Consider the following 135,217-nt stretch of genomic DNA (forward strand, 5'->3'; position numbering starts at 1 on the left):
TGCTTTTTGGCCATTCATGTATCTTCTTTAAAGAAATATCTACCCAAGTATTTTGCCCATTTTTAAGATTGGATTGTTAATCCTCTTATTGTTGAGTTGAAAGATTCCTTTTTATATTCTGGATTTTAACTCTTATTGGATATGTAGCTTCCATATATTTTCTCCCATAGTGTAGGCTGTAGTTTTACCTTCAGGATAAAGTTCTTTGATGGACAAAAGTTTTTAATTTTGATGAAGTCCCATTTATCTATTTTTTTCTTTTGTTGCTTGTGCTTGGGTGCAAAGTCTAAGGAATGATTGCCTAACAAAAGATCCTGGAGAGGCTCCCCTATGTTTTCTTCTAAGAGTTTTATAATTCTACGCTTATATTTAGGTATTTGATCCATTTTGAGTTGACTTGGTATATGATATGAGGGAGGACTCCCCATTCATTCTTTTGCAGATGAATTTCCAGTTTTCCTAGCACCTTTTTTTGAAGATACTAATCTTTCCCCACTGAGTAGTCTTCACTCCCTTCTCAAAAATCAGTTGCCATAAATGTGAGAGTTGGTTTCTGAACTTTCAATTCAATTCCATTGTTCTATGTCTGTCCTTGTGCCAATACCATGTTGTTTTTATTACTGTGGCTTTGTAATAAGTTTTAAGTGTTAGTCCTCCAGCTTGTTCTCCTTTTTCAAGATAGCTTTGGCTATTCAAGACCACTCACATGTCCATATCAATTTAATGATTGGTATTTCCATTTCTGCAATGAAAGCTATTGGAATTCTGATTGGGATTGTGATAAATCTGTAAATTGCTTTGGATAGAATTGACATTTTGACAATATTTAGTCTTCCAATTCATGAACATGGAAAGTTCTTTCATTTTTTAGGTCTTCTTTGATTTCTTTTAGCAATATTTTGTGGTTTTCTTTGTGTAAGTCCTTTACATCCCTGGTTAAAATTACTCCTAAGTATTTTATTCTTTTAGTCACTATTGCAATTAGATTTTTTTTCTTGATTTTTTCTTCCAATTATTTGTTGCTTGTGCATAGAAACATTACTAATTTTTACATGTTGATCTTGCACCCTACCAGGTTGCTGAATTCATTAATTAGTTCCAGTAGCTTTGTTATGGATATTTCAGGATTATCTGTATATAGGATCATGTCATCTGCAAATAGGAAAAGTTTTACTTCTTCCTTTCCAAGTTGGATGCCTTTTATTTCTTTTTCTTGCCTGATTGCTCTGGCTGGAACTTCCAGGACACTGTTGAATAACAGCAGTTATAGTGGGCATCCTTATCTTGTTCCTGATCTTACAGGTGAAGATTTCCATCTTTCACAATTAAGCATGATGTTAGCTGTGGATTTTCTTACATGCTCTTTATTATATTCAGGAAATTTCCTTCTATTCCTAGTTTTCTAAGTGTGTATATCAAGAAGAAGTGCTGGCTTTTGTCAAATGCTTTTTCTGCATCAATTGACTTAATCATGTGGGTTTTCCCCTTAATTCTCTTAATGTGGAATATTACATTATATGATTTTCTTATGTTGAACTATGCTTGCATACCTGGAATAAATCCCACTTGATCATGGTGTATAATTTTTTTTGATGTGCAGTTGGATTCTGTGCATTAGCATTTTGTTAAGAATTTTTGCAACTCTTCTGGTTTGCTAATTAATGCTGCCCTTATGCAAAATACCAGACATGCTGGACTCCTGAAGACAATTATATAATAATGTAGATTACAAGGGGTGACAGTGTGATTGTGAAGACCTTGTGATCACACCCCCTTTATCTAGTGTATGGATGAGTAGAAAAATGGGGATAAAAACTAAATGACAAATGGGGTGGGATGGGGGATGATTTGGGTGTTCTTTTTTCACTTTTATTTTTTATTCTTGTTCTGGTTCTTCCTGATGTAAGGAAAATGTTCAGAGATAGATTGTGGTGATGAATGCATAACTATGTTATCATACTGTGGAAGTGGATTGTATACCATGGATGATTGTATGGTGTGTGAATGTATTTCAACAAAACTGAATTTAATAAAAAAAAAATACCAGACATGGATTGGCTTCTATAAAGAGGATTTATTAGGTTACAAATTTACAACTCTAATGCCATAAAAGTGTCCAAACTAAGGCATCAACAAGAGAAAGAAAGGCCAATGGTATCTGGAACACTTCTGTTAGCTGGGAAGGCATGTGGCTGGTGTCTCCAGGTCCTTTGCCCCTAGGTTGCACTGCTTTCAACTTCTGATTTCCGTGGCTTTCTCCTTAAGCATCTGTGGTTTCTCGCTTGGCTTCTCCAGGGCAAACTCTGGGCTTCATCACTTAGCTTAGCAACTCAAAATGTCTGACGTCAACAACTGTCTACAAAATGTCTCTAGGCATTTTCTAAGTATCTCTCTTAGGGACTCCATAAACTAATCAAGACCTACTCTGAATGGGCAGGATCACACCTCCATAGAAATAACCTAATCAAAAGGTCCCATCCAACAATAGGTCTGCCCCCAAAAGATTGGATTGAAAGAACAGTCCTTTCTGGGGTACATAATGGATTCAAACCAGAACAGCAACTATATTCATAAGAGTTATTGGTTTCTGTATTTCTTTTCTTTTGATATCTTTATCTGGCTTTGATATGAGGATTATGTTCATCTCAAAGAATGAATTAGGGATGTTCCCTCCTCTTCAATTTTTTGATAGAGTTTGAACAGGACTGGAGTTAATTCTTCTTGAAATGTTTTGCAAAATCCCCTGTGAAGCCATCTGGTCCTGGGCTTTGCTGTGTGGGAGGGTTTTGATTACTGATCAATCTCTTTATTAGTTGTAGTTTCATTGAGATCTTCTATTTCTTCTTGAGTTAGGGTAGGTAGTTTGTGTGTCTCTAGGAATTTGTCCATTTCATCTAGGTTATCTAATTTGTTTGCATACAGCTATTCATAGAGGATGCTCTTATAGTCCTTTTTATTTCAGTGGGGTCAGTATTAATGTCCCTTTTTCATTTCTGATTTTAAGCATTTGAGTCATCTTTTTTCCTTTGTCAGCCTAGTTAAATTGTGTCTAATTCATTGATCTTTTCAAGGAACCAAATGCTGGTTTTGTTTATTCTCTCTATTGTTTTTTTCTCTATTTTACTTACTTCTGCTCTAATCTTTGTTATTTCATTTCTTATTTGTGCTTTGGATTTAGTTTGCTCTTCTTTTCCTAGTTCTTCTGGGAAAACCAAGGAATCCAAGAGTTGCTGACCAGCCGGAATGCTAGTCACCCCAAAAGAAGCAAGTTTTAGCCTCTGAAACAATAAGCCTATACACTTCTGTTGTTAAGCCAACCAATTGTGTGGTATTTGTCTTAGTAGCCTGTATATTAAGATAGTTCCCTTTCAAATAACACTATGCATGAAGTACAGGTATCTTATGACAGAGTATACCCAATTCCTCCCTTTTGCACTTTGTGATATTGCTGTGCTTCATTTCACTTATCCATATACTGTAACCATTCAATACATTGTTACTATTATTTCTTTAAACAGTTATCTTTTAGCTTAATTAATCAGAAAAATAAAAAAAACATTATTTTACTTTCATTTATTCCTTCTCTGACATTCTTCCTTTCTTTATGTAGATCCAAGTTCCTGACCTGTGTCATTTCCCTTCAGCCTGAAGAATTTCTTTCAACATTCCTTGAAGGACAGGTCTGCTGATTATGAATTCCATCACTTTTTTTTACCTCTAAGAAAGTCTTTATTTCTCCTTTAATATTGAAGGATAATTTTAATGAATATACAATTCTAGGTTGGTGGGCAGTTTTCTTTCAACACTTTAAATATTTTACTCCACTCTCTTCTTGCTTTCATAGTTTCTGATGTGCAATCTGCTGTAGTTCTTATCCTTGTCCTTCTATAATTATGGTGACCTGTTTTCCTCCTAATTCTTTCGAAATTTTCTCTGTCTTTGGTGTTCTGCAGTTTGAATATTATATGCCTAAGTGCAGTTTTTGATTTGGTATTTATCTGGCCAAAATTAATAAAATGAAGGTATGCTATGGTATCTCATTCCATGTGCTTTTTCCATGATTAAACTTGGCACATTAAGCTCTTTCCCCCACTGACAGCCTTGACAATGGAATGTCTCTGCCAAATAATACTCATCACTCAACTGGACACTTCTCATCCTTCACATGTCTGTGTAGTGCCACCTCTTCAGAGGATTTTTGGATCACTCTTTCTCAGAGTTGACGACCCCCCATACTCCATTGCCCCTCCTTTTTATTGACTTCCTGTATCTTAATCTAATGATATTTTACATGTTTACTTGTGTATTGCTTATGCTCTCCACTAGAATGTAAGGAATAGATCTGTCCTGTTCACCACTGTACTCTTTCTGGCCAAGGTATAACACATTACTCATCAATACCTTAATCAATACCCGCTGAATATAAGAATACAGCTTGGGGGAATGTAATATGGTGGCTAGAAGAGTCAGGGCAAAAAAACACCTCCATTAAAAATACTAGATAAAAGCAAGAAAGTGACCCAGAACACCAGTTCCAGTGATGCACCACTGGACAAGTTCTGCTAAATCCACAGGGACTGTGCACTTGGTGAAACCAGGAGTCTGCATTCTGAAATGAGTGAGTGAGCCTGCTGAATGTCTGGCAGCCATGCTGCAGTGTTGGGAAACCATGGGTTGGCATTTGGAGTCAGACTAGTTCTTTTTTAAAAAACCCAAAAGCAACTGCAGATATGGCAGCAAGAACCACACAGAGAAGCGTGGCAGGAATGGGCTGTGCAAATGCCTTTCGCACACCAACTGCTACTTGTCTTGCAGCAAGGCAGGCAGAGGAGAGCCAAAAGGGGAAAATAACCACGCCACTTGCAGCCATCTTCCTGGTGGGCTGGGAATGCTTCTGCCTGGCACTGGAGCCACAGCCCAGATCTGGGCCAAAAAACCCAGCGCGATGGGAAGTGTTTCCAGCATCATGTGCATATGCCACAATATTGGGCATGGACAATAGCCTTTCATGCATCCACAGCTAATTGTCCCAGAGCTGGGAAGGCAGAGCTGTATGAAAAGGGGGAAATTAATGTGCCCCATAGAGCCACCCTTACAGCAAGCTGGGAATGCACCTATATGGCCCAGCAGCCCAGAACTTCCCTTGAGGGACAGCACACATTTGTGATGTACCACAACCTTCCCTCAGCAGAGGCCCTAGAAGAGCATGGCTTGGAAGAGGGATGCACTAGGAAATCCCAGGGGCCATACATCAATACCAAGGACTTGTGGGTCAGTGGCAGAGACAATCTGTGGTGAGACTGAAATGAAGGTTTAGACTCTTGCAACAGCCTTAAAGCTCCAGGAACACCTGGGAGGTTTGATTATTAAAGCTGCCCTCCCTCCCTAACCCCTCAGACACATGCCCCACAATTCAGGGCAGATAGCACCAACAACACACCCAAACTTGGTACATCAATTGGACCCCACAAGAACCAGACCCCCACACACCACAAAGACAAATTTGGGGAGAACTGACTTGAGGGGAATAGATGACTCACAGACACCATTTGCTGGTTAGTCAGAGAAAGTGTACTCCATCAAGCTGTAGAGCTGACAAATCAGAGATTACGCTTTGAATAATTAGGCTTTGATTAATTCTACAAATCAAGGCATCATGAGGGTGATGCTTTCTTCCCAAAGCCCAGGTGCCACCTTGGGTCCTCTGCCACATGGTAAGGCACACAGAGGCATCTCTCCTGGGTTTTGTTGCTTTCAGCTTCTTGATTCTGTGGCTTTCTCTCTCTGTTTCAATTTCATTCTCTTACAAAGGATTCCAGTAAAAGGATTAAGAATCATTCTGGATGGTGACATCATCAAAATGGCAATGTAAGACAGTCCCTGAAAAAGTCTCCCCAGAGATTTAGTGAATAAAAGGACAAATCCCAATTGCTTAGCACTCTGGAGAATGGTAGAGACTAGAGAAGAATTCCACAAGTGCTGAATCTAAGAAAAAGAAAAATCTCAGGTGGGAGAATTCTGACCTGATACAGTGGGTTCCCATTCCCCTCCCTGTCACTTGGTCCTGTACTGCTTTGGAGGCACACAGAGTCAGCAAGGCCCAGGGCTGAGACTGTACAGTGACTCACAGCAGCAAGTTAGAACTCCATGCATATCCAGGAACAGGGACCTAAATCCGCAGAGACCCAGGGTAGAAAACAAGCAGCTGAGGAGTGCCGCATACAGAAGGGACCCTGGGGCAAGGAAACAAACAAACAAACAGAAAACAGTGTATGTGAGAGAGAAACCATGATAGAAAGGCTGGTAAGAACTGTTGTGCCCTCACACAATTCAGTTTCAGTTGGCTGAAAGAATAAAAGCAAAATGATGTTATGATCAAGTGGATTTTATCCCAGGTAGGCAAGTGTTCCAGCTAAGAAAATCAATTAATGTAATAAATCATTTCAACAAAACAAAGGGAAAAAACATATAATCATCTCAATTGACACAGAAAAAACATTTGACAAAATTCAGCATCCTTACTTGAAAACACTTAGAAAACTAGGGATAGAAGGAAATTTCCTCAATGTGATAAAGGGCATATATGATAATCCCACAGCTAATATTATACTCAATGGTGAAAGACTGAAAGCTTTTCCTCTAAGATCTGGAACAAGACAAGGATGCCCACTGTCACCACTGTTATTCAAAATTGTACTGTAAGTTTCTGCCAGAGTAATTAGGCAAGAAAAAGAAATAAATGGCATCCAAAATGGAAAGGAAGAAGTAAAACTTTCACTCTTTGCAGACAACATGATCCTATAAATAGAAAGTCCCAAAAAATCTACAATGAAGCTAATAGAGCTAATAAATGAAATCATCAAAGTGGCAGGGTCCAAGATCAATATGCAAAAATCAATAGTATTTCCATACACTAGTAATGAAAAGCTGAAGATGAAATCAACAACAACAAAAATTCCATTTACAATAGCAACTAAAAGAATCAAATATCTAGGAATAAATGTAAACAAGGATGTGAAGGACTTATACACAGAAAATTACAAATCATTGCTAAAAGAAAGCAAAGAAGACTTAACTAGAAGGATATTCTGTGTTCATGGATTGCAACAGTTAAGTTAAGTTAGTTAAGTTAGTTCAAAAAAAAAAAGTTAGTTAAGATGTTGTGCCAGTTTGAATGTATTATGTCCCCCAAATGCCATTATCTTTGAAGTAATCTTGTGTGGGCAGACCTATAAGTGTTAATTAGATTGTAATTCTTTGAGTGTTTCCATGGAATGTGCCCCACCCACCTGTGGGTGATAACTCTGATGAGATCATTTCCATGGAGGTGTGGCCCCACCCATTCAGGGTGGGCCTTGATCAGTGGAGCCATATAAATGGGCTGACAAACAGAAAGAACTCAGTGCAGCTGAGAGGGACACTTTGAAGAAAGCACAGGAGCTGCAGATGAGACACAGTTTGAAGATGGCCATTGAAAGCAGACTCTTGCTCCGGAGAAGCTGAGAGAGGAAAAATATCCCAAGTGCAACTAAGAGTGACATTTTTGAGAAACTGCAGCCTAGAGAGGAATGTCCTGGGAGAAAGCCATTATGAAACCAGAACTTTGAAGCAGACGCCAGCCACGTGCCTTCCCAGCTCACAGTTTTCCGGACACCATTGCCCAACCTCCAGTGAAGGTACCCGATTGCGGATGTGTTACCTTGTACACTTTATGGCCTTAAGACTGTAACTGTGTAGAGGGCGGGGCAAGATGGCAGAATGGTGAGCTGTATGTTTTAGTTACTTCTCCAGGAAAGTAGGTAGAAAGCCAGGAACTGCGTGGACTGGACACCACAGAGCAATCTGACTTTGGGCATACTTCATACAACACTCATGAAAACGTGGAACTGCTGAGATCAGTGAAATCTGTAAGTTTTTGCGGCCAGGGGACCCACGCCCCTCCCTGCCAGGCTCAGTCCCGGGGGAGGAGGGGCTGTCAGCTCCGGGAAGGAGAAGGGAGAACTGCAGTGGCGGCCCTTATCGGAAACTCATTCTACTGATCCAAATTCGAACCATAGATAGACTGAGACCAGACACCAGAGAATCTGAGAGCAGCCAGCCCAGCAGAGAGGAGACAGGCATAGAAAAAAAACAACACGAAAAACTCCAAAATAAAAGCGGAGGATTTTTGGAGTTCTGGTGAACATAGAAAGGGGAAGGGCCCTGAGGCACATATGCAAATCCCGAAGAAAAGCTGATCTCTCTGCCCTGTGGACCTTTCCTTAATGGCCCTGGTTGCTTTGTCTCTTAGCATTTCAATAACCCATTAGATCTCTGAGGAGGGCCCGTTTTTTTTTTTTTTTTTAATCCTTCTTTCTTTTTCTAAAACAATTACTCTAAGAAGCCCAATACAGAAAGCTTCAAAGACTTGCTATTTGGGCAGGTCAAGTCAAGAGCAGAACTAGGAGAGCTCTGAGACAAAACGCAATAATCCAGTGGCTGAGAAAATTCACTAAACACCACAACTTCCCAAGAAAAGGGGGGTGTCCGCTCACAGCCATCATCCTGGTGGACAGGAAACACTCCTGCCCATCGCCAGCCCCATAGCCCAGAACTGCCCCAGACAACCCAGTGTGACGGAAGTGCTTCAAATAACAGGCACACACCACAAAACTGGGCGTGGACATTAGCCTTCCCTGCAACCTCAGCTGATTGTCCCAGAGTTGGGAAGGTAGAGCAGTGTGAATTAACAAAGCCCCATTCAGCCATCATTTCAGCAGACTGGGAGCCTCCCTACACAGCACAGCAGCCCAGAACTGCCCTGGGGGGACGGCACTCACCTGTGACATAGCACAGTCATCCCTCAACAGAGGACCAGGGGGTGCACGGCCTGGAAGAGGGGCCCACTTGCAAGTCTCAGGAGCCATACGCCAATACCAAGGACTTGTGGGTCAGTGGCAGAGACGAACTGTGGCGGGACTGAACTGAAGGATTAGACTATTGCAGCAGCTTTAAAACTCTAGGATCACCAGGGAGATTTGATTGTTAGAGCCACCCCCCCCCTCCCTGACTGCCCAGAAACATGCCCCATATACAGGGCAGGCAACACCAACTACACACGCAAGCTTAGTACACCAATTGGACCCCACAAGACACAGTCCACCACTCACCAAAAAGGCTAAGCAGGGGAGAACTGCCTTGTGGAGAACAGGTGGCTCGTGGACGCCACCTGCTGGTTAGTTAGAGAAAGTGTACTCCACGAACCTGTAGATGTCATAAATTAGAGATAAGGACTTCAATTGGTCTACAAATCCTAAAAGAATCCTATCAAGTTCAGCAAATGCCACGAGGCCAAAAACAACAGAAAATTATAAAGCATATGAAAAAACCAGACGATATGGATAACCCAAGCCCAAGCACCCAAATCAAAAGACCAGAAGACACACAGCACCTAGAGCAGCTACTCAAAGAACTAAAGATGAACAATGAGAACAGTACGGGAGATAAAGGAAATCAAGAAGACCCTAGAAGAGCATAAAGAAGACATTGCAAGACTAAATAAAAAAATGGATGATCTTATGGAAATTAAAGAAACTGTTGACCAAATTAAAAAGATTCTGGACACTCATAGTACAAGACTAGAGGAAGTTGAACAACGAATCAGTGACCTGGAAGATGACAGAATGGAAAATGAAAGCATAAAAGAAAGAATGGGGAAAAAAATTGAAAAATTCAAAATGGACCTCAGGGATATGATAGATAATATGAAACGTCCAAATATAAGACTCATTGGCGTCCCAGAAGGAGAAGAAAAGGGTAAAGGTCTAGGAAGAGTATTCAAAGAAATTGTTGGGGAAAACTTCCCAAATCTTCTAAACAACATAAATACACAAATCATAAATGCTCAGCGAACTCCAAATAGAATAAATCCAAATAAAACCACTCCGAGACATATACTGATCACACTGTCAAACACAGAAGAGAAGGAGCAAGTTCTGAAAGCAGCAAGAGAAAAGCAATTCACCACATACAAAGGAAACAGCATAAGACTAAGTAGTGACTACTCAGCAGCCACCATGGAGGCAAGAAGGCAGTGGCACGATATATTTAAAATTCTGACTGAGAAAAATTTCCAGCCAAGAATACTTTATCCAGCAAAGCTCTCCTTCAAATTTGAGGGAGAGCTTAAATTTTTCACAGACAAACAAATGCTGAGAGAATTTGCTAACAAGAGACCTGCCCTACTGGAGATACTAAAGGGAGCCCTACAGACAGAGAAACAAAGAAAGGACAGAGAGACTTGGAGAAAAGTTCAGTACTAAAGAGGTTCGGTATGGGTACAATAAAGGATATTAATAGAGAGAGGGGAAAAATATGGCAAACATAAACCAAAGGATAAGATAGCCGATTCAAGAAATGCCTTCACGGTTATAACGTTGAATGTTAATGGATTAAACTCCCCAATTAAAAGATATAGATTCGCAGAATGGATCAAAAAAAATGAACCATCAATATGTTGCATACAAGAGACTCATCTTAGACACAGGGACACAAAGAAAATGAAAGTGAAAGGATGGAAAAAAATATTTCATGCAAGCTACAGCCAAAAGAAAGCAGGTGTAGCAATATTAATCTTAGATAAAATAGACTTCAAATGCAGGGATGTTTTGAGAGACAAAGAAGGGCACTACGTACTAATAAAAGGGGCAATTCAGCAAGAAGAAATAACAATCGTAAATGTCAATGCACCCAACCAAGGTGCCACAAAATACATGAGAGAAACACTGGCAAAACTAAAGGAAGCAACTGATGTTTCCACAATAATTGTGGGAGACTTCAACACATCACTCCCTCCTATAGATAGATCAACCAGACAGAAGACCAATAAGGAAATTGAAAACCTACACAATCTGATAAATGAATTAGATTTAACAGACATATACAGGACATTACATCCCAAATCACCAGGATACACATACTGTTCTAGTGCTCATGGAACTTTCTCCAGAATAGATCATATGCTGGGACATAAAACAAGCCTCAGTAAATTTAAAAAGATTGAAATTATTCAAAGCACATTCTCTGACCACAATGGAATACAATTAGAAGTCAATAACCATCAGAGACTTAGAAAATTCACAAATACCTGGAGTTTAAACAACACACTCCTAAACAATCAGAGGGTTAAAGAAAAAATAGCAAGAGAAATTGCTAAATATATAGAGACGAACGAAAATGAGAACACAACATACCAAAACCTATGGGATGCAGCAAAAGCAGTGGTGAGGGGGAAATTTATAGCACTAAACGCATATATTAAAAAGGAAGAAAGAGCAAAAATCAAAGAACTAATGGATCAACTGAAGAAGCTAGAAAATGAACAGCAAACCAATCCTAAACCAAGTACAAGAAAAGAAATAACAAGGATTAAAGCAGAAATAAATGACATAGAGAACAAAAAAACAATAGAGAGGATAAATATCACCACAAGTTGGTTCTTTGAGAAGATCAACAAGATTGACAAGCCCCTAGCTAGACTGACAAAATCAAAAAGAGAGAAGACCCATATAAACAAAATAATGAATGAAAAAGGTGACATAACTGCAGATCCTGAAGAAATTAAAAAAATTATAAGAGGATACTATGATTCCAAAACGAGCCGAGAGATCACTCTGGTGGGCACTCTTACGCACACTTTAGACAACCTTTTTTAGGTTCTAAAGAATTGGGGTAGCTGGTGGTGGATACCTGAAACTATTAAACTACAACCCAGAACCCATGAATCTCGAAGACAGTTGTATAAAAATGTAGCTTATGAGGGGTGACAGTGGGATTGGGAATGCCATAAGGACCAAACTCCACTTTGTCTAGTTTATGGATGGATGTGTAGAAAAGTAGGGGAAGCAAACAAACAGACAAAGGTACCCAGTGTTCTTTTTTACTTCAATTGCTCTTTTTCACTCTAATGATTATTCTTGTTATTTTTGTGGGTGTGCTAATGAAGGTGTCAGGGATTGATTTAGATGATGAATGTACAACTATGTAATGGTACTGTAAACAATCGAAAGTACAATTTGTTTTGTATGACTGCGTGGTATGTGAATGTATCTCAATAAAATGATGATTAAAAAAAAAAAAAAAAGAGGATACTATGAACAACTGTATGGCAACAAACTGGATAATGTAGAGGAAATGGACAATTTCCTGGAAACATATGAACAACCTAGACTGACCAGAGAAGAAATAGAAGACCTCAACCAACCCATCACAAGCAAAGAGATCAAGTCAGTCATCAAAAAGCTTCCCACAAATAAATGCCCAGGGGCAGATGGCTTCACAGGGGAATTCTACCAAACTTTCCAGAAAGAACTGACACCAATCTTACTCAAACTCTTTCAAAACATTGAAAAAAATGGAACACTACCTAACTCATTTTATGAAGCTAACATCAATCTAATACCAAAACCAGGCAAAGATGTTACAAAAAAGGAAAACTACCGGCCAATCTCCCTAATGAATATAGATGCAAAAATCCTCAACAAAATACTTGCAAATCGAATCCAAAGACACATTAAAAAAATCATACACCATGACCAAGTGGGGTTTATTCCAGGCATGCAAGGATGGTTCAACATAAGAAAATCAATCAATGTATTACAACACATTAACAAGTCAAAAGGGAAAAATCAATTGATCATCTCAATAGATGCTGAAAAAGCATTTGACAAAATCCAACATCCCTTTTTGATAAAAACACTTCAAAAGGTAGGAATTGAAGGAAACTTCCTCAACATGATAAAGAGCATATATGAAAAACCCACAGCCAGCATAGTACTCAATGGTGAGAGACTGAAAGCCTTCCCTCTAAGATCAGGAACAAGACAAGGATGCCCGCTGTCACCACTGTTATTCAACATTGTGCTGGAAGTGCTAGCCAGGGCAATCCGGCAAGACAAAGAAATAAAAGGCATCCAAATTGGAAAAGAAGAAGTAAAACTGTCATTGTTTGCAGATGATATGATCTTATATCTAGAGAACCCTGAGAAATCGACAATACAGCTACTAGAGCTAATAAACAAATTTAGCAAAGTAGCGGGATACAAGGTTAATGCACATAAGTCAGTAATGTTTCTATATGCTAGAAATGAACAAACTGAAGAGACACTCAAGAAAAAGATACCATTTTCATTAGTAACTAAAAAAATCAAGTACCTAGGAATAAACTTAACCAAAGATGTAAAAGACCTATACAAAGAAAACTACATAACTCTACTAAAAGAAACAGAAGGGGACCTTAAAAGATGGAAAAATATTCCATGTTCATGGATAGGAAGACTAAATGTCATTAAGATGTCAATTCTACCCAAACTCATCTACAGATTCAGTGCAATCCCAATCAAAATTCCAACAACCTACTTTGCAGACTTGGAAAAGCTAGTTATCAAATTTATTTGGAAAGGGAAGATGCCTTGAATTGCTAAAGACACTCTAACAAAGAAAAACGAAGTGGGAGGACTTACACTCCCTGACTTTGAAGCTTATTATAAAGCCACAGTTGCCAAAACAGCATGGTACTGGCACAAAGATAGACATATAGATCAATGGAATCAAATTGAGAATTCAGAGATAGACCCTCAGATCTATGGCCGACTGATCTTTGATAAGGCCCCCAAAGTTACTGAACTGAGTCATAATGGTCTTTTCAACAAATGGGGCTGGGAGAGTTGGATATCCATATCCAAAAGAATGAAAGAGGACCCCTACCTCACACCCTACACAAAAATTAACTCAAAATGGACCAAAGATCTCAATAGAAAAGAAAGTACCATAAAACTCCTAGAAGATAATGTAGGAAAACATCTTCAAGACCTTGTATTAGGCGGCCACTTCCTAGACTTTACACCCAAAGCACAAGCAACAAAAGAGAAAATAGATAAATGGGAACTCCTCAAGCTTAGAAGTTTCTGCACCTCAAAGGAATTTCTCAAAAAGGTAAAGAGGCAGCCAACTCAATGGGAAAAAATTTTTGGAAACCATGTATCTGACAAAAGAATGATATCTTGCATATATAAAGAAATCCTACAACTCAATGACAATAGTACAGTCGGCCCAATTATAAAATGGGCAAAAGATATGAAAAGACAGTTCTCTGAAGAGGAAATACAAATGGCCAAGAAACACATGAAAAAATGTTCAGCTTCACTAGCTATTAGAGAGATGCAAATTAAGACCACAATGAGATACCATCTAACACCGGTTAGAATGGCTGCCATTAAACAAACAGGAAACTACAAATGCTGGAGGGGATGTGGAGAAATTGGAACTCTTATTCACTGTTGGTGGGACTGTATAATGGTTCAGCCACTCTGGAAGTCAGTCTGGCAGTTCCTTAGAAAACTAGATATAGAGTTACCATTCGATCCAGCGATTGCACTTCTCGGTATATACCCGGAAGATCGGAAAGCAGTGACACGAACAGATATCTGCACGCCAATGTTCATAGCAGCATTATTCACAATTGCCAAGAGATGGAAACAACCCAAATGTCCTTCAACAGATGAATGGATAAATAAAATGTGGTATATACACACGATGGAATACTACGCGGCAGTAAGAAGGAACGATCTCGTGAAACATATGACAACATGGATGAACCTTGAAGACATAATGCTGAGCGAAATAAGCCAGGCACAAAAAGAGAAATATTATATGCTACCACTAATGTGAACTTTGAAAAATGTAAAACAAATGGCTTATAATGTAGAATGTAGGGGAACTAGCAGTAGAGAGCAATTAAGGAAGGGGGAACAATAATCCAAGAACAGATAAGCTATTTAACGTTCTGGGGATGCCCAGGAATGACTATGGTCTGTTAATTTCTGATGGATATAGTAGGAGCAAGTTCACAGAAATGTTGCTATATTAGGTAACTTTCTTGGGGTAAAGTAGGAACATGTTGGAAGTTAAGCAGTTATCTTAGGTTAGTTGTCTTTTTCTTACTCCCTTGTTATGGTCTCTTTGAAATATTCTTTTATTGTATGTTTGTTTTCTTTTTAACTTTTTTTTCATACAGTTGATTTAAAAAAGAAGGGAAAGTTAAAAAAAAAAAAAAAACAAGGAAAAAAGAAAAGATGCACTGCCCCCTTGAGGAGCCTGTGGAGAATGCAGGGGTATTCGCCTACCCCACCTCCATGGTTGCTAACATGACCACAGACATAGGGGACTGGTGGTTTGATGGGTTGAGCCCTCTACCACAGGTTTTACCCTTGGGAAGATGGTTGCTGCAAAGGAGAGGCTAGGCCTCCCTATGGTTGTGCCTAAGAGCCTCCTCCCGAATGCCTCTTTGTTGCTCAGATGTGTCCCTGACTCTCTAGCTAAGCCAACTTGAGAGGTGAAATCACTGCCCTCCCCTCTACGTGGGATCAGACACCCAGGGGAGTGAATCTCCCTGGCAACGTGGAATATGACTCCCGGGGAGGAATATAGACCTGGCATCGTGGGACGGAGAACATCTTCTTGACCAAAAGGGGGATGTGAAAGGAAATGAAATAAGCTTCAGTGGCAGAGAGAATCCAAAAGGAGCCGAGAGGTCACTCTGGTGGGCACTCTTACGCACACTTTAGACAACCCTTTTTAGGTTCTAAAGAATTGGGGTACCTGGTGGTGGATACCTGAAACTATCAAACTACAACCCAGAACCCATGAACCTTGAAGACAGTTGTATAAAAATGTAGCTTATGAGGGGTGACAAGGGGATTGGGAAAGCCATAAGGACCACACTCCACCTTGTCTAGTTTATGGATGGATGAGTAGAAAAATAGAGGAAGAAAACAAACAGACAAAGGTACCCAGTGTTCTTTTTTACTTCAATTGCTCTTTTTCACTCTAATTATTAATCTTGTTATTCTTGTGTGTGTGCTAATGAAGGTGTCAGGGATTGATTTGGGTGATGAATGTACAACTATGTAATGGTACTGTGAACAATCGAAAGTACGACTTGTTTTGTATGACTGCGTGGTATATGAATATATCTCAATAAAATGAAGATTAAAAAAAAAAAAAAAAAAAAAAAGACATAATGCTGAGCAAAATAAGCCAGGCACAAAAAGAGAGATATTGTATGTTACCACTAATGTGAATTCTGTGAAAAATGTACAATGTTTTATACTGTAGAATGTAGGGGACCTAGAGATACCAATTAGGGTAGGGGGAATGATAATCTAATAAGAACAGATAAACTATGGAGGGTAATCTCAATGTTATGGGAATGTTCAGGAATGATTATGGTTTGTAAACTTCCTTGGATATAGTAAGATCATGTTGGAAGCAATAGAGTTATTTTAGGTTTTTTTTTTCTCTTATTCCTTTGTTTTCTTAGGGGTTGTTAATTTTCTTGGGTATGGTAGGAACATGTTGGAAGCAATGTAGCTATTTTAGATTATTTGTTTTTCTTACTCCTCTGTTTGGACATGGTTTATTAATTTTCTTAGGGTATGGTAGGAACATATTGGAAGCAAAGTAGTTATTTTAGGTTATTTGTTTTCCTTAATCCATTGCTTTGTTTGAAATGTTGTGGGGTTTTTTTGGTTGTTGTTTGCCTGTTTGTTTTTAATTTTTTGATAAACAAAGTTAAAAAATTGAAAAAAAATCAGTAGAAAAATGGGAGTAAAAACTAAATGACAAATAGGGTGGGATGGGGGGATGGTTTGGGTATTCTCTTTTCACTTTTATTTTTTATTCTTATTCTGATTCTTTCTGATGTAAGGAAAATGTTCAGAAATAGATTGTGGTGATGAACGCATAACTATATGATCATACTGTGAACAGTTGATTGTATACCATGGATGACTGTATGGTTTGTGAATATATTTCAATAAAACTGAATAAAAAAAAAAAAAAGACTGTAACTGTGTAACCAAATAAACCCCCTTTTATAAAAGCCAATCCATCTCTGGTGTTTTGCATTCTGGCAGCATTAGCAAACTAGAACAGATGTCAGTTCTACTCAAAATGATTCACAAATTCAAACACAATAACCAGTCAAAATTCCAACAGCTTAATTTGCAGAAATGAAAATCCAATTATCAAACTTATTTGAAAGGATAAGGGGCCCTGAATAGCCAAAAATATCTTAAAAAAGAAAAATGAAGTTGGAAAACACTCTTCCTGACTTTAAAGCATATTACAAGACTACAGTAGTCAAAACAGCATGGTACTGGCACGAGGATAGGTATATTGACCAATGGAATCAAACTGAGAATTCAGAAATAGACCCTCATCCTTATGGCCAATTGATCTTTGGCAAGGCTGCCAAGTCCACTCAATTGGGAAAGAACAGTCTCTTCAAAAAATGGTCCTGGGAAAAAACTGGATACCCATATGCAAAAGAATGAAAGATGACCCCTATATCACACCATTGACAAAAACTAACTTAAAATGGATGAAAGACCTAAATATAAGAGCCAGAACTATAAAACTCCTGGAAAAAAATGTAGGGAAGATCTTCAGGATCTCATGTTAGCAATGGTTTCTTAGTTGTTATACCCAAAGCGCAAGCAATGAAAGAAAAGCTAGATAAATGGGATCTTATCAAAATGAAAACCTTTTTTGCATCAAAGGACTTTGTCACAAAAGACAACGCACTCAGTGGGAGAATATATTTGGAAACCACATATCTGATAAAGGTTAAATATCCAAGATACATAAAGAAATCCTACAACTCAATAATAAAAAGACAAGCAACCCAATTAAAAAATGTGCAAAACTCCCCCCTACATGGGATCAGAGACCCAGGGGAGTGAATCTCCCTGGCAACGTGGAATATGACTCCCGGGGAGGAATGTAGACCTGGCATCGTGGGACGGAGAACATCTTCTTGACCAAAAGGGGGATGTGAAAGGAATTGAAATAAGCTTCAGTGGCAGAGAGAATCCAAAAGGAGCCGAGAGGCCACTCTGGTGGGCACTCTTACGCACACTTTAGACAACCCTTTTTAGGTTCTAAAGAATTGGGGTAGCTGGTGGTGGATACCTGAAACTATCAAACTACAACCCAGAACCCATGAATCTCAAAGACAGTTGTATAAAAATGTAGCTTATGAGGGGTGACAAGGAGATTGGGAAAGCCATAAGGACCACACTCCACTTTGTCTAGTTTATGGATGGATGAGTAGAAAAATAGGGGAAGGAAACAAACAGACAAAGGTACCCAGTGTTCTTTTTTACTTCAATTGCTCTTTTTCACTCTAATTATTATTCTTGTTATTCTTGTGTGTGTGCTAATGAAGGTATCAGGGATTGATTTGGGTGATGAATGTACAACTATGTAATGGTACTGTGAACAATCGAAAGCACGATTTGTTTTGTATGACTGCGTGGTATATGAATATATCTCAATAAAATGAAGATTAAAAAAAAAAAAAAAAAAGACATAATGCTGAGCAAAATAAGCCAGGCACAAAAAGAGAGATATTGTATGTTACCACTAATGTGAATTCTGTGAAAAATGTACAATGTTTTATACTGTAGAATGTAGGGGACCTAGAGATACCAATTAGTGGAGGGGGAATGATAATCTAATAAGAACAGATAAACTATGGAGGGTAATCTCAATGTTATGGGAATGCTCAGGAATGATTATGGTTTGTAAACTTTCTTGGATATAGGAAGATCATGTTGGAAGCAATAGAATTATTTTAGGTTTTTTTTTCTCTTATTCCTTTGTTTTCTTAGGGGTTGTTAATTTTCTTGGGGTATGGTAGGAACATGTTGGAAGCAATGTAGTTATTTTAGATTATTTGTTTTTCTTACTCCTCTGTTTGGACATGGTTTATTAATTTTCTTGGGGTATGGTAGGAACATATTGGAAGCAAAGTAGTTATTTTAGGTTATTTGTTTTCCTTAATCCATTGCTTTGTTTGAAATGTTGTGGGGTTTTTTTGGTTGTTGTTTGCCTGTTTGTTTTTAATTTTTTGATAAACAAAGTTAAAAAATTGAAAAAATCAGTAGAAAAATGGGAGTAAAAACTAAATGACAAATAGGGTGGGATGGGGGGATGGTTTGGGTATTCTCTTTTCACTTTTATTTTTTATTCTTATTCTGATTCTTTCTGATGTAAGGAAAATGTTCAGAAATAGATTGTGGTGATGAACGCATAACTATATGATCATACTGTGAACAGTTGATTGTATACCATGGATGACTGTACGGTTTGTGAATATATTTCAATAAAACTGAATTTAAAAAAAAAATGGGCAAAAGACTTGAATAGATAATTTTCCAAAGAGAAAATACAAATGGCTAAAAAGCACATGAAAAGATGCTCAACACCACTAGCTTTTATGGAAATGCAAACCAAAACCACAATAAGATATCATTTCGCATGTACTAGAATGGCTATTCTTAAAGAAGCAGAAAACAATAAATGTTAATAATAAGATGGTATGTGGGGGAAAATACACAGTGTAATGCAATGGACTAGGGTTAATAGCACTATTTTGTATTCTTTCATCAATTGTAACAAAGTTACCACAGTAATGCAAAGTGTCAACAATTAGGGTGGTATATGGGAACATTGTATTTTTTACATGTCTTTTTTATAAACCTAAAACTTCTCTAATTAAAAAATAATAACACTTAAAAAAAAACATTATGGTAAGTGAAAGAAACCAGACACAAAGTACTACACATTGCATGATTCCATTTATTTAAAATGTAAAATAAGTAAACCTATAGAGACAGAAATAGATTAGTGGTTATATAGGGCTGGGGAAGGATAGAAGAATTCAGAGGAGACTGCTAAGGGGTATGGGGTCTTTCTTTTGGGAGTAATGGAAATGTTCTAAAATTGGTTGTGGTGATGAATACCAAGTCTGAATATACCAAAGCCATTATTGTACATTTTGGATGGACTGTATGGTATGTGAATATATCTCAATAAAACTGCATTTAAAAAAAAGACTCATTCTGAATGGGATAGGTCACCCCTTAACTAAACTAGACTCCTCAAAATGTCTTACTTACAATGGGCTGACACCTAAAGGAATGAATTAAATTTAAGATCATGTGTTTCTGGGGTACAGAAAGCTTCAAACCACCATAAAATGTTTGGTAAAATTCCCCTGTGAAGCTATCTGGTCCTGGGCCTTTCTTTATTGTGAGGTTTTTGATAACTGATTCAATCTCTTTACTAGTAATTGGTTTGTCAAGATCATCTATGTCTTCCTGAGTCAACGAAGGTAGTTTGTGTGATTCTAGGAATTTGTCTATTTCTTCTAGGTGATCTAACTTGCTGGCATACAATAGTTCATAGGTCTTCTGATATTATATTTTATGTTTTATACTTCTGTTTTATTGATAATAATGTCTGCCTTTTCATTTCTGATTTTATTTATTTGTGTCCTCTTTCATTTTTTCTTTGTCAGTCTAGCCAAAGATTTGTCAATTTTATTAATCTTTTAAAAGAACCAACTATGACTTTGTTGATTCTATTGTTTCATTATTCTGTTTCATTTTTCCCCACCCTAATGTTTGTTAATTCCTTCCTTTGCTCACTTTAGGTTTAGTTTGTACTTTTTATAGATCCTCCAGTTTTGAGGTTAGGACTTTGAGTTGAGGTCTTACTTCTTTTTTAATGTAAGTATTTATAGCTACAAACTTCCCTCTCAGCACTGCCTTTGCTATATCCCATAAGTTATGGTATGTTGTATTTTCATTTTCATTCACCTCAATATATTTTCTAATTTCCCTTATGATTTCTTTTTTGACCTATTGAGTCACTGTTCAATTTCCACATATTTGCAAATTTTCCATTTCTCTCCCTCATTTTTTGATATCTAGCTTCATTCCACTGTGGTTGGAGAAGATACATTGTAAGAATTCAGTATTTTTTAATACATTGAGACTTGTTTTGTAACCTAACATATGGTCTATCTTGGGGAATGATCCATGTGTACTAGAGAAGAATGTGTATTCTGTTTTTGTGGGTGAAGTGTTCTATATATGTCTATTAGGTCTAGCTGGCTTAGAGTATTGTTCAAGTCTTTTATTTCTTTATTGTTTTTCTATCTAGATGTTCTCTTCTGCCATGTGATTCTGTGCAGATAATTGAGAGCTGCCAAAAATGCACAGAAGAAAAAAGACTGAATTCATGAACCATTTGCTTCACGACATATGTAAGGAATGGAATTTTACATAATTTAATATAGTTTGAAAAATTTTCTGAAAAATAGGCTAGTTACCCAGAAAATACACCCTCTTTAGTCATGTTTTTGATCCTTTTGCATGAAATGCATCATTTGCCTATCAAGAGACTGTAGACAGAATTCAGGAAGAAGCTGCAGACTTGATCTGTGAAAAATTCAAGATCTAGAGGCTAGAATCTGACCATTAAAACACCTTAACAGCATCAGGGCTCATAAAAGTTGGGTAAATAGCTTCTTGAATGCTTTGGATGAAGAACTCATGTTGACCAATATTTATAACGTAAAAGAATGTCTTTTCCATGTTCTAGGAAGTGCTTCTCCTCATCTTTCAAGCTGGAATTTGCTCATATAGTTGTGTTTGCCCATGAAGAAGGAGCTAAATGTTCTTGTGCTGGTTCCCAACTTGTGCCTCTTCAGAATGATTTTTCTTTGCCTCTTGGGCACTGGCCAAATGGGGAAACTCAGAGTCAACTCAGTAGCTCTCAAGTTGACTCTGCTATTTAGAACCAGGCAGGTATAGATTTTAAGACACCTCTTGTGGTTAAAAAAAAGAATATTGGATTTATTCCTTTGTTAAATTTTCATACCTTTTCTACTCATGCTCCCATATTTCTGATAGAATTTGAAGTGTCAAACCAGGAACATTTTAAAAACAGTTTCTATAAATAGGTCATGAGATGCTGCAAGGGATATATCAGCAACTCACAGTGTCCCTGGAGGAAGTGTTTCGAAGAATAATTGACTCAAAGGGCTTCCTGGCTGGGCAAGTAGATGCTGGGGTGATGGGGAAAGAAATTTAGCATGCCAAATTCAAACACAGAATTTAGAACAACCATCCTACCCTGCCCTACCCCTCATCCCCTGACTTACTCCAAAGGAGAAATCTGCTTCCCCCTGAATTGCTTTGCTGTATTTGATGGAATAGGTTATGGTTCTGAGTTAAGATAAAGGGAGGAAAGGAATAAACTGTGTGTCTATGAATGAGAAAAGGGAGAAGAAAAAAGGTGACAAGAGAAAGAGAAAATGTAAAAGAAATAAAGGATATTTAAAAAACAAACAAACAACCTCGTTCCTGAAAAACAGCATCATACAGGCTATTTCAGGAAAACAACTGCAGTGGTGACTGACTGCCCTTGGGTGGGGAGGAGGTGATATTTACCCATCAGAACCGCAGCCTTCCAGGGGAGGACACACTTGGCTTCATTTGAAACTGTGGCTGGCCCCCAGTTTTCCTTAACACATATGAAACTGATGGAAAAAAAAAAGGAATAATGTGGTTTACTTTTTATAAAGCTGAAATTATTCCATTTAAATAACTTTTTTTATTCTGATGTTATGTCCTTCCTAAATCTGTGGTGTTAAAATGTTCTCTTTTTTTTTTTTTTTTCATCTTTTAGAGACAGTAAATGCTAGTTACTTTTCACCATGCACTGCTTGGCACACTAAAAAGACTGGGAAACTCCCCTCCCCAATTTTTAAAATTATATATCTTGCTAACTTGTGAAATACAATAATGTGGGAAACAATTATTGTCTGTCAAAGAGTGCCGAAGTCAGTAAAATGTGTTCAAAACAGATAGAATTACATTTAAAATGTTGCATTTCAAATGAATATCAACAGTAATAGTGGAACAGCTTAGCGGGTAGAAAACAATTCTTTTAAATGGCAAATGATATGCAAACGTGTCTACTCAAATGATTAGATATGAAGAATAGTGAACAAGTCTATTTGTTATTAGACAGTACTTGCTTCACAATCTTTCTTCTTACTATACTAGTTTTAACAATCATCCTTAAAAAAACAAAATAGCAAGTTACTTTTATTTCAACAACTTCAGTAAAGTCTGAGCAAAATATTAAAGCAAAGTCTAAATTTTTATTCCTGACACCAATTGTATCTTTTTTAAAATTAAATTCAGTTTTGAGATATATTCACTTACCATATAATCATCCATGGTGTGCAATCAACTGTTCACAGTACCATCATATAGTTATGCATTCATCACCCCAATCTATTTTTGAACACTTTCCTTACACCAGAAAGAATAAGAATAAGAATAAAAAACAAAAGTAAAAAAGTACACCCAAATCATCACCTCATCCCACCCTATTTTTCATTTAGTTTTTGACCAATTGTATCTTGCCAACAAGTGGTTATGTCAGTAATTGCAGAAGTCTCTATTTCCCTTCTGATATATTTTAGGATTAAAGTTTGTTTTACTAAAAACTTGTCAACCCATTTACCATCATCTGTCATTCTCTGGACAAATTTCTATGACAAAAGACCTATAGTCTGATACTGAAATGTGAGTGAGGTCACTAAAGGATTAGAAAAATTTCCTGGATATCATTATAGAATCATCATATTGACTGGTAAGTCAGAGATCTCTTGGTTTAGCATTTCTTGACAATGTTTCCACTTTCTGTGGTCAGGAAAGTTTAGAAAGTCCTGTATAGTATACCTCCCCTTTCAAAAAATTCACAATACATATTGTCATGTGTGCTGGTTTGGATGTACTATGTACCCCAAACACCATTTCTTTGATGCAATCTTGTGGGGGCAGATGTATTATTGTTGATTAGATTGGAATCCTTTGAGTGTTTCCATGGAGATGTGACTCAATCAACTGTGAGTGAGATTTTGATTGGATAATTTCCATGAAGGTGTTACCCCACCCATTTAGGGTGTGTGTTAATTGGATCACTGGAATCATATAAAGGAATTTGCAGACAGAAGGACCTCAGAGCAGCTAAAAGTGATATTTTGGAGAGCAACTGAGAGTGACATTTTGAAGAGCACCTGTAGCTAAGAGGGTACAAAAATGCCCCAAGAGCAACATTTTGGAGAATGCCATTTTGAAATGCCACCTAGGAGCAAGCAGATGCCAGCCATATGCCTTCCAATCTAACAGAGGTTTTCTGGATGCCAATGGCCATCATTCAGTGAAGGTACCCAATTGTTGATGCCTTATCTTGGACACCTAATGGCCTTAAGACTGTAACTTTGTAACCAAATAAACCCCCTTTATGAAAGCCAATCTATTTCTGGTGTTTTGCATAAAGACAGCATTAGCAAACTAGAACAGCATGTTAAAGTTTCCAGAAGTTCCGCACTAAAGAAACTTCTTTAACTTGGTTTAGTCCAACGTTACCAAAATTTATTTAGCATTTCACAGTTGTGAATGGTCATGAAGCAATCTTTGGAAACCAATGACCTACTACAACCCATTTTATTGGTTGAAAGGGATGGCCAGAGAAAGGTTAACTCATCCAAAATTACCCCAGTAGGTAGTAGAAGAGTGAGCACTAGAACCCAGGTCCCCTGCATCCCAACACAAGGTACTTTCTCATCCAACATGCTGCCTTTGTTTCCTTTCAACTATTATGGAAAGGATGTTATGAAAATCCAATAGAGATACTCCAAGTGGATACAAAGTGTGGTCTTACTGGTTTCCGTGCCTTTCAGTTGATGTTATTAGCATTTAAAAAACTTGGAGGTAAGTGTGCACATACTTAAGGAAGAAGGGTGACTTGTGATTGGTGGATGCTGTAGGAAAGTTGCATTCTCCACAGGCTACTGTTATTCAGATTTTATATTTGTACAATTCAGAGAAAGACATTAGATCCTAAGTAAAATATTGAAGCCCTCTCCATCTGATGACCCAGTTATGATGGGTTGGACTGGTGTGAACTTGGCTGCTCTGTGTCAGTGATTATTCTGGACATGTGTCTGACAACTGATCCTTAAAATAATACACTATACAATGAACCTTTCCACAAAATATGTCCACGCTTATTTAGCACTTCTTAATAATTTAATATGCAATTTTTCATTTAGACATTGTATAAAGGTAATGTAAAAAATCATAAGTTTTAAAAAGACTCCTTTAAATATTTTGAAATCATTTTCATGTGACTTCAGTATTCCATATCAGGATAAAATTACTCATACTTCCTATTAATCTGGAATATTGTGAGGTAATGAATTATAGTGTACTGGGATGATTGCCATTAGTCCCTTGAAAAAATCCCTTGAAAAATGATCTATTTTTTACCAATGGGTCAAGAAAAAGCAAAAATAGTTCCAATCTGATAGTTCTTTTTGTTGTGTAGAAACTACTTCTGATAGTTATTAAGAAAGTTTCATTTAAAAATTTTAAGAAATAAATCTCTAAATTATCCCACATGGATCAGACACCCAGGGGAGTGAATCTCCCTGGCAACGTGGAATACGACTCCCGGGGAGGAATATAGACCTGGCATCGTGGGACGGAGAACATCTTCTTGACCAAAAGGGGGATGTGAAAGGAAATGAAATAAGCTTCAGTGGCGGAGAGAATCCAAAAGGAGCCGAGAGGTCACTCTGGTGGGCACTCTTACGCACACTTTAGACAACCCTTTTTAGGTTCTAAAGAATTGGGGTAGCTGGTGGTGGATACCTGAAACTATCAAACTACAACCCAGAACCCATGAATCTCGAAGACAGTTGTATAAAAATGTAGCTTATGAGGGGTGACAATGGGATTGGGAAAGCCATAAGGACCACACTCCACTTTGTCTAGTTTATGGATGGATGAGTAGAAAAATAGGGGAAGGAAACAAACAGACAAAGGTACCCAGTGTTCTTTTTTACTTCAATTGCTCTTTTTCACTCTAATTATTATTCTTGTTATTCTTGTGTGTGTGCTAATGAAGGTATCAGGGATTGATTTGGGTGATGAATGTACAACTATGTAATGGTACTGTGAACAATCGAAAGCACGATTTGTTTTGTATGACTGCGTGGTATATGAATATATCTCAATAAAATGAAGATTAAAAAAAAAAAAAAAAAGACATAATGCTGAGCAAAATAAGCCAGGCACAAAAAGAGAGATATTGTATGTTACCACTAATGTGAATTCTGTGAAAAATGTACAATGTTTTATACTGTAGAATGTAGGGGACCTAGGGATACCAATTAGTGGAGGGGGAATGATAATCTAATAAGAACAGATAAACTATGGAGGGTAATCTCAATGTTATGGGAATGCTCAGGAATGATTATGGTTTGTAAACTTTCTTGGATATAGGAAGATCATGTTGGAAGCAATAGAGTTATTTTAGTTTTTTTTTTTTCTCTTATTCCTTTGTTTTCTTAGGGGTTGTTAATTTTCTTGGGGTATGGTAGGAACATGTTGGAAGCAATGTAGTTATTTTAGATTATTTGTTTTTCTTACTCCTCTGTTTGGACATGGTTTATTAATTTTCTTAGGGTATGGTAGGAACATATTGGAAGCAAAGTAGTTATTTTAGGTTATTTGTTTTCCTTAATCCATTGCTTTGTTTGAAATGTTGTGGGGTTTTTTTGGTTGTTGTTTGCCTGTTTGTTTTTAATTTTTTGATAAACAAAAGTTAAAAAATTGAAAAAAAATCAGTAGAAAAATGGGAGTAAAAACTAAATGACAAATAGGGTGGGATGGGGGGATGGTTTGGGTATTCTCTTTTCACTTTTATTTTTTATTCTGATTCTGATTCTTTCTGATGTAAGGAAAATGTTCAGAAATAGATTGTGGTGATGAACGCATAACTATATGATCATACTGTGAACAGTTGATTGTATACCATGGATGACTGTATGGTTTGTGAATATATATCAATAAAACTGAATTAAAAAAAAATTATCCCACATAAAAATCTTCTTGTGATGATAAGAGAATAGAATTCCAGAATGGTCTTCATATAATTAATGATACCAGTGGTTAATGGCAGTGACTGTGGGCTCAGCAGTGTGCTCAATAGAGATGACAATAAAAAGCAGTTTGTTCAAAGATTTTGCAATTAATATTTGTAACTCACAGCCCTCTTATTCTGGCCTTAAAACTATTTTGCTTTATGAGAACAATTTTTTCTACTAAAACTAATTTTAAATTACAGAGGAAGATCACATATCGCTAAAATTTCTATAACCTCATGTTACCACTCCATTCACTATGTACACTTCTTTCACCAAACTTCTGGCGTGAGCAGATTTCTAAGATAGTATCCATGATCTCTGCTCCCTGGTGTCTCCCCATGCTTATTACTTTATGTGGCAATAGGATTTTACAGATATGATTAAGGTTAAGATAGGGATATTACCTGGGTAGGCCTAACCTAATTACATGAGCCCTTTAAAAGCATAGAGATTTCTCCAGCTGGTAGTGTGAGTGGAAGTCAGAGGGATTCCAAGTGTGAGAAGGATGTGACATGCCATTTAGCTGGCTGTGAAAATGGAGGAAGCCACATGGTAAGGAATATGAGCAGCCTCTGGGAGCTGAGAATAGCTCCCAATTCAGAACATCAAGGAAATGGGAACTACTGTCCTACAACCATAAGGAATCGAACATTGCCAAAAACCTAAAGGAGCTTGGAAGTAGATTCTTCCCCAAAGCCTCTAGATAACAGCTCAGGCCAGTCATTATAGATGAATTAGTTTTAATTATGTTAAGGAAATCTTTACCAGTTCTTATATTATTAAAACATTTTTAAAATCAGGCATAGATGTTGAATTTTATAAAATATCTATATGCATCTATAGAGATAATTATATGATTTTTACCCTTTTATCTAATATGTTTAATTATTATTGTTTTCTTAATTACTGTCCTTAAATTTCTAGTGCTACTGGATTCTAATTGCTAATATTTAAGATTCGTGCATTGGTATGTGTGAGATTACTCTGTAGTGTAATATCTTTTGTGGTTCTAGTTTTGTCAGGTATATTAACTGATAATAATATGTCATCCTTACCTTCTAAGCTTATTGTTTGCATGGGATATCTCTTTTCATTAATTTATTTTCAACTTATCTATATCTTTATATTTATAGTTCATCTCCTGTAGATAGAATACAATTGAGCCTGTCCTATTTTTTAATCCATTCTGATAATATCTGCCATTTAATTGGAGTGTTTAGTCCATTAGTATTAGTGCAACTATTAATATGGTAGGATTTAGGTCTACCACCATCTTATTTCTTTTATACTTGTCCCCTCTAGTATTTGTTGAACCTTTAAATATTTGCTGAACTCTTTGCTGATTTGGTGGGCTTGTGATGCTATCTCACTATTGGTTTGATTTGCATTTCCCTAATTACTAATGAGATTCAGCATCTTTTCATAAGTTGACTAAATATTTGGATATCCTATTTGTGAAATTAATCAGGTGTTTTCCCCATTTGCTATTGGTTATCCTTCTTTTTCCTTATTGATTTTGTAGGAGTTCTTTATATATTCTGGTCACAAGCACTTATTTGGTTATATGTGTTGTGGTTTTCTTCTCCCACACTATAGTTTGACTTTTTACTGTCCTAGACTCTTTTGATAAAAACAGACTCTTAATTTTAATGTAGTCAAATTAGTCATTTTCTTAACATCAGTGCTGTTTGTGTCTTAAAGAGAACTCTTCCTATTGCCAGAGATCATGAAGATATTATATTCTAAATGCTTCATTATTCAGCCTTTCATTGAGGTCTTCATTCTTTCTGGAGTTGAATTTTTTGTGTATATATGAGTTTGGAGTCAAATTAACTTTTTCCACAGCAATATTCAATTTTTCCTGTGCCATTTGTTGAAAGGATTATCTTGTCCCCCATTGATATGCAGTGTCACTTTTGTCATGAATCAAGTCTTCAAATATGCATGAGTCTATTTCTGGATTTTCTATTCTATTCCATTGGTTTATTTGCTAATCTTTACACCAAAAATCATATTTTTTAATTCTTAAAATTTTAAAATGCCTTGATATTTGGTAAAGCATTTCTCTCAACAAATTGTTCTTTAAGAATGTCTTGTCTATTCTTACCTTTTTTTTCCATATAACTTTAAATCACTTTGTCAATTTATACACCCAATTTCTATTTCCATTTTTATTAAGACTGCATTGAATCTATAGACATAGAGACCAATTTGGGTGAACTGACAACTTACATTCCATTCCATGAAAATGGTATAGCACTCAACTTATTTAGGTTTGTTAAAATTTCTCACTGCCATGGTTGAGTCTGAAGCCTTCACTGTAGTGGTTGCCTCCTCTACTTGCACTGGCCCCCTCCCCCAGGTCCTGTTCCCTGTCTAGCAGCTGATGAGAAAATAAGCAGCTCAGAAGATGTATCTCGGATTTCCTGGTTCTTGTGGGCTCCATGTCAATGAATTCTTCTGTGAAATGGATGAAGACTACATCCAGGACAAGCTCAATCTCCCAGGGCTCAAGAAGCAGGTGCCCTACTATCAGCAAGCTTTAGACATGATTTTGAATTGGAGCCTGATGAAGAGCTGGAATACAACTCCAACCAGAATGACCTGATTGAGCAGGTGGCTGAGATGCTGTATAGATTGATCCACACCCACTACATCCTTACCAACCCTTGCATCACCTAGATGTTGGAAAAATACCAGAAGGGAGCTTTTGGCTAGGGTCCCCATGTGTGTTGTTAGAACAAGATGTCCTGTCAGACATCCCAGGAGAGGCCATGGTGAAGCTCTACTGCCCCAAGTGTATGGTCATGTACACACCCAAGTCATGAGGTACCACGTCATGGATGTTGCTTACTTCAGCACTGGTTTCCCCCATGCTCTTCATGGTGTACCCTGAGTACTGGCCCAAGTGGCCCACCAACCAGTTTGTGCCCATGTTCTTTGGTTTCAAGAGCCATCCGATGGCCTACCAGCTGCAGCTCCAAGCTGCCAGCAACATCAAGAGCCCAGTCAAGATATTTGCTAATTCTCCACTCTACCTATCCCTCAGTCTTTGATGACCCCATTCCTTCACAGCTTTAGGAACCTTCTATGGTTTTTAGTTTAAATTAAGGGAGTCATTACTGTGGTAGTAATATGAAATAAAGTAGAAGAAAATCTCTGTCAGTAATGGTTTTAAGTTTCTGGGTAAAGGTCTTCCACATTTTTCATTAGATTTGCTTCATCTGATATTTTTGATACTGATACCAATCTTGTCTATTTTAATTCATTTTCTAACTGCTTGCTAATTATATATAAAATAAAATGTCATTTATATTCTGCTTATGAATCCAGTAACCTTACTAAACAGAACCTTTTAGCAGAATACTATTATCTGCAAATAATGACAATTTTATATTTTAAATTCTTACCCTGTGATGGTTTGAAACTGTATGTACCCAAGAAAAATACGTTCTTAAATTTAATCCATTCCTATGGGTATGAACCCATTGTTAACTAAGATCTTCTGATGAGATTACTTCAGTTAAGGTGTGGTTCATTTCAATTGGGATGGGTGTTAATCCTATTATTGGAGCCCTTTATAAACAGTATGAAATTCAGACAGAGAAAGAGAAAGAAAGAAAGAAAGCCATAGATAACAGCCATAAGCTGAAATTCAGTGGAGCCTGGAAGAGAATGGAGAGGCCAGGAGAGTCTGCCATGTATATTGCCATGTGACAGAGGAACCAATGTCTAAAACTCTCTGGCAGCTCGCTCCAGAATACAACAGTCTTGGAAAGGAAGTATTGCCTTGATTTGGACTTTCTTTTAGCCTCAAAACTGTGGGCAAATAAATTCCCATTGTTCAACCCAACCCTTTCCATGGTATTTGCTTGAGCAGCCTAGGAAACTAAAACATTTCCCTATGTATTTCTATTTCCATATTTATTATACTCGCTGGCACCTCCAATACAATGTTGAATAAAAGTGGGTAAATTTTTCTTGCTCCCAATCTCAGAAAGAAAACTTTTCACATTTCCTCACTAAGCCTAATGTCTACTGTAGATTTTGATAGAGGCTGTCTATCAGATTAAGGAAGTTCCCTGCTAGCCTTAGTTTATGAAGAATATTTTTAGCCCATAGATATTTAATTTGAACAAATCCTTTCTCCACATTTATTGAAATAAAATATGATTTTTCTCCTCAAATCTATTAAGTGGTGGGTTATGTTGATAAATTTTCTGATGCTAAAACAAACTTGCAATCCTCACATTAGCCCAATTTGGCCATGAAATATCTTTTTTACATGTTGCCAAATTTATTTTGAAATTATTTTGTTTAAGAACTTTGATTTCATATTCTTTAAATGAGACTAACCTTTAATTTTTTCTCATCTTCTCTTTGTTGCATTATTGTATGAAGATTTTGCTAGACTTATAAAATGATGTTTCCTCATTTTCTATTATCTGAAAGAGTTTGTACAAGATTGGGATTATTTCCTTCTAAATGTTTTGCAAAACTCATATTTGATACCTTCTCATCCTGAATATTTTTATATTTGTATGATAGGTTTTTTAACACAATTTTATTGAAATATATTCAAATAACATACAATTCTCCAAAGTGTACAATCAGTTGTTCATGGTATCATCATATAGTTGTGCATTCATTACCACAATCAATCTCTGAACATTTTCATTACTCCAAAAAAATAAAATTAAAATTAAAATTAAAAGAACATCCAAAATATCCCATTCCCCTCCTCCTCCTTCCATTGTTCATTTATTTTTAATGCAGTTTTATTGAGATATATTACACACCCTACAGTCATCCACAGTGTACAATCATTCACAGCACCATCATACAGTTGTGCATTCACCACCTGAATCAATTCTTGAAACTTTTCCTTACCCCCCCAAAAAAACAAAAGCAAAAAAGAACACCCAAAACTCTCTCCCTATGCTGCCCTACCCTTCATCTAATTTTTATCCCCATTTTTACACTCATCTGTCCATACACTGGACAAGGGAGTGTGAGCCACAAGGTTTTCACAATCACACAGTCACACTGTGCAAACTATATAGTTACACAATAGTCTTCAAGAATCAAGGTCACTGGGTTGCAGTTTGACAGCCTCAGGTATTTCCCTTTAGCCATTGCAACACACCAAAAACTAAACAAGTGATATCTATATAGTACATAAGAATATCTTCCAGAGTGACCTCCTGCCTCCATTTGATATCTCTCAGCCACTGGAATCTTATTTTGTTTCATTGCTCTTCCCCTTTTGGTCAAGAAGATCCTCTCAATCCCACAGTACTGGGTCCAGGCTCATCTCCAGGAGTCATTTCCTGTGTTGCCAGGGGGATTCACATCCCTGGGAGTCATGTCCCATGTATGGGGGAAGGTAGTCAGTTCACCTGCCAAGAGGGCTTAGAAAAAGAGGAGGCCACATCTGAGCAAAAAAGAGGCTCTCTAGGGGGGACTTCTAGGCACAGTTATAAGTAGGCTTAGCCTCTACTTTGCAGCAACAAGCCTCACAAGGGAGAGCCCCCAGATAAAGGGCTCAGCAAGAAAATCAGCAATAACCCAGGTGAGGAAATCCAACATTTGCACATTTCTGCTTACACCTCATTTCAGAATTGAGTTATATGGTTCCACTGATGAAGGAGGCCTAGAATTATAGCCTTTAAACTCATTATTCTGCTGTTTGGAATGAATTGGTACTATTGTTACTAAGGAAGAAAGGGAGAATGATCTTAAGTAGATGGAGAAAAGTGTTTTAAAATCCATGGTTTTGAATAGACAAATGGGATCGCCTCAAAATTAAACACTTTTCTACATCAAAGGACTTTGTCAGAAAAGTAAAAAGTTAGCCTACACAACAGGAGATGTGATGGTTAGGTTCATGTGTCAACTTGGGCAGGTGATAGTACTCAGTTGTCTGGTCAAGCAAACACTGGACAAAATGTTACTGCAAGGACATTTGTGGCTGGTTAATAAACCAGAAGGCTGGTTTATTAAATCTTCAGTCAACTGGCTGCAGCTGTGACTGACTACATCAATAAAGAGTGTGTCTTTCACAATGAGAGAATGCAGTCAGATGGTTTTAATCCAATCAGTTGAAGACTTTTACACAAGACAGAGAGAGGACCTTCACTTCTTCTTTGGCTGACCAGTGAAGCATTTCCTGAGGAGTTCATTGAAGTTGCCAGTTCATTTCCTGAGGCATTCATAGAACATCTTCATTGGAGTTGCCAGTTTGCTGCTGGCCCTATGGAATTTGGACTCATGTATACCCACAGTTGTGTGAGACACTTTTATAACTCATATTTATAGATGTGCCAGTTTGAATATATTGTGTCCCCCAAATGCCATTATCTTTGATGTCATCTTGTGTGGGCAGATGTTATCAGTGTTGATTAGATTGTACTTCTTTGAGTTTCTTTGGAATGTGCCCCACCCAGCTGTGGGTGATGACTCTGGATAATTTCCATGGAGGTGTTGCTCTGCCCATTCAGGGTGGGTCTAAGTTGAGTCACTGGAGCCATATAAATGAGCTGATGGACAGAGGGAACTCAGTGCAGCTGTGAGTGATGTTTTGAAGAGGAGTTACAGCCAAGAGGGACACTTTAAAGAAAGCACAGGAGCTGCAGATGAGAGACAGTTTGAAAACGGTTGTTGAAAGCAGACCCTTGCTCTGGAGAAGCTGAGAGAGGACAAATATCCCAAGTGCAACTAAGAGTGACATTTTTGAGAAACTGCAGCCTAGAGAGGAACGTCCTGGGAGAAAGCCATTTTGAAACCAGAACTTTGGAACAGACAGCAGCCACATGCCTTCCCAGCTAATAGAGGTTTTCCAGACACCGTTGGTGATCCTCCAGTGAAGGTACTCAATAGCTGATGTGTTACCTTGGACACTTTATGGCCTTAAGGCTGTAACTGTGTAACCAAATAAACCCCCTTTATAAAAGCCAATGCATTTCTGGTGTTTTGCTTTCCAGCAGCATTGGCAAACCAGAACAATAGATATCTCTTGTTGATTCTGTTTCCCTAGAGAACCCTAACTAATACAATAGGAGTAAAAGTGCTGGAGAAAACATGGAGAGAAGGATGTACTTATTTACTGTTTATGAGGAGGCAGAACTGTGTAGCCTTTCTGGAGGACACTGTGGCGGCTCCACAAGAAGTTAAGTATGTGGGGGCCATAAGATCCTGCAACCTCATTATGGGGTAGGTACTTGGAAGATCTGAGATCAATGAATGGACATTTGCATACATGTTTATGGAAGCAGTATTCATGATTTGCAATGGATGGAGGTGGTCTAAGGGTACATCAACTGAGGAACAGAATGGTGAACTGTGGTGTATGCATACTATAGGGTATTGAGCAACTGCAAGAAGGAGTGAAGCTGTGAGACATGCAACAAGCTGAATGGATCTGTAGACAGCATTTTTAGTGAAGTATACCAGAAAAAAAGGCAAATACTCTAATGCCTCACCAATATGGACTAACTATAAGATATAAACTCAGAAGTACATCTTAGAGCACAGCCTAACAGGGGAATGGTTATTGTAATGGTCCCTAGACTGTAAGCTCTTACAGCAGTCAAATCTATTCCTGAATCATAATAGCTACCTCCAAACTCTGACATGCAGACCCCTTTGTTGCTGATGATCTCACAAACATTGAGAACTGACGGCTTGGTATGCCATGTCCTCCATCTTGGGGCTTGCCCTTATGAAGTTTGTTACTGCAAAGGAGAGGCTAAACCTGCTTATAATTGTGCCTATGAGTCTCCCCCCAAGTACCTCTTTGTTCCTCAGATGTGGCCCTCTCTCTCTAGCTAAGCCAACTTGGCAGGTGAACTCACTGCCCTCCCCTATATGGGACCTGACTCTCAGGGTGTGACTCTCCCTGGCAATGCAGGATATGACTCCCCGGGATGAATCTGGACCCAGCATTGTGGGATTGAGAACATCTTCTTGACCAAAAGGGAGATGCAAAATGAAACAAAATAAAGTTTCAGTGGCTGAGATATTTTGAATGGAGTGAAGTCACTGTAGTAGACAATTTTACGCACTATATAGATTACACTTTTTAGGTTTTAGTGTATTGGAATAGCTAAAAGTAAATACCTGAAACCATCAAACTCCAACCCAGTAACCTTGGCTCTTGAAGATGACTGTGTAACAATGTAGCTTACGAGGGGTGACAGTATGATTGTGAAAGCCTTGTGGATCACACTCCCTTTATCCAGTGTATGGATGGATGAGTAGAAAAATGGGGACAAAAACTAAATGAAAAATAGGGTGGGGGGGATGATTCAGGTGCATTTTTTTACTTTAATTTTTTATTCTTATTCTGATTCTTTCTGGTGTAAGGAAAATGTTCAAAAATAGATTGTGGTGATGAATGCATAACTATATGATTGTACTGTGAACAGTTGATTATACACCATGGTTGACTGTATGGTATGTGATTATATTTCAATAAAACTGAATTTAAAAAAAAATAGATTGGGGTGATGAATGCATAACCATATGATGGTACTGTGAATAGTTGATTGTACACCATGGATGATTGTATGGTATGTGAATATATTTCAATAAATCTGAATTTAATTTAAAAAATCTATGGTTTTAGCTTTATTTAGCAATGGGTTATGAGCCAACAGGGCCAACAGCATGGCATATCAGGGAAATTGTCAGGTAGAGGTATCAGTGGAGAAGTCACTCTCTATACTGTCCCATGGCAGGTAATTAGGGAAACACATTAATGGGAGGAAACACAGCAGACAGTTCATGGTCTGGCTTCAAGAACCACTTATACAACAGCCCACCTCTAATATACCAGTTTCCAATTTAAAAAATTCCTTTCTTGAAAAGATCATGGTAGGATCCTCTCAGTGTGTTGTTCACCCCAACTATCATCCTTTATTTGAATCATCAAGAAGACAGTAACCAGAATATAAGAATTGTTTAGCTTTAATTAAAGAGCCAGGTATGATTTTATTTGAACAATCTCTTAATTTTTCAGGATCCTATATGGAACAATTTGGGTAAACCTAGCAAGAAGAAGTCTCCTGAAGGAAAGTTCTTGGGGCATAGGCAGGTTGCTAAGATGATTCTATCATCCTTCTGTGGTTTTCTAATGCAGAATAAGACATAACATTGTGTTGATTATAGAATTGGAAGAGTAACCTAACCAACCAGCAGGAGCAAGCCAACTGTGGTAGCCAGCCTCCAAGATGGTTCCTTAATGATCCCTTCCTTCTGGTGTTTGTGACTTTGCATAACATTGGGTAACCAAAGGATATTGCAAAAATGATGAAGCATGACTTCTGAGACTAAGCCATAAAAGATGTTGCAGCTTTTGTCTTGTTCTCTGATCACTTGCTATAAGGGAAGACAGCTGCCATGTTGTGAGATCACACAAGCAGCCCTACACAGAGGCTTATATGGCAAGGAACTAATGTCTCCTGCCAATAGCATGTGAATGAGCCATCTTGGAAGCAGAAGTTTAAAACAGTCTTTCTGATGATTTGCAAAGTTTTTGAACTACCGTTCATTTATATTTCTTCAAAAACCATATGGAGACCTCTGGAAGATGGTGGTTAGGAGAGACAGGGCAAAAATACACCTCCATGAAAAATACTAGATAAAAGCCAGAAAGTGACCGAGGACACCAGTTCCAGTGATGCACCAGCTGAACAAGGTCTGCTAAACACACAGGGGCCATGCACTTGGTGAAACCAGGAGTCTGCATTCTGAAATGAAGGAGTAAGCCTGCCGAATACCCAGCAGTCACTCTGCAGTATGAGGAAACCATGGATTGGTGTTTGGAGTCAGGTTAGCTCTTTTTTAAAAAACCCAAAAGCAGCTATGGATACGGCAGCAAGAACCACACAGTGAAGCGTGGCAGGAATGGGCTATGGGTACACCTCAATATCTGGCATGGATGATAGCCTTTTGCACACCCACTGCTAATTGCCTCAGAGCGAGGAAGGCAGAGGTGAGCCAAAAAGGGAAAATAACCATGCCCCTTACAGCCATCTTCCCGGAGGGCTAGAAACACTCCTGCCTGGTGCCAGCACCACAGCCCAGAGCCACACCAAAAAACCCAGTGTGACAGGAAGTGTTTCCAGCATCACGTGCACATGCCATAATAGCCTTTCATGCAACCACAGCTAATTGTCCCAGAGCTACAAAGGCAGAGCTGTGCAAAAAGGGGGAAATTAACATGCCTCATACAGCCATCCTTTCAGCAGGCTGGGAATGCCCCTACACAGCCCAGTATCCCAGAACTTCCCTTGAGGGATGGCATACACTTGTGATGTAGCACAGTCTTCCCTCAGCAGAGGCCCTAGGAGGGCATAGCTTGGAAGAGGGACCCACTCGGAAATTCCAGGAACCATACACCAATACCAAGGACTTGTTGGTCAGTGGCAGAGACAATCTTTGGTGAGACTGAACTGAAGGCTTAGACTCTTGCAACAGCCTTAAATCTCCAGGAACACCTGGGAGGTTTGATTATTAAAGCTGCCCTCCTTCCCTAACCCCTCAGAAACATGCCCCACATTCAGGGTGGACAGCACCAACAACACACCCAAACTTGGTGCACCAATTGGACCCCACAAGAATCAGACCCCCACACACAACAAAGACAAAGTTGGAGAGAACTGACTTGAGGGGAATAGGTGACTAGCAGACACCACCTGCTGGTTACTTAGAGAAAGTGTATGCCACCAAGCTGTAGATATGAAAAATTAGAAATTAGTCTTTGAATTAGCCTACATATCCTAAAAGAACCCTATCAAGTTAAGCAAATGCCAAGAGGCCAAAAACAAAAGAAAATTTTAAAGCATATGAAAAAAACAGATGATATGGATAACCCAAACCCAAATACCCAAATCAAAAGATCACAGGAGATGTCATACTTGGAGCAATTAATCAAAGAACTGAAGACAAACAACAAGAGCATGGCACAGGATACAAAGGACATGAAGAAGACCCTAGAAGAGCAAAAAGAAGAAATTGCAAGAGTAAATAAAAAAAATAGATGACCTTATGGAAATAAAAGAAACTGTCAACAAAATTAAAAAGATTCTGGATACTCATAGTACAAGACTAGAGGAAGCTGAACAATGAATCAGTGACCTGGAGGACAAAAAAAAATTGAAAATAAAAGAACAAAAGAGAGAATGGGGAAAAAAATTAAAAAATCAAAATGGACCTCAGGGATATGATATATAGAATAAAACATCCAGATATAAGACTCATTGGTGTCCCAGAAGGGGAAGAGAAGGGTAAAGGTCTAGAAAGAGTATTCAAAGAAATTGTTGGGGAAAACTTCCCCAACCTTCTGCACAATATAAATACACAAAGCATAAATGCCCAGTGAACTCCAAATAGAATAAATCCAAATAAACCCACTCTGAGACATATTCTGATCAGACTGTCAAATACTGAAGAGAAGGAGCAAGTTCTGAAAGCAGCAAGAGAAAGGCAATTCACCACACACAAAGGAAACAACATAAGACTAAGTTGCAACTACTCAGTGGCCACCATGGAGGCAAGAAGGCAGTGGCATGACATATTTAAAATTCTGAGAGAGAAAAATTTCCAACCAAGAATACTTTATCCAGCAAAACTCTCCTTCAAATTTGAGGGAGAGCTTAAATTTTTCAGAGACAAACAAATGCTGAGAGAGTTTGCCAGTAAAAGACCTGCCCTACTTCAGATACTAAAGGCAGCCCTACCAACAGAGAAACAAAGAAAGGAGAAAGAGATATGGAGAATTTTAACAGACATATATAGAACCTTACATCCCAAATCACCAGGACACTCATTTTTCTCCAGTGATCACAGATCTTTCTCCCGAAGGGACCATAAGTTGGGACATAAAACAAGCCTCAATAAATTAAAAAAAAAAAATGAATATACTCAAAGCACATTCTCCAACCACAATGGAATACAAATAGAAGTCAATAATTTTTAATTTGTAACTCCACTATTTACTTCCTACATGATATAAAATACACAAACTCTAATGACAAATCAGTGGTTTTGGACTCAATGTAAAATATGTAATTTTTGACAAGAACTATGTAAAGGTGGGGGAATGGAGAAGTATAGGAACATAGTTTATGTGTCCTATTGAAGTTATGTTGGTATCAAAGAAAAACAAGATTGTTATGGATTTAAGAGGTTAAATTTAAGTCCCACAGTAAACACAAAGAAATTATCAGAGAATTTGACCATAGAGATGAAAAGTAGAGTATGGGTTACAAGAAGTGGGGGAAGGGGCAGTGGGGAGTTAAGAAATGAGTGTAGGGTTTCTGTTTGAGGTGAAGGGAAATTTCTAGTAAAGGAAGGTGGGAAGGTGATTGAATTACAACATTCTAAATGTGATTATTCTCACTAATGGAATGCTAGGGAGGGGGTGGAATGGAAAGATTTAGACTGTATGTATGTTTCCACAATTGAAAAAAAAAAAAAAAAGTCTAAATAGATGATAATTGAATGCCAAGGATGATCCTGGATGGGATCTGAGGATGGAGGACAGGAGGCTCAAAGGGACACAGTTGAGACATAAGGAAAGAAAAAAAAAAAGGAAATATAGAATGTAAGCTTTGTATCAATGTTGAATTTCTTGAACTTCTTAGCTGCACATAATAGGATTGCCTAAAAGAATGTTCTTGTTCATAGGAATTGTATATGTGAATTATATTGTTTGTTCAAGGATGTGTGCAGCTTGCTCTCATATGTTCAGAAGACAAAGCAATAGATGATGGATGATAGATAGGGAGGCAGGAAGGGAGGGAAAGAAAGAAATGGTGGTATGACAGGATGTTAAAGTTGGTGGATTGGGGTATCGGGGGAGGGGGTCAGGGTATGCTGGAATTCTGTGTATGAGGTTTGTATTGTTTTTGCAACTGTTCCTGCAACTTTGAATTTATTTCAAAATAAAATAAAAAAACCTATGGAATGCAGGAAAAGCAGTACTGAGGGGGAAGTTTATAGCACTAAATGCATACATCAAAAAGGAAGAAAGAGCTAAAATCATAGAATAAATGGAGCAACTAAAAAAGCTAGAAAATGAATGGCAAACTAATCCTAAACCAAGTAGAAGGAAAGAAATAACAAGGATTAAAGCAGAAATAAATAACAGAGAGAGCAAAAAACAATAGAGAATAAATAACATCAAAAGTTGGTTCTTTGAGAAGATCAGTAAGATTGACAAGCCCCTAGCTAGACTGACAAAATCAAAATGAGAGAAGACCCATATAAACAAAATAATAAATGAGAAATGTGACATTACTGCTGATCCCAAAGAAATTTAAAAAATTATAAGACGATACTATGTACAACTGTATGCCAACAAACTAGATAATGTAGAGGAAATGGACAATTTCCTGGAAACATATGAACAACCTACACTGACCAGAGCAGAAATAAAAGACCTCAACCAACCAATCACAAGCAAAGAGATCCAAGCAGTCATCAAAAAACTTCCCACAAATAAATGCCCAGAGACAGACAGCTTCACAGGGGAATTCTACCAAACTTTCCAAAAAGAACTGACACCAATCTTACTTAAACTCTTTCAAAATATCAAAGAAAATGGAACAGTATCTAACATTTTATGAAGCTAACATCAATCTAATACCAAAACCAGGCAAAGATGCCACAAAAAAAGGAAAACTACAGGCCAGTCTCCCTAATGAATATAGATGCAAAAATTCTCAACAAAATACCTGCAAATTGAATCCAAAGAGACATTAAAAAATTTTGGAAACCACATGTGCCATTTTGAATGTATTATGCCCCCCCAAATGCCATTATCTTTGATGTAATCTTGTGTGGGCAGACCTATCAGTGTTAATTACATTGTAATTCTTTGAGTGTTTCCATGGAGATGTGCCCATCCAGTTGTGAGTGACGATTCTGATTGGATAATTTCCATGGAAGTTTACTCCACCCATTCAGGGTGGGTCTAAATTAAATCACTGGACCATATAAATGAGCTGACAAACAGAAGGAATTCAGTGCAGCTGTGAGTGACATTTTGAAGAGGAGCTATAGCCAAGAGGGACACTGAGGAGCTGAGAGAGGAGCTGCAGATGAGAGTTTGAAGATGGCCATTGAAGACAGACTCTTGCTCTGGAGAAGTTAAGAGAGGACAAATGCCCCAAGTGCAACTAAGAGTGACATTTTTGAGGAACTGCAGCTAAGAGAGGAATGTCCTGGGAGAAAGCCATTTTGAAACAACTTTGGAGCAGGCACCAGCCACGTGCCTTCCCAGCTAACAGAGGTACCCTTTGTTGATGGACACTTATAGCCTTAAGACTGTAACATCATGACCAAATAACCCCCCTTTTTATAAAAGCCAATCCACTTCTGGTGTTTTGCATTCCAGCAGCATTAGCAAACTATAACACCACATATCTGACAAAAGACTGATATCTTTCATATATAAAAAAATCCTAGAACTCAAGGACAATAGTACAGACAGCCCAATTATAAAACGGGCAAAATATATGAAGAGACAGTTCTCTGAAGGGGAAATACAAACGGCCAAGGGACACATGAAAACACTGTTCATCTTCACTAGCTATTAGAGAGATGCAAATTGAGACTACAATGAGATACCATCTCACACCAATTAGAATGGCTGCCATTAAACAAACAGGAAACTACAAATGCTGGAGAGGATGTGGAGAAATTGGAACTCTTATTCATTGTTGGTGGGACTGTATAATAGTTCAGCCACTCTGGAAGTCAGTCTGGCAGTTCCTTCGAAAGCTAGATATAGAGTTACCCTTTGATCCAGTGATTGCATTTCTCGGTATATACCCAGAAGATCTGAAAGCAGTGATGCGAACAGATATCTGCACACCGATGTTCATAGCAGCACTGTTTGCAGTTGCCAGGAGATGGAAGCAACCCAAATGTCCTTCAACAGATGAGTGGATAAATAAAATGTGGCATATACACACAATGGAATACTATGCAGCAGTAAGAAGAAATGATGTCATGAAACATATGACAACTTGGATGAACCTTGAAGACATAATGCTGAGCGAAATAAGCCAGGCACAAAAAGAGAAATATTATATGCTACCACTAACATGAACATTGCTGCGGGAGAATGCAGGGGTGTTGGGCTTCCCCACTTTGATAGTTGCTGATGTGCTCACAGACATAGGGGACTGGTGGTTTGATGGGCTGAGCCCTCAATCACAGGACTTGCCCTTGGGAAGACTCTTACTGCAAAGGAGAGGCTAGGCCTGCTTATAATTGTGCCGTAGTGTCTCCTCCTGAATGCCTCTTTGTTGCTTAGATGTGATCCTCTCTCTCTAGCTAAGCCAACTTGGCAGGTGAAATCACTGCCCTCCCCCCTACATGGGATCTGACACCCAGGGGTGTAAATACCCCTGGCAACATGGAATATGACTCCTGGGGAGGAATCTGGACATGGCATCATGGGATGGAGAACATCTTCTTGACCAAAAAGGGGATGTGAAATGAAATGAAATAAGTTTCAGTGGCTGAGAGATTCCAAAAGGAGTCAAGAGGTCACTGTGGTGGGCACTCTTACGCACAATATAGATAACCCTTTTTAAGTTCTAATGAATTGGAATAGCTAGCAGTAAATACCTGAAACTATCAAACTAAAACCCAGAACCCTTGAATCTTGAAGATGATTGTAAAAAAAATGTAGCTTTTGAGAAGTGACAATTTGATTGGGAAAGCCATGTGGATCACACTCCCCTTTGTCCAGTGTATGGATGGATAAGGAGAAAAACGGGGGAAAAAAAAAACACCCAGTGTTCTTTTTTACTTTAATTGTTCTTTCTCACTTTAATTTTTATTCTTATTACTTTTGTGTGTGTGGTAATGAAAATGTTCAAAAATTAATTTTGGTGATGTATGCACAACTATATGGTGGTATTGTGAACAACTGATTGTGTGCTTTGTATGACTGTATGGTATGTGACTATATCTCAATAAAATTGAATTGTTAAAAAAACATATAATTCCCTTATTATGTTTACCTGTCTCCCCTCTTTGGAATATAAGCTCCATGAAGGCAGGCATTTTTGTCTATTTTGTTCACTGTTATATCCTTGGAAACTAGTACTGTGTCTGTCAATAAATATTGAATTAACAATTTCAGAAGTTGATGACTGCTATGGGAAGAAATCGACCTTGGAAAGGAGGATTGGGAATGCAATACTGGGGCATTTACAATTTAATGAGTTGTAATCAGGATAGACCTGACTGAGCAATGACTTGAGGAGGTGAAGGAATATGTCATATGGGTTTCTAGGGGAAGAACAATCCAGGCAGATGAAAAAGTAGTGCAAAGGCCTTGAGGTTGACATACTTGAGAAACATCAAGGAGACCAGAGTGGCTAGGAGGGAATGAGCAAGAGACAAAATCAAAATTAGGATACAAAATCTGGAAGTTAATGGGGTCCTGATCATACAGGGACTGGTAGATCATTTACAGAATTTTTACTTTTCTTATTAGAAATGAAGGGTTATTGCAGAGCTTTCAATAAAGGAATTACATTTTTAAAGGATCATTTCTAAGGTACTATTTTGGCTGTTTGTGTTGAGAATCAAAGTAGGGGATCAATGGTAGAAGTAGGGAGATGAGATAGGTGACGATGGGCTTTTTTGAAGTGACTTTAGGCAAAAATCGGAAGAAATAAATGGAGTAAAATTAGTAAAGACAACTTTTTTTGAGTTTTGCTGAAAAGGGAAGCAGAAAATGATTCAAGAAAGGGCTTTAATTTTTAAGATAGTAGAGATATATGTATATTTGTATGCTGATGGAAACAAACCAGTAGAGAGAAAAACCTGGGTGATCCACCAAACCTGGAATTCTGAACTCCAGGAGAGAAAAGGAAACAGTGAAAGAGAGTAGAGAGAGATGAGCAAGAAAGATATAAGGCAACTGGAAAGCAAGGTCACTGAGAAGACTTTTGTGTAGATACTATCTTCAAATTTTACAAAACACACACACACACACACACACACACACACACACACACACACACGCACACACACACACACAAACATTTTCCTCTGGAAAAGTTAAGGGTGGCATTTCTCCATCCCCATCCACATAACAAAATCTACAATTATGTGTCAGGAGAGAATGGCTTCCAGTAGAGGTGGCAAGTGTTTACCAACGTTTCTCTATCCTCCATGGGGGCAGGAGCGCTGCTATTGACCCGTAGTTCACATTACCACCATTTCTTCCTTCTGTTCTTGATTTTATTCCCTTAACATTTAAGCACCCCCATATTGTCTCATCAAGGCACGTGCTGTTTGTTATCCTTAGCTAATACCATTGCAGAATGAAATGGGTGGATTATTTGCCTGGAGACCATTCTGTTAAAGAAAGATGTGAATCTCTAGATCAGGGTTTCTTAACTTCAGCACTGTGACACTTTGGGCTTGATAAAACTTTTGTTGTGAGGGCAACTTTCCTGCTCATTGTAGGATGTTTAGCAGCATTCTTTGCTTCTATCTTCTAGATACCAAAACAACCTCCACCCTAGACATTGACAAAATGTCTTCTAGGTAAAAATCACCCCCAGTGAGAACCAATAGTCTAGACGTGAAATTTCTCAATACATTGTTAACAGATTTGGGAGTGCTTAATGATAATATATGGGACAAATTGTTATTCTGTGCTTTTGTTGTAGATATTTTTTAACACTCCACTTCTTACTACTATTCTCAAAAGGAAAATTATGGATTTAGTATAAGGCAATACCTCCACCCTCATTTTAACAAATGATACCTCTCTCACATGATTGGATTAGGGAGAATGAAGGAATGAAAATGGGTGACCAATGGAAATTTAAAATAAACATGGGTAAGATTTTGCCATCTGAGACTCTTCAACCTATTTGCCTCCAGCATCATAGGAGAGATATTTTTTTTTTCTATCTACAGATTGCTGATTCCCTAAAAGTGTGGTCTTAATCTGCATTAGGGCTATAAACACATATTACTTATGTCCTCTTGCCTACTTTGACTCTGAGGTATCAAAAACCAAGGACCAGAAGAGTCCAATGAAGCTTGAAAAAGAAAAAATAGTTGGAGGATATATACTACAAGAATTCCAGACTTAGTACAAAGTTTCAGTAGTTAAGATAGAGTGGGATCGACACAATGATATACAAATACACCAATGAAACAGAATAGTCAGAAATAGACCTAATTTATGACAAAAGATATCAATTTAAGTCTGTAAGGGGAAGAATGGGTTTTTCAATAATTGGTGTTGAAGCAATTGGATATTTTATGGAGCAAATCGAAATTTAACTCTTACCACACATGATATACAAAAATTAATTTAAGATATATCACAGTTCTAAATATGAAAGATAAAAAAATCTTTTAGAATAAAACAAGGATCATTTTTTCAAAACAGTCTTAAACAGAACACAAAAGAACCATCCATAAAAGACTGGCTTCATTATAAAGAAAGAGTTATTTCATCAAAAGACACCATTAAGTGAGTCAAAAGGCAAACTAGACCAAGAGATTTCAATGATACATAACCAACAAAGGACTCATATGCAAATCAGTAAGAAAAAGACAAATAATCCATTTTTTTTTAAATGGACAAAAGACTAAAACAGATATGTCACAAAAGCTCTTCAAATGACCAACAAGCATACGAAAAGGTGCTCAATACAATTATTTGTCACAGAAACAATAATTAAAACTACAACAAAAAGGTAGAAGCAACCCATATATCCATCAAGATGAATGGATAAACAAAATGTGGTATAAACACACAGTAGCATATTATTCAGCTGTAAAAAGGAATGAAGGGATTTTTCTTTTTGGAACAATGAAAACGTTCTCAAATTGACTGTGGTCATGAATGCACAACTCTGTGATTACACTGAGAGTCATTGATTGTACACTTCATTTGGTTTGCATGGTTTGTGAATAAATCTCAATAAAACTGCATTAAAAAAAACAGAAAAAAAAGGAATGATGTTCTGATTCATGCTACAACATGGATGAACTTTGAAGACATCATGTTGAGTGAAATAAGCCATACACAAAAAGACAGATATTGTATGTTGTTGCTTATATGAAATACCTAGAACAAGCAAATTCAGAGAGATAGTGGATTACAGGTTACCAGGAGCCAGGAGGTGAGGGGAAGAGTTCCTGTTTAATGGGTGCAGAGTTCCTGTTGGAGTTGATGAAAATTTTGGGTAATGGATATTGGGAATGGTAGCATATATTGTGAATATAATTAATACCACTGAATTGTACACATGAAAGTGGTATACTACTATAAAAAGCATTTTTAAATATCAATATAGATAGGTAGGTAGGTAGATAGAATGGTGTGGCAATTGTGGCGAAATGTTAAATGCTGGTGGATCTGGACATCTTGGCAGGGGGTATGTTGGAGTTCTCTGTATGGGTTTTGTATTATATTTGCAACTGTCCTGTAAGTCTGAATTATTTCAAAATAAAAAGTTGTAGCATATACATACAATGGTATATACATACAATGGAATATTATGCAGCCGTAAGAAGAAATTAAGTCATGATGCATGCAACAACATTGATGAACATTAAGGACATTATGTTGAGTGAAATAAGGATGAATACTGTATGGTCTCACTAATAGGAACTAACTATAATGAGCAAACTCTGAGAGGTAAATTTGAGATCGCAGGTTATCAGGAAATAGAAAGAGGGGAGAGACTGGGCAATTGATGCCTAAGGAGTACAGAATGTTTAAGGTTGATTGTAAAGGTTTAGAAATGGATAGCACAATACTGTGTGATGGTGGCACAATGTTATAAGTACAGTGAACAAAGCTGAGTGTGAGTATGGTTGAAAGAGGAAGGATAGGGGCATGCTTGTCATTGGAAGGAAAGCTAGAAGATAAAAACTGGGACTGTACACTTCAGCGAAGACTAGAGTAGATGATGATGATGGTTAGTTGTACAAATATAAGAAAGTTTTTACAAGAGGGAGAACAAATGTATGTCACTATTTACAAGGTGTTTAAAATGGGATGGTATATGGAAAAAATACAATGAATGCAAACTAAAGTCTGTAGTTAACAGTAACATTGTAATATTCTTTTATAAAATTTAACAAATGTACTATTCCAAATGTAAATGTCAATAATAGGGAGATACAAGGGAGAGGTATGTTTTTTGTTTTTTGTTTTTCTTCTTTCTTTTTGGAAGAAATGGGAATGTTCTCATATAGATTGTGGTGGTGAAGCCATAACTATGTGATTATAACAGAAGCCATTGATTGTACAGTTAGGATGGATTGTACGTTGTGTGAATAAAACTGTTTTAAAAAACTGATATAGATAGGTAGGTAGGTAGATAGAATGGTGTGGCAATTGTGGTAAAATGTTAAGGGATGGTGAATCCAGGTATCTAAGCAGAAGGTATGTTGGGTTTTGTATTATATTTGCAACTTCCCTGTGAGTCTGAAATTATTTCAAAATGAAAAGTCTTTTTTAAAAGATTGAGATAACACATCTACCAAATGGCTAACATTAAAAAGACTGCCAATATTAAAGTTAATGAGGATATGAAGCAACAATTAGAAGTCACATATATTGAATTCTGATGCTGATGGTAAGGTAAATTGGTTCAACTACTTTGGAAAACTGGCAATAGGAAAAGTGATGGTACTAGCTACTAAAACAAAACATACACCTATACTATGAAATCATAGATATTTGGGAAACTAATTGTGGCATCACTAGCTCTAATATCTTTCAATGGTCAAAATCAAGAAATACACTTCAATATTTTCAAACAAGCTCATAGATGTTTATAATTCATATTTAACATTATGGAGACCTTTCTAAACTTTTAATTTTATATTTGTATCTCTTTTCTCTGGCAGTGAAAATCTTGGTTCCTAATAATTCTAAAACTGATATTACTTCCAGCAATAAAACTAGTGAAGTTTAAGATTTCTTTGCAGTTCTCTTTGTTCTTAAGTCTATATCCCATTAAAAATGTACAAGAAAAACAAAAAATAACAACAAAAAAGAAAACAAACAAAAGAATGTACAAGATTGAGTATTATATTAAATAGTCATTTAGAATAATTTTTTTCTCTGTATGGATCCTAAATTTGGCTGCTTGCTTTTATTTTTAAAACTATACATAAAAACCTTAAATTAAAAAAATTCAAAATTATATAAAGATTAAAATCAGAGAAGTCTTGCTTCCTTCCCTGTTCCCTTCCTATGTCCTCTTCATCTCTGACAAGAAACCATCACTTTACCTTTAAAAATTGGTAGTTAAAATAATTAAACATTTATCCTCTTTGGAGAGGAACTAAAATTTATCTGCAGTAGATGAGGGAAAATTCTTCTTTACAGAAAACGTGAGCTAATAAATGTAGAAGGATTTAATCAGAAAATCTTTCTGCAAACCTCAATGAAATAACTGAGACAAGATTGCTAAAATCACTGGGTAAAGTATCACCCCACAGATACTTGCTTATTGCAAAAGAAAAACTTATCTTTACATTTGAGAGATGTGGCATAGTCATCTTAACCAATTGATCACACTTGACAATATTGCTTACTGATTGGGATATAATATGAAACGGATAGCATCAACAACGACGCTTTCTTGACAAAAATGCTTGTCATGATTCTAGCTAAGCCTTTGGGCTATACTTTCAGCAGGGGAATACCAAGGATAGAGGAACAAGTTAAACAATCAGAATGTGGCCATTCTACAAGGCAACTGATCTGGATTCATCAAATAGGCAATGTGAGGGGGAAAAGTGGCAGAGCTGTTCTAGGTTAAAAGAGACTGAATGAAACCAGGTTTAAAAAGACCTAATGACTCACAAATAGTAAGGTATTCACAATAGGACACATGGTTGTGTAACATTTGCAATATTAAGAAACTCATTATTACCCTTAAATTTGTTACAGTTATAGAACTAACGTGTGAAGTGTGTTACTGACTCTACATTGGCAACTTGAACACTAGAACAGAAACACTAGAATAGCCAAATTTTATTATATTAACCATTCAGTAACATTTGATTAATTTAAAAATTTAACGGAAAGTTTTCTTTATTTAAATTTTGCTTTAAAATTAAGCCAATTATATTCATACTTTGCCTTTTAATTTTAATAAATAATGTTGAATATTTTAAAACATTTTTGAAAATGTGAAAATAGTTTTTAATATTTAACTTTAATTTTGATGAATATATTAAAATATTGTACACTTGGAATACACTTTTTATTCTTTATAAGAACATAATTAATGATTTTGCTAAAATGAAAATAAGAAAAACTTGATCACGTTTCCCCAGAATAAAGACTTGAAAAGACAAAAAGAGATTTAAAACAATGGAAGAGTGGGTAAACAAATGGAGAGCAGAGAACAGAATCAAAATAAATGGTGAACCCAAAGGAGAGAGCTGTAGAAAGGAAACAGAAGCATTAAACAAAGATGTAGGTCTTTATCACTCACCAAACATTGTTGTAGGATACTCAGACACGTAAAATAATAATTAAATTCAGTTATCTTTGATATTTTGCACTTTGTCATACAAAATCTATAATCTTTCACATTTTTTTCAATTTTGTTGTACTGAAAATTTATTTCCCAATTGTAAAGGGATTCAACATTTTAACAGTATAAATAGTACAGATGGCAGAACCTAAGATGGCAGCTAGGTGAGACAGGGCAAAAAAACACCTCTGTGAAAAACACCTAATAAAAGCCAGAAAGTGATCCAGAACACCAGTTCCAGTGATGCACCAGCTGGACGAGGTCTGCTAAATCCACAGGGACTGTGCACTTCATTAAACCGGGAGTCTGCATTCTAAAATGAGTGCATGAGCCGGCTGAATGTCTGGCAGCCATGCTGCCATGTGGGGAAACTGTGGGTTGGCATTTGGAGGCAGACTAGTTCTTTTTAAAAAAAAAAAAAACCAAAAGCAGCTGCAGATAAGGCAGCGAGAACCACACAGTGAAGGGCGGCAGGAATGCCTCAATACCTAGCATGGAAGATAGCCTTTCATGGACCCACTGCTAATTGTCTCAGAGCTGGGAAGGCGGAGCTGTGTGAAAAGGGGGAAATTAACATGCCCCATTCAGCCACCTTTACAGCAGGCTGCGAACACCCCTACACGGCCCGGCGGCCCAGTGCTTCTCTTGAGGGATGGCACACACTTGTGACGTAGCACAGCCTTCCCACAGCAGAGGCCCTGGGAGGGCATGGCTAGGAAGAGGGACCCACTCAGAAATCCCAGGGACCCTAAGCCAATACCAAGCACTTGTGGGTCAGCAGCAGAGACAATCTGTTGTGTGACTGAACTGAAGGTTTAGACTCTCGCAACAGCCTTAAATCTCCAGGAACACCTGGGAGGTTTGATTGTCAAAGCTGACCTGCCTTCCTAACCGCTCAGACACATGTCCCACAGTCAGGGCGGACAGCACCAACAACACACCCAAACTTGGTGCACCGACTGGACCCCACAAGAACCAAAGCTCCACACACCACAAAGACAAAGTTGGGGAGAACCAACTTGAGGGGAATAGGTGACTCGCGGATGCCATCTGCTGGTTAGAAAAAGTGTATGCCACCAGGCTGTAGATCTGACAAATTAGAGACTGCGGTTTGAATAATTCTTCATATCCTAAAAGAACTCTATCAAGTAAAGCAAATGCCAAGAGCCCAAAAACAACAGAAAAATTTGAAAGCATATGAAAAAACCAGATGATATGGATAACCCAAACCCAAACACCCAAATCAAAAGATCAGAGGAAACACAGTACTTGGAGCAATTAGTCAAAGAACTAAAGACAAACAACAAGACCAATGCACAGGAATAAAGGACATGAAGAAGACTCTAGAAGAGCATAAAGAAGAAATTGCAAGAGTAACTAAAAAAATAGATGATCTTATGGAAATAAAAGAAACTGTTGACCAAATTAAAAAGATTCTGGATACTCATGGTACAAGACTAGAGGAAGCTGAACAATGACTCAACATCCTCAAGAACCACAGAATGGAAAAGGAAAGAACAAAAGAAAGAATGGGGAAAAAATTTAAAAAATCAAAATGGATCTCAGGGATATGATAGATAAAATAAAACATCCAAATTTAAGACTCATTGGTGTCCCAGAAGGGGAAGAGAAGGGTAAAGGTCTAGAAAGAGTATTCAAAGAAATTGTTGGGGAAAACTTCCCAAACCTTCTGCACAATATAAATACACAAAGCATAAATGCCCAGTGAACTCCAAATAGAATAAATCCAAATAAACCCACTCCAAGACATATTCTGATCAGACTGTCAAATACTGAAGAGAAGGAACAAGTTCTGAAAGCAGCAAGAGAAAAGCAATTCACCACATACAAAGGAAACAACATAAGACTAAGTAGTGACTACTCAGCGGCCACCATGGAGGTGAGAAGGCAGTGGCATAACATATTTAAAATTCTGAGAGAGAAAAATTTCCAACCAAGAATACTTTATCCAGCAAAACTCTCCTTCAAATTTGAGGGAGAGCTTAAATTTTTCACAGACAAACAAATGCTGAGAGATTTTGCCAATAAAAGACCTGCCCTACTTCAGATACTAAAGGGAGCCCTACTAACAGAGAAACAAAGAAAGGAGAGAGAGATATAGAAAAATTTAACAGACATGTATAGAACATTATATCCCAATTCACCAGGATACACAATTTTCTCTAGTGATCACGGAACTTTCTCCAGAATAGACTATAGGCTGGGACATAAAAGAAGCCTCAATAAACTTAAAAAAAATTGAAATTATTCAAAGCACATTCTTTGACCACAATGGAATACAAATAGACGTCAATAACCACCAGAGACTTAGAAAATTCACAAACACCGAGAGGTTAAAAATGAGGGCGAGATGAAAACATTTCCAGATAATCAAAAGCTGAGGGACTTCATCACCAGTAGATCAGTCCTATAAGAAATGATAAAGGGAATTCTGCAGGATGAAAGGAAGGGACACTAAACAATTGGCTGAAACCACATGAAGAAATAAAGATTACCAGTAAAGATCACATGGTAAATATAAATAGCAATACTACTGTATTTTTGATTTGTAACTCCACTATTTACTTCCTACAGGATCTAAAATACATAAAATGTAATGATAAATCAGTGTTTTTGGACTCAATGTAAAATAGGTAATTTTTGATGAGAACTTCATAAAGGTGGGGTAATGGAGGAGTATAGGAACATAGTTTATGTGTCCTATTGAAGTTAAGTTGGTATCAAAGAAAACAAGATTGTTATAGACTTAAGATGTTAAATTTAAGCCCCACAGTAAACACAAAGAAAGTATCAGAGAATATGATCATAGAGAAGAAAAGTAGAGTATGGGTTATGAGAAGTGGGGGAAGGGGCAATGGGGAGTTTATAAGATATGAGTGTAGGGTTTCTGTTTGAGGTGAAGGGAAATTTCTAGTAATGGATGGTGGGAAGGTGATGGCATTGCAACATTGTGAATGAGATTAATCCCACTAAATGGAATGCTTAGGAGGGGTTGGAATGGGAAGACTTATGCTGTATATATGCTTCCACAATTGAAAAAAAAGACAGTCTAAATAGATAATGACAATTAAATGCCATAGATGATCATGGATGAGATCTAAGAAAAGAGGAGAAAAGGCTCAAAAGGACACAATTGGGACATAAGGAAAAAAATGAAATATAGAATGTAAGCTTTATATCAATGTTAAATTTCTTGAACTTCTTAACTACACTTAATGTGATCATATAAATGAATATTCTTGTTCATAGGAAATGTATATGTGAATTATATTATTTGTTCAAGGATGTGTCCAACTTGCTCTCATATGTTCAGAAGACAGAGCAATAGATGATGGATGATAGGGAGGGAGGGACGGAGGAAGGGAAAGAAAGAAATGGTAAAGTGACAAAATATTAAAGTTTGTAGATCAGGGTATCGGTGGGGGGGGGGGGTTGGGGTATGCTGGAGTTCCGTGTACGAGGTTTGTATTATTTCTGCAACTGTTCCTGTAAGTTTGAATTTATTTCAAAATAAAAATTTAAAAATAAATAAATATATAAATAAATAGTATGGACGGGCCTGACAATTTAAAGGCGAAGAATTAAACAGTATCTATAAAGTTTTGAAGGAAAAACATTGCAATCCAACAATGTTAAACCATTTATACCTATTCAAGTTACGTTTCACATGTAAAAGTATCAGAAGGATCATTTTAAATATGCCCAAAGGCTGAGAAAATATACCACCCATGAATCCTTCTTGAAAAAGCTAGTTAAACATGCTAGCCAAATGATCTGAAATTAAGAATTCAAGAGAGGGAAATTTCTGGGAAAATGGCAGTGTGAATGCATTCCTGGTGCTCACATCTCTCAATCCAGCCCCAATACCAGTGACTTCTTCCAAGTAGGCAGGTACAGAGTGTCTGAGCTAAATCTCAGTAAGGATCTCTTCAGTAAGGATCAAAAAGTCACTGATACATGATCATACTAGATCCTCATAAATATTCCTGTTCATATGGCCCTTGGGGATCAGCAGGATTTGGCAGATTGACTGAGTCCTTCAGCCTCAGAATCTGAGGATCCAAGGAGCACAGAGTCCTTAACAGGAAATAACCAACCTTCTGGCTAGGGTAGCAGCAGGTCACAAGGCAGAATAACCATGCTTCTCACAAGTAGTGGAGTCATACTTGAGGTATACCAGCAGCTGGACTTGAGCGCTTGAATCAGAGTAGAACCTTGAAGAGGCGAAAGAAAATAACAAGACTGCTAAAGGGAACTAGCAGCCAGAGTGAGGTAAAACAAGAGAATATCCTGAACAAATATCATCTACTGAAACAGAACTACTGGAGAACAAAGAAGCCACCTTAAATGTACAAAATGAAAGTGCTTAAGAAAATTTGATTACAAATCACAAATCATGGGTTTGTAAAGTAGATAAATTGAAGCAGAGAAAAGTTGCTGTTTAAGCCTCAATTAGCAGATTTAAAGGTCCAGCTGAAGAAGACCTATTTCAAAACATTCAGCAAGCATGCAAAAAAATGCAACTCATGAAAGGAAAGGAAAAAAAATGTTAGAAAACAGATCTAAGGGGATTGCTCATGAAAATAACAAGAGTACCAAGAGAAGTTAAAGAAATACAGATGAAAGAAAAGCAATAATTAAAAGAAAACTAGTCTGCAGATTGAAGGAGCCCACTGAGTCCCAATTACAATTGAGAAAATATTCACACATAGACAAAGCTCCATAAAATTCTAAATTCCAAGAATCAAATCATATAAGCTCCTAGATTAATATATAAAAAGACTGAGGAGAGAGAAAAAGAGTAATTCTCCCTCTCCCCAAAATAAGAATGGTATTTGATTATTTTTCATCAATAACACAAGGTAAAATTCAGCTCAGCTTCTAATAAAATTTGAGTAAGTTCTTGAGTATTTTGCTCAGATGGTGTAGGTGGTGATATAATATCTGAATATTCCCATATCTGGAAATATCTTTTTTCACTTAGCAGGTAAAAGGTATCTTGGTTTGGTGTGGGATTCTTCATTTACATACTAGATGCTTGCACAATACTTACTTTAGCTATTAACTCCTTTAATCCTCACAACAATCCTATGAGGTAGATGCTGCTACGATCTTCAGTTTACAGATGAGAAATGGAAGTACAGAGAGGTTAAGAAACTTGCCCAAAGTTCCAAGCTAGTAAATGGTAAAAACTTTTCTCTCTGCCAGTATCAGTCAATGCGTAATATAATATTAAAAGCCATAAGAAAAATAGAAACATCATATAATTAAAAAGTAGTAATTCATGCAGACATAATGGTCATAAACCTTTATGCACTAACAACATACATGGATTTGACTACAAAAATATTTTGCAATTCATAATTTGTAGATGATAGATCTACAAAAGTATTAATAATGCAAAACAAATAGTTAAATAGCTCTTAGAAAATCAAATAGTTCCTAGAAGATAACAAAAAGCAACCTAACAGAAAAATGGACAAACGATAAAAAAATATAGAAGAGTAAATATTAATAAGCAGAGGAGTAAATCCAAATAAACATATGAAAAGATGTTCAAAATGCTACTACTATAAAGAGAAACATAGATTAAAGTAATAATGTTATATCACTTTATATCCTCAAATTGTCAAGTGTTACAAGCATCAGGTAACACCTTACCAAAGTTCTTACTATGGCTGACAAGGCCCAATGTGATATACACCCAGACAACCCCTTCCGACTTCATTTCTTTCCACCCTTCCCTTCTCACTCAACCCCAGCCACACTGTCCAGTTAGTGATCCTCAAATACAACAAGCACTGTCTCCTCTGTCTGAAACACTGTTTTCCTAGATACTAGAGGCTTGCTCCTCGAGTATCTGTCCAGGAGTCACTTGCTCAGAAATTTGCCCTTATCTCCCAATCAAGATAACAATAAAGGTAACTTGATCTCCTGTATTAAAGACAGATAATCTCAGAAAGTGTTAAAAATGACCAAAATCTGACTTCCAATTCAAACCATAGACAGAGGATAAGTTTATCTCCCTTCCATTCCAAAATCACAGTGAAATAATCATGAAGAACTTCTGATGTGAAGTAACTGTGCAAATAAACAATTTTCTCTTTCCCCTCTTGGGAACTGGAAAAAAACAAAACGGAGAGGCAGGAAGGGAAACTCTGTGATCTTTTCAATAAAACATAGGAAAAATATCTGCAGATATCAAAATATAAGCAAGCACTGCCCAAAACATCTGAGATTGTGCAGAAGAAATTAAGGGACTGGATATGGCCCAGTGGTGCCAGATTCAAGAGAGTACCAGCAAAAGTACACAGGAACCCTAAACTGTATATCCTTGTTTGCAACAATCAGTGCATGGGGTAGAAAGCTTAGACAGTATCAAGAAGGACCAGAAACCAAAAATTTCAGAAAATGACAGAAAAGGACATTTAGTTTGTAATATACTCAATAAGTTTCTTAAAAACAAGCACATCAGTGAATAATTGATTGTACACTGTGGATGACTATAGGGTGTGTGAATATCTCAATGAAACTGTATTAAAAAAGAAGTGGGTGAATGATTAGAGGGAGGAGGGAAATGGGATGTTTTGGAAGTTCTTTTTTATTTTAATTTTTGTTTTGTTTTTTGGAGTGATGGAAATGTTTGGGGATTGATTGTGGTGATGGATGCACAGATATATGGTGATGTTGACAACTGATTATGCACTTTGGATGATTGTGTGTTGTGTGAGTGTATCTCAATAAAATTGCATTAAAAAATAAGCACATCAAAGATACTATTAGAAATAAAATGGAATAGCAGCAAAGCTTAACAGATGAAAAAGCTATAGCCAAAAAGAATAAAATATTTTCACAAGACTATCTTGGTAGTGAGCAACTGAAATCCAACTAGCTTAACTTAGAAAAGAGGAGAGGGACAGTGATTACTGGCTCATAAAATCCCAGAAATTATTGACCAAACAGTAGGACAAGTGGGGAAATTTATGTGCTTTATGTATAACTGGAACCAGGGAACCCAAAACACCACTTCTCATACTCTCCTTATCAATTCTGGCACACATGCCCACAAATCTTGGAAAAGGACTCTAAATGTAGCCAAGTGGAAAGGTTTTATAATATCTACTGCTTCAGCAGCAATTATCAGCCCTCCACATTTCATTACCTGGTAATTACATGAGGAACTGTCAAATCCCACCATACAAAAACTTGATAATGAAAGGTGCAAAAGACATGAACAGACCATTTTTAAACAAACACACATACACACAGCTTAAAATATATACATCACTCAAAAAATAAGGGAAAATTAGAACTACACCAAAATATCATTACTCAGTTTTCCATTAGCAAAATTTTAAATACTAACAATACACTCTGTACAGAAATGGGCACTCTCATATATTGTGGGTGGGAATGCACGATAATGTAAATCATATGGAAGGAACTAATAAAACTACATAAATATCTACCTTTTCACCTAACAACCCATTTCTAGGAATTTACCCTGAAGATATATGAAAATGTGTCCACACAAGACTATTCATTACAGCATTGTTTGAAATTACATATGTTAGAATATATAGAATCATATGCAGGACAGTGGTTGAATAAACCATAGTAAAGACAGAATGTAGTAGTATGTAGCTGTAAATAAGAATGAGGAAGATCTCTGTGAATTGATGTACAGCAATTTCTTGTATACACTGTCAAGTGAAATAAGCAAATTACAAAAGAATATCTATGGTATGTTACCCTCTGTGAAACAAGGAAGGAGAAATAAGAAAATATACATGCACCTACTCCTTTGTACAAATACAAATACAAGAAAAATAAACCAGAGACTAATGACTTTGGTTACCTACAGGAGGTAGGTTGGAATGAAGTAGAAAGGACAGAGGAATTGGGAGGGGGGGTGGGCAAGAGGATGTCATTTCTCTGAGTATATCTTTACAAACAGTTTTGACTTTTGTAATCTTGTTTATATTTCACATTTGGAAGGGGAAAAAAGGAGTGGGGAAGGTAGGGAAAGAGAAGGGTGGGAGGGGAAGGGAGGAGAAAGGATAGAAAAGGTGAGGAGGAAAAGGGAGAAGGCAAAAAGGAAAAAGGAGAGGAAAGTTACAAGAAAAGATGGGACAGGGAGAACTTGTAATGGAATACAAACAAAAACAAATGAAGCAAATGTTATTTCAAATTAATAACACAACCACAATGAAGGGAGAAATGGGTGAGAAGGAGAAGCGTTGGAACACAGTATTTGAACTATATGCCCTAAAGCTAAAGGTAAAATGAACTTTAAACTAACATTGAAACCTACTTATTAGCCTTCATCTTTGCAAAGGCATAGGCTAGCAATCCTGAAAGTAATTTCTGTGTATTAAAGGATTGAACAAATAAGTAAATATGTTAAGGATGATGAGAAACTGCTTTTATCACTGTAAGCAGGAAAAACATAAATATGCAGAGAATAGAAAGAACCCTGTGATGTTAGATGAGAATTAGGAATATCCACACGAACTCATGGTTTTTAAGATATTTATATATGAATGGTTATAGAAATAGAGATGTGCATAGGTATGTACACATGCACATACATATGTCTATTTCCTAGCTCTGTCATATGCTAATGCCTTTAAGCAAAGACACCCCAGTAACAGTGACCATACCTAGTGTCCAGATCTTGGTTACGAAATACCATTCTTCACTAAAAGAATAGGGCTCCCTGGAAAATGGCCAATTCCAGGGTAGGAGTAAGTAAGGTATAAGATGAGCCAAGAAGAGCCTAGGACATCTTTTTGTACCAGAAAGTAAATTCTGCTCAATGAATGATGTAAATGTATCAAAAGGATAAAGAAGCCAGATTGAAGGGGCTCCTACTGGTCAAATCAGGGACAATCTGAGGGTCAAAATACATGATAGCAAAGGAATAGTATGAATTGAATAAAACAGAAACCATGAACTCACACTGAGATAAATAATAAATAAAAGAAAGGTTTTTCTTATAGTAAGAAGCTGACTAATAAATACAGAAGGGATGATGGAAGTAGAAAAATCACCATCTGGCAAACATCATAATAACTGATTCAGCAAAGAGCCATCAGTAACTACTAAAACTATGTGGGTGAAAATTTGAGGAACAAGATATTTACATATCTTGATGTTCCACTGCAAGATACTCATAAAGGGAAAATAATAAGTTTATAATGGAGAAATCGATACCACCTTAATCAACTGTTGTCACCAGTAATAGGATAAACTGACATCACATAGTCCCTGATGATTCCCTGAAAAAAACACAACATCTTTTGTGGTAATCTTCACAAAAGTATATAACCTGATTCTAATCATGAGAAAATGTTATTCAAGCCCAAACTGAAAACTATTCTACAAAATAACTGGCATATACTCTTCAAAAATGTTAACATCGAGTGCAAAAAAAAAGGACTGAGGACCTGTTCTAGATGAAAGGAGACTAAAGGGACATGAAAACTGAATGCAACATATAAGCAGAGGTTTTTGTTTGCTGTTCCATTTTTCTGGAGCTGCTGTTAAGCAGAATACCAGAAATGGATTGGCTTTTACAAAGGGATTTATTAGGTCACAAATCTACAGTTCTAAGGCCATAAAACTGACCAAACTACGGCATCAACAAGAGGATACCTTCACTGAAGAAAGGCCAATGGTGTCCAGAACACCTCTGTCAGCTAGGAAGGCATGCAGCTGGCATCTACTGGCCCTTTGCTACAGGGTTGTGTTTCAAAATGGCTTTCTCCAAAATGTCTCTGGACTTCTGTCTCTTAGCTTCTCCCAGCTCTCTGCCTGGTTCTCCTGGAGTGTTTTTCTCTAAACATCTGGGAGTCTTCTCTTAGCTTTCTCCTGGGCAAACTCTAGGCTTCATCTCTTAGCTTATCACCTCCAAACGTCTATCTGTCTGCATCTCCAGGCATCTGGGTCTGTGTTGGCTCATAGCTTCTCTTGGGTGCAAACTCTGGATTACATATTTAGCTTCTCTCCAAAGTGTCTTTCAGTTTTTCTGAACTCCTTCTCTCCTTGAGCTCTCTTAAAGGATATCACTGATCTAATTAAGACCCACTCAGAATGGGTGGGATCACAACTCCATAGAAATGATCTAATCAAAGGTATCACCTACAGTTGGGTGAGTCACATCTTCATGGAAACAACCTAATCAAATGTCCTACCCTAATAAAAAGACTATTAAATCTGTCTCCACAAGATTGCATTGAAGAGCATGGCTTTTGTGGGGGACATAATAGATTCAAACCAGCACATTTGCTATAAATTATTGGGACGGATGGAAAAAACTGAATAAAATCTATAAATTATATCATTGTATTAATGCTAATTTTTTGAATTTTATCATTGTACTTTGGTTACAAGAAATACACACTAAATTATCTAGGAAATATACCCTGAAGTATGCAGGGCTAAAGGAGCATCACTTTAGGAACTTACTCTCAAATGGCTCAGAAAAATATTTTTAGATAGAATAAGGTAAAAGAGGTAAAATGCTAATATTTGATGAATCTGAGTGAAGGGCATACAGAATTCCTTTATTATGACTTTTCTGTAACTTTGAAATGATATAAAAATAAAAGTTATAAAATACTTCTCTGGGGTTCACACATAGATATTATAATTCAAGTGGCCTGGAATGAAACCCATGCATTTAAGATTCTAACCTACATAAAGCCAAATGGACTTGAGAGGACAGGGAGAAGTTAACAGTACCCAGAAAGGAGGTGTACAGGGTGGGTAATACCAGTGATCTCTACTGCAATGGGGAAATATTAGCCACTTTCAGTAATAAAACATACAATAAACAAAAATTGCCATCCATTAACACCAAATAATTTTGTGGTGAAATGTATAAGACAAGTATTAAAAATACAAGGAGAAAATGAGCATATCTACAAATCTCCTATAACAAAAGCTTCATTAGAGAGATTTTTGTTTTGTTCATTTAACGGAAGAATGAAAATGGACCCTTACCTTACACCATATACAAAAATCAACTGAAAATGGATCAAGAGCTAAATAAATAAAAGGGGCAGAACCATTAAGCTGCTAGAAGATAACATAGGGAAACATCTTCAGGAGCATGTTAGGCAATGGTTTCTTAGACTTTACACCCAAAGCACAATCAACAAAAGAAAAAAAAAAAAAATGGGATGTCCTCAAAGTTAAAACCTTTTGTCCATCAAAGGAATTTATCATGAAAGTAAAATGACCTACACAATGGGAGAAATTATTTGGAAACCACATAACTTCTGTTTAATATCCAGAATATATTTTTTAATAATCCTACAACTCAACAATACTAAGACAATCCAATTTAAAAATGTGCAAAAGAACTTGAATAGACATTACTCCAGAGAAGATACACAACAGGAGGAAGAATAATAATCTAGCGAGGATAGCTCAGCATTGTTAATGTGATTAACCTCACTGAAGACAATTTGCTTAAGAGTGATTGAGATGTAAGACGCATGTTGTATATATTTCCACAATTAAAAAAAAAAAAAGGCAAACAAAGAGACAATGACAATTAAATGCAACACAAGATCCCAGGCAGGATCTAATTAATAGAGGAGAAACTGCCCTTGGGACATATGAAAAAAATTGCAATACAGACTAAAAGCTTTACTATTAAATGTTAAATTTCTTGAACATAATTGTACTTGTAGTTAAATAACTAAATCTCCTTGTTCTTAGGAAACGTACATAGAATTTTTAAGTGATCAAGGCTTATGATCCTTGATCAAGGCTTATGACCCCTCAAATGTTTAGAACATAGACAAATGATAGATGATAGATACATAGGAGGAAGGAATGATACAGCAAATGTGGCAAAATATTAAATGTTGGTGGATCTGGGTTAGAGTGGGTGGGAGTTATGTTGGAATTCTCTATAGGTTTTGTATTACTTTTGCAACTGTCTTGTACATTACGAAGTATTTTAAAATAAAAAGTTAAAACAATAGACTAGAATAGAAAATCTCAGAATGCACTGCATATGACAGTTGAACAGAGCTCAGTGAAACTTTTGTTTTGGTATATGTATACACATATATAAACAGAGCCACAATGTAAAATTTATTTGTGGTAGGTTACAGTAAGAAACATTTTGAAAACCACTGTTCTATGCTTTAAAACTCTTTCAGTAGAACCTAGATCCACCTCTATGCAGTTTTGGTGAATTCCATTGAGGTGCACACCTTTATCAAGCTCAACTTTCAGAAGCATAACAATCCTATTCCAAGCTCTGCTTCTAAAGAATATAATTGCACATATAACTAGCTCTTCAAGTACTGCTCCAAAAAAAACTTATTGCTATTTTAAATTTATTAAAGCTCACTTAACCACATATGCAACCCTGCTATCCAACAGAACTTTCTGTGATGACAGAAACGTAATAGCTTGCATTCTGAATATTTGCCATATTCACAATAATCTTACAGATTCAAGCCTCAAACTACTTAATTAAGTAGTCTGTTTGAATTAAACATTTAAAACTAATTTGCTTTTATTTTTCCTCTGTGTAATACAGGTATTTATTGGTATGTTTTCCCTTTAAAAATTGGGTAAGCAAATTATATTACCTACAAATTTCACTTCAGAACAGAGGGTGCAATGATATATATTTTTTTTACAATAGGGTGTGTTGGGTTCAACAGATTTAACCAATGATTTAAATCTTTATGCACTATTATCCCTTTAGATTAGGAGCCCTTAATTTAGAAATAAAAGGACCCTCAGGCTAAGGAGTCCATGAAGTGCCTTCAGGAGATCTATGGAACCCCCAAGTAATATATACAATTTAGTATTTATGTATAATGGTTATCAACTACTTCACTAAAAACAGATTACAACAGAAAGACAACCCAATTAAAAACTGGGCAAAAGACATGGACAGACACTTTTCTGAAGAGGAAATACAAATGGCTCAAAAACATATGAAAAGATGCTCAACTTCACTGGCTATGAGGGAAATGCAAATCAAAACCACAATGAGGTATCATCTTACACCTACTAGAATGGACACTATAAAAAAAACAAACAAAAAATTACAAGTGCTGGAGACAATATGGAGAAAGAGACACACTTATTCACTGTTGGTGGGAATGTAGAATGGTGCAGTCACTCTGGTAAGCAGTGTGGCAGTCCTCAGCAAGTTAAGTACAGAATTGCTATATGATCCGGCAATTCCATTACTAGGTATATACTCAGAGGAACTGAAAGCTAAGACACAAACATTCATAAACCGATGTTTATAGTGACATTATTCACGATTTCCAAGAGATGGAAACAGCCCAAATGTCCATCAATGGACGAGTGGATAAACAAACTGTGGTACATACATATGATGGAATATTACGCAGCAGTAAGAAAGAACAAAGTCACGGAACATAGAACAATGTGGATGAACCTTGAGGACTTTATGTGGAGCGAAGCTTAGCCAGAAACAAAAGGACAAATAGTATGCTCTCACTAATATGAACTAATACTAATGAGCAAACTTTGAGAGTTAAAGCTGAGAACACACGTCATCAGGAGATAAAGAGGGTAGAGATCAGGCATTTGATGCTGAAGGAGTATAAAATGTTTAACAGGATTGATTGTATACATCCAGAAATGGATAGCACAATACTATGTGATGGAAGCACAATACTGTAAATACACTGAACAAAGATGTTTGTGAGTAAAGTCGAAAGAGGAAGGCTAGGGGCATGTATGACCCCAGAAGGAAAGACAGACAATAAAGACTGGGGCTGTATAACGTAGTGAAATCTAGAGTGGTCAATGATGGTGACTAAATGCCCAAATAAAAAAGTGTTTTTACAAAAAAACAAACAAAAATGGATTAAGAACCATTGCACTAAAACCTGAGGTTCCATAAATCAGGCTGGATTATAATTCAGAATGTGGCTCACCACCCCCCACCAAATACCATTTATGAAATTACAATTTGAGTAACTTCATCAGCGTACATTCATGGAGTTTTAAAAAAACAATTCCACAAGTTAGAATTACTATACAGTTAGTCATTGCATTACTTACACTATAGATCTTTTATGAAGACCCACGGAAGAAAAGTTTTCATTAAACATCAACGACCTCACTTAATTCTCACAACCACCCTATGATATAGGTATATCACCAGTTTGTCAGACGAGGAAATGGGCTTAGAACACTCAATTACTGTGACTAAATTTTAGAACTTGCAGTAAACAGAACTAGAATTTGAACACAGGCTGAAGCAAAGCATGTGTGTTTTTCTGGACCAACCACCTTCTTACGTGAAATACTTATCAGATCCTGTCTTGCTGTTGGATCCTGTCTTCCTAAAGATGTGGCTTGCTTGATTACTTAGGGCAAAAGTTGTGTCCCACAAATGCCAGTTGCTGAAGCATGACTTGCTTCTTTAATTTGGTCCCTCACTAGAATGGGTTTCAGGGAAACCATTTTTGGGCGCTAACTTCACTTTTGGCTTAATCTCTTCTCACATTTCCCCCTTCTTCATTTTTTACTTCCAAAACCATGGAGGGGTTTTGGTAATACATGGAGGCAATGGTATTGTGCACATAATTAACAACACTGAATTATATATTTGAATGTGGTTAAAAGGGGAAGCTTCAAGTTGTTTGTATGTTACTAGACTGAATTAAAAAAAATATCTGCAGACTTGCACAATACAGTGAATCCCAAGTTAAACCATGGACTACAGTTAACAGAATTTTAAAAATGTGCTTTCATAAATTTTAACAAACATAGCACACACCAATGCAAGATGTTAATATGGGAATGCTGTGATTTATGCAAAACCAAACCAAATAAAAATACTGGTGTACAAAGATACACTACATCTTACACTGGGGGTCTATGAAGGCAAAAAAAATTCACTAAAAAAAATTCACAAAGGGATTCCTAAATCCACAGTGTAATACTAGACAATTAATAAAAATACTATCTTCTACATGCACCATGAAATGTAAAAATGTCCAAGACTACTGAGAAAACTATGCTACTATTTCATGTGTCCAAAGGAAAATCCAGGCATGCACATGCACACACACATCCCTGGTGAATGCACAAAAAAGGTCCACGCATTTACAAGAAATTTTAGTGGTACCTTGAAAAAGGAGTGGGACAGAAGGAGATAACAAATTTTTACCTCTGGCCTTCTGTAGTTAACAAATAAAATAATAAGCCTGCATATGTTAGGCTGAAGATTAAAGAAAAAAATCATGGATCAGTATTTTGGGAAAGTGGGAAGAGGACTATCAGTAAAGGCGTACCAATGCAGACACAATCACATACAAAATGTTTCAATATACTCGAATAGTATGTGAAATGTTGAAATTTTTAAAAATTGTAATCACAAAGAACCCCAAAACTTTACTTGGACAATCTATATAGAGTTCAGTATTATACAGAAGAAATTAGGTCTTGCAAAAGCTATACTTTGCACTAGGGTTAGCATTAGTAATCCTGTAGGGTTACTAAACTGGTTAGACCAAGTACTAAAACTGGAAGGGTCTCAAAGCAAAAAATCACATTTTATATTTACTCTGTTACATGATTCCCAGTAATAAAAACCTATTTAAATAACAATATTTGTAAAACCTTATGGAGACTCATTTATTTTGATGTTTTCTTTTAAAAAGGTCATAAACTTCTTTAAGCAGAGACTGTTTTGTTCTCTGCTGTATGCTCAGCATCTAGTACCTGGCAAACAGACCTGCTCAATACATATTTTTTGGAGGAAAAAGGGAGGGAAGTGACTTCTGTTTAAAATTATGAGGAATTACAAGTTCTGTTAAATGAAAGCGGGGCAAGATTAACATGTGAAAATACATTCCTCTGGATTGGAAAAGACATTTATACATGAACACATGGCCTGCAATCTCATTTTTAGCTTCTACCAGTGGAAGAAACAAAGCTACAAGAATATGAAAATCGAAAACTACCCAAGGAACTAGGGAAGACTGCTGAATGCCCACTTTGCAATCTGTAGTAAGCTAGATACAACTAAGTATAATAACTGAAATATGTTACAGAAAAGGACCTGTAGTTTTGAAACCAAATCCATCAGTTGTGAGATTAGGTCTGGAGAGATAACAAACTTAGTGTAGGAACTGATGACCAACTGAGCTAGCCTCAGCTAATGGAGAAAGAAAACAGTGGTGTGTTTCAAATTATGTATGAAGAACCAGTCTTAAACCCCCAACTTCACTGTTAAAGACATAATTTTGTTAAAAAAAAAATTACTAGAAAAATGATTACGTTTAATGTCACATCAATGTCAAATTGTGATAGAAGTTTCTAGATCTTTTCAATTTCTATACTGGTCCACAGACACCCTTTGGATAGCAATGACTTAAAGAGTTTTATTTTTTAATTGTCAATCTGACTTAAAATTTTGTACTCATTTAATAAAAATGGTCTGATTCCAAGTAAGAAAGTAGAGGTTTTGGGTTTTGTTTGTTTTGTTTTCTTTTTTTATTTGGCTACTCAAGAATGAACATAATCCATTAGAAACAATTAGAAAAGAGGTGGCATGGAGACTTTTCATTAGCTATTTCTAGTTTTAAAATGTAAAACATTTCATTGTCACATTCTGAATGCAACTTCAGCAAGTAAGAATCTCAATTCCTATCAACTTAAAAACTTAATGTTGTCATTATCTAGAAGACAACTTAGAATATACTTAAAATAGTATATGAAAATATTCATTTAACCTATACTCCCATGAACTCCTCTTCCTTTGCTTACTTGTTTTCAAAATTCCCCAAATGACTACTTCAGTTGGTTGCTAATATAGAGAGTGAAGAGAAATCTCTATTTATTATAAGCTTCATTACCAAATGAAATCAAAAGGAGAAATGTTTATATGACTAACCCATAAGCTGACTGCAATCTGATTTACTGTAGCTTTTCAGACAGGTGCTATCCTACTAGGACCAAATTTCCAAAATTCAAATCCACACAGCCATCTACAACTTGTAAAGTTACTTAAAATACTAAGGTTGTTTCTTCACCTATAAAACGGGGATAACAGCACTCACCTCAAAGAACTATTTGAAGGTTAATTTGCATTTAAAGTTCTTGGACACTGCCTAGCATACAGTAAACATACTATATATAAGGTGTTTACTTATTTATTTAGTTCTTATATAACTTGCCTAAAATTCTTTAGAATTGAGAAAATTAGTAATAAATGTGGTTAAATGAAATATATTACACCCCTATAATGAAATACTATTACTATTCATCCATAAGAAATTATTTCAATTCTCTGATACGAAAATATATTTATTCATAATATCCTGTTGAACAGAGGAGAAAAGAGTTTTAAGTTAGAAAAACATGTACAGTCTAATCTTATTTTTTAGAAAAGTTGCTTAAGAAGTCATGTGAAGGTGGAAGTCATTGTGACACCTAAATGGCAACTGTCAAAAGTGATTCAGAGTAATTTATCATTCCCGGCTCCCAAACCCTGGGAAAATGGCTGGCACTGGTATCACTCAGAAGGCAGTCTTTAAACTGTTTTAAAATTCTGCAATAAAATCAATCATTAATTTCATGTTTATTTTATACAGGATCTTTGACAAGTTTATCAGTTTTTAAATGATCAATTCATAACATTTAAAGACAAATTTTCCTCTCAACTAATGATTTTCATCCTGCAACCTATAGTTCAGCTTACCAACTTTTCTCTATAGCCATTTTTCATTTCACAGGATGTGAAATATACAATTATGTATTATAGACAAAAATTGCTCGTTTGTTTTCAAATGATATCTATAAAGAGTAAGTCAAGTTATCAAGCTTACATAAAACTATACTGCACCAATATACCAATATAAACCTCAATTTTCCAATCCATTTATCCCATTCTGTTAGACAGCAGCACTAAGTAAATTCTTACCGCATATACCTCCAAACACCTCTACTCTTTCCCTGTGCCATCATTTTGACACTTACATAAGAATACCTCAATTCAGCAACCAAATTTTTCAACTGCTGTTAAATTAAATGGTGATACATCAAGAACCCAATCTTAGAAGAGTTTTAACATATTAATAGAGTAATACATTATTTACCTAGACTAAATGACTGTGCCTTAGTTTATAAAAGACAAAGATGGCCACATCAATTTAATTCCATATATGATGCTACCTATTCAATTTATTTAAAATTTTAATAAACATAATAATCAAACTAGTGCTCCAAACTTATGCTGTTCACATGGAAAACACTACAAGAGAAGACACAAGAGAGACTGCCTTGCAATAAGAGGTACATATTCCTTCTACAGAGATGGAGAAATAAAAGGACAAATCTAGTTGTCTGAAAGGCAATTCACTGTACACATTTTATTTACAGTTTTGTACACTGTCTTAATATGAACGGGACCGCTTCTCTACTTGAGCCATTTTAACCAAAGCAAAATAACCTACGTAATACAAAGTGTTAAAATACAGCATAAAGATACAAAAACAGACATTCTAATTCTAGTTAGGAATGTAATTATGATGTTACATTTTTAAAAATCCACAATTATGTTTAGGAAATCACACAAACATAGATCACTGATTTGAATGAAACGCATAAATTTGTAGCAAAGCTTTGTAGTTACAAAAAAAAACAAAAAAATTACCAAAGAATGCACAAATTAATGTTTATTCCACCTTTGTGTCATATTCCTGGATCCTTCACCAATGTTACATGAAGAAAAAAACAAAAGCAAAACAAAATGAATAACTGAAATCAGAATCACTAATGTTATCAAGTAGGGAAACAAATAAATTAAAATCTAGCAGCCATCAGCAAGAGTACAGCAAAGACAATGCTGTAAAAAGAAACAAAGAAAATTGCTAGAAAACTGTATGCATCATATTCTTCCAAACCAGCAAAATATGCTCCTGCATACAATGGAACATTGAATTTTTTTTCCTTTAAGGTATAGAAATGCCAAGTTCTTTTTTGAATATAGTGGATGGGTAAATGTGTTTGTAATATAATTCTACTAAGCTATTACAGAGTGGGCCAAGAACACATTTATGGATTCTGGGGATGATGTGTACTGTAATTCTTTGATTAGGTAGTGGATATGCTAGCCAAAATTAAAAAAAATAATAATAATATATGAACACAGAAGTACAAGACAAAGGCGAATGAGACTTCTCTTATATCTTAGCAACATTTAGATGGAAATCAAATTTAAATGCAGTCCACTCTGCTTTTGAAGAGGCTTTGGTTCAGCTCCCAAATCTCGATTGCTTGACGCAGTCTCCTATGAGAATACTCAGAAGGTGTCTTCTTAAACAACAAACCTATTTTTAGTGGTGGAGCCGCTCTTAGTAGCTGTGTCTGCATGGGACTGATAACCAATCACTATCTTTGGAGGAAGTCCTAACCTTTCCTTGTATACCCTCCTAAAAAAGAAGAAAAGTTAGCCATTAGTCCTCATATGTAAAAAATACCTGAAATAAAGCACATACCCTTTTCACAACAATCTTGGTTAATCACTTAACTAATGTTTGCAAGTCTGCTACGTATCAAGTATTGTGATAATTATTTATAAAACAATACTAAGCAAAAAAAACAATATTAAGCAAAACAGGGACAATCCCTGGGTTCATGGTCTAGTAAGAGGAAACATGATCAAATAAACACAAATACATACAGATACATATGGTGTAGCTCTATCACATGCACACATGCATACTCGACAAAATCAACTACATGCAAACATCTCTTTTAACTCTTTGATTGCTGATACATAATCTAAAATACTATTGTTATATTTTACATATGAACTGTACTAAATACTATATATTACTGCACAATTACATTAACTATATCTATTACTAACAAGATAGCATACAAAATTAAACGCTTTGAGCAGGATTTATATTTTCAGGATAATTAAGAACATACAAAATTTGTCTTACACGTTAACTCTTAAGTAGGTTGTGACTTATATTAAGAATGAAATGTGATGAGTGCCATAAAGAGTAAGCATAGTAAGTATGTGATATTGTATAACAGGTAAGCTACTCTTTGAAAGTTATGAGGTCAAAAGCACAAGGCTGGTAGAGGGCGGGGCAAGATGGTGGACTGGTGAGCTGTATGTTTTAGTTACTCCTCCAGGAAAGTAGGTAGAAAACCAGGAACTGCGTGGACTGGACGCCACAGAGCAATCTGACTTTGGGCATACTTCATACAACACTCATGAAAATGTGGAACTGCTGAGATCAGCGAAATCTGTAAGTTTTGTGGCCAGGGGACCTGCACCCCTCCCTGCCAGGCTCAGTCCCGTGGGAGGAGGTGCTGTCAGCTCCGGGAAGGAGAAGGGAGAACTGCAGTGGCAGCACTTATAGGAAACTCATTCTACTGATCCAAACTCCAACCATAGATAGACTGAGACCAGACACCAGAGAATCTGAGAGCAGCCAGCCCAGCAGAGAGGAGACAGGCATAGAAAAAAACACCACGAAAAACTCCAAAATAAAAGCGGAGGATTTTTGGAGTTCTGGTGAACATAGAAAGGGGAAGGGCAGAGCTCAGGCCCTGAGGCTCATATGCAAATCCCGAAGAAAAGCTGATCTCTCTGCCCTGTGGACCTTTCCTTAATGGCCCTAATTGCTTTGTCTCTTAGCATTTCAATAACCCATTAGATCTCTGAGGAGAGCCCTTTTTTTTAATCCTTCTTTCTTTTTCTAAAATAATTACTCTAAGAAGGCCAATACAGAAAGCTTCAAAGACTTGCAATTTGGGCAAATCAAGACAAGAGCAGAACTAAGAGAGCTCTGAGACAAAAGGCAATAATCCAGTGGCTGAGAAAATTCACTAAACACCACAACTTCCCAAGAAAAGGGGGGTGTCTGCTCACAGCCATCATCCTGGTGGACAGGAAACACTCCTGCCCATCGCCAGCCCCATAGCCCAGAGCTGCCCCAGACAACCCAGTGTGAAGGAAGCACTTCAAATAACAGGCACACACCACAAAACTGGGTGTGGACATTAGCCTTCCCTGCAACCTCAGCTGATTGTCCCAGAGTTGGGAAGGTGGAGCAGTGTGAATTAACAAAGCCCCATTCAGCCATCATTTCAGCAGACTGGGAGCCTCCCTACACAGCCCAGCAGCCCAGAACTGCCCGGGGGGAGACGGCACTCACCTGTGACATAGCACAGTCATCCCTCAACAGAGGACCCGGGGTGCACAGCCTGGAAGAGGGGCCCACTTGCAAGTCTCAGGAGCCATACACCAATACCAAGGACTTGTGGGTCAGTGGCAGAGACAAACTGTGGCAGGACTGAACTGAAGGATTAGACTACTGCAGCACCTTTAAAACTCTAGGATCACCAGGGAGATTTGATTGTTAGAGCCACCCCCCCTCCCTGACTGCCCAGAAACACGCCCCATATACAGGGCGGGCAACATCAACTACACATGCAAGCTTGGTACACCAATTGGACCCCACAAGACTCACTCCCCCACTCACCACAAAGGCTAAGCAGGGGAGAACTGGCTTGTGGAGAACAGGTGGCTAGTGGATGCCACCTGCTGGTTAGTTAGAGAAAGTGTACTCCACGAAGCTGTAGATCTGATAAATTAGAGATAAGGACTTCAATTGGTCTACAAATCCTAAAAGAATCCTATCAAGTTCAGCAAATGCCACGAGGCCAAAAACAACAGAAAATTATAAAGCATATGAAAAAACCAGACGATATGGATAACCCAAGCCCAAGCACCCAAATCAAAAGATCGGAAGAGACACAGCACCTAGAGCAGCTACTCAAAGAACTAAAGATGAACAATGAGACCATAGTACAGGATACAAAGGAGATCAAGAAGACCCTAGAAGAGCATAAAGAAGACATGGCAAGACTAAATAAAAAAAAGGATGATCTTATGGAAATTAAAGAAACTGCTGACCAAATTAAAAAGATTCTGGACACTCATAGTACAAGACTAGAGGAAGTTGAACAACGAATCAGTGACCTGGAAGATGACAGAATGGAAAATGAAAGCATAAAAGAAAGAATGGGGAAAAAAATTGAAAAAATCGAAACGGACCTCAGGGATATGATAGATAATATGAAACGTCCGAATATAAGACTCATTGGTGTTCCAGAAGGGGAAGAAAAGGGTAAAGGTCTAGGAAGAGTATTCACAGAAATTGTTGGGGAAAACTTCCCAAATCTTCTAAAAAACATAAATACACAAATCATAAATGCTCAGCGAACTCCAAATAGAATAAATCCAAATAAACCCACTCCGAGACATATACTGATCACACTGTCAAACACAGAAGAGAAGGAGCAAGTTCTGAAAGCAGCAAGAGAAAAGCAATTCACCACATACAAAGGAAACAGCATAAGACTAAGTAGTGACTACTCAGCAGCCACCATGGAGGCAAGAAGGCAGTGGCACGATATATTTAAAATTCTGAGTGAGAAACATTTCCAGCCAAGAATACTTTATCCAGCAAAGCTCTCCTTCAAATTTGAGGGAGAGCTTAAATTTTTCACAGACAAACAAATGCTGAGAGAATTTGCTAACAAGAGACCTGCCCTACTGGAGATACTAAAGGGAGCCCTACAGACAGAGAAACAAAGACAGGACAGAGAGACTTGGAGAAAACTTCAGTACTAAAGAGGTTCGGTATGGGTACAATAAAGGATATTAACAGAGAGAGGGGAAAAATATGGCAAACATAAACCAAAGGATAAGATGGCCGATTCAAGAAATGCCTTCACGGTTATAACGTTGAATGTAAATGGATTAAACTCCCCAATTAAAAGATACAGATTCGCAGAATGGATCAAAAAAAATGAACCATCAATATGTTGCATACAACAGACTCATCTTAGACACAGGGACACAAAGAAACTGAAAGTGAAGGATGGAAAAAAATATTTCATGCAAGCTACAGCCAAAAGAAAGCAGGTGTAGCAATATTAATCTCAGATAAAATAGACTTCAAATGCAGGGATGTTTTGAGAGACAAAGAAGGCCACTACATACTAATAAAAGGGGCAATTCAACAAGAAGAAATAACAATCATAAATGTTTATGCACCCAATCAAGGTGCCACAAATTACATGAGAGAAACACTGGCAAAACTAAAGGAAACAATTGATGTTTCCACAATAATTGTGGGAGACTTCAACACATCACTCTCTCCTATAGATAGATCAACCAGACAGAAGACCAATAAGGAAACTGAAAACTTAAACAATCTGATAAATGAATTAGATTTAACAGACATATACAGGACATTACATCCCAAACCACCAGGATACACACACTTCTCTACTGCTCATGGAACTTTCTCCAGAATAGATCATATGCTGGGACATAAAACAAGCCTCAATAAATTTAAAAAGATTGAAATTATTCAAAGCACATTCTCTGACCACAATGGAATACAATTAGAAGTCAATAACCATCAGAGACTTAGAAAATTCACAAAGACCTGGAGGTTAAACAACACACTCCTAAACAATCAGTGGGTTAAAGAAGAAATAGCAAGAGAAATTGCTAAATATACAGAGACGAATGAAAATGAGAACACAACATACCAAAACCTATGGGATGCAGCAAAAGCAGTGCTAAGGGGGAAATTTATAGCACTAAACACATATATTAAAAAGGAAGAAAGAGCCAAAATCAAAGAACTAATGGATCAACTGAAGAAGCTAGAAAATGAACAGCAAACCAATCCTAAACCAAGTAGAAGAAAAGAAATAACAAGGATTAAAGCAGAAATAAATGACATAGAGAACAAAAAAACAATAGAGAGGATAAATATCACCAAAAGTTGGTTCTTTGAGAAGATCAACAAGATTGACAAGCCCGTAGCTAGACTGACAAAATCAAAAAGAGAGAAGACCCATATAAACAAAATAATGAATGAAAAAGGTGACATAACTGCAGATCCTGAAGAAATTAAAAAAATTATGAGAGGATACTATGAACAACTGTATGGCAACAAACTGGATAATGTAGAAGAAATGGACAATTTCCTGGAAACATATGAACAACCTAGACTGACCAGAGAAGAAATAGAAGACCTCAACCAACCCATCACAAGCAAAGAGATCCAATCAGTCATCAAAAATCTTCCCACAAATAAATGCCCAGGGCCAGATGGCTTCACAGGGGAATTCTACCAAACTTTCCAGAAAGAACTGACACCAATCTTACTCAAACTCTTTCAAAACATTGAAGAAAATGGAACACTACCTAACTCATTTTATGAAGCTAACATCAATCTAATACCAAAACCAGGCAAAGATGCTACAAAAAAGGAAAACTACCAGCCAATCTCCCTAGTGAATACAGATGCCAAAATCCTCAACAAAATACTTGCAAATCGAATCCAAAGACACATTAAAAAAATCATACACCATGACCAAGTGGAGTTCATTCCAGGCATGCAAGGATGGTTCAACATAAGAAAATCAATCAATGTATTACAACACATTAACAAGTCAAACGGGAAAAATCAATTGATCATCTCAATACATGCTGAAAAAGCTTCTGACAAAATCCAACATCCGTTTTTGATAAAAACACTTCAAAAGGTAGGAATTGAAGGAAACTTCTTCAACATGATAAAGAGCATATATGAAAAACCCACAGCCAGCATAGTACTCAATGGTGAGAGACTGAAAGCCTTCCCTCTAAGATCAAGAACAAGACAAGGATGCCCGCTATCACCACTGTTATTCAACATTGTGCTGGAAGTGCTAGCCAGCGCAATCCGGCAAGACAAAGAAAGAAAAGGCATCCAAATTGGAAAAGAAGAAGTAAAACTGTCATTGTTTGCAGATGATATGATCTTATATCTAGCAAACCCTGAGAAATCGACGATACAGCTACTAGAGCTAATAAATTTAGCAAAGTAGCGGGATACAAGATTAATGCACATAAGTCAGTAATGTTTCTATATGCTAGAAATGAACAAACTGAAGAGACACTCAAGAAAAAGATACCATTTTCAACAGCAACTAAAAAAATCAAGTACCTAGGAATAAACTTAACCAAAGATGTAAAAGACCTATACAAAGAAAACGACATAACTCTACTAAAAGCAATAGAAGGGGACCTTAAAAGATGGAAAAATATTCCATGTTCATGGATAGGAAGACTAAATGTCATTAAGATGTCAATTCTACCCAAACTCATCTACAGATTCAATGCAATCCCAATCAAAATTCCAACAACCTACTTTGCAGACTTGGAAAAGCTAGTTATCAAATTTATTTGCAAAGGGAAGATGCCTCGAATTGCTAAAGACACTCTAAAAAAGAAAAACGAAGTGGGAGGACTTACACTCCCTGACTTTGAAGCTTATTATAAAGCCACAGTTGCCAAAACAGCATGGTACTGGCACAAAGATAGACATACAGATCAATGGAATCGAATTGAGAACTCAGAGATAGACCCTCAGATCTATGGCCGACTGATCTTTGATAAGGCCCCCAAAGTCACTGAACTGAGTCATAATGGTCTTTTCAACAAATGGGGCTGGGAGAGTTGGATATCCATATCCAAAAGAATGAAAGAGGACCCCTACCTCACACCCTACACAAAAATTAACTTAAAATGGATGAAAGATCTCAATATAAAAGAAAGTACCATAAAACTCCTAGAAGATAATGTAGGAAAACATCTTCAAGACCTTGTATTAGGCGGCCACTTCCTAGACTTTACACCCAAAGCCCAAGCAACAAAAGAAAAAATAGATAAATGGGAACTCCACAAGCTTAGAAGTTTCTGCACCTCAAAGGAATTTCTCAAAAAGGTAAAGAGGCAGCCAACTCAATGGGAAAAAATTTTTGGAAACCATGTATCTGACAAAAGACTGATATCTTGCATATATAAAGAAATCCTACAACTCAATGACAATAGTACAGACCGCCCAATTATAAAATGGGCAAAAGATATGAAAGGACAGTTCTCTGAAGAGGAAATACAAATGGCCAAGAAACACATGAAAAAATGTTCAGCTTCACTAGCTATTAGAGAGATGCAAATTAAGACCACAATGAGATACCATCTAACACCGGTTAGAATGGCTGCCATTAAACAAACAGGAAACTACAAATGCTGGAGGGGATGTGGAGAAATTGGAACTCTTATTCATTGTTGGTGGGACTGTATAATGGTTCAGCCACTCTGGAAGTCAGTCTCGCAGTTCCTTAGAAAACTAGATATAGAGTTACCATTCAATCCTGCGATTGCACTTCTCGGTATATACCCGGAAGGTCGGAAAGCAGTGACACGAACAGATATCTGCACGGCAATGTTCATAGCAGCATTATTCACAATTGCCAAGAGATGGAAACAACCCAAACGTCCTTCAACAGATGAGTGGATAAAGAAAATGTGGTATATACACACGACGGAATACTACACGGCAGTAAGAAGGAACAATCTCGTGAAACATATGACAACATGGAAGAACCTTGAAGACATAATGCTGAGCGAAATAAGCCAGGCACAAAAAGAGAAATATTATATGCTACCACTAATGTGAACTTTGAAAAATGTAAAACAAATGGTTTATAATGTAGAATGTAGGGGAACTAGCAATAGAGAGCAATTAAGGAAGGGGGAACAATAATCCAAGAAGAACAGATAAGCTATTTAACGTTCTGGGGATGCCCAGGAACGACTACGGTCTGTTAATTTCTGATGGATATAGTAGGAACAAGTTCACAGAAATGTTGCTATATTATGTAACTTTCTTGGGGTAAAGTAGGAACATGTTGGAAGTTAAGCAGTTATCTTAGGTTAGTTGTCTTTTTCTTACTCCCTTGTTATGGTCTCTTTGAAATGTTCTTTTATTGTATGTTTGTTTTCTTTTTAACTTTTTTTCCATACAGTTGATTTAAAAAAGAAAGGAAAGTTAAAAAAAAAAAAAAAGAAAAACAAGGAAAAAAAGATGTAGTGCCCCCTTGAGGAGCCTGTGGAGAATGCAGGGGTATTGGCCTACCCCACCTCGATGGTTGCTAACATGACCACAGATATAGGGGACTGGTGGTTTGATGGGTTGAGCCCTCTACCATAGGTTTTACCCTTGGGAAGACAGTTGCTGCAAAGGAGAGGCTAGGCCTCCCTATAATTGTGCCTAAGAGCCTCCTCCCGAATGCCTCTTTGTTGCTCAGATGTGGCCCTCTCTCTCTAGCTAAGCCAACTTGAAAGGTGAAATCACTGCCCTCCCCTTACTTGGGATCAGACACCCAGGGGACTGAATCTCCCTGGCAATGTGGAATATGAGTCCCAGGGAGGAATGTAGACCTGGCATCATGGGACGGAGAACATCTTCTTGACCAAAAGGGGGATGTGAAAGGAAATGAAATAAGCTTTAGTAGCAGAGAGATTCCAAAAGGAGCCAAGAGGTCACTCTGGTGGGCACTCTTATGCACACTTTAGACAACCCTTTTTAGGTTCTAAAGAATTGGGGTAGCTGGTGGTGGATACCTGAAACTATGAAACTACAACCCAGAACCCATGAATCTCGAAGACAGTTGTATAAAAATGTAGCTTATGAGGGGTGACAATGGGATTGGGAAAGCCATAAGGACCACACTCTACTTTGTCTAGTTTATGGATGGATGAGTAGAAAAATAGGGGAAGGAAACAAACAGATAAAGGTACCCAGTGTTCTTTTTTACTTCAATTGCTCTTTTTCACTCTAATTATTATTCTTGTTATTTTTGTGTGTGTGCTAATGAAGGTGTCAGGGATTGATTTAGGTGATGAATGTACAACTATGTAATGGTACTGTGAAAAATCGAAAGTGCGATTTGTTTTGTATGACTGCATGGTATGTGAATATATCTCAATAAAATGAAGATTCAAAAAATAATAATAAAAAAATAAAAGAATGTAATAAATGACATATTGGAAGCAGGACAAAAAAAAAAAAACTGTACAAGGCTAAGAGAAGGAAGCTCATCCAATGGCTAATAACAAAAAAGCTGTGTGGCTACATGTTTCATAAAGAAAGTGAACATGAAAAATAAGGCTACTTTAAGATATCTTAAGGACAGATCACAGAAGGCCTCATAGGTCAACATAGTAATGTTAATCTTCATTCTATGGAAAATGACAAAATTTAAGAAATAAGCAACAGAATCAAATAAAAATAGAGGGAATCAAATAAAAATTTTCCTACATGACACTAGGGTTGTTTTTTCATTCATGGTCTCCAGAAGACAGAAGATTTTACTACAGTCTGCCTAGTCAGGTGTCTAAAAATAATTTTTTGGTAAGTTATAATTACTGTGAGATTTACAGTTATGGGTTTACAATGCAATAGATTCCTTTCAATTATACTTCAACCATTAGAAACTCCAGATAGCAAGTGTTCCAAGCCACGCAAACTGGGGATGGTAAAAAAATCTTTCCTTGAAAATGAAGTCAAAATGTTACAAATTTGAAAAATTTATAAAATATTGACACAAATACAAAACTTTCAGAGGAAAGAAATTCAGTTAAAAAATAACTTGCTTTCAAAAAATTGTGAAACTCCCACAATCAACAAGTTTTGATGCTGACCAACAGATTAGGAATACAATGGCAAATCTACAATTAATTCCTTTTTCTTACAGAAACCCCCTGTGTAAAAAGAAACCTAGAAAATGTCTATACCTTTAGACACAGAGAGGAACTATGTTCATGGGAGAAAAATCCCATGCAAAGAATCAAACCAAACTTTTTAATGCTTATTTTAAAGTCAAACTTTACTAATGTAAAAGTAGTGTCAAGAAAATCATAGTTAACACTGATGTTGGGGGAAAAAAAAAGCCAAGTATTTCTAAAGCTATAGACAAAATTACTTCTGCCTTTAGTTATTTTAATATTGTCAGAAGAAGGTAAGCAGACCTGCTTGGAGAAATGATGCCACTGGTTTCAAGCACTCCCTTCCTGTTGGCCCTGACAATCACAGCCAGCACCTAGCCCTGATGTCTACTCACTATCTTAGCAAGCTTGACGTGGAAAGACTAAAAGCCTTTGACACCCCTTCACAAATCTGCAATGTATTCTACTCCATAATGAGACCCCGCAGTCTTGGGTGCCCAAGTGCCAGATATAAAGAAAGCATGCACCTTCATTAAATCTAACCTCGATCCCAACCATGTATTCCCTTTTCTACACTGCCAAGTCCAGCTGTGTCACTGAAAACTCATCTGTTAACCAGATCTACCACACAGTTAAAGTTGAAAGTGGCTATGGCCTTCCCTTCCTCTGGCATCCCAAGAAGCACTTGGGGCCCTTACTGCTCAATTCAGTAAGGAAGAGACTGTGCTAACAACAGTCCACATTCTGCAGACGGCATCCAACCTGTCCCAGCAGACTGACCTGAGCAGCATTGTGGAGAAAACTGAAGACCTTGTAGTTTGCCTGGTTGAACTGGGGGGTGTGGATCTCTAGTTTGAAGGAGGGCTGGAAACAATAGCTTTATTTGTAGTTGTCATCTACAAGCTCCTGGACCATGTGGGGACTGAGCCATCTATTAAGGAGGATCAGGTCATTCAGTTAATGAATTTTTATTTGGAATGTGGCTGATGTGGTTATCAAGTTTCTTGAAGATATTCCATCAACTGTCCTGAGAACCTTTTCACCTCCAAACAGGAAATTCAGCACCTGTTCCATTAGCCTAAGAAGAGGACCCACAGCAGTGACCAATTCATTCACAGCCCTGATCCTCTCACTCTAGGTCCTACGCTTTCCTTTGTGGATCCACATTGATGATGTCAATGTCTCCAACTTTACTTTTGCTCCCCGCATGATTATATTTCATCTAGAACATGTTGCCATGCTGGAGCTCATGTATGTGTACCAGACTCAGCTCAATATATTCCAGACCACGAAACCACCTGGCCATGAAGGGCAGTGTGACATTTCTGAATGGCAGTCAGATGCTAGCCCAGCAGGCAATTCAGAGAATGGCACATCCTTCGCAATGTGGGACATAACTCGTGGGGATGAGCTTGGTCTTGGCACCATGGGATTGAGAAAGCCTTCTCGGACCAAAAGGGGGAAGATAAAGGAAACAAAGTTTCAATGGCTGAGACATCTCACATAGAGTCAAGAGTTCATTCTGGAGGTTATTCTCATGCATCGCATAGATATCTCTTTTTAGTTTTTAGTGTATTGGAATAGCTGGAAGGAAATTCCTGAAACTGCTGAACTGCAACCCAGTAGGCCTTTATTCTTGAAGATGATTGTATAACTATGTACCTTATACCGTATGACCGCATGATTGTGAAAACTTTGTGGCTCCCACTCCCTTTATCCAATGTTTGGACAGATGAATAGAGAAACAAGGACAAAAATAAATGAATAATAGGTAGTGACAGGGAATATGAGATGTTTTGGGTGTTCTTTTCTACTTTAACTTTTATTCTTAATCTTTTTTGTGTATGGTGATGAAAATGTTCAAAAACTGATTATGGTGGTGAATGCACAACTATATAATGGTACTGTGAACAACTGATTGTACACTGTGGATGACTATGTTATGTGAACATCTCAATAAAATTGAATTAAAAAAAAAAAAAAAAAAGCAGTGATCAGCGATCAGAACACACACCCCAAGATTTCGGAGTCCTGGGTCCATAAAGCCCACTGTGACACCACCAAGCTGCACCAGAAGCCCAGGCTCCAGCCCCCACTGCTGACAGTCATAAGGCTGGGGGGATGGGGTATAGTAGCCACTGTGAAGAGGATGAAATTCCCTGATATTTACCCCAATCCTCTTCCTCAAATACTGCACAGTGTTCCACAATACTCCCAAGTTTCAAAATAGTTGATTTAGATGGTTCCTGCCAGTTCAATAGTTGTTTTGGTGGAGGGACTATCCTTGGAGCTTCCTACTCTGCCATCTTCCCACAAGCCCCCTCCCTCCCTGGGACTTTTGCAGGATCTACTGGGAAGGGGGGTGTAAGCTGCCAGAAGTGGCCTGAAGCTGCCTCCTATGGCGATGGTCTGCCTGAGATAAAGCCAATCCAGAGGAGAGGAGAGCCAGGAATGGGGAGACAGAGATCTTCCAGCCACTCTCCTGGAGGGTTCTGGAGGCCAGAAGTGCCCTGAGTTCACAGCACCAGATTTTGAAGATCCTTCAAAAAGCAACTGCTACTTGTTAAAATGCACTTGGAAAGTTATACTTCTATGTATACATGTTATATTCTACAATAAAAAATATGATTAAAAAAGAAAAACAAAGAACAGCACATTAGTTCCAGAAGAAAAGAAATTCTGAAAACTGAAATGAATGTCAAGATAAACAGTTGAGAACAATTCATAGTTTAAAAAGAGGAATGAGAAAAACTTTCTTTAAGAAGAAAGTCAAGATTGTGGTTATAGTTTTGCTTATTGTTTTTCCATTTCCCCAACATAGAGGAGATTCCTCTGAGCCTTCCAAAGGCGGCATGGCGTCCTAGCAAAATACTGCAAATATTCTTAACTTACCCAGATGTTGCATTTCAAAAATTAAAATCTGTAATTAATCTGTTTTGCAATATAGAGAGGGCTAATAGGGGGAAAAAAAAAGCAGGTAAACAGCAAAACTTACCCTATATGTGTAACAGCTTCTCTGTTTTCACATTCAGTAGTCCATATTGCTATCTTATCACCTTTAGTTCTAACATTAACAACAGCTCCACATACATCATCACTGTAGTCATCAAAAGATTCTCCAATAAGGCACAGCAGCTTTTTAAAAAACAAAACCAATCCCAAATTACATTCACTAAATTATAAGAGTAGCTTACTAGACTGCAAATGTCTCTCATATACAGAATTAAAAACAAACGATATTTTTCTCACAAGGGCATATTGTTCTTCATTAGTCACTATTAATTTTGTTATATTTGAATTTATTCCAACTAGTTATTCCTTTTCTCCCAGTAGTTTTCAATTTTTTTTTAATTTGAATATTCTTGGTAGCTTTATGCACAATAGCTGAAAACTGAAAATGACTAAAATGTCCAGCAACCAAAAAAAAATGAATAAACAAACTATATAACACAAACTATGGAAGACCATTCAGCGACAAAAAAGAACCATTGATACATACAACATCATGGGGATTTTTTTTTTTTTTAATTAGAAAGATCGTAGGTTTATACAGCAATCATGCATAAAATACAGAATTCCCATATCCACCCTACTGTGGTGGTAACTTTGCTACAACTGATAAAAGCACATTTTCATAAACTGTACTATTAACTATGGTCCATGGTTTAACTTAGGGGTCATTGTTTGTGTTGTGCATTTCCATGGATTTTTTTCCCCTTCAGTGTTTAAATTAAGTTGATTTTTTTAAATGCCTAGATTCTATTTATGTATATAGTTGTTCCCCCTGACTTTTTCTTTTTTTTTGCTCTTTTTAATGTGGAATTCCAAAACACTATTTATTGAAAGTCTCCCCACAAAGACAAATTTTCATCTTTAAAAAAAAACTCTCATTCAAATATTTAAGTGTTAATGAATCAGACACTGTACCAAGTGCTAGAGATACAAAGAAGAATATACTAGGAAATCTCCCCTTGATGCCTGGGGTTTAGAATCTCTGCTTAAAGAAAATGTCCCATCATCTCATGTTTAATATATCTTTTAAAATGAAAATTCCAGGTTACATCACAATACATAAGTTGAATGGAATCAAGCAACAATCTCACTGTTTGCTTCAGTGATCTAAAAAGTTTAGTAGCATAAATAATGATGCTGTAAAGAGGACTGTAAAACCACTAATCATACAAAATGTGGGATTCTAGAATTTCAAGGTTAATGAAATGACTGGGGCGAGCCTGTCAAAAGAGTCAACTGCCAATCACTTTACATCTGATCTGTGATGTAGTACTGGGGGGAGAGGGAGATGCAAAATATACAGGATTCACATCACAGAACAAAAAAATTGCTGGCTTATATTTTCTACAATAAGCATACTTATCTCCTCTTCAATTAAGTAACCAAAATAAAATGTAATGTAACTTGAGTTTCAGTATTAAAAAAATACCTCTAAAACTGCTTTATAATTTTAAAACCTTACTGTCTCTAGCCAAAAGCGATCGAGGTCACTTCGTCTCTGCTGTTTGTTCAATGTAATTAGCCATCGTCCTCCTCTTTTGTTTTTTTCATCTTCCCACATGGGCTCAATACCATCCTAAAGAATTAGAAGAGAACAGTACTAGACAATGCTGTTACCCTGACTTTGAGAGATAATCATTAGAAACAGCAAACAATAACCCTGTCAACTTTTTACTTTGCTCGTCATAAAACTGCGCTGATTGTTTTGTTTTGTTTTGTTTTAAAGCACACAGGACTTAATGTCAGAGGCATGGAATTGCCTGGCTTTCTTACTTATTAACTAATGAAACTTGCTTTCACTTAATTTGGAGATTCTTAACATTTTGAGTAAAAGATGTCTTTGGCAAGTTATGTACACTTCTATACCCAAAAAAATACATTCAAAATTGTCAATTTCAGAGTTAATGAATGACCCACTATCCTGCCCCTTCGCAAAACTCTTTCTTGTACCTTTGAAGGACCTATGCACTCCAGGTTAAGAATCTCTGACCAACCCTGGATTTCAGTCTCCTCAAACACATAAAGGGATTAGATTGGATAATCAAAGGTCTCTTTGAAATCAAGCATAATATGTGCTCATAGAGTAAAACTCTCACTTAATTTCTATAAAATCTACTTACGCTAAAGACTAGCAAAGCTAATTTAATTACTAGCCCACGCACTGGAGTATTAACTATTAATTAGTATATGGCAAGATTTCTTAATAAATACCTGAATGGCCCAGTCCTACAATAAATATATAAAATCACCAATTAAGCATACCTTAAAAAGTGAGTAGTCACAGCCAGGCATTAAATTACTAGACAACTGGATATGGTTGTACAGACTAGGTAAAAGAAAAGAACAATTATAAACACAGAATACGTAATGCAGAGTTCAGGTGTTTAAATATTTAGAGAATATGAAAAATAAACACAGATAAAAGTTTTTTTACTTGCTTTCTATGGAGTCAATTTCTGAAAGGGACAAAACAGAAGCTAATAATGGCCAGTTCAAGAATCAACTTCTGATAATATGTACTATTTTCAAAAAATATATTTTTAATGATTTTACTGTTACAAAATATATTTTTAATATAGTAGTAAATTCAATGCATATATGTATATATAAGAAACCTATAATAAAAGAGATGACTCCAATAGATTAAAAATTTGAGGATAATGAGCAGTTTTGTTTGTTCACACATACACAAAAGACAAAGCAAGAGAAAGCAATTTGACCTTCCTAACCATCAGGATTGCATGACTGAAATAAGTCAGTATTATTATCCTTGGAGGTATCCAACAGTAGAATAGACCAATGGTTGGTTCCCGAATACCACAAGACTGTTACTGCTCTGTTGGCACAATAATCACTTGGGCAATATATTTTTTTAAATACAGTTCCAGGCCTTACCTCTTAAGATTTAGAGCCCTTAATTATGAGGTGGAACCCTGGAATCTGTACTTTAAAACACAATTATCCAAGTAACAGAATAATATTTGGGATGACTTAGATATTCACTAGCCCAAAGAGAGACGACCTCCTGTACTTTCTTCTAGTAAAACTGCTTTAAAATTGACAAGAGGAATAAAATAAAAGCAAAAAGTTTAAAAATAAACAAAACAAAAAAATAGATAAAAATAAATTTAAAACAAGAAAAAATTTTTTTAATTGGCAACTGGGTAAAAACACTTTGTCAGTCTCCAATATTAAGTGACAGAAATCATGTTCTTTGTCTACAGACCATCGATGATTCCATTATCCTTGGTCAGGTTCTCTTGGTGCTATTTTAACATAATCTAGGAATATTTCAAACAGACTTAAGAAATAATTTGGCATCCTTTGGATCACATTCCACAGAATACTAAACAAATGCAGTTTGGATGAGATAGCATAAGACCAAATAAGATTTGCCGAGTCACTCCACCTAATAGTTACTCTTCTCAACATACATTATCACTAACAGCCATGACTAGACAATAAGAGGCCCATATATTGACAGCGACTATAGAATTAGCACCACCACTGACATAAAAAGGAATGGATAGTGTAAGAGTGACCTTCTTCAATGGCATAAAAGGTAGAAAAGATTAATGTTTCTTTTTATTGTTTCCTTTCTCCTTCGTGGTGCTCTTAGGTCTCTTAATGTAAGTCTATGAGAGTATGTAATGGCACATTTAAACAGAACCCTAAGACTACAGACATAATGGATAAACCCAAAGGGCTCAGTGGTTGTTTGTCACAAATTCTGCCAGAAAACAGTGAGAAATACCTAAATGACTTAAATATTTATGGGAAGTTGAAGGATTCTTTTGTATCTTTAAATTGTATAAAAATCCACTATGCAATGACACTGATTACACAATAACTACAGTGTGGGATCACATTCCAGTTTGAGTCTCAGTCAGAAATATAATTCTGTGAACTGGTGAGAGCCAAACAAACTAGATAAATGCAAACATGATTCAGGAAAAAAATGGTACAGAGCTCCAGGCGGAGAGATTTTGTTTTAGAGAACTCTTGAATAAACACACCTCTTAAGATTTAGAGCTCTTAAATATACTTGATGTTTTGATGAAGGCAAAGCAGAATAATCCTAGATAAGTAGGCCTATGAATCAGTGGGACTTAAATATAGTTCTATTATTTAAAAAAAAAAAAAAAGACTGCTTTTAATAGAAAGTGACTACTCTCAAAGTGGTTAGTTCATAATTTATAGTGGTCTCAAATTATTCTATGCTTTGTTTTATTCAGTAATTCAAATACATATAACACACTATGGGGCCAATACTGGAGATATAAAGAATACGATTTCTGCCCTTAAAAAGCAAGCATCTGAATTTTCTGACTACAATGTTTCTTTTATGTTGGCAAAATACACTCAGATTGTATTAAAACATACAAGCATTACTGGTTCAGCCTGTATATGATCCTGAAATGTTCTAGATGTACAAATTAGAATATCTAGGTAATTGCACAGTAATTGAAAGCTGGTTTAAAAAGTGTTTTAACAAGTTTTATCTTTCTTATATTACCCCAAGTAAGTAAGACACACTAAAACTAACTTCATTTCTAGAGAATCAATATCCAAAACCTCTTGAAAAAGACTGCAATTTTAAGTCATGCAAAGGCTTATGACAACAAGTCTTAACTTTTTGTTAAATCTGACATGAAATAACAAAAATCAACTCTCCTTCATGAAGTTGATCACAAAGCATAAATAAATTAATAAACTTTGATCACAGATACTGTCATTCTCTTGACAAGCTCTGCATTTTGAGCATTGTAGCCTTCAATATCTCAGAATCCCTGGTGGAGGAAATCCCTGATGTTTCAATAGTAAGAGACTGCAGAAATGGAGACCTAAGAACACTGTGGAATATCCACTATGGGGCAAACGTATCCAGGCAACCAGTAAAGGAAGCAAGTTCCAACCAGTAGTCAAAAGTTCTAGGGGATATGGAGGATTTCCAAAAGAAGGCTATCTTAGGGACAAAGAAGAGAGACTATTTGGGGCTAAAGGATGACAAGACTGAAAATTTCTAATCCTGCTGAAGAATAATCACCAAGTGAAACAGTTGTGAGGAGATGGACAAACAAAAAAAGGTAGTTCCATAGATGAAGACCCATTGTTCACCATTACCCTTCACTTTGTGAATCGACTACAAGGTAAGATGATTAATGAATGATATAGCCTCACAGGTGTTAACTCAGAAATTATACCATCAAAAGCGGTATACAGGACTAATAAAAGTAAATATCCTAAAATAGTTACTTACGCCCAAAAGTCTTCAACAGTATCAAATTTAGAGATCAGTCGAAGGTTTGCTTGCCAAGTTTTGCTTTTATCATTTTTAAAAAACCAAAGCGCCCATCTAAAACAGAAGACAGTGTCAAAAAAATGGTGGTTGTATTACAACGGTAAATAATGGGTAGTTTTCTCTATTTTGTGGCTATTACACAATAAATTCTCTGCTACACCTAGAGACCACCCCCCCCCCCCCGCCAGGCTCATTCATCAGTGGAATTCACAAAAATGTAATAAAGAGACATTTACAGTGTGCTAAGTGCTATGATGATAGAGATAATGAAGCACAGTTAATAAAAACAAAGCAAAGGCACTTAAGCAGAAAGGAATGTGACAAGAAAGTTGCGTTTTCAGAGGGAAAAAATGGTATTTATTAGCCAAGAAAGAGATGGGAGTGTTAGAAATGGGGAAAAATATTAAACATGATTGTGTATTTACTCAAACACACAACTGGGAGAGTAATAAAATTCAATAAAGGGACTCATTGACTAATGCTGCCACAGTTAAGTTCTGAAATAATGCATAACAGCAGTTCCTATACATTTGTATATACTTGTTTTAAAAAAAATTTTTTACTCTAGTACCATGAAGATAAAAGTTACATTTAAACAGGTTATATTATCCCAAGAAATATTTAGTAGAATTAAATTCAATGTTATCTAGACTATCATACCAAGGGAAAGTCAATGGGAAATTCCATTTTCTATCAGTAAAGATGCTATCCTGAAGAGATTTTCAAATAGACACATTTTCATAACTCAATGATTAACACTCAATAGTTAGAGATAAGAATGAGATGCGTTTCAACATCTACTTGATAATTTTCATGCATTTGGCAATCCAGAAAAAAACGGTATTTGACTACATGAAAATCAAATACCTCTAAAAAACATGTAATTTCATAATGTTAAAAGACAAATGATTTGAATATTTACAACTTAATCCCCATGCCCCCACCCCCAGAGTGGGTATCTCTAATATACAATGTATGGAAATAAATTTGAAAAGATAACTCAAAAGAAAAAAAATGGACAAAAGAACTAAACAGACTGTCCACAGAAAAAATCCACAAATGATCCACATAATAAAAAAAATGTTTTAAGCCCTCAATAAAATAAATAAATGCCTATTAAAAACAGATAAGTTATTTTCACCAATCAGTTTGGGACCAGACTGGGGCAATAATCAAAAAGACTGATGATACCACTTTGCAAAGGTGTGGAAACCAGGAACTTATAAACTGTTAAGAGTCTTGAGCTGTTGAAGGAGGATAACGGTTGTTAAAAGGTAGTTTTAACACTGGAAATCTGAGATTTTACCCTATAAATATATTTCCATGTGTACACTGATATTATATAAAGATGTACATTCCAGCACTGTTTGTAAATAGGAGAAAAAAGTATATACCCATGAATGTTAGCCTAGAAAATACACAACTATATATTCATATAAAACTATACAGTAGTTTAAAATAATGAGGCAAAATCTGCATATACAAACAAAACTCAATTATATGGTCATTTGCATAAAAATTTATGGAAGACAATAAACAAATTTAACATTTACTTCTCTGGAGAGTAAAGAAAAGTAAAATAGAGGAGAGGATAGTTGAGGAAAGTAGAGAACTTTTATAAAAATTGTACCCTGTTCATTTAGTCTTTCTTATAGTTGTTATTTTTAAGAAAGCAAAATAAATTCTACAATATTTAGAAAAATAAATGAGGAAATTACCAAAAATTTTAACTATAAAGCAATCTAAAATATTTTTCTATTTAATATTTATTGTTTTACACAAAAAGTAAAATTTATAGAGACACTTAAGCCTTCATTTTAAGACTCCATTTTTAAGATTTAATCAATTTGCTTCTTGATGAGGACATGTTTCAGGAATCTCTTCTTAGAAGATTTCATTCAAGCTGTGAGGGTCCTTTGCCTGGATTACTTCTCTCCCACAATAACAGTTAACACTAAAAACTGTGTTCACAGACAGCTTGAAGGTTTTCACAGTTAGCTCTTCTATAAGATACCACTGAAAAGACTGAAAAAAACTACACTAAGGGTTGTGGCAATACTGATAAGTTGAACCATATAAAACTAACCACTAATCAACTGTTCAACCTAATACATTTAGTATAGTTCTTTCCTGAGGAAGGATTTTATCCTTCATGGACTATTTTGACCTCTGATGTCTCACTAAGCTAACAATCCCCATTGTTTGGAGGACTGATTTGTTTCTCACTGAAGCACATTCTGGATCACAGGGCCTCTTATGAGGTAAAAAACAAATTAAATAAGAAAAAGAAAAGAAGACAATGAAAGGAACTGAAAGACTCAAAAGGACCACTAGCAGTTAATTCCAATTTATCTTCTTCCAGATTCTTAGAATAATTCTGAGTTGGCATCTTCTTCACGTCATCAGTTTTCAGTTAATTCAAGTCAATTTTCATTATATAATCCAGAAAGACATTAAGTAAAAGTACAAACATACTGAGGAGGGGTGGGATAGAATTGAGAAAAACTATATAATGAACTGCTACTTAACTTTCTACAACTATTAACTAAGAAAACTCATCTCAACTTTTTCTCTTGTAACTTGCCTGCTGCCTCTTGAATACAAAGCAATGAACCTCTGGATTACATATTCCCTAGCTCTCTCCTTTCTCTTTCAAAGCCCAACTTCAAAGTTGCCTGTTCTTGCTCTATACATTTGTATATTTCCAATTCATTCTTCAAACTACTCCAACCCTTTTTTTCATCATCCACAATCTACTAAAAAACTTCTTCCTAAGTTAGCAAGGACTTTCCACTTGTTCAATGGAAATTTTAAGACCTGGCTTTATTTGACCTTTTGGTGACACATACACCCAGTCCTCCTTAAAACAAAACATTTTCATGGCTTCCATGAACACTACTTTCTCCTATTTACATGGTTTATATATCATATCCTTCATAGGCATTCTTCTTCAACACAAGTCTCCTAAATGCTGGTTCCCAGGCCTCTGTTGTGCATCAACTCACTTCTTAAGAGAATTCAATGACTACTGTGGCTTCAATTACCACCAATATTCTGACAAATTTCAAGCCAATCTTTTGCCCAGTTCTCCTTTCTGAGCTTTAGACTCACACATCAAACCACATACTAGATATGGGTCATCTAAGTAAAAATGGAATTCTCAACCCTAACATATCTAAAATTAGTCTTATCTAACCTCCCCTTCCAAACCTGTTCTATCACCATTCACCTTGCTGCCTAAATAAGAAAACCTAGGTGTCACCCCTGATAACTTACTCTTCACATTCAATCATAAAATACTGTCATTTCTCCCTAAGATATCTGAACTTTCCTACTTTCTCCACTCCTATCATCATGCTAGTTCTGGTTACCCTCATCCTTTGTCTGGATTACTCCAAGAGCCTCCAATACATTCTCCATACTACTTTCAGAATGATCATTCTAAACCCACATCTAAGCTCCTCCCTTAATATAAAACTCTTCAAAGATTCTGTACTTCATGATGAATATGATCCAAATTCTCTAGCCAGGCATAATTCCCTGCCTCATTTCTATACTCTACCACAATCTTCCTCTGACCACCCTCCCTCTAATCTTCAATACCTATGGTCCTTACATAATGAACCATGGAGTCTCCTAACACTCCATACTTTCCTCTTACATCTGAGAACTTGTGCAATACTCTCCCACATTTCCCATCCACCTAGCTTTAGAGAGTTCAGCCTATGCTTTACATCTTCCAGGAAACTTACTGTGGCATGTGCCCCTGTGAGCACCACTTCTCCAACCTTCACTGGTTTAAATACCCATGTTTGTGTTCCCACTATATCATGGACTTACATATTAAGTCACCCCCAATATGGACTCTTTTTTTTTTCCAAAGACAGACCCTGTATCTTTGGTGACTACTGTGTTCCCAGCATATGGCATAGCAATTGGTAGAGTGTAGGGGTTCACAGAAAAAAAATATGTATGCTACATAAAGAAGAATTAAATCATAGTTGAAATCCTAGGAAGCCATTCATTAATGCTTTAAAGCATAAATACTAAAAATTCTTTTAGTATTTAGACTTTTTTGTCCCTATATTAACACTAAAAAGGATTACAGTGTAGTGACTTGTTAAGATAAGACAAAAAGGCTTACCTGTTCTGTAGTGGATGTTTAATATAGTGTTCTGGGTTAGCAACCTCCTGATTAGATTCTGTTTTCTCTTCTTCTGTAGGTGGGGGATTAGGAGTTGGGGTGGTTTCCTAGTGGAAAATAATAAAACATTACTTTAAATTTCTTAACACACCTATGACAACAATACTCTAAGTAGAGTTGAACCAATGCTAATATCTTTTTAAGGGGAAGGAATCAGAGCAGTCATTTTATAAAATACTCCAGAGATCAGCCTCTAAGAAAGGCACCAGACTCTCCATTCTAGTATCTCTTCATTAAGAGAAAAAGGTTTCTCAGATTTTAAAATATAATAAGAAATGATAAAGGGCATATTATAATTATTACATATATTACAAACACACATGCGCGAATGATAGATATCTTCCCACTTGCAGCTTTTTTTATGTCAGGAACATAGTCAGAGACCATACAATAAAATTGAGAAACTCAACTCTCTTTCTTAACATATTATAATAAAGTAATGTGCATAGTATTGAAGGAGAGTGGGGGGGATAAGAGTACAACTAAAGTTTGAAGAGTATAATAACTACCTCATGATTACCAAAAAAGGCTTTGTAAAATGACCAAGACTATGCTACCCAGGCCCTTGCCTTCATGTTACACTGTTTACCCTATGGTAACTTGAAAGTTCACCAACTTATTTTCAATTGGCCCTAAGTAAAGAGGCTGAATATCGGCTTAGACATAAATCTTCTTCCAGGCTAGGCATAAAGAATATTTTCATCTAAAAACGCCAGACAAAAAAAGGAGCTTAGAAGTAATAGTTTAAGACCAGTATCACCACATTCCTCCATGTAGCTCTTTATACTATTATAACGGTGGTTTCAAATAAACAGCCAAGGAAATCCAGCCAATGACCAAACTTATGCTACCCAGGCCCTGTGATTACCACAAAAGTGATAATCACAACTGCAACAAGTGTTTGCGTACCAGATTTAAACTGAACCAGGATGTCCAAGGAAAAGATCCCAGATGGGGGAAGGAAAATGCAAAAAAGAATGAAAAGCTAAACGCATGTAAATACATAAAGGACTATTTACCATTTAAAGAAGCATAATAGGGAGGCGGGGCAAGATGGAAGACCAGTGAGCTGTATGTTTTAGTTACTCCTCCAGGAAAGTAGGTAGAAAGCCAGGAACTGCGTGGACTGGACACCACAGAGCAATCTGTCTTTGGGCATACTTCATACAACACTCATGAAAATGTCGAACTGCTGGGATCAGCGAAATCTGTAAGTTTTTGCGGCCAGGGGACCCGCGCCCCTCCCTGCCAGGCTCAGTCCCGTGGGAGGAGGGGCTGTCAGCTCCGGGAAGGAGAAGGGAGAACTGCAGTGGCTGCTCTTGTCGGAAACTCATTCTACTGATCCAGACTCCAAACATAGATAGACAGAGACCAGACACCAGAGAATCTGTGAGCAGCCAGCCCAGCAGAGAGGAGACAGGCATAGAAAAAAAAAAACAACACGAAAAACTCCAAAATAAAAGCAGAGGATTTTTAGAGTTCTGGTGAACACAGAAAGGGGAAGGGCGGAGCTCAGGCCCTAAGGCGCATATGCAAATCCCGAAGAAAAGCTGATCTCTCTGCCCTGTGGACCTTTCCTTAATGGCCCTGGTTGCTTTGTCTCTTAGCATTTCAATAACCCATTAGATCTCTGAGGAGGACCCTTTTTTTTTTTTTTTTTAATCCTTTTTTCTTTTTCTAAAACAATTACTCTAAGAAGCCCAATACAGAAAGCTTCAAAGACTTTCAATTTGGGCACGTCAAGTCAAGAGCAGAACTAAGACAGCTCTGAGACAAAAGGCAATAATTCAGGGGCTGAGAAAATTCACTAAACACCACAACTTCCCAAGAAAAGGGGGGTGTCCGCTCACAGCCACCATCCTGGTGGACAGGAAACACTCCTGCCCATCGCCAGCCCCATAGCCCAGAGCTGCCCCAGACAACCCAGTGTGACGGAAGGTCTTCAAATAACAGGCACACACCACAAAACTGGGCATGGACATTAGCCTTCCCTGCAACCTCAGCTGATTGTCCCAGAGTTGGGAAGGTGGAGCAGTGTGAATTAACAAAGCCCCATTCAGCCATCATTTCAGCAGACTGGGAGCCTCCCTACACAGCCCAGCAGCCCAGAACTGCCCTGAGGGGACGGCACTCACCTGTGACATAGCACAGTCATCCCTCAACAGAGGACCCGGGGTGCACAGCCTGGAAGAGGGGCCCACTTGCAAGTCTCAGGAGCCATACGCCAATACCAAGGACTTGTGGGTCAGTGGCAGAGTCAAACTGTGGCAGGACTGAACTGAAGGATTAGACTATTGCATCAGCTTTAAAACTCTAGGATCACCAGGGAGATTTGATTGTTAGGGCCACCCCCCTTCCCCGACTGCCCAGAAACACGCCCCACATACAGGGCAGGCAACACCAACTACACACGCAAGCTTGGCACACCAATTGGGCCCCACAAGACTCACTCCCCCACTCACCAAAAAGGCTAAGCAGGGGAGAACTGGCTTGTGGAGAACAGGTGGCTCGTGGACGCCACCTGCTGGTTAGTTAGAGAAAGTGTACTCCACGAAGCTGTAGATCTGATAAATTAGAGATAAGGACTTCAATAGGTCTACAAACCCTAAAAGAACCCTATCAAGTTCAGCAAATGCCACGAGGCCAAAAACAACAGAAAATTATAAAGCATATGAAAAAACCAGACGATATGGATAACCCAAGCCCAAGCACCCAAATCAAAAGACCAGAAGAGACACAGCACCTAGAGCAGCTACTCAAAGAACTAAAGATGAACAATGAGACCATAGTACGGGATATGAAGGAAATCAAGAAGACTCTAGAAGAGCATAAAGAAGACATTGCAAGACTAAATAAAAAAATGGATGATCTTATGGAAATTAAAGAAACTGTTGACCAAATTAAAAAGATTCTGGACACTCATAGTACAAGACTAGAGGAAGTTGAACAACGAATCAGTGACCTGGAAGATGACAGAATGGAAAATGAAAGCATAAAAGAAAGAATGGGGAAAAAAATTGAAAAAATCAAAATGGACCTCAGGGATATGATAGATAATATGAAACGTCCGAACATAAGACTCATTGGTGTCCCAGAAGGGGAAGAAAAGGGTAAAGGTCTAGGAAGAGTATTCAAAGAAATTGTTGGGGAAAACTTCCCAAATCTTCTAAACAACATAAATCCACAAATCATAAATGCTCAGCGAACTCCAAATAGAATAAATCCAAATAAACCCACTCCGAGACATATACTGATCACACTATCAAACACAGAAGAGAAGGAGCAAGTTCTGAAAGCAGCAAGAGAAAAGCAATTCACCACATACAAAGGAAACAGCATAAGACTAAGTAGTGACTACTCAGCAGCCACCATGGAGGCAAGAAGGCAGTGGCACGATATATTTAAAATTCTGAGTGAGAAAAATTTCCAGCCAAGAATACTTTATCCAGCAAAGCTCTCCTTCAAATTTGAGGGAGAGCTTAAATTTTTCACAGACAAACAAATGCTGAGAGAATTTGCTAACAAGAGACCTGCCCTACTGGAGATACTAAAGGGAGCCCTACAGACAGAGAAACAAAGACAGGACAGAGAGACTTGGAGAAAGGTTCAGTACTAAAGAGATTCGGTATGGGTACAATAAAGGATATTAATAGAGAGAGGGGAAAAATATGGCAAACATAAACCAACGGATAAGATGGCTGATTCAAGAAATGCCTTCACGGTTATAACGCTGAATGTAAATGGATTAAACTTCCCAATTAAAAGATATAGATTCGCAGAATGGATCAAAAAAAATGAACCATCAATATGTTGCATACAAGAGACTCATGTTAGACATAGGGACACAAAGAAACTGAAAGTGAAAGGATGGAAAAAATATTTCATGCAAGCTACAGCCAAAAGAAAGCAGGTGTAGCAATATTAATCTCATATAAAATAGACTTCAAATGCAGGGATGTTTTGAGAGACAAAGAAGGCCACTACATACTAATAAAAGGGGCAATTCAGCAAGAAGAAATAACAATCGTAAATGTCTATGCACCCAATCAAGGTGCCACAAAATACATGAGAGAAACACTGGCAAAACTAAAGGAAGCAATTGATGTTTCCACAATAATTGTGGGAGACTTCAACACATCACTCTCTCCTATAGATAGATCAACCAGACAGAAGACCAATAAGGAAATTGAAAACCTAAACAATCTGATAAATGAATTAGATTTAACAGACATATACAGGACATTACATCCCAAATCACCAGGATACACATACTTTTCTAGTGCTCACGGAACTTTCTCCAGAATAGATCATATTCTGGGACATAAAACAAGCCTCAATAAATTTAAAAAGATTGAAATTATTCAAAGCACATTCTCTGACCACAATGGAATACAATTAGAAGTCAATAACCATCAGAGACTTAGAAAATTCACAAATACCTGGAGGTTAAACAACACACTCCTAAACAATCAGTGGGTTAAAGAAGAAATAGCAAGAGAAATTGCTAAATATATATAGACGAACGAAAATGAGAACACAACATACCAAAACCTATGGGATGCAGCAAAAGCAGTGCTAAGGGGGAAATTTATAGCACTAAACGCATATATTAAAAAGGATACCCGGAAGATCGGAAAGCAGTGACACGAACAGATATCTGCACGCCAATGTTCATAGCAGCATTATTCACAATTGCCAAGAGATGGAAACAACCCAAATGTCCTTTAACAGATGAGTGGATAAATAAAATGTGGTATATACACACGATGGAATACTACGCGTCAGTAAGAAGGAACGATCTCGTGAAACATATGACAACATGGATGAACCTTGAAGACATAATGCTGAGTGAAATAAGCCAGGCACAAAAAGAGAAATATTATATGCTACCACTAATGTGAACTTTCAAAAATGTAAAACAAATGGTTTATAATGTAGAATGTAGGGGAACCAGCAGTAGAGAGTAATTAAGGAAGGGGGAACAATAATCCAAGAAGAACAGATAAGCTTTTTAACGTTCTGGGGATGCCCAGAAATGACTATGGTCTGTTAATTTCTGATGGATATAGTAGGAACAAGTTCACAGAAAGGTTGCTATATTATGTAACTTTCTTGGGGTAAAGTAGGAACATGTTGGAAGTTAAGCAGTTATCTTAGGTTAGTTGTCTTTTTCTTACTCCCTTGTTATGGTCTCTTTGAAATGTTCTTTTATTGTATGCTTGTTTTCTTTTTAACTTTTTTTTTCATACAGTTGATTTAAAAAAGAAGGGAAAGTTAAAAAAAAAAAAAGAAAGAAAGAAAAACAAGGAAAAAAAAATGATTTAGTGCCCCCTTGAGGAGCCTGTGGAGAATGCAGGGGTATTCGCCTACCCCGCCTCCATGGTTGCTAACATGACCACAGACATAGGGGACTGGTGGTTTGATGGGTTGAGCCCTCTACCATAAGTTTTACCCTTGGGAAGACGGTTGCTGCAAAGGAGAGGCTAGGCCTCCCTATATTTGTGCCTAAGAGTCTCCTCCTGAATGCCTCTTTGTTGCTCAGATGTGGCCCTCTCTCTCTGGCTAAGCCAACTTGAAAGGTGAAATCACTGCCCTCCCCCCTGTGGATCAGACCCAGGGGAGTGAATCTCCCTGGCAACGTGGAATATGACTCCCGGGGAGGAATGTAGACCCGGCATTGTGGGACGGAGAACATCTTCTTGACCAAAAGGGGGATGTGAAAGGAAATGAAATAAGCTTCAGTGGCAGAGAGATTCCAAAACGAGCCGAGAGGTCACTGTGGTGGGCACTCTTACGCACACTTTAGACAACCCTTCTTAGGTTCTAAAGAATTGGGGTAGCTGGTGGTGGATACCTGAAACTATCAAACTACAACCCAGAACCCATGAATCTGGAAGACAGATGTATAAAAATGTAGCTTATGAGGGGTGACAATGGGATTGGGAAAGCCATAAGGACCACACTCCACTTTGTCTAGTTTATGGATGGATGAGTAGAAAGATAGGGGAAGGAAACAAACAGACAAAGGTACCCAGTGTTCTTTTTTACTTCAATTGCTCTTTTTCACTCTAACTATTATTCTTGTTATTTTTGTGTGTGTGCTAATGAAGGTGTCAGGGACTGATTTAGGTGATGAATGTACAACTATGTAATGGTACTGTAAACAATCGAAAGTACGATTTGTTTTGTATGACTGCATGGTATGTGAATATATCTCAATAAAATGATTTAAAGAAAAAAAAAAAAAAAGATAGAAAATAAAGAAGCATAATAACGTCTTGTGGGATTTCAAATAATGATGACCTTATCAAAGAACTTGGTATATGTGGGTTTGTGAGGTTGGGTATACCAGCAAAAGATACCCTTCCTTCTCCCAAGGTTATGAAGTACTATAAATACTCTTGTTTTTCTACTTTAAAAGACAAAGGGTAGGACTCAATCCAGATGGTGGGGTAAGAACCTTCAGATCTCCATCCCCTCAGAGAAGCTTTAAATAACTACAAAAAACTGGCAGAAACATCTTTTTTAATGCTCCAGAAAACAGTTAAAGGCTTACAGAAACTGGGCAAGTGCCAAATCAGAAAGAAAAAAAAAAAAAGGCTACTTAAAAGCAGTAGGATCTTCTGGTTCCCTGGATGACCCCATCCCTATCTCTCACAGGACAGAGCTGGCCCACACCCCCAGTGCAGATCCCTGGTCCTGGTTCCAGAGAGAGCACTATCCACTATCATGTACATAGTGGGAGCATTATCAGTTACAATCTGATTGGTAGCAGCCAGAGGAACTGAATTGGGGTATTTGTCGAATGTTCTCCATACCAGAACTTGCCCTGTGTGTAGAAGACAGCTCAAAGAACTCTCCTCCAGAATGCTGTGGGAGAGCACTCAAGTCACGGATGATTGGGGCAAGGAATGCCGGCTGCAGGACATAGTGTGCAGTGCCCAGGACTATGAGGAAACAGTTTCCTAAGGAAGAGGGAAGATTCAAATCTGCGTAAACAGGGAACAATTCCTAGGGCCATACACACATGCCCAAGCCAAGAAACATACAGAAAGGATCAAGGAGGCCCCAATGCTTGGACCTCAAGCTAGTCTCTATACTCATTGTAGGGATATGCCTGAAGAAGAACACTCCCACAGGTCACTCTGCAAAGCATGGGAAGGGTATTTCTTCCCTCCAAATTCACACCTTTTTAATTTTGGGCCATCACCTAACATTCAAGGAGCTCTGTTATAACACTAGCTGGATATAAACTTAAGGAACAAATGCCTCAGAGTCTAAATTCCAGTGACAATACATTTAAGATATCAATGTCCAAGTTGCAACAAAAGATTAAGAAACATACAAGCAAACAGGAAGTGACAGCCCAGGCAAAGGAGAAGATTAAAGCATTAGAAACCTTCAATGAGGACCAGAGCTGGGACATACCAACAAAGACTTTTTAAAAAATGGTCCTAAATATGCTCAAAGATCTGAAGTAAAACATGGACAAAGAATTAAAGGAAATCAGGGAAATGACAGATGAACACAAAGAGAATAGCAACAAAGAGATAAAAAATGATGAAAAGAAATTAAACAGAGCTGATGATCACAGTAACAAATTTAAAATTCCCTAGAGAAGTTCAACAGCAGGTTGAGCCTGGCAGAATTAAGAATTTGAATATAAAACAATTGCTATCATCCTGTCTAAGGAGCAAAAAGAGGAAAGAATGAGAAAAAGTAAACAGCCTGAGGGACCTGTGGGACACGATCAAGCATTTCAACATATGCACTATGGGAGTCAAAAAAGGAGGAGAGAATGGAGCAGAGAGACTATTCAAAGAAGTAATGGCTGAAAATATCCCAAATGTAACAGAAGACACGAATATACACTTCCAAGATGCTCAACAAACTCCAAACAGAATACACTCAAATAGATTCATGCCACAGCATATTATAATCAAACTGCTGAACACTTAAGACAGAATTCTGAAAGCCACAAGAGGCAACATGTCGCATACAAGGGAGACTCAAAAAGATTACGTGCCGATATCTCATCAGAAACCATGGAGGCAATAAGGCAGTGCAATGGCATATTTAATGGAAAGGAAACAAATTTAATGGAAACAAAAAATTGCCAATCAGAAATTCTGTAACTGGCAAAACTGTCTTTCAAAAATGACTACGAGATTAAGATATTCCCAGAGAATCAAAAGCTGAGGCAGTGCATCACCAATAAGACCAGCCCTATGAGAGATGCTAAAGAGAGTTCTGCAGGTTGAAAGGAAAGGAAAATAGACAATAGATCAAAGCCATATGAAGAAGTAAGGATTTCCAGTAAGGGTAATGACATGGGTAAATATAAATTGCCAGTACCAATGTATTTTTACTCCCTAAACGGTCTAAAAGGCAAACGTATAAATATGTCATTTGTGACAAGAAGTTTATAAAGATGGGGGATGGAGGGGTAGTATACACACAGATTTTGTACACCATTGAGTTAAGCTGGTATGAAAGCAAATAAAGCTTAAGAGATTCAGGATGCTAAAATTAAGCCCCATGGTAACTACAAAGAAAATTCAGAGACCATGTAGGCTCATAGAGACAGAAATTAAGATCACTGGTTGCCAGGGGTGGGGGTGGCAAGATGTGGCAGGGGAATTAACGTATAATGGGTATAGAAGATTTCTGTTTGGGGATATGGGTAAGTTCTAATAATAAAATATAGTGACAGTACTACAACATTGTAAATGTGATTAACTCCGCTGAATGGTATGCTTGGGAGTGGTTGTGATGGGAAACAGTTATGTTGTATATATGTTCCCACAATTAAAAAACAAAAAAAAAGAACTAAAGAGACAATGACAATTAAATGCAATACATGAACCTGGAGAGGATCTAACAAGGGGAGAAAAGGCTCAAAGGACAGTATTGGGACACAGGAAAAAATCAGAATATAGACTATAAGCTTTATAGCAATGTTAAATGTCTTCAACTGGACAACTGCACTTAAGGTAGTTACATAAGTGAATATCTTTGATCATAAGAAATGTGGGTTACAGCACTGGGAACTGAAAATGGCTGAGGCTTTCTCCACTGAGCTGAAAAAGGAACAGATAGTCCCCTTCAGAGCTAGTCTGAGGTGACCCTCTCCAAGTTATCTTCAAAAATTTTCTACATGAGCCTGGGCCTGGAGAAAGTTGGGAAGCTTGGATTCCTCATCTGCAAAACAGGGATAACAATAGCACCGCCCTCATTTGGTGGTTGTGAAAATTAAGTGAAGAAAACAAGACCTTGGACCCTACTTTTTGGACCCAGAGAATGAAATTCAGACAGAGGGAGAGAGCCATAGGAAGCAAGAAGCTGACCATCAACGGAACCTGGAAGAGAAGGGAGAGAGTGGAGGGTGCCGCTATGTGCCTTGCCATGTGACAGGCTAAGGACCAAGGAACGCTGGCAGCCAGCGCCAGAACGCCAGTCTTTGGGAAGAAAGCATTGCTTTGATGGAGCCTTGATTTGGACATTCTTTTAGCCTTAAAACTGTGAACAATTAAATTCCCATTGTTTAACCTGATCTATTTGATGATATTGCTTGAGCAACCTAGGAAACTGAAACAGGTGACCAACAAGTTCCAGTTTGTCCAGGACTTTCTTGTCTTTAAACTAAAAGTCCCATGTCCCAGGATACACCTTCCCTCCCGCAGTCCTTGGTAAACAGGGAGGTTTGGTCACCCTACAAAGGTGTCTGGTCAGGGGACTCCATCTGTCCCAAGCCTAGTCTGTTTGGCAAACGTAGGGATGAGTATCCTGCTGCTCCTGTAACTCTTTAGGGCACACTGGTGTGCCAGACCACTCCGGGTGAGGCTGAGTAATCTGCCCAAGGTCATGCAGCTAGCGGAGAGAAGAGCTGGCACTGAACCCAGCTCTGTCTGACTTCTGAGTCCAACCTCTTAAACATGATGCTTTGCCCTTCCCTATGTCTCCTTTTGCCTATCCCCTACCCTTGTCAGCACTTCTTCACCCTTAAACACTCGGTATTTTGGTGCTGTTTTCCCATCTAACAAATATTTCTCAAAATATTTACATTTTTAAAGAGTACCCCAGGAAGAAGAAGTGTGCCCAGGGGAACATCTAGATGTTACGCTAAGAATTTTTGACTTTTCCCCATTGCCATAGGGAGCCACTGAAGGTTGTGGAGCTGGGGGATTACAGGATCACTTCCAGGTTTTGAGATGCCTTCTGGCTTAGTGAGGGAGCAAGGACAGGGCAGAGACTGCCAGAGGCTGAAGTCAAGGGAGATTTGCTAAGAAGCTGGGGTAACAGACCACGTTAGCAATGATGTGTGTCTGAACCAAGGCAGAGGCTGTGGGAAACAAATGGACAGATTGAGCAGAAGTCTTAGGAAAAGGAGAGGTGTAAGATGACTTTTATTTGTTAATTTTTCAATTCATCCAACCAATCAACCTTATTTATTCCATCATTCATTTATTCAATATATATATTTACATAGTATCTCTTGGGGATTGAATCATGTCCCCCCCAAAAGGCATGTTCAGGTCCCAACTCCTGGTCCTGTTGTGAACCATTTGTAAATAGGAACTTGAAGATGTTATTAGTTAAGGTGCACCAAACTGAATGAGGTAGGCCTTCATCCAATGTGGCCATAGTCCTTACAAGCAATTGGAAATTGGACACAGAAAGAGAAGCCAGAGGGCCTCTCTCTCTAAGCCAACCCTGCAGGTGAACTCATTGTCCTCCCCTCTATGTGGGACATGACTCCCAGGGATGTAAATCTCCCTGGCAACATGGGACATGACTTGTAGAGATGAGCCTGGCCCTGGCATCGTGGGATTGAGAAAGCCTTCCTGGACCAAAATGGAGAAGAGAAATGAAACAAAATAAAGTTTCAGTGGCTGAGAGATTTCAAATAGAGTTGAGAGGTCATTCTTCTACATTATATAAATATCCCTTTTTAGGTTTTAGTGTATTGGAATAGCTAGAAGGAAATACCTGAAACTGTTGAACTGCAATCCAGGAGCCTTGATTCTTGAAGATGATTGTATAACTATATAGCTTGCACAGTGTGACTGTGTGATTGTGAAAACCTTGTGGCTCCCACTCCCTTTATACAGTATATGGACAGATGGGTGGAAAAATGAGGACAAAAAGTAAATGAATAATAGGGAGAGATGGGGGGATGGGATGTTTTGGGCATTCTTTTTTACTTTAATTTTTATTCTTATTCTTTTTTGTGTGGTAATGAAAATGTTCAAAAATTGATTGCGGTGATGAATGCACAACTGTATAATGGTACTGTGAACAACTGATTGTACACTGTGGATGACTGTATGGTTTATGAACATATATCAATAAAATTGAATTAAAAAAAAGAGAGAGAAGCCACAGGGAGCATCCAGAAGCTTGAAGTCACCAGAACCCCAAAGAGCAACACTGTCATGTATGTTGCAATGGGAAGGAAGCACCGAGGAATCCTGGGAGACTGCCGGCCAAAAGATGCCCACCCCGGGAAGGAGCAAGCCTTCTAGCCTCTGAAACAGGGAGCCAATTAATTCCTGTTGTTGAGCCATACTATTGTATGGTATTTGTTTTAGCAGCCGGGAAACTAAAACAGTGCCTAGTGAGTGCCCGGAACTGTGCTAGCCCTGAACTGGCTCTGTAGTTTTAACCCGGGTGACAAGGAGAAACTGATGGGGAACCTAGAAGCAGGAACAGGCTTCCTGGACAAAAAGATCAATATTTGACCGTGCTGAGTTTGTCAGTTGTGGCCAACCTCAGAAATTTCTCTCTGGGATCTCTAAGGAACAACCATCACAAAAAGACCACCTAAGAGAAGACACAAATTATATGGTATACTCTGAGGCCTCCCTGCCCAAAAACGTTCTTTACCCAGGCTTCATCATTAGAGATTCATTCTTTTGGATCAGTCACTGCTTCTACAAAGGGAAAATTCAAGTAATTTTTCTATGATCTTGTGACCCATGCCCCCAAATCTTCAGTGGCTCCCCATAACCTCTGGGAAAAAAACTTTGAAGTCTTTAGAATGACATGCAAACTGGCCACATCACAGTTGTAATTGTACATTTATCCATATGAATAAGTCTAAAGGCTATCTCTCTTTCTAAACTATGAACTATTTTTGTTCATCATTGTATCACCAGCACCTGGCACAGTGCCTGGCACACAGAGTCTGGTTAATAAATATTTGTTAAATGAATGAATGTATGAATGAATGATTGTAAAAGAGCAACGTGTCTTGGCTTTAGAGAGCCTGAGCTAGATGTCAGCATTCACAGATTCTGTTCTGGCTCCATTCTTGACCTTCTTGGACTAAGCCCTCTGTGGACTTGAACCCCAACCAGCCACAGCCTGGCTTCCCAGAGGCTCTGAGATCAGGAATGTGCAAAGGTTATTGGCACCTGAAGGCCCCTTTGGAACAGCTCCCACCCCTACCTCCACCCAAGGGCTTTGCTGCCTGGGCGTTTAATGTTCACTGCTGAGAGCATAGAACTGAAAGGGCTACAGCAAAAACATGAAGAATGTGTGTTTGCTAACAGCTTTTACACAACATGCTTTTCTCTTAAGAGCAATGGGAATTGCCTGGAGACCTTAGTTATCATAAGTCAAACAAACACTTTGGGCGATTTGAAGAAGAGGGGCTGTTTTGTGCCTAAGAAGGCCAAGCCCTGACCATCTGGATTTCTCTGCCCTGCCTACCTCTTCTGACAAACCTAATATAGACACACCAAGCTGGCCAGGCCAAGCCTGGAGAAAAACCCTAGTACTCAGGGAACAGGCACTGGGCAGAGGGGCTGAGTGGAGGCTGAAATCCCTCCGGCTCCCTGCTATGTCTGCCTGGGAATGGGGCACATTTTTCTAATTCACACAAAGGCCTGGAAAAGTGCCTTTTTCTACTTGCACAAAGGCATCTTATGGGTTAGTGGTGGGGCCCTTTGGGGACACTGAACAAAAATCTGCATGGTTTAAAAGCCCCTGCATCCAGTGAAAAGCTAAGTGGAACTCCAGCACCCCTGAGATGGGTTGTAAGGAGTTCCCACATCCCCTCATGTTCCAATTTCAAGCCTAGATGTTGCCACCTTCTGCTCAGCCCCCAGGAAGCCAGCTGCCCCAGACTTCTTGCCTGTCCCCTACCCCACCAGTCCCAAGGGTTGTCTTCCAAGGGTACCTTGCTATGCTTTAGAAACCTTCTAGTGGTTATGAATTCAGGCCGTAGGCTCAGGTGCAAGAAACATCACACTGCTTTATTTTCGTTAAATGAATAGCCATTGGTCTCTGAGCCCTCTTCCCTCTCTACTGGAAGAAAGTTCAGGCTTGGTGGTTATTGTGGTGCCATCTTCCTTCTTGGGGATCTGAACAGGGACGGGGCTTTAGTTGTTTCTGGGCCCTGCTGATATACTTGTTGGCTGAGCCCATACAGTCCCTGGGAAGTTTTGCTGCAACTCTGAGCCCGAGGGCTTTGCCAGGCAGGGAGCCTTGTAGATTCATTTGTGTAACGTTCATCTTGTGAGCTCTGTGAGGGCAGAGACATTGCTTTGTTCACCACTGTGTCCCCAGGGCCCAGAACCTAACAGACATAAAATATTTACGTAAGCCCCAAGTAAATGTCCAAGAACTTACTGCCCAAGGACCTGTTATCTCCCAGAGACCGCCTGCGAGGGAGTGGGGCACCTAGACACTTTGGGAATAAGCAACCTCTGTCTGCTGCCCTGGATAGCCCCGTCTCCCCTCCCTTACAGGTCTACAGATTTAACGGAAGCTTAAGAGACATCATCCAAATGCAAAGTATGGCCCTTGTTTGTATCCTGATCTGAATGAACCAACTGTAAAACAAAAAAATTATGAGACAATCGGAGAAATTTGAACATTAACTGAATATCTATCTGGTGATGTTAGGGAATTACTGTGTTTGTTGTTTGTTTGTTTGTTTTTAGCTCTGATGATGATGATATCATTGTGTTTGAAAAAAAAAAAGAGTCCTTATTTCTTAGAGATACATATTAAAGTATTTATGGACCAAAAAAAAAAAAAAAAAAAAAAAAAAAGAAATGTGCATGGTAGTATTAAGTGTTCAAGAAGCATGATGTGTACAATCTACACTCAGAAAATGGACTGATAAATAGACAGATAAATGTGTGGATAGATTGCAGAATAAAAAGTTTAAAAAAAAATAATAAACCAGTTAAAGACAGAAAGTAGATTACAGGGTACCAGGGTGTGGGCTAGGGAATGGGGAATTGATGCTTAATGGGTGCAGAGTTTCTGTTTGGGGTGATGGAACAGTTTCAGTAACAGACGGTGGTGATGGCAGCACAACACTGTAAATGTAATTAGCACCACTGAATTGTATACTTCAAACATTAAAATGGGTAAATGTTACATTTTATCTGTTACCCCCCAATCAGTCCTACAAAAAAAAAAAAAAAAAAAAGCATAAAATCTATCCATCAAGTTCAAAATCCTTATTTTAAACCATATTTTCACAAAATTTATTCAAACCTTTGACCTGAGCAGCGCATCACAGACAACTGCATCACTACAATAAGTAATTTCATGAGGTCTAAACTGCCACACTCTAACTTGGTTAGAGTAAAAAAAGTACTTTTTTAAGGTACTTTTCTATTATTCATTTCACTAGCAGGAAAATTTAGATCGTATCAAGTCTCTAGATACATTAAAAGCAGGTAATTACTCGGGGAAAAAAACCTATTCAGGACTAGAATTTTTAAAAAGTTCTTTTGTAAGAAATTGTTTTAGTGTTTATATTAAGATATGGTTCTGGATTTTTTTCTAACTAAAATAAAAAGTTATTTAGCTTCAAATACGCATGGATGTGTGAATCAGTAAGTATCCTATTTTAAAATTTTTCAATCTTACTTTTCACATTATATTAGATTTCAGACAAATGCTCTGAAACATCTTGAAAAATGTTTATTAGCCATAGATAATTTTTTCAGCATCTGAAACTTCTTAAAATTTAAGCATTTTATTGATGCTTCTCTTTGAGCCTTTTAAATTACTAACTACAGTTTAATGGTATCATGTTCAAATTTTTAAACTTTTATGAATTTCACCATCCTTAATAAAGTAAAAAATGGTTTTAATAGCCATTTGTTTTCAAGATAAAATACAAACTAGCTCAAGTTCTCCCCAAATACTCATTTGCATGGCACGGACCAAATCTAGCAATAAGATTTAGAAATCACTTCATGGTAAAAAGTACTTAAGAAAAAAGCAATAATATTAAAATCTGTAACTAACTATGGGCTTTAGTTAATAACACAGGTATAACATTGGTTCATCAATTGTAACAAATGTACCACACTAATGCAAAGTATTAATAATGGGGAGAACTGAGTGTGAGGGAAGTACAAGGGATACTCCTGCATGATTTTCTGTAAATCTACAACTGCTCTGAAAATTTTTAAATATCCATATATAAAAGGACATTTTCTCATTTGGGCTACATTTTGCTATGACCATCTATTTATCTCAGCAATCCATTCTTATTCAGCAGCAATTTAAACCAAAAAGCTTATCATCAACCATTCATTCCATAAGCTTCTTAATTTTGCAATTATCTTATAAACTATTGCAAAGGAGAAAAAAAATTTGTTAGAGACTGCTGAGTGAGATATGCCTAATTATAGAGTCATTATGTGTTAATTTATTTCAACTTATTTCATCATTTGTTATAAAATTTAATTTGGATTCAAATAATCAGGAATTTTTTCCTTCATTTTATTTAACTTAAACAAAACAAAATACCCATGTGAGATATTAAAAACGTTCAAGCAGATTCTATGGGGATAGCCCAATTCTATGGGAAAATTCCAATTCATATACCTTTTGAACCTATGGAATTATATACAATGAGAAATTATGTGCAAAATGACGGTCATGCACTAAATCCTCCAATCCAAAACAGACATCAAAAACATTTATAATTATGGGCATATACCAAATCAGAAGAAATATGCTATTTTATTTTTAAAAAGAACCATTACAAAATTGCTTTCAAGATCACTCCTCAGTTAAGCATAAACTTCTATGAACCACTAACAAATATCCAAATTATTCATCATTTAATTTGCTAGGTACTTTTAATGTAAACTGAATTTGAAAAGAAAATCAAAATTTTTTAAATTTGGATCTCCTCTTAAAACTCTTTCTAAGACAACTCAAGTACTGAGGTTATCTGGGAATTAGGATCAACCATGAAATAAATAGAACAGGACTAGATGATACTGTTAGCACCAAATTTACAAAATTCTCCCTGAAAACTCCATAATAGCTGTTTTCATGGGATACATTTTAAACATTGCTTTAATCAAATTTTTTTTAATTATACAAGACAGTCAAATAAGCAAGTAAAGGAAATATGATCATATTCATCTGTATAAGAATTAAAAAATGGCTTTCAAAGAACAAGTGCTATTGTAAGAGATTACAAACTTGTCATTTTTATGTTCCTTCCTATAGAGGACAGACAATAAAATAGTTATAATTTCCATACAGTTTAAAAACAAAACTACTGCACAGACACACCACATCCTTTCTCTGTATTCCCCCAACCCAATGGTCTCCCCCATGAGCAAATTTCATTGGAAATTACATCTTAAATATGTACATTTAACCAATATTTCTAAGTTTAAAAAGGTACTTGGACAAAAAAGGAAAGTTAAGTTAACAGACTTCACCTCATCTACTTTCAAAATAATCATATATAAAAAGATATTTTTAATCTAAAAGACAACCTGCACTTGAAAAACCACTGTATAACACATTTCAGGTGGGTACAGTGGATAGCACCAAGTGATGGAATGGTGTAGTTTTCAACAAGAAGATAGCAAGTAACCAGTGTGGCTGGCTGACAGAGTTCATGAAACCCAAGACAAGGCAAGAATGGCAGGTTGCAGTTAAGACTGTGAAAGGCCTCAAAGATCAGGCTAAAAGCATAAACCTTTCATTTTGTGGGCAATGGAAGTCATTAACTTGCAGGTCAAAGCGATGGCAAGTAAGTAAATAATAGACCAAGAAAGTTGTAAGGGAAGGAAAAAAGCCAAGCAAGGATCTAATAATTAGCTGCAAAAAAATTCAGGTAGCTTTTTACTACATTCTTCACATCAGCACACGTTATCAGGCATACCTTCTGGACCACTTCTAATATTATGAAGCTAGGTGTTTCCCAGATCTAGAGTCATTTCTGTGGGGTTTTTGCTAACAAATCTGACTATAAGACTCTTCTTTCTTACCAAGTTCAAAATCTATATTGTTTATATTCCAAAACCATGCTGCACTTTTCCATGGTTTTCAAATTCAAGATTTCTCACCAACCTAAACACATTCATAAACTATCTATTCCAGAAATAATGATGAATCTTCCTCCCAGGACACCCATTACTGCATTCAACAAATATTTACTCCTAACAACTTCCAAGCTTTTTTCTCAATATTAATTGATGTTAATTGCATAATTTGAAGTATGCAACAATCAGTAGTTCTCCTGGCATTAAAAATGGTTTAGAACACTAACTCAAAGTGTGGACCACCACAGATTGTTGATGGTCCACAAACTAGCTATGTCTGAATGAGGTACAAAAACACAAATGGAATGTAAATGTTTAGAAACTTTTACAGCAATTTGACAGTAATTTTATGTCTGTTGAAACCAATAATAACAGGCTTACATTTCGTGTGCATTTTTTCATCTTATTTTTCTAGCAATCCATTCTTTATCATCTTACAAGAGTATTAGTTTGGAAATTGCTTAAAACTGGTTGTTCACCCCAGAGAGCATGAGTAGCACTGGTTGAGACCATAATCTGGAGTTTACCCAGATTAGAATTCCAGCTCTGCCATTCATAGGCTACATAATTTTGGGCAAGTAACTCAACCTCTCTGGGCCTTAAGATTCCTCATCTGTAAAATGGGTATTGTAGCACTTACTTCATAGGACTGTTGTGGAAACTGAATGAATTAACAAATGCAAAGCACTTACAATTGTATCTGACACATGGTAAGCACAAAATAAGTACTGCTTTAAAAACAGTGGCTAACTTCATAGTTAGCTGGCTTCCTAATCAGTGAATATTTATTCAAGGCATAGTGTATGGTCAGATACTGTGCTAGGTATGCCATGTGACTCTGTTTTAGAAAGCAAAATAGTGTGGATACAGGAAGAAAGCACTGATGACTAATTTGGAAATAACTACCTAGGTGAATCTGTTACCTCACCCAAGTGATTCTGATACAAACACTCCCTACATGATGACACAAAATAAATGTGCAAGCCAAATAATGGATAACAAACAGTACGACTGATAAACCAAACCAGCTCCAGTTTCCTCTCTGTGCATCACTATTTCTTTAATTCAACTGGAAAGACCATCTGTGGCCCTATCAGAAATGTAAAGACTATATGGCAAAGACAACTGCAATTATCCCTGTAGGTTACTAACCAACATCTTCAGTAAACTGAAGATACTACATTAAGAAAAGATAGAATGATGATAAAAGGGTAAGCAAAATAAGAACAGAAAAGGATGGTGCTTTATGATTTTGAAAGCAGTAAAATCAGCCCTTACACCTTATCCAAACCACATGAGTTTTTACTTGATAGGTAACATTTACTAAACAGCTACTATGTGTGAGGCAATGTGTTACATATTTTTATATACACTACCTCAATATATTCAATCTTTACAATACTGTGAAAGCATTATTCTCTCCACTCTACAAACAAATTAATTAAGCCCTGGATAGACTAATTTATAAGTCCCAGCTGTATTCTACCTTAAATCCATGTCTGTCAGGGTTTATGGCTACGGCTGCCATATATCCTACTTTTACTTGTTTAGCCCAGTTTAGTTGTCTCAACTTAATTATTACCAGAACCTTCATTGTCTCTCGAAAGTGCGGAGGATTGAGTAATAAATTATTTGGTTACCAAGGTGCTCTTTCCAGGCAGCATAACCCTACAGTATGCATTATGCACAGCTCCACAGCCTCAGGCTCCACACCTTGACTAATCATGCAAGTGCATGTCTCTGCCAATAAACAAGTAGTAAAAAGACATGAATAGTGTGCACCCCACCCCATGCGTACAAAATTTCACTACTAGAAAGAATAAAAAAAGTAAATGTCAACATTTAATTATAGTGAGTTGACCCTATTATGCAAGATAGCATACCATATGCCTGTGTGGTCAAACACCTCACATATACAGATAATTAAGTATAAATAAAAGCTTCTCTTTCATGGATACAAATAACTAACATGAGAATTGTTTAATATAAGTCAGACACAAATAGACTTCGCGATGATTTCCTTTTCCTTCTAGTATCCACACACTCAGTTGTCAGGTCTCTCTTTAACCAACCATGCACCTCCCCTAGACCTCCCCCTCCTCCCACTACCATGTAAATTAGTATCATTAATTAACTAGTATACAAGAACAAGAAGTCTCACCACCTGCCTTGTAAGGTTGGGTATAAACACTGAATAACTGCCACAAATAATTAAAGCAATTGTTTTGGTTTTTAGTTTTTCAATAGTTATTCACAGTATAAGAACACCAGCTAATCTGGCATTATTCATCAGGGAAGTGTGGCTATGGATTTTGCAGGTCTCCTTACTTGCCTGTGATAAGGTAAAGGATAAAAATCATGACTTTTGTTTGAGCACCTGCCCTAACCTGAAAAGGTTCAAGCAGAAAAGCAAAAATGGAGATTTAGTAATACAATCTTTCAAGTTTAAAGAGTTGCTCAAATGGACAAATTTTTTTAATGTAAAGGACTCTGAGATCTCATATATCAATTTTGACTCAGAAAACAGTATTTCTTAATATTGTTTTCAGTTAACATAAAATGACATCTAAATAAAAATACTGAAAGCTGAGGTATAGTGAGAAAGAGCTATGATTATTTGTACAAATTGTGTTGTGTCTAAAAATAATGCAAAATTAAGGATGTTTAACCTATTTAAATAATAATCTAATTCCTTAATCAATCTTAGTGACTAAATGAAGAGTTGATTAAGTTTGAGCTAAAGCTAAAAATGTACATTTTTGGATAGTCCACAAGCTATACTTTACCACATTTTATTAATTTAAAAAAATCACTGAAGCACACACACTCAAATTTCTCATCTTCTAGAACATAGTTTTAAAACTTAGATGCACATATCCTTAACTATAAGACTTGTGGGCACCTAGTTACATTTTTAAATAAATGAGTTCTTAAAAGAGCACTGATATCTGCAACCAAATTACACAGAACCTTAGGACAAGATTACAAATGCAGATGGGGGGGTTATAGAGATAAAAAAATGTAAAACTAGTGACAAATGAAACGTGTAATCTAGGATAAGAACAAGGCTAGCAATAAAATTTAGAAAATATCACTGCTATAATAACAATTTGAAAGGCAGACTTTTTAAAGCAGAATTTAACTGCTGCGTCTTTTTAAGTTTATACCCTTTTTAAAGTTTGAAAAGCATAACAACTGAAATTTAATGATAGTGATTAAACATTAAATTTTAAAAATCAATCTTTAGGTGTCAAACAAATGAGTTGAATTCTTTCCAAATTCTGTGTTTTTAAAACAGCATTATAATGTTAAAAAATGAGGCTAAAATCTTCAATGGAAACTATAGGTTAACAAAGCGTTCAAGTCACTTTTTAAAAGAACTCAACCTATAGTTAAAAACCAGGCACAGGTACTGTTTTAAACATTTCCAGGTTTACGGACTGGGTTACAGCATTCTACTTAGTGAGTTTAAGTTAATGAGCTTTAGTTAATGAACTATCAAGCTTTCAAATATAAAAGAGATCTACATTCTTTAACACATTAATTAGAACACTGATGGTTTTAAATGTTTTATTTAGTTAAATAAAGTAGAAACAATATACACCAATAGATATGGACCAAAAGATAACAAATTATAAGTGTCAATCACTTAGAACTCATAAATCGGTTTGGAAAAATATATTTTAATGATAATATAAATATGGAAAATACAGCATATTACAGAAATGTATAAAGAATGAGAACTTTATTTGAGAAATCCACAAACAAGTGAACCAGAGAACACCTAGCTGTCATTACTACAGACGATTTTTATTTTCTTCTTTATATCAATCTAAATTTTCCAAATTTATTTGAACAAGATTATACTGAAACCAAAAACCTACTTAATGTATTTCTGAATTGCTCAGTCTGTTCTACTGATCTGCTGGTCTCTTCCTGCACCAATACCAAATTTTCAAAACTTAGCTTTGCTCAATATTTTTCCCTCATTGTAGGACAAGATCCCCATTCCCATTTTCTCCTCCTTCAAAAAAAAAATTACTGCCTATTCTCATTTGTTTATTCTTTCAAATAAAAGTCACAATCATCTTATAAAGCAGGGGTCAGCAAATTAACACACCAGATACTAAATATTTTAGGCTTGTGGTATCTATCCTCTGTCACATATTTTTTTCTTTTTTAAACAACTATTTAAAATGTAAAAATTATTCTTAGCAAGTAGGTCATACAAAAGCAGGTCACACAGTGTGACTGGAAACCTTGTGGCTCATACTCCTTTTATCCAGTGTATGGACAGATGAGTGGAAAAAATGAGGACAAAAACTAAATTAAAAATAGGGTGGGATGCAGGGGATGGAATGCTTTGGGTATTCTTTTTTACTTTTATTTTTATTCTTTTTGGAGTAAAGAAAATATTCAAAAATTGACTGGGGTGATGAATGAACAACTATATGATGGTACTGTGAACAGTTAACTGTACACTGTGGATGATTATATGGTATGTGAATATATCTCAATAAAACTGAATTAAAAAAAAAAAAAACAGGCCAGAGTTTATGAACTCCTGCATAAAATATAGCTTCCCACCCTACCCACATGATTTTGGCATTTTGATTCCTAAATTCATATTAAATTTAAATATTAAATTCAGGAAGAAGGAACATCTTTCCAATATTAAATCCTTTCCAGAAGCAAACTATGATTCTTTATTGAAGTCCTCCTCTATTCTTCAATAGTTATGCAGCTTTTATTCATGAATCCTGCAAATTCCTTCTTAGGTTTACTCCTGGGCATTTCAAGAAGGGGGCTATTTTTGTCAATGTTATAGAAAAAATATAACATTGTATTTTATAACCAGAATGGAAGAATAGGTTACTTTTTAAATGTCAAGTAAGTGTTAACAAATCAAATTTTGCTCCTTCACCAAAATCCCACTAAAACTATAGTGCAGGGATTAAAAAACAAAAAGAAAAAAAAGAAAGGACCCAGGTATGGGGAGAGCAGGGGTAAAAACAAGAAAACTGGAAAGAAGATGGATAAATGGTAACTGACCAATTTACACAGCATGATCCTTAAAGTCTCAGAAGCTGGCAGCACCTTTGTAATACATGGGAGTGAAGGAGGATACATTCAAGAGAATTCAGTAAATGCTGTTTAAGCAGCAGCTAGATCCCTCAAACTCACCCTTACTCCAGGCCACTAGGATTGTCGCCCTTCTTCGACCCTGGCAGAAGAATGTAAAACATCTCTAGACCAGCCCAGGAACAGCTAACAGGGCATCATACTGAATGAGGATGTCCCACTCCCAATCCACCATCCCAGCTTCTTTCCCCATTCAGTTCCCAAAAGCCTGACAACTATATCTTGTTCCCCAGACAGATCAGAAGATTCTCTTCTGGGAAACCTTACCAGCTGAAAAGAAAAAGCTAAATATACTAACAGTAGAGGTGCTTTAACTAGGTACCCAGCTAGATCCGAGTGAAACTCCCATCTGTGGGCTCAGAGATCCGAATCAACTTGATTGTTACTCATTCTTAATCATGAGCTGAAAACTAAGGATTGTCATACACATGGGGAAGTTTGAGGCAGTTTGAAAATAAACAGAAAAAATAGTAACTTGGAAGAAACAGACCACGCAGAGAAAAGAAAATATCTTTAAAAAGATTCGCTATTAAGTCGTTAATGGGATAAGTTAAGATTTTGAATTCACAAAACAATTACAGGAAGCTATAAAAGTGAACATTCGGGGAAAAACAAAACTAACAAACAAACAAAAAAAAAACACCCACCTGGAAATTTAAAATGAGAAAGCAGAGGTTGGAAAATAAATGAAATTTCCCAGAAGGAGCAAAACAGATGGAAATCAGAGCAAGATTTAAAACAAAAAAAAGTTAGAGAACCAGTCCAGATCCAATATCTGAACAATAACTGTTTCAAAGAGAAAAGAGGAAAATCACCAATAAATTTGCCAAAAGTGAAGGATATGAGGTGCCATATTTAAAAAAAGCCCTTTGAATACCCAGCACATGGATGAAAACAGATTGACACTACACAACGTCACTGGGAAATGGGGCAAGCAAAGATTCTACCAAGATTCTACAAATCCTACCCAGAAGTGGGGGTAGGAGGGGAACCAGTCACATATTAAAAAATAATAATAAAGCCATCAGGATAATTTCAGATTTATCAACAGCTAAAACAGAAGACAACCATGGAACAATGACTTCAAAATTCTGAAAAACAAATAATTCTAAAGAATTCTATGTCTAGCCTACTATGGGTATAACATTGTCCAATATGCAAGGTCTCAAAAGTCCTAACTCCTATGTATCTTTTTTCAAAAAACTCCTAGAGATGTGATTCACCAAGTGAGACAGGAAACCAAGTAAAAGACCAGAAGCACAGCAAATGGAGTGGGGAGGAATTGCATTAACAGAATCAGAGGAGAGGGAATCTGGAGCACAGTAAAAGGAGATCCAAGGAAAACAAGTGCATATCAGATACAGAGAGCAAGTGCAGATTGGAGTAGTGTGGTTCAGGTGACATTCATTCGATAGCTATCAAGTTCAAAATACCTATTTCTCTACCCGTTTAAAAAAACAGAATGATCTGTTGTCTCTGGACCAAACTTTATATATATCTAACTCAGCTTAACCATCTGTTGATGAAGTGCCTTTTCTCTCCTTTGTACTCTGCTCCCTGGATTAGTTAAGAATTTTATACCAGAAGAGTTCTGCTTTAAGTTTACTCTTAGAAGATATAGAGTAACCTCCTCCTAAAGAACATTCCCCACTGAAGATTCTTTACTTGACCTAAACCATGGCCCAACCAGATGCCAACTATAGATAGTCCTAGCTTTCCCAGGACACACTCATGATCTTGCTCACTGGATTCCCCCAAGAGGGACTCTAGTAGATTCCAGGAAGTCAGGCCAAACTATAACTCAAAACTGTTCAGTTTATGTTCCTTAGGCACCTTCATCCAACAGTGTCAATACTGTCCTTTATTTACACATCATCCAAGTTTTTAGTTTTTTCAAAACTAAACTATTCATAGTTGAAAGATGCACACATTGGAGATTAAACCCAAAATAGACTGTTAAAAAAAAAAAAATCAAGGGAATAATTAACACAAAAATCAGAAAAATGGGTGAGGGAGGAACCAATGAAAATAGACTGACAATGAATTATGGAGAAAACTGAGGGACTGATGATGTCCTACTTGACCTGGGTGCTTGGTACATGGGTCTCTTCACCTCATAACTAAAACATATGCATGCATTTCATACCTTTTTTCTATATATAAACATTTCACAACATTAAGGAAGAGAGGAAAGCTCTAAAACTAAAAAAGTAGCTGATTGGTCAATTAAAGTCACAGAAGTGTTGTTCTGACCAGTGGAGTTTTAAAATTTTGAATTTGTTGCCAAAATACTTACTTTATAGATAGACATGCTAATATATGTAAACATTTATGTAAAAAGTTATTCATCACAGCACTGGTTTAAAGACATAACGGTTGGCAACATCCTAAATGTCAATCAACATGGAAACAATTAAAATCATCCATGTAATACATAATGTCAGAAAAAAGTGAAACTTTATGTGATAACATGCAACGTTCTCAAGACATATTAAGTGAAAAACAATGTGCAGAACAGTACACATAGTTGGCTACTACTTAGTTTAAAATCCTATTGTATTTGCTTATATATACACAAAGCTCCATGGAAGGATATATAAAAAACGTCATCACTGGTTGCCTCTAGAGACTTTCTCCCTGGACTGAGAAAGGCTTGAGATTTATTTCACTGTGTACTATTTCTTACATTTGAATTTTGAACCATGTGAAGTAGTGCCTATTCATACCCACAACCTCACTAAAAAAGACAACTAGACAATTTTAATTCTCTACAGGATCAAATAATGATCTTTGAAAGTTCAATATATGTAAAGAGAATCTTTGCTGGGATAAAACTAAACAAATTCATCCAAACAACTAGACATACCTAGTCACACTTTACAAAGTTCAGCTAAATATAATATGTATGTGTGTTTGTATACACCAGAACATATCGAGATTCCAGAGCTGCATTGTCCAATTTGGTAGCCACTAGCCACATGTAGCTAATGAAATTTAAATTAATTAAAACAAAATTTAAATTTCAGTTCCTTGGTTGCACTGGCCACATTTCAAATGCAAAATAGCCACATACAGGTAGTGGCTACTGTACTGGACAGTGCAGATGCAGAACATACCCATCATCACAGAAAGTTCTCTTGGACTGCACTTTTCTAGAAAGACCCTCAAAAACCTGGGGATGCTTTGGAGAGGGGACTTAGGTGACTGGGGAAGATAGCTGCAAAGTAGAATTTTCACTCTAATAAAAAATAGGATTTAGCTTGTGCTAGGCAATGTCCTTAATATTTTTCACATTAACAGCATTTCAATATAATTGGTTTCCTTTGTAATGCTATGTATTTTATGTAATACATTTGAAAACGTTATTCTGAGAATGGGCCATAGATGTCAGACTGTCAAAGGATTTAAATTTTGAACCAAGAGTGTGTATTACTAATTCAAAAAATACATATTTTTAAAGTTAAATACCATTATCTGTAAGCCAAAATCCAGGAGAATTTACAATCCTCGACATAGATAAAATAAAAACTCCACAAATTAAAATAGAAAACAAACAAACAAAAAAAACAACCCACTCTTAATCCAACCACACCTAAACCAACTGGTATATTCTCTCAGATATGCTTTTAAGTTTAAAATGTTTCTGTGTAATAATGACCAATGCATCAGTTTTATCCCAAAGATAGGAGTTTTACTTAAGATAAACAGCTGGGCTTTTTAAATTTTGGTTAGATTTTATTTTATTTTATTGAAAAGGACAGAAATAAATCTGGGCTCAAATTCTAGCTTAACTTAGGAACTATGTGACCCAGTAGGAAAAAAAATCACTTCAAATATAAATTCTTCATCTATAAAATGTATTTACCACAAAATATCATGATTAGGAAAAACCTGCAAGAAAAAAATGTAGTACATTATACTTTTCCATTAAAATATCTTATTTTCTTGCCTCAGTTAATACTTGATTTTGTGGCTTGCATAGGCTGTTGCCCTAAGGTGTAAAACCCCATAAGCAGAATTTGTTTTTTACAATAATACTCTGCATTAGTTGAAATAAATATAAAAAACTTATTGTCTGTCCCTGTAACAAGAGCACAGAAATAGTATAACTAATTTCCACACAGCATTCTGTAGTAACGAGCTTAAAATAAAAAATTTAAAACACATGAATGTACATTTTAGTTTAAAAATCATTGCACAGCCATGAATTTTAGAGAAATCTTAAGTTTACTACTACCTTCCCCAAAGTAGTTTTAGAGACTAGCAATATTTTAACTGAAATTTTTTTAATACAACTATGTAACTCTTTGCCAGACTTTTCTTCCAAATCACTAAAAAATAAAAGCACTAAGGTAGACTAGTCTCCAGTAAATTACACATTCGCAAATAAAAAGAATTTTACGAGTAAAATTGTTCACATTAGCAAAATATTTTAACTAGCAAATCATCTGAACTGGCAAACGCAAAAATCAAGTTCGGAGGGGAGGAGAGGAATAAGTATACAACTGCTAATTCGGTCCTCAGATTCCATCAAGGTACTATTTTCTTACGATTCTTTAATTCTGTTACCAGACACAGCAACACAAGGCAGCTTAAAAATCAATGTCCACATATTTTCTCTTATAGCTGCAGCAAAATATCCGGTAAATTTATTAAAATTAATCTCCCCTCCTGATGTTTCAATCTGGCTTCCACTTTCACACACTTGGGTGTTTAGGTTCCCCTACTCCTCCAATTCAAACGCACTATCCAATTTCTCTAGGTCAGTGCTAGAACAAATACCGTATCACTGATATGACTGACTACTATATCACTGGGAATTAAGGTCCCTAAAAGTTAACACTGAACAAGGTATAGAATTACATCTTGTATAACTTTGTATCCTAAAGAATACTTGATACAATGCCAGAAACCTACCAGGGGCTATAAATACTTAACTGATTCAAAATACTCCTTCATCACTTTGGCGTTTGTGCTGTTGAAACAAACTACATAGTTTTGCAACGTGTAAAGGATCGAAATGTTACTCAAGCTTCACAGAAGATATTACTTTATTAGAGGATATTAGCCTTGCACCTATTACCAGAGTAATGCTTTTTGATGACACAGAATATAGCGGGTACAAGAGCAGATCACAGTCAAAAGCAGACATCAGAGCATATTAAAGGTGTTTTAAGTCAAAACTTTACATATTCAGCCTACTTGTTTAAGCAACAGCGTTCTAAATAAGTTATTTTAGCAACTTATTAGACAGTTTTCCTGTCAACCTAATTTGCAGGAAAATAAATGAAAACTGGTGCCAATAAAAGAATAAGCAGCTCAGCAGAAATGCTGCCTTAAATTCTGGCACAATGGTAAGAACAGTTTCAATCAACATAATGAAAAATAAGTCTTTTTTGCATTCTACAGACTTTTCCACTACTGGAATGTTTGAGATAGTTACAAAAGTCAAAGCGAATTAGATAACCATTATCAAAATCACACACTACCATCACAGATATAGAAAAATATTTGGCAACCAAGGTCTAGAACTGGTTCCAGATAGAGTGTCAAATGTTTTTTGGTTGCCATTTAATACACTCCATTATGCCCCCAAACGTTGTCACTTAGGTGTCACATTCATGAAACGTCAGCTTAGGCCCAGAAATTTCCTTGAGCAAATGCCGGCAAACCCAAACTACGACAAATACATTCAATCACTCCTTTGGGGAGTAACTACCAACTTTCTGTCCCAGAATCAGCTTGGTTCAATGATGACTAAATTGGGAAGAAAGCCTATAAATGGGTTAATTAAGAACAGAATTAAACAGAAAATTTTAATTTTCAATAAGATGTTTCAGCAATATTAAAAATGGTAAGGAGTCGGAAGAACACACGGATCTAGAGCCATTCTCATTCTCAGGCGTGCGCATTGCACGGAAAGGATGAATGAATGGAAGGCAGGCGCGTGTGAAAGGCAGCAGGTCCGGCCGGCAACCAGACCCGCCGCAGCGATCTGTAGGCCTCGCTCCTCCCTCTTCCCTCCTCCATGACAGCCCAGTCTCAGGCATGGAGGGGCGAGGACAATGTGATCCCCTTTCACACCACCTCCACCCCTCATCCCATCCGTAGAGCTTCACAGAGCAACACGGGGCTTTCCTCCCCACCCACACCTTTCTCTCCAGCCTTGCCTCCAACCCCAGCAACTGTCCGGCGCGCCGAAGTAACATGCGCTCGCCCCTCTCGGATGCCCCCGGCGAGGTCGAAGATTCTTCGCGCGTGCGGAGGCACCACTCCCGCCCGACCCATCCTCAGACAACACGCGCCCACCGGCTCCCCAGCCCACCGGTCTAGTGAAGGAAAACTCTCGCACGTGCCTTAAACCCAAGACCCTGGAGAAGAGCTCGGGAGGGAGGAAAAGGCTGCCCCGGGGCTCCCTCTTCCATCTCATTCCAGGCCGGCTCGTCGCCCACCTCCCTACGGATACCGGCGCCCGCCCAAAGCCAGCCCCGCGCCCTCCTATCCCGAAGAAACAATCCCCACACACCTAGCCCAGGATCCAGTTCACCCTCCACCTCTGCAGACACCTCGCGGCCACGGCGCCGCGCCGCCCCTCCCCCAATTCTTTCCCCCCAGTTCTCGGGCCCCCACCAGAACGTGTGAGAGACACGCCGCCGCAGCCAGCCCCAGGGCGCCCCCAGTTGCCCGCGGACAGGTCAGGCCCAAGAAGAGGGGGAGGGGGCGACAAGGGGTAGCGTGCGCGCCGGGAACGCCGTCCCGCGGGGTCCCCCTGTCCGAAGGTAGCCTGAGCGCGGGGACCGGTGGGGGTGGGGGCCAAAGGCAATACTCACCGGTTCCACAGTCGCCATCTTAGATCGATCTGATCGCACAACCGCTCCTGAAAGGAGGGGGTGAGAGGAAAAAAATGAGATTCAAACCGGATTGGTCGGCTTCTGCCCACGTGACGGGCTTGTCCGTTTGGCTCTGGCGGCGCCTGCGCAAGACTGCGGCTGCGTGAGTAACGAGAGGCTTCTGGGAAGTGGAGTCTCCCTCTTTTTTTTTTTTTTTAAGGGCAAAGAAGTTAAAAAAAGACTGGTCACGTGGTCGATGGATAGCGTGCACGGTTCTCGGCGCGGCTGACACTCGCGTGCTGGAGGGTGGTTTTCAGTCCTCTGCTCTTCGGCCGGGATGTCTGCTGTCTCACTTACTGCCAGGCATGCCTACTGTGCCCTTTGTCGCCCTGTCCTCCCATCTTCCCCTGTAGGTTGGGAACTTCAGGCTCAGCACGCACAATAAGGCTTCATTTGCTTAGTTGAGGTCCTAGGATAAGTTGCCTATGTATTTATTTAGTTTTCTTTTGACTTCCCACCACCATTTTCTCTTTTAGTTTCCAAAAGAGGCAGCAATGGACGAACTGTCGGTGTTTAAGCAGTAAATTCTCCCCCGTCCCCCAGCTCCGCTAACGCTGGTGGTCACTCATGGCCGTTGCGAAAAGGGGTGGATTGAACCGCCCGCAGTACCCACTTGCCACCGTTTGGGGGGAGGGGGAGTTGACCCGACAGCGTTTCCTATCCCAAATCCTGAGATTAAACCTCAGGGCCAAATCTTGCTTGGAAGTAAAAGTTATTTGGAAGCTCTCTCCTCTCGGTTCCACTATTCTGCTTTAACGTGAACGGAAATAACCTAAGTCCAGGTGCCAGCCAGGGAAGCCACTCCGGGCCCCGCTGACTAAGCCCTGGACTGACCGTCAGGAGTCGTTAGGCCGGGTCAACTATGACTCGATGTTGACTCATTCTCCTTAGGCGAGTGACTTAATCATACAGTGTCTCAGCTTTTTCATTTATGAACCATCGGTTCATACACTTACCTCAGAAGGGTGTGCTGTGGTAATGACAGTAACCAGCTTTGAAAATGCATCGGACTCTATAAATGGTTCAAAAGCAACTGCATGCCTTCCTGAGGATCAGCTGCTTCCCTGCTGTTTTTAAAAACAATGTTTTTAATTTTTCTTTTGTTTACTTTGTTATGTTATGATGTACATCAATGCAATTTTAAAATTTCAAGCCTTTTTTTTCCCTGTATAACTGTAGCTACCTTCATTAGAGGCATTAATGTTCAGGAAAATGCTGCTATGTTCACAGAGATCACTGCCAATTAGAAATTTGTCCCCATACTAGCATCCTACATTTTCTTTTTCTCTAAGATATTGTGCTAGCTAGCGATCGTTTCTCAAGGTAGTGTTATTCTGCACAGCTGGGTTATTAATACAACAGAGATAAAAAAAAATCTAGTAGTGTGTTAATATAAGGAAGCTGCTATTTCATTAATATTTCCCATGCTTAAGAATGTTAACATCAGAAAAATCAGTACAAGCAGGCTGCCTGTGCCTGCCTGCTTATTGTTGCTGATGTCGAAAGCTGTGTCATACCTATTATTGAGTACATAATGGATGCTTGAGTTGACTAACTCATAATTGAGACTGAACAAGAACTCAGAGTTAATGTGTTTGGTTTACCTGGATGTCAGAGATGACCCATGAACACTTTTGTCCAGTTTAGCTCTAGTAGATTCTAAAGTACTTAGAATTCTGAAAAATAAGAGTAAATGGATTTCTCCTTACAGATATTATCTACTATCACTTCAAGTATCCAGAGTAGTTACAGTTGATCTCAGTGGTGTTTTCTGTTGGTTAAAAGTAGTATCTGGTTATTCTTTGAATAGACAGCTTAGATGTGCTATTTTCACAATGATGCTAGATAACAGAGTGAAGAGTCAAGGAAATATCCACATGGCACTGAAAGCCAGTGATGATGTTAAAAATTGTTTTTTAACAATGGCTTACATAAACTTTTATGTTGATTAAAAAACTGTCCACTCTTGTCAATCATCCTAGTACTTTTATGATACTTATATTATGCTCCTATCAGTGTTTTATTTTTCTTCATTTTATACATGCTTTGTGTATATGTTTTATGGAACATTCATGTGTCTTTGCCTAATATTGTCATTATATTCTACCATGTCAAAGATTTGGTGATTAGGTTTGTGTGTGTGTGTGTGTGCGCGCGTGTGTGGTTGCTTTGTTTTGTTTTTTTTCTAATCTGAAATATACAGAGAAGACAGCTTATACTTTATTCCTCTATTAATCCACACACACACACAAAAATGTGCTAGTTGTCTTACTACCATATTCCTGCTTATACTTACAGAAAAGAATTGTTAATAAAAATATTAGATTTATGAAATAGGATAAGGTATTGATGTTCTCTTCTCTTTGATCAAGTTATTTAGTTTATACATAACTATCTATGGCCCAGCATATCATGGTAGCTACTATTTTTAGGTCTGGGATGATTTTTATCATTTAGCATCTATCTGTGAATAACCATGATCCTTTCTCAACATAATATATTCCTCACATTGGTATATTGTCTTTATAGATATAACTCATGGGAAATGTCTTTTAATAATTTGACAGAACATATCACTTGTTTTAATTATGAAGTTACCTCTTTGTCATTGGAGATTTGGCAGATAACCAAAGTCATTGTTTTCCAGGGCTTTTCAACTGAAATTTTACTGTTGCACCATCTAGGATTTTTTTTTAAGACAGTCTTTGGAATTTTAGATATTGTTAAGGTTAGGGGACTTTCTTTGTCTCTAATCAGTTTTAAGCAACCATTTTTCTTAAAATGAGAGGGTTTTGAGATAGAAGATGTGAAATTGCATAATAAAGTAAGTGATCCTTAATAGTGTATTGTTGGGCAGAGCTTTAGATATGATCTAAGCCAATCCCTAGTCAATACTAATCTGACATCCTTTCTTTTTTAAAGTTGTTCACTCTTTGTTGTTGTTCACTCTTTTTTAAAAACTATATTGTACTTTATGTCATGCTCTATTTTTATTGTTATTTTCATTTTTACAGTGATTTTCCTTTAGGAAAGATCTAAGATGGCCTGCAATAAGATAAATATTCTAGAAATTACGGTTGTATAGTTTAGTGGTTAACACCATAAGCTTTGGTGTCAAAATCTCATTTGTAAGCCCAAATCCAACACTTATTGTGTGACTGTAGGCAGGTTACTTAGTCTCTCTGTGCATCATTTTTTTCATGCAATAGATGGGCATAATAATAGTACCTATCTTGTGTGGCTAATGTGAAGAATAAATGAGTTAATCCATGTAATAGGCTTAGAATAGTTCTTAGAACCTAGTATGAATTCAATGTTACCTGTCATTAGCATGGTGCACTATTATATTGACATAAATTGCTTATCTCTACTTTTTAGTACAGTGTAATATATTTAAGAATTCTTTTTTCAGAAAACCAAACTCAGCACTGTATCTTTGAAGATATTCCAAGCTTCCAAATATTCAAAGTCAACCAACATTTATTGGTTTCCTGTAACATACCAAGTATCTTCCATATTGATTGTTCATTGGACCTTTACAACAGTTACATGAATTAAATATCATCACCCCCATTTTATAGATAAAGAAACTGACTCACTGAAGTTGGGGGACGTGTCCAAGTCCACAAAGCCAATGAGTAAACTGGTATTCAAACCTAATCTCTCCAAGATTCTTTATTTCCTCATACCATAGCTGCTTCTCTTTGATAGGATCTTCCAAATTCCTGTTTCTCTTCCAATGATTTCTTATTCTAAATTCATTTGCAGAACTGACAAGAAACCATAAAGTACTCAGTTACTAATGGCAAATGTGTAGTAACCAAAGGATATTTAAAGGACGCAGGAAGCACAGGCACTTCTTCCTGAACTGTAAAATCTGGTTGACTTACTAAGTCATAGAAATATAAATAGTTCAGTTCCCATATAAAGAAATGTGACTAAGAGCCAAAATGATGCAGCAAACAAGCACCATAACAAGCACTCTTTCACATAATGAATGAGACATTCACATAGTTTCCTACCTCGTTTCATTTAGGTCTCTGTTCACATATCATCTCCTGAGAAAAGCTTTCCTTGACCACTGTTATCTAAATTAGCATCCCCACTACTCTCTATCCCCTTACCTGGCTTTATATTTCTTCAGACCACCTCATAATCCTAGTGACAAACCTGATATTTTATTAAATATTAATTAATTGTTGATGATCTCCAGTACGAAAATATTAGCACCTTGATGACTTATGTGTAGATTACAAATAAATATTTGGGGAAAATACAAATTTAATCAAACTAACCAAGGTCAAGCATCAGGACTAATAGTATAATTAACAGGAAAATTACTATATGTCAGGCACTGTTCTAAGCATTTGTGTACATTTATAGTACTTCATTTTATCTTCAAAACAACCCTCAAAGGTAAGTATCCTCATTTTTCAATTGAGGAAACTAAGGCTTAGAGAGGTTAAAAAACTTGCCCAAGACCACTCAACTAGTAAAAGGAGAACCAGATTATTAACACAGTTCTGTTCTCAGGGCTCTTAATCACTATATATTATCGACTAGATTATAATTGGATAGCCTAATAAGAAAGATCAATGTCTGAAATAATAAGAGAGTAATTAATTATCTGCAAAGAGTATGTGAAAAATTCATGTAAGTAGTATGTTGGGCCAACAATATAGGACTTCCAAAATGAACATTTACCTTATTAAAATTGAAGTTAGGAAAAACTTGAAATGTATAGGGTAAGATCAGCAGTCTTTAGAAATAACCCACAAGATTGTAAACACCCAAATTTCATTAGAGATTGGGTGTTACTCCAGGGATTCATGACTGGATTTTGATTGCTTCATGCATGAGTAAGTGCCCGCATTGTGCTTGTCGAAAGAAAGAAATGTGTTAATGGGCGGGAGTTGGCCTGTTTACCATCTATAAAAGAGGAATCCAGAATGACAATATTTGGTGATGTACCTCCAGCATTGTTCAGGAACAGAGTATCCTGGCACAAAAATGTGAATTTCTGTCCTTTGGTCCTAATAGGGGGTGGTTGGTTAAGGATACTGTCCCAGTTTGCTAATGCTGCCATTTTGCAAAACACAAGAAATGGATTGGCTTTTATAAAGGGGGTTTATTTGGTTACAGAGTTACAGTCTTAAGGCCATAAAGTATCCAAGGTAAGGCATCAACAATAAGGTACCTTCACTGGAGAAAGGGCATTGGCATCTGGAAAACCTCTGTTAGCTAGGAAGGCATGTGGCTGGCATCTGCTTGCTCCCAGGTTGCATTTCAAAATGGCATTCTCCAAAATGTCAGTGTCAGCTTTCAATGGCTATCTTCAAAATGTCTCTCTAAGCTGCTCTGAGTTCCTTCTGTTTGTCAGCTCTTTTATATGGCTCCAGTGATTTAATTAAGACCCACCCTGAATGGGTGGGGTAACACCTCCATGGAAATTATCCGATCAAAGTCTTGCCCACAGTTGATTGAGTCACATCTCCATGGAAACAATCAATAAGTTCCAACCTAATCAACGCTAATACCTCTGCCCCCACAAGATTGCATTAAAGAACATGGCATTTTGGGTGACATAATACATCCAAATCAGCACAGACACCAATCATTAATGCCATACTACTAATTCACCTCATTTTGATTGCAGACCCACCTAGCAACCATATGATAAATGTATCTTCCCACCTATTTTTTTTTACTTTTTGTTATAACATATATACAAATCAAAATTTCCATTTTAATGGTTTTCAAGGGTATAATTCGGTGGCATTAATTACATTCACAATATATACTACCATCACCAACATCCATTACCAGAATTTCTGCAAGACCTCAAACTGAAACTCTGCACCCATTAAGCAGTAATAACCCCTTGCTCCTCACCACCCCCCAACATGGTAATCTACTATCTGTCTCTATAAATTTATTTATTCTAGGTATCTCATTTCTGCAAGATCATATGATATTTGTCTTTTGTGTCTGGCTTATTTCACTCAACATCATGTCTTCAAGGTTGTATCTTCCCATATTGATTTGTATGTAGGACTGATGGAAAAACAAGAATATCCAGATCACAATTACATTACTCAGAGCTGATTTTTTAAATGAGAGTTTCTTGACTTGTTTGAATTATCCTCTCTAAGGAGAAGCTACCCTTGTGGACTGGATTTTGTCTATGCCCTCAGATTGTGGAGATTATCTGAAAAATGACATCTTGCAGGAATTGTCTGGGTAGCCAGTCAGCTTTCCCCAGTACTTGCCATTTTCTTTCTATTCTAGCTTCTTCATTTAAAATCTGTGAATTATGAATTCTCAATTCACCTGCTTCTAACTCCTCATTTAAATTTCAGAGTTTGAAGAGATACCAATCTTCATGTATTATTGGGTTAAAAAGGTAGGATGCGCTAAAATTTCTCAGATATGACCCTAAGTGTCTCAGAGACAAAAGAGGACATGTTGGTTAATGAAAAGCATGGTTATTGTTTTGTAAAAATAGATAATAAAATAATGGTGATATTATCCCCAAGTGAGCCATTTGTGTCTTTTCAGAATAATGAGAAAGCTGTATTAAAGACTTGCTATCTGGGGAGAACTTTCGTCAGCTCTATGGATGCATGCAGTTCAAACTGACCAACACAGTTAGGATACAGAGGTCCAAGCTTTAGCATATCAGCAACTGAGATTAGAAATAATTTGATTATAATAAGAGGGGGAGGGTTTGATCCAGATGTGTATGTCTGTGTGGGTAGCTTATAAAATCTGACTTCTAGGAAATGACAAGATACCATGCCAGGCAGATTTACTATGAAACAAACTGTGGGTTTAAATGCAAGAGAATTCACAGAAATGGCACCTTAAGGAAACTAATCTAACCTTGCTTAAAAATTCTGCTTTATATGCTTTTTTGTTTTACCCTGAAAGTCAAGAGAACTTAATTCAGATAAGAATTAAGTGTGATAACTATTTCAAAATTACAATAAAGTAAGATGCAAAGGTGAGTAAATATGATCTTACCTATTTATTAGAGCTTAATTTTTACAGTTTGATAGATTTGGGGGAATACATAGGAAACTTGGAAAACATCAGCAATTATTGTTAAGCTTGAAACACCACAGGGGAAATTATTGCATTTTGTTTTTTATAAAAGAAATTAGCTAAATGTAATTAATTGTTGAAAGGTAGAGCAATAAACAGTACATAACTGAAAATATTTGAGTGAGAGCACTTAAATATTTTAGCTTTTTACTTTTTTCTGTTTGAAAAAGGAATGTTACGTTGTATATCAATTATACCACAATAAAGCTGTATTTTTTAAAAGCTGGAAAAGCAAATGTTAAATACAGGAAATTCAAGTGAATTGTAAGCTGTTTGCTGAACCTGCCTGGAAAGTAAGGGTATTTAAGGTACTTAGAAATTCTGTTGTTGTTTGGTGGAACTAAATCAAAACTGTTAGAAGATAAGATTACTTAAAAGACTGGTGCTTAGCACTGTTTTAAAAAATCACACCCACACCCAGAGGTTAGGTTTGTTTTATTTTTTTCACATTTAAGAACTTGTTTAATGGACCCAGGAATGATGATATAGTCATTAAATATTGGATTTTTTCCAACCTGCTCTTTGAAAAGTTTATTGAAGTAATAAATAAATATATGTAATAAAATTTGCCATTTTAGCCATTTTTAAGTGTACATTTCAGTGGCATTATTTACATTCACAGCATTGCACAACCATCACCACTGTCCATTACCAAATTTTTTTCATAATTCCGAGCAGAAATTCTGTAAATTTTGTTCTATTACATGTTCATTTATTGTTTTTTAACTTGGAACTGGACTTTTGTATATGATTTCACATTGGGAATAGGACAATAGCTTAAACTGGATTGAATCTATAAACTAAACTGTTTTTCAAAATGGTCATGGGATCTTGGAGCTGAATTGGAAATTTTTTTTCATTTTATTTTATTATGCTTATTGTTATTCTTTTATGGTTCTTCCCCTTTGTGATTTTGAAAATGTATTTAACTTTGCATAATGATTTCATTTTAAAAACAGTATGACAAACAACATTAAATAAAATACTTCTTTGAAAAAAGGAAAACCTCTCCCATTACTCTTAACTTGTCTACATGCTAACACATTATGCTTTTACAATTGTAGCGCAGACACAATTTTGAACTCTGTGTTTTTTCATATGATATCTTATTGCAAATATTTTTGAAAGTGCTTATAAACTAGATAACAATTTTTTTAATTAATGAAGTTTACAGAAAAATAATACAGAAAATAGAATTTCCATATACCATCCTATTATTTACTCCTTGAACTAATGTGGAATATTTGTTAAAATTGATGAAACACTATTACTATAATTACTATTAGGTATAGTTCATTGTTTACATTAGGGATTCCTGTATGTGTTGTATAATCCTGTTTTGTATTGTTTTGTTTTTAATTTTCATTCTAGTAACATACATAAACCTAAAGTTTACCCTTTTAACCACATTCAAGTATATAATTCAGTGCTGTTGGTTAGGTTCACAATGTTGTGCTACCATCCATTAACTAAAACTTTTCCATCATCCCAGATAGAAACTCTGTACAATTTAAGCATGAATTTTTAAATATTTTGTTTTCAAAAATTTTCAAACTTACAGAAAAGTTGCAATAGTAACTCTCACAAACCATTCTTCTGAATTCCTCAGTTGTTAACATGTTGCTCCCTATGCTTTGTCTCTCTAAATTGCTCTCATTGTGAACCATCTGGTAGCAAGTTGCAGACCTCATGATCTTTTACATCTAAATACCTCATCATGGTCTTCCTAAGAACAAGGATATTATCCTACAGAACCATAATACAATTAATGAAATCAGAAAATGTAACACTGATTCAATAATTTCATCTAAAATAGAATCATATAATAAATATTCAAATTTTGCCTTGTCCCAATAATTACTTTTGTAGCCCCCAAATTTTTTTTTCCAACTCAGGATCATGCATTGCATTAGTTGTCTTGTGTCACAGACCAAGAGAGCTTCTGCAGCTGAAGGACTAAAGAAAGCACCGGACATGTTCTGAGACATGAGCTTTTATTTTAGGGGCTTATTTACTGGTATGAAGTCAGCTGCTCTGAATGGTGACAGGTTCAGAGCTTGGTGTATAAGGTACTCTGCAAAAGCAGGGGGTGCCAGAGAGTGGTTTATAAGAGTTAGGACAAAGACATTCAAAAGGGTGTGAGAGGAGCGGTGGTCTTGTGATGTACGGACGGATCAATTGTAGTCAACAGGGAACAGGGAAGGATTATAGATTATTTTGTAGATAATAGTACCTAAGGGAGTTGCAGGGAGGAGGTAGTTTCAGGAGGGAGGCAAGCTATAGATTACACTTAGCACCAGAGTCTGATTTTACGAGGAGAGTAGGTCCAACCTTGACTATCCTAGGTAAGGCAGGCTGCTGTGGCCAGTCTTCAAGGTACTTGGGGAAGGCCCTGGGTCCAGGGTTCTTACATCTTGTTACTTCAGTTTCCTTTAATTGGGAACACTTCTTTGTCTTTTGAGACTTTGATATTCTGAGGAGTACAGAATAATTGTTTTGAGGATTGGCCCTTCATTTAGTTTATCTGATTGTTTCCTGGGACAATTTAACACCCAGTGCTGATTAGGTTATTGGGACCTTGTTGTGTTGAAACATCACCTTTGTAGTTGTGCATTTTTGGCAGAAATACTACATATATGATATTGTGTCCTTCCTAGTGTATCACATCAATATTGGTAACATGGTGGTTTCAGAATATTCCTGTGAGTAAATACATCACAATTCACTTAATGAATTCCCCACAGTTAGATATTCAGTTTATTTCCAGTTTTCTCCTATTATGAATAATGCTTCAGTGCATACACTCATGAGAAATTTTTCCCCATATTTTAGAAAATTCTTTAGGACAAATTTTTCAGCAATAGAATTAAATGGCTTATAGGATACAAATATAATTTTCACTCATGCATATTGGAATTCATGTTGATTTATTCGTGTATCAACAGAATAAATTACAACAAACTTATCAGCATTGGGTCTTAAAAGAATTTAAAAAGTACATTGTTAATGACTCTTATCTCTTCTTTCAACATTTGTCTGTTCATAACCCTTGCCTTTCCCCCCACTTTGAAAATCTAAAATTTTTGTTTCACCAAAGTGAATAAATACTTATAAACCCTTACTTAGACTCTCCAATTATTAATCTTTGAATAATCAACTGTTCTAAAAATACATATATACATATATACATAGGCAGTAAATATATATTTACAATATGCAGAATGGTGATGCATAAGATACTTTTATTCACATTGTGCCTTAGATTCAGTGACTCTGAATCTCTAAGGATCTGGCCAAGTGTCTGCATTTAACAAGTTCTTTTTTTTTTTTATTCAGTTTTATTGAGATATATTCACATACCCTACAATCATCCACAGTATACAATCAATTGTCCTTTTTCTTTTTACAATCAGTTGTTCACAGTACCATCATATAGTTGTGCATTCATCACCAAAATCAATTTTTGAACATTTTCATTTCTCCAAAATAAATAAATGAATGAATGAATAAATAAATATAAGAATAAAAATACAATTAAAGAACACCCAAAGCATCCCACTCCCCCATCCCCCCATTACTCATTTTATTTTTTTTCCCATTTTTCTACCCATCTGTCCATACACTGGATAAAGGGAATGTGAGCCACAATGTTTTCACAATCATACAGTCACATTGTGTAAGCTGCTTATACAATCATCTTCAAAAATCATGGCTACTGGGTTGCATTTTAACAGTTTCAGGTATTTCTTTCTAGCTATTCCAATACACTAAAAACTAAAAAAGGGACATCTATATAATGCATAAAAATAACCTACAGAATGACCTCTCAACTCCATTTGAAATCTCTTAGCCGCTGAAACTTTATTTTGTTTCATTTATCTTCTCCTTTTTGGTCAGAAAGATGTCCTCAATCCCCACACCTGGTCCAGGTTTATCCCTGGGAGTCATGTACCACATTGCCAGGGAGATTTACAACCCCTGGGAGTCATGTCTCATGTAGAAGGGAGGACAGTGAGTTTACCTGCTGAATGGGCTTAGAGAGAGAGGCCACATCTGAACAACAAGGTTTTCTGGGGGAGACTCTTAGGCACAATTATAAGTAGGCTTAGCCTCTCCTTTGCAGTAACAAGCATCATAAGGGCAAGTTCCAAGATGGTGCACTCAGCCTTCTAAATTTGTTGTTCCCAGTGCTTATGAGAATATCAGTAATTCCCCAGGTGTGGAAGTTTAATGTTTCCACATTTTCCCCCAGTCCCTCAGGGGGGTTTTGCATTTGGGATGTATCAGGATTTCACACTAACCTGTACAAACCAGCCAGACCTTATTCCTTATTCAAAATTCCATATAATTATGGTGTTTGAATGAACTGACCATACGAGTTAAATTATTTAGTGTCTACAGAAAATAAAGATTTTGCCCCAAATAAACATCTCTTCCTTTGGTCTCACACAGAAGTTGAAGTATTAAAACACAGTCAATATCATCCTTTACTCTTTAGTCTGATTTGCCTTAGACCTAACCAGATCTGCTTCATTCGTATCTCTAGTTGAATTCTGGGCTGTTTTTCAGCTTTTTTTTTTTTTAACAGTTGCTGTATGTGCCAATACTGACACTCATATCTGCTGAGCTCTAGCTCAGAGTTTCAGGTCTCACACAGATATGCAATGTTCCAGAGACCAATAAGGTTATACACAAAGGGATCAACATCTCAGAATTTAGAGATAACCATTACAACTCGGGAATAGAGTGACTGCTGTAAGAGCTTAAAATCTGTGGACCTTTACAATAAGTGTTCCCCTGATAACCTGTGCTCTAAGATTCAAATCTGTTTGCACATTATATTTAGTCCATATTAGTGAGGCATTATAATGTTTGTATTTTTGTTTCTGGATTATTTCACTCAAAATTTTGTCCTCAAGATCCATTCACCTAGTTGCATGCCTCACAACCTCACTCCTTCTTGCAGCCACTCATAATTCTATTGTATGCATACACCACAATTCACCATTCTGTTCATCAGTCAATGTACCCTTAGGCCATTTCCATTCATTGCAAATCAGGAATGCTGCCACCATAAACACCATTGTGCAAATGTCCATATGTATCCCTGCTTTCATTTTTTCCAAGTATATACCCAATAATCAGGTTGCAGGATCTTATGGCAGCCCCATTCTTAGCTTCTTGTGGAACCACCACAAGTTCTTTTGCATACTAAAATTTGAGAAGCCTTGATTTAGGTTAAAGAATTCTCAAGGAAATAAATTGCCTAGTATAAGTAGCTTCTAAATATTCATAAATTGATGTGATTTGGACACAGTAACAGTAATTATTTCATTAGTTATTTTTTTCATCAAGAGAGAGAAATTTCTTTTTGAATCATTTTTAAAACATTTTCTGGAAGAAAGGAATTTGAGACAAAGAAAGAAACAACTTTGTGACTCTTAATATTTCATGCCCTCTATCCACCAAAATTTAATTTTACTCTCTTGTCCAGGTTGTAAGAGTCATAAAATCAAATTTTTGTTTTTCATAAAGCTTTCTTAATTTTTGATGTCAAGCCTAATTTTTTTAGGCACAAGATGTCAAGCCTAATTTTTCTTTGAATATAAATCAGCTTGATGGATACTATGTTATTCTGTACAGATCACCCTGCAATGGAGAATGTTGCCACAGTTGCTGGGAGTTCTGTCATCCCCTTTAAGGATTGTCCTAAATACAGTGAGTCATCTCACCCTTCCTGGGTGGCTCACTTCTATTAACTGATCAGTGCAGGAGTATAAAGTTCTGGCCGCCTTGGCCCAAACTAGGACAACTCTCAAAGGCTACTCTAGCTCCAGAGCTCCCCATGGCCAAAGCTATCTTTGGGCTTACATCAGAAATTGACTTCTCATTTTGTCCAATTTTGCTTCCTTCACTTCCCTGCCACAGGTATTGATTTCAATGGCACTCCTTAGTAAATCACCCTCATTGTAAACCTCGTCTCAGAGCCTTCGTTACTGTACAGTTGGTAAACAGAGTGGGTCTGAGAAAGCAGGAGCCAAAAAGGGGTGTTTAAAGCTGGACCACTCCCCAGTCCCCTGACTGGCTGTCAGTGAGGACCCCATTACTGGTGGTAGGTAGAACATAGACCATGGCATATGGGTGTAGCTTGGTTGTTAAAATATTCACTGGTAGTGAATTAGGATTGTATACTGGTGGGAGGAAATGCGTTACTTGGTACAATGTATCAGTCATTTGAGAAATATGGGGGGAAATAGTAACTACAACAGCAGCGGAACTGAGTGGCTCCAGTGCTCTGGAATCTCAAAATGAAAATCTGAAAGTAATTAGCCTCCAGTTGACAGCTGAAGGTGAATGCCACCAGTCCCCTTGACACCATACACAGAGGCTTCTCTCTCCTTAACAGGAGGGCAGAGGTAGCAGATGCCCAGGCCCAGAACTTAATTGTCACAGTAGGAAAGCTCCAAAAAAGGTTAAACTTCCAAACGAAATAGGTTTGCTAAGCAAAGGTCAGAGTTCTGATTGGGAAAGAATGGGACCTGTTTGAAACTGTTATGGACCCCAGAAGAGTCATGATATTTTAATCCAATCTTGTTGGATGGAACCTTTTGACAGAATGTTTCCATGGAGATGTGACTCACCCAACTGTGGGTGAGACCATTTGATTAGATCATTTCCATGGAGGTGTGAACCTGCCCATTCAAGGTGGGTCTTAATTCAATCACTGGAGTCCTTTAAGAGAGCTCATAGAGAAAAGAAGCTCAGAGAAGCTGAGATAGACATTTGGAGAGAAGCTAAGAGCTGACACAGACACTTAGAGATGCTGGGAGATGCAGAGAGAAGGATGTTTGGAGATGCTAAGCTAAGAGATGAAGCCCAGAGTTTGCCCCAAAGGAGCTGGGAGGACTCCCAGATGCTTAGAAAGAAACACCCCAGAAGAACCAAGCAGAGAGCTGAGAAAAGCTAAGAGCGACAGAAGCCCAGAGACATTTGGGAGAAAGCCATTTTGAAAGCAGAACCTGGGAGCAAAGGACCAGCAGATGCCAGCCATGTGCCTTCCCAGCTGACAGAGGTGTTCTGGACACCATCAGCCTTTCTTCAGTGAAAGTTGTTGATGCCTTAGTTTGGACACTTTTATGGTCTTAGAACTGTAAATTTGTAACCTAATAAATCCCCTTTATAAAAACCAATGCATTTCTGGTATTTTGCATAATGGCAGCTCTAGCAAACTGGAACAGATGGTGTATTAGTTCCCTGTGACTGCTGTAACAAATTGCCACAAACTTGGCTTAAAACAACACAAATTTATTCTCTTACAGTTGTGGAGGCCAGACATCTGAAATAAAGGCATGGGCAGGGCCACACTCCCTCTGGAGGCTCTAGGGGAGAATCTGTTTCTTGCCTCTTCAGCTTCTTATGGCTGCAGGCATTCTTTGATTGTGGCTGCATCACTGCAATCTCTGCCTCTACTTCCCATGGTCTTCTCCCTTGTGTGACTCTGTGTCAAAACTCTGCCTTTCTCTCATGTGATTGCATTTAGAACCCACCAGGATAACTCAGTATAAGCTCCTCCTCTCAAGATCCATGGGAAGCTCCTCCTCTCAAGATCCATGTCCATGGGAAGACCAGAGGATTTACTATTTACCAAGCCCATAATGAATGAGCTCATGAAACGGTCAATAGCATTACTAGGAAGTTCAAGGGTGCCACTCCTTTGTTGGTCAAGTTTAAAGTAGAGAGGCTGTTACAGAACCAGGTACATTGATAGCAGTGGGGATGCTAGAACCTCAAAACATAGAGGCCAGGTGAAAACACTTAACTGTCAAAAGCCAGGTGGATACAATTACAATAGGCAATGTCAGAGTAGGCAGCCAAAGGGCCCTGTCTTTCAGAGTTATGAAGTTATAATAGGACATGAGTCTCCAGGTGAAAAACAGATGGACAGCCAACAACGGAACTGTTTGATTTGTACCATGAAAAAATCAATGATGGATGATTAAGAGACTGAAGATATTTGTATCAATAAAAAGCTGTGATCTCTTGACAAGTTCCTGGACCTGAGCCAGTTTTCAGACCCAAAACCCATTGACTGAAGAAATTGAGTGCCCAGGAGAAGGAAACTATGACAAATGATTT

General features: G+C 37.1%; 1 protein-coding gene across 1 annotated transcript; it reads right to left on the minus strand.

The window, feature by feature from the left end:
• Window positions 1–67,844: 67,844 nt before the first annotated feature.
• Window positions 67,845–119,969, minus strand: LOC119529673 (eukaryotic translation initiation factor 4E). The gene is made up of 7 exons (XM_037830298.1): window positions 119,918–119,969; window positions 90,562–90,668; window positions 86,376–86,471; window positions 83,378–83,441; window positions 82,578–82,691; window positions 81,099–81,238; window positions 67,845–68,933 (listed from the first exon to the last, which is right to left on the minus strand). Exons 1-7 carry the CDS (start codon window positions 119,933–119,935, stop codon window positions 68,819–68,821), a joined length of 654 nt encoding a protein of 217 aa, XP_037686226.1. The 5' UTR covers window positions 119,936–119,969; the 3' UTR covers window positions 67,845–68,818.
• Between the last annotated feature and the right edge of the window lie 15,248 nt (window positions 119,970–135,217).

Source organism: Choloepus didactylus, chromosome 3, assembly GCF_015220235.1.
Source record: "Choloepus didactylus isolate mChoDid1 chromosome 3, mChoDid1.pri, whole genome shotgun sequence".
Taxonomy (NCBI): Eukaryota; Metazoa; Chordata; class Mammalia; order Pilosa; family Megalonychidae; genus Choloepus; species Choloepus didactylus.

Excerpts from the sequence above, each read along its gene's own strand:
- LOC119529673 (XM_037830298.1), bottom strand. Across the intron at positions 83,442-86,375 it reads ACTGTTGAAGACTTTTGGGC|TCTGTACAACCATATCCAGT; the intron begins GTAAGTAACTAT and ends TCTTTTACCTAG. Across the intron at positions 82,692-83,377 it reads GTGACTACTCACTTTTTAAG|GATGGTATTGAGCCCATGTG; the intron begins GTATGCTTAATT and ends CTAATTCTTTAG.